The following is a 144179-nucleotide window of genomic DNA, read 5'->3' as shown; positions in this document are numbered from 1 at the left end:
AAATTTAATTCCCCAAAAGCAGTTCTTGACCAATTACTGAGAATGTGAAGATGCCACATCAAATTTTCCAACACGTATTGATGTCTTGTAAGTGTAACGTATGGCATAAAGAAATTCATGACGGAGAGGGACATTTTCATGCTGAAAGCATAATAATCAGGTACTTCGACTCCATGTATTGCCCAATCAGGTTGTGCTTTTGTTTTTTCAAATTCTCTGCGTTTTCTAACAGAGTGTGGGACTGAAAAGTTAAATGTTTTAGATGGACACATGGTAGGAAAAACAACTGAATATCCTAGCCCTGTCATTTCATAAATGTTCAAATGTGAATATGCTTTGCCATCAGAACATGCCCATATGGTTCCCCATGGAGGAGGATACTGAGTAGTGGAACAGGTGGTCCTACCATCACTTGCCCAGTATGTTGCTCCACCAACAGAGCGAATGAATGATGGTTTACCATGTTCACCTCTTTGAGAGGTTATAGGTATTCCACAATGATGAACAATTTTGTATCCAAAAAAGTCCATTTATTTGTCACACAACATATTGTTATTTTGAAAACCTAAATTTGGGTATCCCCAACAGGTACACATGTCCCGTATGAAGGTTCTTAATTCTGGAATACACCAGGTTTCTATGGGATCTCCAGCTCCAGTAGTACAAGTCAAGACCTTTTTACAGCTAAATTTGTCAGATTTTGTCCAATTTTTGCACGGTATTGCTGAAAGAGGTACATTATCAGGGTTCTTCTCCATGTGCAGGTAGGTCTTCCAAGTCCAAGCCCATTTATAGTTGGTGTGTTCACCTCGATCAGTGATTTCTGGACCTACTGTGTTGGGAATTTCAATACACCATTCAGTGTCCCATTCAACAGTAAACTCGTGGTTGTAAGAATCGCTCTCAATGTAAGGGGGCCACCATTCTACATAGGTGCACCATGTACTAATTCTCCTAGAAGCACGATTACAAGTAGATGGGTTTGATCCATTGTCAGAGGATGGCCATTTGCAACATGTAATGTTCAATATATCAGTCCAAGAGTTCCTTGGGATAATAAATTGGATCCCAGAGGGGCCAAACCATGTGCTATTTTTATCAAGATGAATGTGATCTAATTTCTTTGACAAAATATCAGAAAAGTTTAGGTTAATTATTGCAAACCTAAAACTTTCTCCTGCAGATGTGGGCAATGTAATACATATACTTTGCTCAGTTTGATTCCAAAGATGGACAAATCCTTGTAATATTTCCTAAGCTAAGTTTTGGTCAGTTACATTTTTGGGAATTTGTACAGCAATGCATCTATACAATACGAATCCGTAACACAAGATCCACAAGTTGCTCCAGGCCGTTTTCCTCCTTCTTATTCTATAACAACAATAGGCATTTCTTGTCTAAGTCTACAAAGATTTAGTAACCCAAAAAGATATTCCAAATGAAAACACACACAAATTACAAAAAATAAAGCTGAAACTCTTGACAGGCAAAGATCTGCTTCTGTACAAACATCTGTTTTTCTTCTTCCTGCAAGGAAAAAAAAAAGAAAAAAAACAGCTCGATTTGTCACTGAACTGACTTTAAAAAGAAAGAACAATCCACCTAGTATTGATTTTATGCTCCCCGCCATGGGCATCAGTGGCTACCCATGTATATTTGTTGAAAGGGCTTTTTAATACCAAGGGGACTTGTCCCACATTGGGGAGTTCAACTAGGACAGGTTGTCCAGAGTGATGGAGAATGTCTCTGGCATCTTCAGTTTCTCTCATTTCAGGAAGTAAAGATGGTGATTTAGGACAAAATGCAGTAATTAGAGGACATCCATTAACACCCCAGTGGTCATTTACTTTGGTTACAGCTTCTAAGAGCTGCATGAACCATCCAGGCTCATGAGGTTTCAAAAAACATTTCAAGAGACCATTTGTTCATTCTACTATCCCATTAACTTGAGGATAGTAAGGCGTGTGAAATGTCTATTGTATACCCTCTGATTTTGCCCACTCTTGGACCACACCAGCAGTAAAATGGCTTCCATTGTCTGACTGAATTATTTGGGCTTTGGCAAGAAACAAAACCACAGTTTCAGTTTTTCCACTGTATTTTCTCCAGTGGCCCGTGACACTGCTCCAGCTTGAACAAGTCCTGATACTACTTCTACCCCAATGAGTACATAACGCTTCCCTTCTGATCTTTTAAAAGGTCCTATGTAATCAATCTGCCAGGTCTCCCACAATCCTTTTCCAACCCACGGATAGAGTGGAGAATCCTGTAAACGGTGTTTCTCTAATCTAGTGCAACATAGCCCACAAGCAGAAATAACTGTGCTACGTAATTCTTGGGTAACAGGCCATCCTCTACTCACAGTTTCCTTCAGAAGGTCTTTGACACCTGAGTGTCCATGCTTAACATGCAGCCACTCCAACAGGTGTTCCCATTTCTCCTCTTCCCCCTCTTTCACCAGTGAAGCTAAGTGAGTAAGTGAGTCTACCTGGTTATTCCAGATGTGTGCTGAGTGATTGCCTCCTTGGTGGGTGGCCACCCACCCCACATATGTGAGTTTCTGTTTAGTCACGGTTAATATTTCTTCCCATCTTCCTTTCTGTCAGACAGGCACTTGATTAACCTCCCACTGGTTCTGTTCCCAAAAGGGGAGTCACTCAGTACATCCTTTGAATACAGCATATGAATCTGTATAAATGTATCCGGGTTCAGTACTGTCAGCACCCTTCATTATTACACTCCAAACCGCTACCAGTTCTCTTGCTTGCGCAGAACCTTCTCCTTCTGTTGTAATACGTTCCCCAGAATCAACACACATAGCTACTGCCTGGTACTTCCATGCTTTTCCTTCTCTTTTAGCAGAAGCATCAGTGAACCATACATTCTTCAGGTGAGAGTCAAATGAAGGGGCTTCCTTTATGTAGGAGGGTGGTGGGTCCTTATCTGCTTCTAACTCCTCCTACTTATTCCCCATGCTGCGCACATTGGTGTACAGGCGTTTCAGGGAGTGAGCAGAGCACATCAATTTCTCCCTAGGGGCATAGGAGGCCACCCGGTCCTCATCAGTTTTAGAATGCTGCCCCACTGGGACAAGCCCAGCTACAACCCCATCCCCCTTCGAGCCTAGTTTAAAGCTCTCCAGATGAGCCCAGCTAATTCCTGCCCCAGCATCCCCAACCAGTTTGGGGAGCTCTCTAGCGATATCCTTGATCTGGGCTCCAGGTAGACTACAAACTTCCCTAAGATGAGGGTCAACTCTGCATATTGGGCCCTCTGTTCCTTTCAGAAGGGAATTTCCTATTACAATCTTTCTTATCAGAGGCAGTCTTAAGTTGTGAAGTCAACCGCCTCTTCCTATGTGCTCTTGTAGGCAGGCTTGGCACCACCTCCTCACCTACCTCTTCTTCAAGACCCAGGGCCTCAAACCTATTACAGAGGGGCACCTGGGGAGGCAAAGCAGGCAGGGAGGGGGGCTGCCCGTGACGCCGAACCGGAATACGCTTCCAAGCCTCGTTGTCTTTTAGGTCCCCTACCTCTGCCTGACAGCAACAAGGGTGGGGCCGTCTCAGGACTTCCGCCTCTGTCCAAGAAGGCAGGAGGTCCATCTCCTTTTGGGGGGTATCTCCCTGGGACCTTTCTGACTGGCACGTCAGGGTGTTACTCCACCAGTCGATCTCTCTTTCGCATTCCCTGATGGTCCTCAGTGTCTCAACCTCTTCCTTAAGTTTCACAACCATGTCAAGCAGGTCTTGCTCCTGCTCACACCTCACACAGGTGGAGTGCTGGCCTCCCTCCCCCGGCAGCAGCAGGCTCTGGCACTCCCTGCAGCCGGAGACCTGAACAGCCACCGTTCGGGACAGAACCTCAGTCTGTGTTGCCACAGTCTGTTTGAGATAAGCTCTCCTCCTGGAGGCGACCATGGTCGTCAGCAGTCTGGGATGCTGGCAATAAGTCAGAGGGGCTGACAAGCAACAAGTGCTCTCTGCACCTTGCTGCACAAGCTACCACACCCGCTGCTGCAGCCCAGTGTGGGTGGGACTCACCCACTACGCAAGCTGGTTGCTCCTCCCTGCATCCCTGCCACTAGTGGCTGCCCTGCCAGAGGCTTTTTCAAGGCAAGGGGAGGGGGTGTGGTCACCGTCACCATGGGAATGCCCCCCGTCAGCCGTCAGCCGCTCTCTTGCAATGGCTGCCAGGGCTGCGGGGATCAGGACCCGCCAGGAATCACGCTGTCCCTGTACGTTTCCCTCTGAGCTTCCTAATCTCGGCTGAACCTCGTGGTCGGCTGAACCCCGCTGGCTCCGGTTCTCGCTGGGCTGGCTCCGATCAGCTGACTGAATGCTAGTATCGAGTTTCAGCCACTTTTAAACCTCCTGCCGTCACCGTGGGAACGCCCCCCGCCACGTCAGCCGCTCTCTCACAATGGCTACCGGGGCTGTGGGGATCGGGACCCGCCGGGAATCACGCTGTCCCTGTACATTTCCCTCTGAGCTTCCTAATCTCAGCTGAACCAAAAACTGGGTTGGAAGAGACCTTCAAAGGTCATATAGTCCAACTCCCCTGCAATACGCAGGGACATCATCAACTAGATCAGGTTTCTCCAAGCCCCATCTAGCCTGGCCTTGAATGTTTCCAGGTTTGGAGCATCTACCACCTCTCTGGGCAACCTGTGACAGCATTTTACCACCCTAACTGTAAAAAATTTCTTCCTCACGTCTAGCCTCAATCTTCCCTCATTTGGTTTAAAACCATCACCCTTTGTCCTGTCGTAACAAGTCCTGCTAAAAAGTCCATCCCCATCTTGCTTATAGGCCCCTTTTAAGTACTGAAATGCCCACAGTAAGGTCTCCCCCAATCCTTCTCTAGGTTGAAGAGCCCAAACTCTCTCAGCGTTTCCTCAAAGGAGAATGTATTCTAACCCTTGATTGTTTTTGTGGCTCTTCTCTGGACCCTCACCAACAGGTCCATGTCTTTCTTGTATTGAGGGCTCCAGAGCTGGATGTACTACTCTAGGTGAGGTCTCACAAGAGCAGAGGGGCGGACTCACCTCCTGGACCTGCTGGTCACACTCCTTTTGATGCAGCCCAAGGTACGATTTGCCTTCTGGACTGCAAACTCACATTGCTGGCTCATGTCCAATCTTTCATCCACTAGTACTCCAAAATCCTCTGCAGGCTGCTCCCTTCATCCACCAGCCTGTATTGATACTGGGGGTTACTTCGACCCTTGTGCAAGAGCTTGCACTTGGCCTTGTTGAACCTCATGAGGTTCCCATGGGCCTACTTCTCAAGCTTGTCCAGGTCCCACTGTATGGCATCCTATCCCTCAAGCATGTCAACTGCACCACTCAGCTTGGTGTCATCTGCAAACTTGCTGAGGGTGCATTCAATCCCACTGTGTATGTCATTGATGAAGATATTAAACAGCACTGGTCCCAGTATGGACCCCTGAGGGACACTACTTGTCACTAGTGTCCATCCAGACATTGTGCCATTCACTTTCTGGATGTGACCATACACCCAGTTCCTCATCCACTAAACAGTCCACCCATCAAATCCATACCTCTTCAATTGAGAGAGAAGGATATCTTGGGGGACCGTGTCAAAGGCTTTTTCAGAAATCCAGATAGACAAAATCCATAGCTCTTCCTTTGTCTGCTGATGTAGTTACTCCACCATAGAAGGCCACTAGTTTGGTCAGGCAGGACTTGCCCTTGGTGAAGCCTTGCTGTCTGTCTTGAATCACCTCCCTGCCTTCCATGTGCCTTAGCATAGCATCAAGGTCTGTTTCGTGATCTTTCCAGGCACAGATGTGAAGCTGACAGTTCAGTGGTTCCAGGTGTCTTCCTTTTTACCATTTTTAAAAATGGATGTGATGTTTCACTTTTCCCAGTCACCAGGGACTTCATCTGACTGCCATGACATTTCAAATATCATGGAGAGTGGCTTGCCAACTATGTCAGCCAATTATCTTGGAACTCTGTGATGCATTTCATCAGGTCACTTAGCTTTACATATGTTCAGGTTCCTCAAGTGGTCGTGTGTAGGAACGAAATAAGGACTCAGCAAAACAAGTCGATTCAATGTGAATCACGCTAAAGCCATTTATTACAGAAACAAGTCTCCTTATATACGTAACTATATTCTAATCACGCGTCCACGCTCCAAGCATGGATTCGCTAAATGAGTATCGTGGGCTGTCCATGCGCTGGAGTCTCACTGATGATACGTCCGATGATTCATGCCACGCCAGGACCCCGGTGACTGAGGAACGCCCCTCTCTCTCACAGCAGATTCTGTTCTCAGCTTCTCGAAGCGGCCTTGAGATTCCTTTGAGCCTGACTAATTCAGCAACAAATCTTTATCTATCAAAACCCCTCCACAGTCGTGAACCTGACCTTCATCTACAGTGGGAGGGACTTTCTCCCCAAGTCTCTGTCTTGAAGTTCATCCACTTGAGAAGTGTGGGAAGAGAGCTTGCCAGTGAAGACTGAGGCAAAGAAGTTGCTGAGTACATCAGCCTTCTTCTTGTCCATTGTTAGCAGTTTGCCAGTCTTGCTCATCAGGCATGGTACACTTTCTTTGACCTTCTTTTTCTTGTTGACATACCTGTAGAAGCCCTTCTTGTTATTCTTTGCATCCCTTTCCAAGTTCAGCTCCAGCTGTGCCTTGGCATCATCTCTGCACAACCAGGCAGTGTCCCTGTACTCTTCCCAGAATACATGTCCCTGCTTCCACTGTCTGTGCAATTCCTTTTGCCCTTTATTTTGACCAGCAGCTCTCGACTCAGCCATTCTGGTCTCTTGCTCTCCTTAACCAGTTCATTACACCTGGGGATTGAGAGCTCTTGTGCTCAATGGAAAACATCCTTAAAGATCTGCCAGCTCTGATCTGCTTGCTTGTCCCTGAGGATAGTTTCCCAAGAGAATGTCAGACCTGCTTGATTTCAACTGACATCTGAGTGAGATTATCTTTCACTTATGCTGCTTTGTATGCCATAAAAGATGAGCTGACACAACAAATCCAGAACAAAAAATCAATGTACTCTTTCACACTTGTTTCTCCTAAGAAGCACAAAGCTTGAAAATGAAAAGGCTAAAGAAAAAGAAATCCGCAACAACCAAAACCCACATGGGAAGACATAGTGTACTCACTGCAGGAGTACAATCCTCCAAAGTTCTGGTAGTGATATTGTTGAAGTATTATTGCTTTTGTGAACCAGGCAATCACATGATGCAATATTCGAAACAGTAAATCAGTTCGAGCAGTGGTGTACCTTATAATTAAGCAATGCAAGTAATCTGCATAAAATGGGGGACATATGAAATTGTAGTGTCATCAACCAATAGCTCAATCACAATTCTGTGTAGAGTTTGGTAATCAAATGAAAAATGTTGTTTAGTTATTAAGCCCCTGAATTTTGAAAATCCTAGTAAGTGTTTAAGTACCCTGTAAGAAGACAGAAATACTTCCCAGGTAAGTCTCAGACCCTGGTTTTGTGTTGAACAGGTAGAAGACATTTTAATCTCCCCTGAAGTCTGATGAGAATTGAGTTTCTGACGGAGTCTGTGTCTTCACTCTGGAAGCCTTTATTTTAAAAGTGAGAACACTGTGTTCCTATCCTTTTTTTTCTCTCTGAAAGCTAATTATCTAGTCTCAGAAGTTTACAGAAGGGTCCTACCATTACATTTTAAAAAACTTTCCTAGGAAAAAAAAAATCAAACTCTTGTCTTTTGTTCCATGGAATCCCTTTACAAAAACAAAGGGGTTTTAGACTTCTTTGTCATCAAAGTAAGCCCTTTTAAGTTTAAGAGGAACATTTTGAGAAGCAAATCTTCCTTTGTAGTTGAAAATATTTTTTCTTCTAGAAACTGGAACCAGAAATGAGTAACAACTTTATAAAACATGAGGTTTTCTCTGTAACATTTTCTGTACAAGTCTTTGGTTTTCAGGTGGTTTTGATAGAAATATGTTAGGTTGAATTTTTTTTAATACCAAAAATACTGGATTTCAGAAATTAAACTACCACCATTTCTAATCAAAAACTTGTTTTGAAAAACAAGTTGAGAGTGGTTTTTTGGTTTGTTTGTTTGTAGTTTTTTTTATTTTTTAAAAAATTTTTTTTAGTTTAACATTTCTTGAACTCTTTGAAAACTTAAGCAAAAATAATTCAAATGAAAACTTGACAAGTAACAAAGGAAAAAAGCACCACTAAACCAAAGCAAAAAGGTCCTTCTACAGAAACTCTAATGAAAAATACTGTCCTCCTGTGGGTTTTATTTCAATCCTGTTTTCTAGGGCTGGGGATTAACACTGTTCTAACAAGTTGTATTTATTTTGTTTAGGGTTAAGCTCTCATTAGTGTTTGCTTGGTAAATGCTTTTTCATTGATTTCATTTTCTGCCTCCTGTGATATTTTAAAGCTGCAGCCTACATGAAGTCAGAAGAGCTCTTATCTCAGCTGCATCATGGGGAGTGCCCTTTTTAGCCAACTAAATATATCACCATGACTTGAATTTTCATCTGGGATTTGCGAATTGAACAGATAGGTTTCTCCATCCCCTCTGGATTGATGTTCAGTTGTGAAATCTTGATCTTCACCTGCTGAATACCCATTTCATTCTAGCCTGAAAATAATTCAGTTACAGAACCCTAATGAGGTTTCCCAAACTTGTTTGTCTGCTAATTACAAAGTTCTATCCTATGCGGGGAGCCAAGGAGGGAACTGGTTACCAATTAACCATGACATTTCTGCTGTTTTCCTGTCTCAAAGTGAGATGATATGTCCCACTAATCTTCTTCTTGGGTCTTCAGGAAGTCTACAACATATTATTGTTCTGTACATCATTATATTATCCAGTACTTTTCCACTAATATGTACTGTAGGAGCTAAATGTAACAAAACTCAATGCAAGACCTTATGGAAGAAGGAGAGACTTTAATTTAAATAATCTCTAACTAGGTTAAAGCTGTCACTTACATTTTCACACTGAGTAACCAGCACCAAGATGAGTGTGCCCAGCTGCTCTAAGATCAGTATGACACAGAGAACAATGGATGCTCACTGCTGAGTCTTCATTGTATCTTTTGGGTTTGTCTTGGTATGGTTTTGGACAAACTGGGTTTTAGATAACCCTTTCATACACTTCAGGAATCAGCAGCTATTTTGCATTGAGTTTTGCTTACTCTGTCCTCCATGAACACTAAACAAGATAAGCCCCATGTCCTTGTTTCCTGAGTTTTATATAATATTAAGAGTACAGTCTAAGTTCTTGAGATAGAAGGAAGAGGACCAGCATAGTATGTGCTATAGCCAAGTTGCCATCTTCCTGTTAAGAAAGGTATCAGTGACAAATGGTGGGCTGTGACCTTAGAAGGGCATTCCCCTTCTGAGGTCAATGTAAAAAACCTCTTTTCTGGCGTTTAGCACTTTGATTGCTGTCCCCTATGACCTTGGTTACCAATACAGTCTGTTGTTGTAAAACTCACTCCACTGTTTCTTCTGGTGCTCTTAGATATATGCACACAGACACACAAATACACACCTTTTAAAGAGTTTCTCTTTCAGAACAATTGTTATCTTTCTGTTAAAAATTTATAGAACAATCTCAAAACCTGATCATTCAGCAACAGCTGTACAGCTAAAGGTCATGGCAGGTCACACTCTAGTTATTTCTGACTACATTTTTTCCGGACCCTCACTGTGAGCACTTCTGAGGGATGGAGAGTAATGGTTCCCTGATACTTCACACTGATGTTACCCAATTGAATGAACTCTATTTTTGTGTCATACTCTGCTTTTGCTGCTGCTTCAGGAGTCTGAAAAAAACAAGCTTTCCTTTTCAGGCTGTGTTTCCAAAGGAGTCTTATGAACCTTGTTTGTTCAGCTTAGGAGGGTGTGTCCCATTACAGGGAAGAGTTTACCAAATGTGAAAGAGACTGGCTGAAATAGCTATACTTCCTGCTGTGGCATTAATTTCTTCCTTTTCTATGATCATTCGTTTTGTGAGGAGCACCCTGATTGGGTCATGGTAATCAGAAAATAAAAGCTCTTTATACTACAGCAAGAACTGGGGTTGCTAGTGGCCATACTCTGGTCATGGACTCCACAGCAGATGGTCACATAGTCTGGGAAAGACGTGGCCCAGAAAGGAAGAAAAAAGGTGTAAACTTTCTGTGTCCCAGGCAATGAAGGAAGAGGTGTCTTCATGCCTTCCTTTTGACCCCTTTGAGAAACAGGTCCCCCCAATATGTTCTGATTTATGGGTTTCGGAAAATGTTAGCTTACATCAGGATTTTTGAATTAGTATTTTCTGCTTCTCCGAGCTACTGAGTAGTGTCACTTCTCCAGGGTTACTGTCAGAGGTCATGGGCTTCTTTGGTGATTTTCAAAGGCCATTATTAAAATAAAATTGAGAGTAATTAGAAGACATCTTACTTGAACCTGCTGATGAGCTTAATGATGCTGAGGCCATGTCAGAAATTTAATGCCATTTCTAATTTAAAAAATCCAAATCATAATGTGTTAGCTTTTACAGGAAAATCTATATGTGAAATGCAGTGATATGAAGTAACTGCTAGCTCTGAAATCTTTCTCACCCATGGACTATGGCTATGATCTCGGGGAGCTGACTGTATAAATCCCAGGATACTCAGAACATCCCGTTACAGAAAAGCAGCACAGTGGTTGAAAAACAACTCAGCTGACATTGTCTGAAAAAATGTTCCAGCATCCCTGTGTAAGAGCTTTGAGTGGGGTATATTTAGCTCAGATGCAGACCTGTCAGGTTGGGCAGTGGTTCACACCGCAACAACAAAAGTGCTGGTGTATTATTTTTTCCCCTCAATGAAGAGTTGCTGATCAGCAATGGGGTTGAGAAGTAGTTATGCTAAAAAATGATGTGACTGGAAACAATCAATTTCAAATTCAAGGGACACTAACAGATGACATGTGTTTATGGAGAGAAGTGGTTCACCCGAGGCCTTTCAGGATTTGTTTGGCAGATCCAGAGAAGGAACCCAAACAGTCTCCACTGGTCAATGTCATCTGCTTTTCATGCAAACTGGAAACCAGATATGTTGATGTCTGAAAGCAAAGGTCCTGTAGAGGTTAAGGACTGACAGCATTTTGACTTCTGAGCATGCTGAAAGGCCATGACTGATTTGATGGGATGGTGGTTGTGGGGGAAAGAGTAGGAAAGTGTATCTCGCTTATTCCTCTTTCTGAAGCTACAATCATGAAACATTGCAATTAGTGTTGTAATGAATCTCAAAGTGCCCCACAGACTGAAGCTAAACCTGAACCAGCAATATGCCCTTGCAACAAAGAAGGTCAACAGCAACCTGAGCTGTATTAGAAAGAGTGCTGCTACACTGTTGAAGGAGGTGATCCTTCCTCTCTGCTGAACACCGGTGAGAATGCATTTGGAGTGCTGGGTGCAGTGCTGGGCTTCCCAGTACAAGACAGTACATGGTCTTACTAGAGAAACCCAATAAAGGGCCATAAAGGTGACTAAAGGACTGGAGCATATGCAGAGTGGCTGAGAGAGTGAGGGCTGTTCAGGCTCTTCAGAGAAGGCTCAGGGAGATCCTAACAATTTGTGTAAATGTCTGGTGAGAGGGAACAAAGAAGAGAGTCGGTTGTCAGTGGAAACCAGCGACAGAACAAAAGGCAGTAGTCACAAGTTCATAGAATCATAGAATGTTCTGAGTTGGAAGGGTCCCAGAAGGATCATTGAGTCCAACTCCCGTCCCTGCATATGACAACCCCACAGTTCACACCATGTGTCTGAGGGCATTGTCTTGTCTGTTCTTGAATATTGACAGGCTTGGGGCAGTGACTACCTCCCTGGAGAGCTTGTTCCAGTGCTCCATTACTCTCTGGGTGAAGAACCTTTTCCTAATGTCCAGTCTAAACCTCCACTGACACATCTTCCTGCCATTCCCTTGGGTTCTGTCATTGGTCACCAGAGAGATCGGCACCTACCCTTCCTCCTCACCTTGTGAGGAAGCTGTAGACTGTGACGATGTCTCCTCTCAGTCTCTTCTTCTCCAGGCTGAACAAACTGAATGACTTTTAGCTGCTCCTTATATGGCTTCCTCTCCAAACCTTTCACCACCAGGAGGCCTCCTTATGCAGCATCCCAGACTAAGGGGAGGGCTCCAGTTCACTGTCCCACTGCTCTGAGAAGACCACTCAAAGGGGGTCTTCAGTGGGGCCCCATTTTGTAGCCTGATCTGGCTGTGGTCATTACAATATGGTCCAGAAGCTTCTCAGCTTCTCTGAGCACCTCCTTTGTTGAGGACCCTGTCAATCGACTCATAGTCCCACCACTCCTGGCCCCAGGCAGATGGGGGTGAAGTCACCCTGGTCCCCAAATGTGGGGAGGGTGTGACTGTCTCCACCATCCCAGGTGTATACATGGGGACAGGCACAGTGGGGCACAAAACATGCTGAAGAGTCATCAACTGTCCTATTGAAGGGTCTGGATCTCAGGGGGTGTGCAACTCTCACATACATGTTCAAAGAAATTTCAATAAATGAGTGGTACAATTTGAAATCCATGCAGATATCAGGTAGCAGACTTCTAGAGACTCTCAAAGGGCAATTTCTAGTTTTTATTTATGAAAGACAGGTCCTGCTTGCCTAACCTCATCTTCTACGATAACATGAGCCGCTTAGTGCGTGAGGGAAAGGCTGTGGATGTTACATACTTAGATGTTAATAAAGCCTTTGTTACTGTATCCCACAGCATTCTCCTGGAGAAACTGGCTGCTCGTGGCACAGAGGGCCATACACTTTGCTGGATAAAAATCCATCTGGATGGCCAGGTCCAAAGATTTGTGGTGAATGGAGTCAAATCCAGTTGGCGGCTGGTCACAAGTGGTGCTCCTGGGGCTCAGTATTGGGGCCCGTTTGTTTAATATCTTTATCAGTGATCTGGATGAGGGGACCAAATACACTCTTAGTAAGTCTGTGGATGACACCAAGTTGTATGGGAGTGTTGATCTGTCTGAGGGCAGGAAAGCTCTACAGAGGGATCTGGACAGGCTGAGGCCAGCTATATGAGGTTCAACAAGGCCAAGTGCTGGGTCCTTCACTCAGGTCACAACAACCCCATGCAGCACTACAAATCTGGGGGAGAGTGGCTGGAAAGCTGCTTGGCAGAAAAGGACCTGGGAGTTTTGGTCAATAGGTGGCTGAATATGAGCCAGCAGTGTGCCCAGGTGGCCAAGAAGGCCAACAGTATCCTGGCTCGTATCAGAAATAGTGTAACCATCAGGACTAGGGAAGTGATCATCACCCTGTACTCAGCACTGGTGAGGCCCCACCTTGAATATTGTGTTCAGATTTTGGCCCCTCACTACAATAAAAATATTGAGGTGCTGGAGGAAGTTCAGAGAAGGGCAATGGAGCTGGTGAAGGGTCTAGACCACAAGTCCTATGTGGAGCAGCTGAGGGATGTGGGGTTGGTTACCCTGGAGAAAAGGAGGCTGAGGGGAGACCTTATTGCTCTCTACAAATACCTGAAAGGAGAGTGTAGTGAGGAGGGTGTTGGTCTCTTCTTCAAAGTATCAAGGCCTCAAGTTGCATCATCAGAGGAGGTTTAGATTGGACATGAGGAAAAGCATTTTCTCAGAAGGGATTGTCAGGCATTGGAACAGGCTGCCCAGGGAAGTTGTTGAGTCACCAACCCAGAGGTGTTTAAAAGATGCATAGATGAGGTTCATTTTGTGACAGAGGTAGCTCCAAGTAAAATGTTGAGTGCAGAAAAGATGGTTCCAGTTAAGTCCTTCACGATTTCAAATAGAAGGGGAAAACAAAGCCAACACACCACCAAGCTTATATGATGTGGAGTTCTTAAAACGTCTCCTGAGTATATACTCTGTTGCCTAGTGGGGATTCTTACTATACTTTTTCCATCATGATGTCTTAACAAATTTAACTGCCTCTTCTCTACCAAGCCAATATTTTCCATGAAATTAATCAAAACTTATATTTTGGGACTTTTACTCCTCTGTTATATGAGGTTGAAACTTGCTGGTGAATTAAAAAAATGATGGAACAGATAGAGGATACCAAATGAATGCACAGTTTGGTGGTGTAAGTCCTACTTTCTCCTCCTTCTTACTCCTTTGGGGTCTGAATCAAGCCACAGCTCTTTTTCAGCCAGGTTGCTTAAGTGTGTGCTAAGCTGCTAAGGCCCAACCCATTATTTGCAGTATTCCAGCCTAATACTGAAGCAGGAAACACTGAAGTGAGCGATTTAGTCCAAAGTATAGTTGTGGTGCAGATTAAGTGGCAATGAAACAAACAACAATTTGGAGAGGAAGCCCCAGAGAGGAATTTACCATCATCCGCAGACAGCGTGGCAACCTAGATTAAAAATAAAATAAATGGAATAGGAAAATGAAGTTTTCTATGTGGCTGCTTAAGCTTGCTATGAATACGCATTTCTCAGTCCTGTATAGACAAAGTATGAATGCAACTTCAGGCAGACCTCAGTTCAGCTCCCCCTGCCCTGCCCCTGCATGTTAGTTAGTTTCGGAAAGTGGATGAATGATCGCACTCTGATAAACTGTAGCTGGCACAGTAAGGGGGAGCTGGCAAAGAGGCATCCATTTTTATCTGCAAGAATAATTATCTGCTTTGCTTGATGTGCATCACCTGGCTTTGTGTGTTTTATTAATGCTATAATTTGAAGATTAGATTTTATAAAAGTAGATTAGATGAGAAACAGCACGTAACTAGTTAGTGGGGAGCAATACGAAACTGAAAGGCAGACAAACATATAGGACAATGTTTGTATTTAACGAAGATTCAGGCACACTAATGATTAAGTATTTGAGTTATTGAATCTTGAAATGCTTTGACTTTCAACATAGGACATTTTCCTCTTTATATCTGCATCTTCTGAAGATTCACAAAGCACAGTGAATTTTACCGTGTAGTCTGTACCTGATTATAGCAAAGACTAATCATAAGGCAGTCCTTGTGTAAGAGTTACATTGACAGATCATGTTTCCAAATTACACAATTTGTATTCAGGGAAAGCCATCATTTGAGATGTTCAGGCCTAAAGGAGCTAATCTGGATTCAGAAAAGCATCTACATACATGCACTAATGGAAGTATCTGCTTAAGTCTAGTTATTTCAGAGTAGCTTAAGGACCTGCTTTAAGTCAAACCCTTTCTCTAGTGCTTATCTTAAATTGGAATCTGTGTTTTTGCCTTTCTTCTCTAATACTCACTCCATTTATGAACTTTTTTACGACTACTGACATCCACATTCTACCAGACAGTAGTCAGCTATCCATTTAATAACTGTTAATAGAGTCACAGTGGATGTGTTCCACAGACACTAACATTGTATAGCACAGCTAACTTTTTTCCTTTTTGCTAGGGCATTCACTTGCATACACTGGGCATGGCGAGGATGTGAAAATGGAAAAAATAAAAAGTGGGTTTTTGTTTGTTTGTTTGCTTTTTAAAAATAAATTTTAGTTATAAAAGTTATTACAGGATCAGAATAAATCCCTGGAGTCTGACTTACTAATTGCTATATAACCCAATAAGACAGTGGGATGATATTGTAGGCCTAACAGATGTGGTATGAAATACATGCTAGTAAGAGAAGAATCAAGAACAGACACAAAATTTTAGCTCCACTTGCTTTGAGTTGCACATGTGTATACTTTCAAAACAAGAAAGATGAAATGCAAACTTATAGTATTGTCAGAAGAGTGTGGCATTTAATGATGAGAGGAAATCTTAAAAATATCAGAAGGAAAATAAAAAACATTATAGGGGCTGTAGGGACTATGACATATATGATCAACTGACAAGACGAGGATGAAACAGGGATGGTAGTGGATCTCCTTGGAGCCTCTTGGAGAGAGGGTTTCCTCATTGCATGGTGGACTTCGTGGTCACTTGTGCAACCCGAAGGTATAGTATCTCCAGCATTGCTACTTGCAATCTTGTTCCCACAACACCTGTGGAGCTGTTAGTTGTCTGACACTGAACAGACCAGCTGCAAGAAATATCATGCTAGTAAAGGCAGGGAATGAGTTGGTTGCTCACACTTATTAATTTATATGACATTACAAATTATACTTTAAAGTTCCACTGAGGGAAAAAAATAGTCATTCTAAGCTGAAATGTATGTCTATATTTTGTGGATCACATAGACCTGCTAGTTCCAGGCACTGCTCTCTTGCTCATCCTGATTCAGCAAATACCCTCTACCTAGGAAATTACTCCATGACATGCTTAGGTTCCTTATAAAAGAGAACCAGCGGGGAACAAGTTCAAGACTGAAATAGGAAGGTATAAGGACTCCTGAGCTGTCGGATTGTATCCAAGAATTATGCTCTCTTTGGAGACATCTGAGGGTAAACAGCATAAGAAAGTAACAACTTAATTTGCTGGCATCACACCTCACAGCTAAAAGTAATTGTTCCACAAGTGTCTCAAGTATCTAAAGAGATAAGCGCACATTCACTTTGCGTCCAATGAAAACTTAAAAATAATAAGGAATTTAGTTGGTTGTTATGGCTGGGAAATTATGCCTACCGAGGTGCATAGTTCCTTTCCAAGAGGAGTTCAGAACTCTGGACTACTCTTTTTACTTGGGAAAAGAACTACAAGACACAGCAGCTGATACCAAGCTAGCATCTGGAAGCATGCGCTATGCTCTGTGCCACTGTCTGGAACACTATGCTAGGCCTTGAAAAGCAAGTCTTATGGTGACATGGCACCTCAGAGAGAATTGAGTTAGACAAAGGGACTAATTTCTCAAAAAAACTCATAGATACTTGGACCAAGGAACATGGCATTGAGTGGATATATCACATCCGCTACCATGCACCAATCTCTGGGAAAACTGAATGATACAATACATTTTTGAAGACTACACTGAGAGCAATGCGTGGTACAACCTTCAGAAATTGGGATTCAAATTTAGGAAAGGCCACCTGGTTAGTTAACATTAAAGGATCTACCAATAGAACGGGCCCTGCCCAATCAGAACTTCCACATACTGTAGAATGGGATAAAATCCCTGTGGTGCAAATGAAGAATGTGTTGGGCAAAACTGTCTGGGTTACTCGTGCTTTGGGCAAAGACAAACCCATCCATGGCATTGCTTTTACTCAGAGACGGGTACACTTTGTGGGTAATGCTCAAGGATGGAGGAGTTCAATGTGTACCTCAAGAGGATCTGATTCTGGGTGAGAATACTCGCTCATGTTGTGAACTGTAGGATGTTAATTGCTACTGATAGTTGCTACATAATACTATACACCATACTAACAGTATTCAGTAACTGCCTTTCAGGTTAATGAAGAACAAACTTTGATAAAAATGAACAAAGTGCTGCAATGATAGAACCAGAGCTGGCTTCAACTGTCATCCAGATGCATCCTTGAGGCTGGCACTTTTGACCTGCAAACCATGCACACAAACCATGCCAGATGCACCAGCTACAAGTTCAGGATGCAGCATGCAACAATGCAACACTCCAGCATGGCACTCCATCTTTCTTGCACTGGGATATCATTCTGAGAGACAGAACCCAAAGTCATGGACTAAATGGACTCAATAAACATTTTAGCAGGATAAGATGATGCCATGGGCTAATGGAATAATACTGGTGTGCATGTGTGTGTGTGTATACATATGTATATATATGAAAAGTGGTAGTAATTAATTGAAATGTACTGGTAACTGCAAGACCCGAGCATAATATAAATTGTATAGAATGAGGGGTGGAATGTGCTGGGTTGGCTGAGGCAGGTGTTGAGCATTGACAAGGATCATGGCTGAAAACATTGTGACGAGTTCAGCCAGAAGAAGACACATTCAGAGCAGGAGGCACTGCGATCTGCACATCCAACGACGAGCTAATGAGCCACAGATCAGGCTGGCTGACCGACAGGAGATGGAGGATGTGCTGGAGGGCACATAGGCCAATCTCCTGATATGCCCAGCTTGGCAAACAAAGGGGAAAAGTTGAGACCCTTTATCATGGCCCAGAGCTTGTCGAAGCTTGTTGATGTTTAGCAATCACCATTTCCCCCTGGATTTCTGCATGACACAAAGGGAGACCCTCAATGTGGCCCAGGACTTGTCCAGACTCGTCTCTCTTTCGCAATCACCACTTCTCCCCCGCCCTGAGACTTTTCCCTAATCTGGAAGCTATAAAAAGCTCACCCTAAAACAGCATGGGGGGGGGAATACCAGTCTCATCAAGGGAACACCAGTTTCACCAGGGCCTACCAGTCTTCACCAAGGGAATACCAGCTCAGCCTCACCAAGAGAATACCATCACCCTGAGGACCCTCACTCTGAATCAGACACCGGAGGACGCTGCGCTCCTGACCGTGGAACACCGAGGCCACACATCATCGTACAAGTCCTGTCATCCACACTGTGGGGCTGTAAGAGACTGGATTCCTCACTCTTTTCTTTCATCCTTTCTCTCTGCTCTTTCCTTCTTCCTTTCTCTCTGCTCTTTCCTTCTCTCCTTTTTTCTATACCCCCACTTCTTTGTCTCTCCTTCTATATATATAAAACTCTCTTTTTCTCTTCCTTATACCTTAGTTTTCCTTCCCTTTCTACCACTCTAGTTCTCTCTTTCCCTTTTGAACATATAAGGATAACACCATCTTTAAGCTCTGCTGTTGATTTCTGGTTAAATTTCATATTATAGCTACTGATGGTTGTCAATATACCGCTCATAGCAGGACTTTCGCTGTTAATGTGTTGATAAGTTCTGTTATACATTTGCCAAGTCACCATTTGCTGTAACCAATATCCCAACAAGTTCTTTTAGTAAAACTCACAATTGAATTGGACCCCGGAGGTGACGGTCTGTCATTCACTTCATGTAACCGTGCAGAATTAACCCAGAGTTAACTCGCACCTGGTCTCATCTGTTGAGTCAGGGCGCGTGTCATGTCTAGAGTTAACTCGTCCCTCATCTCATCGGTTAGGATGGGACAGCAGGGTTAGTTTCCACAGGTAGCTGGGGGATTACATAGCTGACCCAAAACTAGCAAAAGGATTATTTGATACCATAGAAAGTTACACTCAGTTATAAAAGGGGCGCTGACCAGGGGCTGAGTGTCTTTCTCATTGCTGGGTAGCAGGGTGGTCCAGGATACTCTCAGTTCTCTTTGGACAGCATGTTTCACTGCTACTGTGTTTTGAGCATGAGGTCTGGGATGGGGAGGTGAGGTTTTGGCATCGGCTGCGGTTGGGAGCCCACGGTTGCTGCTTTGGAGGAATCACTTGCTTGGAAAAGGTGAACAGCAATACTAGGAATACCATGTTGTGGGTGACTTCACTGTGTTTCCCTTATGGGTTTGTTTGTTTTTTTTTTTTTCTGGTTATTGTAATAGACTTAACAATATATTTGTTAATCAAACCGGTCTAAATGGATATGTTATCAGTAGCTGTGAAACCTGAGCATATAACATGATATTAGTACATGCTGTCATTAAACAATGCAACCTGTATGTAGTCTTTGTAAAAAACTTATATGTGTAAAAGCCTAATTTAGTGTACCCTGCAAAACATTCAGTAAGAGACTGACAGAGATAAGGGCCCAGTTGCATCCTTGTGTGAACGAGATAACAGGGGTCTTCAGCACAAAGCGGGAGGAAAACCAGCTCTAGCCGTTGGAGCCTTGGCCAAACCCAGTGTGCTAGGCCAAAGATAAGAAGTGCACGACAAGATAGACTGCAGCCTTCATCCAAAAGACCTCCGCCTGTGACCACCTGGAGACACTGCGCTGGCACAACAGGAAAGAGCCAAAGCTGAAGACTATAGATGTAATTCCTTGGAACTAATTTTAATAAAGACGGCCTTTTTGAGGAAAAAGTTATGAATATGTATAGGCATTCCTGGAATAACCATGAATATGTAATCCTTTACCACATTTAACCAGGCTTGCGGCTACTGAAAATGTGCACTGTGGCGGAGCAGGAGACTCCCTGGTCGCCCAGCGCTCTTTTGCCTGCTTGCCGCTTGCTGCAATAAATTCTAAGCAATTTATTCCAACTAGTGCGTGCTATTTATCGTGATCGTCTATAAGAGTTATGTTAAACTGTTATTAACACAATGCATAAGTTTTGTCTTTGTTTGCTGTTTGTCCTCCCCATCCCACTGGGGGCAGGGGAGGGGTGAGCAAGCAGTACATGATTTTAGTTGTCCACTTGCGGGGGGCAAGCGGAGCTGGGGCTAAACTATGACAGACTCTAAATTGCAACAATGAGAAAAAAATGTCACATCTTTCCCCCCTCCATGACACAGAAAATCTGAAAAAAAAAAGGTAGTCTGCTATGATTATGTGTTTAGTTTTGACGCAGACATGCATTGCTAGAAGAGTCATGGTAAAATTATTTAGTCACTGCCAAAGTGCAGTGCTTTTTTTACAAGAAAGTAAGAATATTTTCTTTAGCTATTTTTGCCTTTAAACTTCTGTATATACTGACACATTTCCATTTGGATTACTCTTATTTACTGACAGAAAAATTCCTGTCAAAAATACTTGAAGTCGTGATCTCACAACAAAAAACTTCATATGCTTTGGATAGAGACATCATGATTTTATTACCTGAGTGATAAATATGGATTTGCAACCTTGGGGACAACTTCTGTCTGCCAAAGAAGCCTTATAATATAGAGCAGTAAATCCTGGAGATAAGAGCTAGCATCTTTACCCCATCATACCTATCTGCAGGAATCCTGAGATGGGACTTTCTATCTGGCAAGGCAAGACCTTATTCAGAAAATAAGAAACAAGAGAAAGGGATGGAGCTACAGGGACAAGTTGGGTAGAAAAAGGCTTGGACACCTGTGCTCACAAAAAAGAAAATATAAAATGCATGCCTGTGTCTGCAAGTCATGGAGACAGGGCAATCAATAGAAATTTGTTTCAGATTTTCACAGTATCACAGTATGTTTGGGATTGGAAGGGACCTCAAAAGATCATCTAGTCCAATCCCCCTGCTGGAGCAGGAATGCCTAAGTGAGGTCGCACAGGAACACGTCCAGGCAGGTTTTGAATGTCTCCAGAGAAGGAGACTCCACAACCTCCCTGGGCAGCCTGTACCAGTGCTCTGTCACCCTTACTGAGAAGAAGTTTTTTCTCAAATTTAAGTGGAACCTCTTGTGTTCCAGCTTGATCCCATTACCCCTTGTCCTATCATTGTTTGCCACCGAGAAGAGCCTGGCTCCATCCTCATGGCACTCACCCTTTATATATTTATAGACATTAATAAGGTCCCCCCTTAGTCTCCTCTTCTCCAAACTAAAGAGACCCAGCTCCCTCAGCCTTTCTTCATAAGAGAGGTGCTCCACTCCCTTAATCATCTTCGTTGCCCTACGCTGGACCCTCTCCAGCAGTTCCCTGTCCTTCTGGAACTGAGGGTCCCAGAACTGCACAAAATATGCCAGATGTGGTCTCACCAGGGCGGAGTAGAGGGAAAGGAGGACCTCTCTCGATCTACTAACCACCCCCCTTCTAATACACCCCAGGATGCCATTGGCCTTCCTGGCCACAAGGGCACAGTGCTGGCTCATGGTCATTCTGTTGTCCACCAGGACTCCCAGGTCCCTTTCCCCTACACTGCTCTCTAATATGTAATTTCCCAATCTAGACTGGAACCTGGGGTTGTTCCTGCCCAGATGCAGGACTCTACACTTTTCCTTGTTAAATTTCATTAGGTTATTCCCCGCCCAACTCTCCAGCCTGTCCAGGTCCCACTGGATGGCAGCACAGCCTTCTGGTGTGTCAGCCACTCCTCCCAGCTTAGTGTCATCAGCAAACTTGCTGATAGTACACTCTGTTCCCTTGTCCAAATCGTTAATGAATATATTGAATAATATTGGCCCCAGTACTGACCCCTGAGGCACTCCACTAGATACTGGCCTCCAACTAGACTCCACACCATTGACTACCACTCTCTGGCTTCTCTCCTTAAGCCAGTTTGCAACCCACCTCACTACTCTATTGTCTAGACCACACCTCCTCAACTTAGCTGGGAGGATGCTGTGGGAGACTGTGTCAAAGGCTTTACTGAAGTCAAGGTAGACCACATCCACCACTCTGCCATCGTCCATCCACCTTGTTACATTCTCATAAAAGGCTATGAGGTTGGTCAAGCATGACTTACCCTTGGTAAAGCCATGCTGACTGCCCCTAATAACCCTCTTATGCAGAGAGAAATCCCATCAGAGTTCCAGACCCGAGCGGACGGAGGAAGAAATGCAGCCGACTCAATATGAGCGATAAAGCATACTTCAACTTTATTGCCCGAGATAGCGTGCATTTATACCAAATACCATAATTATGCATACTTGTCTCTATCTAATAGGCTAAGCACATTTACTTACTCCACCTACTTGGGTTTAGCTAGCTATGCGCATCCCACATTCTTCTGACTCTTATCTCTTCAAATATATCCTGACCCTGCCTTAGTTAGTACTTTTCCGTTCCCCCCTTTCCCACGGCCTAATAGACAAGCTAACTAAGGCCTACTTATGTCAACTAAAATGGGCTCTGCTCGTACAGTTGCTTGGTGGACTCATGTCTGTGCTCCTTGAGCCAATCCCCGACACTCTTATCCTTTATATGCCTTGAGATGGCACCAAGGATAAGCTGTTCCATTACTTTCCCAGGGACAGAGGTGAGGCTGACCGGTCTATAATTACCCAGGTCCTCCTTCTTGCCCTTTTTGAAGACCAGAGTGACATTTGCTTTCCTCCAATCCTCGGGCACCTCTCCCGTTTCCCAAGACTTGGCAAAGATGATGGAGAGCGGTCCAGCAATGACTTCAGCCAGCTCCCTCATCACCCGCGGATGCATCCCATCTGGACCCATGGATTTATGGATGCTCAGACTATTTAATTGCTCCCTAACCCAGTCCTCATCGACTAAAGCAAACTCCTCCATTGACCTGGCTTCATCCGGGGTCTCAGGGGTACAGGGCTCCCCAGGACAGCCTCCGGCAGAGTAGACAAAGAAGGCATTCAGTAATTCTGCCTTCTCTGTATCTTCTGCCACCAGGGCACCCACCCCATTCATCAGTGGGCCTACATTGCCTCTGGTATTAGTTTTATCTGCTATGTATTTGAAAAAGTTCTTTTTGCTGTCCTTGACCCCTCTCACCAGCTGTAATTCTAAGGAGGCCTTGGCTATCATAGCTGCCTTCCCACATCCTCTAACAGCAGCCTTATATTCTTCCCAAGTGGCAAGCCCCTGCTTCCATGACCTGTAAACTCTCCTCTTCTGCTTGAGCATACCCAACAGATCCCTATTCAACCACGCAGGCCTCCTGGCTCCCTTCCTTGACCTCCTATGTGTGGGGATGCTCTGATCCTGAGCGTGGAAGAAACAACCTCTGAATGCAATCCAGCTATCTTGGGCCCCTTTTCCTTCAAGCAGTCTTGCCCATGGGATTTCCCCCAGCAATTGCTTGAAAAGGCCAAAGTTAGCCCTGCTAAAGTCCAGGGTTGCAATTCTACTTGCTATTCTGTTCCTGCCACACAAGATGCTGAACTCCACCATCTCGTGGTCACGGCAACCCAGGCAGCCCTCAACCTTTACTGCTTCGACCAGATCCTCCTTGTTAGTGAGGATGAGATCCAGCAGTGCACCTCTCCTAGTCGGCTCCTCCACCATCTGCATGAGGAGGTTATCATCAATGCACTGGAGGAATCTCCTGGACTGTGGCTGGCTGGCTGAATGGTCCTTCCAGCAAACATCAGGGAAGTTAAAATCCCCCACAACAACCAGGGCCTGTGACTGTGAGGCCACTCTCAACTGCCCATAGAAGGCCTAATCAACTTCCTCAGCCTGATCTGATGGCCTGTAACAGACGCCCACAACAGTGTCACCCCTGCCAGCCTGCCCCTTGATCCTGACCCATATACTCTCAACTCGCTTGTCATCCACTCCTGGGCAGAATTTAGTACATTGTAGTTGCTCTCTCACATAGAGAGCAACTCCACCACCACGCCTGGCTGGCCTGTCTTTCCTGAAAAGGGCATAGCCATTCATGACCACATTCCAGTCATGTGAACTGTCCCACCATGTTTCTGTAATTGCCACCAGATCATAATCTCCCAACCGAACACAGGATTCTAACTCCTCCTCCTTATTCCCCATGCTGCGCGCATTGGTGTACAGGCATTTCAGGGAGCGAGCAGAGCACACCAATTTCTCCCTAGGGGCAGCTAAAAGCTGGTCATGTGATAGCTACAGCAAATGCTCACCTAGAAAGTTGATCTGCAGGAACTCTGAAGTGACTTTTTCTTCAGAGCTAGCAGAAATGGTTGGAAAGTCCTTTCACAGTTTTTACTTAAGGGAAACACCAAGTTTTTTAAAATAATATAAATATATATTTGTATTTGGTTGGAATATAAAGAACTTACTTAAAGCCTGCTGTAATTTGAGTAGAACATCAAGAAACAAACAATACTTTCGAACAGACAAAAATGACTGAATTTTGAAATGTTTTGATAGTCAGAATTGACAGCTGAACAGCAAGCAGAAACATGCAGTCGGTTTGTGTTCAGTGAATTAAACCCCTGGAAAGAGAGCAACTACTGTCCACAAACCACCCTTAGCAAGTGTCTGATGACTCAAAAGCTAATCATCTTGTTGCTGTTCTGCCTGCAGTTCCCTGAAGAGTGCTGCTGTTACATAACTGTGAATTGATAATGAGGTGGCAAAAAAACAAACTAAGCCAACCAACCAAAAAAAAACAGGAAAAAGAAAAAACCCAACTGGTTCATTTTGGACAGCTGCTGAAGTGTTTACAGTAACCTTCATACTTAGTATGTGAGCTTTCTTATTAGTATCATTTTAATATGGCATTAATTTCAGTTTAGCAGTCATTCAGTTCCATATGGAACTGAATAACGAAGCATTGCTTTTAAAGACATTGAAGAGATTGAAATGATGTGGGGTTTTTTTAAGACATGAATATATATATATTTTAAATGTAAAATGTGATCAAAACTGATTATTGGCTTATTCCACCATACACAGACATCAGTAAATGCACAGATTCCCAGATGATGGCCAAGGAGTTTGAGTTCCATGGACAACGCTCTATAGAGGATCTCTTTGCTCTGAGTTTTCTGTACTCTTCATCTGCACAAAGACCGGCCACAGCATGGATTAGTTTTGTTCTGGTTCTGTAAAGGAAGAATTAAGCCTGTTCCCATAATCAGGATCAGGTATATCCTAGTCATACAATGCAAACCAGACTAAGAACTGGTTATAGTATTTTGGTAAGTTTTGGACTTGTCAGTGTGTGTGTCAGTTGTCGGTGTGTGCAGCAGTTCTCCTCTGTACTTGGTGGTGGGATAGATCCCACGTGCAGATACCAATTGCTGTTCCTTGTCCTGATGAGGAAATATTGCTATTTCTGAGTTTTATTACTGTCCAGTAAATATGCTACTAAATTGCACTACTGCCAGATTCATATTCATAATATACTCTGGACATAATATATTGTTATATGCCATCAAAAAGAAGATCCTTGGGACATTGCTCGTGTAATTGCTGTACTGGGCAAGCTGTTATTTTTCTTGTAGCAGAAGTCATATATCTCAGGTAAATCACATAACTGATCCCCATGAGTCCTTTCTTCCAGGTTGATTTCTCAAAAATTGAGGGAAGGTTGTGTCAAAACATCTCTGTTCAATAACTTGGGTAAAAGCCTTCTGCAGAAGCCTTTCTGAGACCATTGTGAGACACAGATCTATAGACATCATCTATTTTTCACCATGTCCTTTCCTTTCACTGTGCCTGGATGGGTACTGATGGGATATTTTATGACTGATAATTCAGGGTACAACCTGGATAAGAGGTACCAAAATCAGGATCACAAGCATTTGTGTTTTCATCTTGATGGTACATCCTGTGGTAGTTGCTTGGAAGCTGGAACTTGAGCTAGGGAAGAGATACTGAAACTGGGACTACGAGTATCTCAGTGGGTTTTGTGGTTTGTTGATTCTATACCTTGTTGTCCTGAAGAAGAGGGAGCTGTGAAGAGTCTGGTTTGGGGTCATGTTTCATTGCCCCGTCTATCTTGATTTTCTGTGGCAGCTGTTTAATCTGTAAAAGGTAGGAGCAGTTTGGGGGCAGAACCAAGAGTGCATGACCTTTGGAGAGTCGGCTGGTTCTGGGAACAGAGCAGCAGCTATAAACGGGTCAAGGAGAAGCTCAAGGACCTCTCAGAGTCTTCTCCTTGATGTGCCTGTTGTTTCGCCTGGCTTGTGAAAGGCCGTGCAGATGACATCACTCTGTTTTCTGCACACAAGGGATCACATGTGCTGTTGCAAAGCCTGTAAGGAGCCTATGAACAGGAAGAATAACGTTTCTCAGCAACTCCACTTGGCTATCCTGACCCTTGGCTACTACAGGAGTTCCTTGATGTAGCAATGCTCCAGGATCTGCAAATCAGGGAGAAGGAACCTGGGTTTAGGCAATTAGGGGTTTTAACTATTAACCCAACACTCCTTGTGTTTGAGGACATTTGAATTGTTTTTTTCCCAAACTCCAGGATGTAAGAGCAAAGTGTGCACCTGGAGATTTAGTAGTGTGGAGTGGGAACACTGTCCTCTTCTCCAAGGGAATCACATGATGAAGGAAGAATGTGAGGTGCTGTACAACAGACCCAAACTATAAGCCCTGCTGAAAATTATGTGGGCACTTGTGGAGGCAAAACAGACCTGGAAATAATGTGTTAAATGCACAAGAACCTGGACACACTAATCCAGCAGGGTCTCAGGTCCATTCCTTGGGTACAGCCACCTCTGCTGAGCCACAGCTATACATACACTGTATGTTTTGAAAAGAGAGCATAAAAAATATACCAGTATGTCCTTTGGATTGGAAATGCTGGAGACGAGTTAAGTTTTAAAATAAGAGGGTTCACCACCCTCTCTGGAATTAATCTTTCCTTTCTGAATTTTTATTAGTAAAAGTCTAGCACAAGCCTACCCAATTGAGCTTCCTAGGCTGATACTAGTGTCTGTTCGAAAAGTGGCTTTCTGGGAACTCAAGAATAGAATAGAATAGAATAGAATAGAATAGAATAGAATAGAGCAGAGCAGAGCAAAGAAGAGCAGAGAAGAGCAGAGAAGAATCGTTCAGTGGAAGAGACCTACAATGATCATCTAGTTCAACTGCCTGACCATTTCAGGATGACAAGAAGTTAAAGCATGTTATTAAGGGTGTTGTCCAATTGCCACTTAAACACTGACAAGCATGGGGCACTGAGGCAAACCTAAGTGAGTGGACACTGTCCTGAGTGTAGACATATTCCACCCTGCATCTGCAGCTGGCAACCCGAGAGCTCTGCAGGCTGCGGAGCCCCAGTGGCTGTCATTGCTGCCCCAAGCAGGATTAGTTTGCTTGCCATTAAGCTGGACCTGCATTAAGCTGGACCTCCATGGCTTTTCCTGCAGTGCCAGGTGCGACCCCAGTGCCCTCTGTGACCTTCAGACAGCGTCACCCAGCAGGTCATGCCAGAGCCTCCCCATGGTGCTGGCGCCACTGCTCCCACACCCCTGGGCTCCCACTTCTGCCAGAACCATTCCACCCCCTCGTTCCCCACTTTTAGCTCCATATTGGTTGCTCTCGGGGGTTCTCTCCCACATTTCCTGCTGTTGACAGAAGGGTGGGTCAGCAGCAGAGCTAGTTCCCTCCCCATCAGGGCCCAAGCCGGCTAACGGCATCCCTAAAGGTGTGTGCCAGTGCCGTGAGGGAGTATTGTTCTGCTTTGCCATGTAGCACTTGCACCGCAAGCAGCTCCTCCCTCCTCATCTTCAGATGCTGTTCCAAATCGGGACTCAACAACGGATTGTTGCACTCGAGCCCTTCAACTGGCAACTGCAGGGAGGGGACATTCCCCTTCCCTCCCCTTCGTTCAGCCCCTCCAGCTTCCTTCTGGGCTGTAAACACCACTGGAGAGTGAGAGAACCGAGCTAAGCAGCTGCTGATCCTTATCCAGCCACATTAAAATCCGAGGTGAAGGAAGGAGGAGAAGGCTCTGCTCGCTCCCTATCTTCTCCATTGCCACTCCAACTCCTTCCAGGACCTAGGCGTGGGAGGAGATCTTCGGGAAGGACTCGGAACAGAGGAACACAGGACGTGGATAGCTCTCCCACCCTCTCCCTCTAGCAGGACGCCGTAATTGCAGCTATTTCCCCTGACACGCACACTGATTCCGGAGGAGATGCAAGGAAGCAATTGCAAAATTTAACAGCGGACTGACAACCTTCCCTCCTTCCTCCACGGCAAAGCGCAACGACACATGGCTGCTGCAGACAGACGGGGTTGGGATTGGGGGACATACATGCAAATAGACGCACCCCTTCGAGGGGCTGGGGCACGCTGTGGTCCTCCTCGGCAGCGAGCATCGCATCAAGGGGCGGGGGTGGCGCAGGGAATGGGCGGAGGAGCTGGAGGCAGGGCGAGGGAGAGAGCCCAGCTCCCGCAACGCGGGGAGGAGGAAGGAGGAACCGTGGCGGTGGGATGGTCCGGAAATCCTGTGATAAAAAGAGGGGCGCGGGGGAAAAGTAGGGAGCTCATTCTCTCTCCCCACCACCGCATCCGCAACTTTACCCGCAGCTGTCGGGCTTATGGGCTCCGGCTGGAGCCGCTAGGAGCGGAGCTGAGCGGTGTGGAGAGGAGCGGAGACGCCGCATTCACCTGCCGCCGGCCCGGCAGAGCTCAGCACAGCGCCCGCCGCCGAACGAGGTATCGGCGCCGGGGCGGGCGAGCTGTTCTGTGGCGACCGGCGTGCGGAAGGGCAATGAGGAGACGGCGGAGTGTGGGCATGCAGGGGTGGGGAAAGGCCTCGTCCTCCCACGTGCTGGTGGGCCGCGCAGCCTCACGGCACGGCTGTGACCCAAAACCGCAGCCGGTGCGGTGTGGGGGTGGCAGCCTGCCTCTGAGCCGAGCACATCCCTTGCCGAGGCCAGAGGGAGGCAGCAGCCTGCGCAGCGAGGCTGTTGTGCTGCACCTGTCGCCGGCCGCTCTCAACCTTGAGCCGTCCCGGCTCCTCCTGAGGAGGTGCAGCCCTTTCTGGCATCGCGCTGGGGGATTTCTGGGTGAGGTTTCTGAAGGGTTAAGTTGGGGGAGCCTGCAGTGCATCCGTGCTCTCCATCTCGCCGCTCGGGCTGCATCCACAACCGAGTCACCGAGCTTCTCTCACTTGCCCCCCTGGGCATCTGTGGAGCGCTTCACCTTCAAATGCCCCCACGGTGGTCACCGTTGGAGCTGCCACTCGGAACCTAGCCCTTCGAAAACCTAGAGGACCAAAAGCAGGCGAGGAAACAAGAAAGTTCAAAGGTTTAACGCTTTCTTGCCCATCTGCAGGAAACTGGGAGGAGGACTGCAGTACTCCTCCAGGCTCACTCCTGGCCACCTGCCCTGCCCAGGGGAACCACCATGTCCCCATAGCTGCCCCTCCTCCTGCCCGTTTTCTGCCCACCAACATTCATCTCTGCTGCCCGGGTGCCTTGTCCTGCAAAGCCAGGGTCTGCAGGGGTAGACGTTTGGAAACTTGCCTGCACTCAAACAATGGGAGGAAAGCTGTGGGGAGACAGCAGAGAAATGCCAGACATCAGCCTTTTCTCCTCCTAGAGACATTATTCCTCTTTTGGTTGTGCCTCTTTGCAGGCTGCCCTCTAAGGATTCCTGGTCTCTGTGCATGTGAGGTGTGAAGGTGGGCAGCACACTGAAGCCATCACGATGGATTTTGTTATGAAACAAGCTTTGGGAGGTAAGTACGCTTGGCACATGGGGGCCATGCATCCCTTACCCCTATTCTTTTGCGCCTGGCAAGAGAGGGGATGAGCTATGAACCTCTGGTAGGGTCTGCACCTGGAAGAGCTCTTTGGGGACCCAGGTGAGCATGCCTGTCACTGCTTCATGATCTCAGAGCCAATTGTTTGAAGAATCTGAGCAGGAGACAGCAGCAACAAGCAGAGACAAAGCTCCCATGTCAGGGGAGAGACCTTCCACACAGGGTGTGCAGATAATACCTTATCTGACATCCTACCTGCTGGCTGCACATTTTGCTGTGTAGTGCGCAGGTCTTGCTTTGCTTCATGCCATGCCACTGAGGCAGGTATTACAAAGGTTGCAGACAGGTTCAGCCAGAGTAAACCCAAAGAAAGAGTAGCATTATGTGTATGAGTCCCCTTTTCATCCTCTCTCCAAAATCTGGCCAGACCTTCATAAAAAAACAGGCATTGCAGAAATTTTTGTCCCTGATATTTGGAAAGTTGTTTCTAGTAGGGATATTGCTGCAATAAGCAGGGAAACACTAATAAAGTATCCCCTCCACACCCTACCTGGATTTCAGGCCAGATTTTTATATGGTTTCAGTATATTTCCTTCCATGTGTGATGAATTGTTTTAACCTAATGGCAGGAAACAGAAAAGGAAGTGGTGTCGGGGGAAGAAATTGAAAACAATGCAGAAGTATTTGGGAATGAGGTTCCTTTGTTCTGCCATGGTTATGCTGCCTTTCTGGGCTGCTTGGCCTGAGCATTCAGTCAAAACAAGACTGTCACTGAGATGATACTGAATGCTGGTTGCAGTTGGGAATTGGAATAGCTGGCCTCAGAGGAATCTAATGAAGTGGTTCTGATAATTCTCTATTGTACTGTATTTCATGTGTGCATTTTTCATTCATTTTCCTTTGAAGAAACTGTAGAGTCATGGTCATGTTTCATGCATGGTGTTACTAATGTCATATGTACCTTCAACGTTTACTGCAGAACTCTCTCCCATGGCATGAAAACGTGATTTCTGTCTTTGAAAGCAAAAGACCTGGTGTTGTGGGTTGGTTGTTTCCTTGTTTGTTTTTTTTTTTAAGAAAGGGAGCAAAATTCTCACAGTTAGAATAGAGCAAGCCACCCAGGTTTTAGTTGGAGTGTTTTGAATGGCAAGATCAAACTGAAGAAGAAAGGGTCTAGTTTGATTACATGAAGGTATCTATGTGAGATGATAACAGTTTGTATGATAAGAGTGTTATGTTTTATTGCTTTTCAGTGCCCGTTTTGAAGGAGAAATAGTTTTGAGAAGAGCAGATTTTGCACTGTTTGCTACAATGTGAATAAGGTTGCTTACACAGAAATGAACAAGTATCTGAAAACCAGACAAATAGCCACTGCAGCTGGAGATCTATGAATCCACTGAAGAGAAGTAACTGCTTAGAGACTGCAGTTAAAGGCAGGGGGAGGAGGTTTGCAGCAAAGGAGTAACAGCTGAGATGCCTGCCTTTTCTTGCAGCTTCATGACTAACCTGAGTTGGAAGCAATGTCTTCCCATACTTAACAGCATTTACTCTGGGTGGGTGGTCATGCTAACATAATGTTTCATTCCAGGGTCATGATTTGCATTACAATAGGAGTTGCTGAGAAGGCAAATTGAAAAAACATCTTTTGAAGAAGCCTGAGTTTCTGATGTCTGCCAAGATTCTGTCAAGGGCACCAGCTCTTCTGCCTGATGACTTAATATATCAACAAAATGCAGCTGGAACTTGTCCACTTAGTAAAGGAGAAGTCTCTGCAGAGTGATAAAATCCAATAAATGTTAATTCATTAAGCAGAGACCTATTTTTAAATTAGAAATAGTTTCAAAGAGGAAAAACAAGATCTCCCAGGGCAAATATAATTTGGAAATTAAAGGTGTTTGTGGAGACTTCTTTCCTACTGGAGTTAAAGGCCAAGCTGACACAAATGTGCAATCTGGCCACACTGATACAGAAAGCCAAGGACTAAGGGTTACAGTTTGTTTCCTTAATTATGGGGCCAGCACCCTTTTTATTTGCCATTTCTGACATGCAGAGGAAGATGTTCAAACTGAGCAAAGCAACAAACCTCTGGTAGATGACAGGTTTGCTTTGGCTGGAATATATGATGTGATCTGCTAGTTAGCTTTTTATTATCCCCACTTTCAGGGAGATCTTCCTTTGGATTTCATGTTTTTGATTTTAGTTTAATGTGGATTTTCCCGGATCACCTCTGAATTCATTTTACTGTCAGCTTAGGATTTTTTGAATGGTGCAGAGTTTCTTATCACACCCTCAAAATCTCTTCTGACACTCCTGGAAGAAAGAAAAAATACTGCAATTTTGTCAGCCAGGTCCCCTCCAGTTTACAAAGAATCAGACTTGATGCAGGTATTGCTTGCAGACCACCTACAGCTATAAAAGCTTAACCTTTTCCCTGTCTCGGCGGGGGGACACCTCACACAGGCTGAGGGCCAATTGAATTTCCTTGTTTCAGCATTATGGGCACAATATTTTTTCTTCCCAGCACGTAACACCTAAGTGAGGCTTAGGCCAAAGCTTATGGTAGCTTGGAACCTGGATTTGAGAACTGTTTGCAGGTGCGGTGCTTTTGTACTTTTTCCTGCTGGACAGGGCTGTGCAGGGCTCTGAAGCATATGAGGACTGTGGGACCAGGTTTCATCTATTGCAGTGACCAGAGGAGGGACTGAAAGGAAAAAAAAAATCTCTTTCCTACCTTCTTATCTTTTTGAGGAAAAGGAGGTCTCACACTCTGCTTAATTAATAGTGAGCAGTAGCCTTAGCAGAACACTCCTGTGGGAGTTTTCCTATTGCCTTTGAAAAAATCTTTGAAGACATTTAATTTGGCTCTGATGGCACAGGACAATCAGCTTTGTTATTCCTTTGGGTTTTTGCAGTTTGTGGGGAAGAGGACAGCAAGGTGCTTTAAAAGGCAGGTGAAGTAAGTTAGCAAGTAAGGAAGGGCAGTTATGTTGGACAGAGATTCTTTGTTTGGAAGTCTGTGTGACTAGAAGATACAGGCTTTGTGTTTGACAGGTTATTGTATTGCTGAAGGAGAATGTGTTCCTTCCCTGACTTCTTGTTAAAGATGGTCTGCAGAAGCCTGCTCTTTCTATGCAATGGAAGGTGTGCTGTGTTCTGCTGTGCTGCCAGCACTGGGCTTTTGCTGCTAGTGTTGGCAGCAGTGTCTTTGCCTCGTGATTTACAAGCTTGAAATGTGTCTTTGAAAATCCCTGCCCTCTTCAGAGTAAAATTCTTGATATTTTCATTAGCAGTGGGAACAATGGTCCAGGAAAATGCAGTATGAAATATTTACTTGGCCAATTTGCTTCTGTGGCCTTTTTTGTGCTTCTCAGACCTTTCAGCACCCTGAATGCAAGTCACTCCATTTACTGTCTGACAGTGACAGAAGCCGTGGAGATGAAATGCAGTTGCGATGCTGATGAGCTGTGTAGGGCAACAAGAAGAAAATAGCGAGAGGAAACCTAGAGGATTAAAATTGCTGTTTGTTCTTCCACAGAACTAACAGAGAGAGCAAAGGAATGTTTTGTATGTCTGACCCTGCCACACCAGCAGACATTGACATAGGTCTGTAGCCAGGGTGACTGGTCACTTTGCTGTTCCTGTGACAGTTCACTAAATGAAGGTAACCAAAGTAATTCCATGATTGCATTTTATGTTGTCAGTGCTCTTTACTAATCCAGGTGAGAGCTCCGGAGTGCTGGTTTTGTGACCAAGGCGTATGATTTCCCAGGAAAAAGCTGTAAGTGGAGAACATGAAATGGTCCCTGTAGTTATTTATTCATAGGTTTGCATGCAAGGGTGTATTAACACCTGACTCCCATGCCATACAACATTGTCTCACTTCCTCTGTCACTGGTGACTTGGACAGATATGGAAACTGGACTGAACTTAATAACAAACTTAATGACTGGCTGTCATCCTGATGCTGGGACACCTGAGGACCAAGAGTCTTAGGCATTTTCCTGACGAAAAAGAGAAGGGGAGAGCCGATGGGCAGGATTTGTCTGTGGTGGAATCATGATGTGGTTAAAAAGGTAGACACTTCTTACAGCAGAAGCTAGCGTTGTGTAGACCAAAACTCTGTGAAGATATGGATATACAGAACAGCCACAATAGCTCTATATAATATGGTGTTGTTCAGGGCCCTTTTGATGTGTTCCTTTTATTGGCACAAATAGGAGAAATGTCTAGCTCGGATGCCTGCCTTAAATCATGACTTTTCCTAATGTCATCCTGTGGATAAATTGTGTAACTTTTTTAATATATAATGATGCACATGGATGCTACTGTCTAAATTGCTTCCTCATGCTGCCAGTACCACTTGAATTCATTGTGTAGTGCAAGCAGGAGGAAGGGTACATTTGGTTTCTGGGTGGATATTTACTGGGCTATATTACAGGCATGTTTTTCTGTTTTATTGGCAGCAGCTTAGAGTGAGGACTGCTGGTTGGCATTCACTTCTTTCTGTCAAGATTAAGTGAAGACTTGTTTTCATTCATAAAGATTCTTAGAATACTGTAAGCAAAAGACAAATGCAACCAGACTGCCATCTGGAATATGTCAGCAGGAGGGACTGCCTGCTTTGTGTCCCTTACTGACAGCTTTGGTTCAGGTATACCACAAAACACAGTACAGAGGGACTCCCCTTCTTGAAAATAGCAGAGATTTAAACCCTCCTGAAAATAATGGTATTTAAGTCACTGTTTATAAGCTCTGAAAAAGCAGACTCTGTGCTAAGCTTACGTTAGTGAAGATGTGTGTATGAATGCCAGATAAGCCTGGAGGGAAGCTGTGCTAGTGTTGAACAACACCTTAGTAGTGGCCTTCTGTGTGGCTTACGAAGTTTATATTTTGCTGCTGCATTTGCTTCACTTCATTTCCTTGTAATGTGGGGATTAAGTCCTTGGTTTTTCCTGGAAAAGTCAGTGAGAGGCAAACCAGACCTGTACAGGCTGGAACAGGCAGTGATATAAACACAGTGGTTTCTTCTTTCTCCTATTCCAACTCAGTCTCTTGTTTCTCACATTCACAGTTCTCTGCTGAGCCTCTATCCTGCTCTAGAACCTCATGCATCAGCTAGACTGTGCTCCGCTGCTTATGCTAATTTATGAAGTCCCGAAGCAGGACAGAAACTGTACTACAGAACTACAAGTTGTTTTGCCAACAAGTAGTACTGGTGTTTACTTCTGGGGCCTGTAATCCTTGAAACCTGTGACATATGTGGTCTTTCACTTTGCAGTCAGGTATTTCCAAGTCACAAAAACTGGAGAATCTGAGATCAGACAGGAGGTTTCCAGCCCACTGTGTCTTGAGGTAGATGTTGAGGGCCCATCTATTGTGTGCAGTTCTAGGCCCCACAATTTAAAGAGGATGCTAAGGCACTTGAACACGTCCAGAGGAGGGCAACAAAGCTGGTGAAAGGCCTGGAAGGAATGTCCTATGAGGGATGGCTAAAGGTAGCATTCTGCCTCTGCAGGACCTCTTCTTGCCCACTGTAGAAGTTGCAACACAAATTGTTTAAGGCATAACCAAGGTCACATACTCTGTCCATCACAGGGCAGGCAGTCGGACTAGCTGATTGTTGTAGGTCCCTTGCACTGAACTATACTATTCTATACTGTTCTTAAATGAGTAAGAGTATAAGATGAATTCTGCAGCCTTATTTTGTAGTATGATTGTGTTTGTGATCTATTATCTTCTAGATCCTTTTTTCTTTCTTTGTCTCATGCTTTGAGTGTATACATTTTAATGGCATTTTGGAGATGAAGAGGTAACAATGATATCTGATGGACACATTTTTCAGGAATGGTTTTACAGGCTGCTTTTTTTTTATTTTCTAAAATGTATGGCTAGCAAAGGGATTTTCATAAAAAAAATGGATTAATTTGAATGCAATCATGATGTCTGTTGCTGAGACAAGGATAGAAAGAAAAATCCCACGTAGCTGCCTCACTGCTTTCAGAAAAACAAAACAACAGAAGTTCTATAGCTGTTCAAGGCTGATTACTCTATACCAGCCTTGGATCTTCTTTATTCATTTATTTGATACCAGATCCTCCAATAGCAACCTGTAGGGCTTAGTCTGTTCTTCAGGAATCCCCATTAAAACCAAGGAGCGAGATGTCTTCCAGGGAAGTAAATTGTTCACTGTGGAGACAATACCAGTGGAACAAACACAATAAGGGTCAGCTGATTTATTCCATTCATGATCCAAACCAGGAGGAGGATAACTGGCCAGGTCTTTTCTTCCTGTGATTTTCTTGGGAAACATTCCTTTTATATTTTCTTGCCTCTGTTGTACCTGTTGCTGTTAGAATCATACAAATGCTCTCACTTGTGTCTGAGATCTTACTTCTGGTTGTCTTATTTGTAAACTGGCACTGAGAGCAGAGTGTCCTTATTTAGTATCCTTGGAAGAAATGGGCAGCCTTCAGCCTGCTGATTGTAGAGATACTCCACAAATAGCTTAACTAACATTTCTCCTGCTGAGCATCTGCTTGCCAAGAGACTTCTTCGAGGGGCATGACATGGATAAGCAGGAAGTTTTCTCTCTGACAGGCAGGGAGAAATAAGGAAATTTCACATACATTAAGGAGTTTGTCTAGGATTCCTTCATGGCAGAACCAAAGATGTTTCTGTTGGATTCTCTGTCCACATAGAAGTAAGTTCTGTGTACTTTTCATTTTAACATCTGTTGCTGTATACCTGAATATTTCTTGCTTTTTATCTTTTTCTTCTTTCAGAACTGAAGTTGATCCTCATGGGGCAGAGAAAAGTGATGGTTTCTTGCCAGCTACATACTTCTGGCACAAATAGTTTCAGTGCTGAATTTTTGGCCTCTGTTGCATAGGATACCTTATCTACAGCAACATATGTGGAGCTCGGCAGGAGTTTAGTGCATGATGCATTACAGTTATTCAGACCTTCCTGGTGATGTGTAACTCCAAAAATATAAGTTACTTGGTCTTCCAAGTTCTCTTTCATTGGTGGGGCAGAGAACACTCTGCCTTAGCCTTGGATGCTCCTCTTTGGAAGTTCGCAACTCTGCACTGCTTTTGTATATTCATTCCATGTCCTGAAATCAAGTGCTTGCTCAAGTCTGGACAGAACCTTAAACATTTGTGGAAGTTATGGCTTTAAGAACTATGTTGGTTGCTGACTTATTTTTCACATACAGCTTGATTGTGAGAGCTTGGATATAGCCAGTTGTTTCTTGCAGGTTGGTTTTAGTGACTGGAGTGTGTGTCTCAAAGGATGTAGTGCTTTGCTGAGAAGGCTGAGAATTTATGCAGGTTACTGAGCAGGTGATCATGTGGTTTTCTAAAGGATAATAGCTGCAGTTACTGATATGGCAAAGGTTGATTTCTTGCCCCCCCTGCATCCTCCCACAGTTTTAAATGAACTGATTTTGAATTGGGCAGATGGCTGTCACTGACATTGCAGAAATGCATTAATACAAAAAATGAATTTAATCTGCTCACTTTGATGTACATATTTTTACAATTTGAGTTTGTCATTACTTACAAGAATGAAGCTGCTTACCAGCTGCTTATGGTTTTGCAGCATGAGTTGAGTCTTGTGGTTATTTGCAGTGATACAAACTTTGAAGGAATGTAAAACACGCAACATCAACAGAAATTTGGGATTCAAATGGCTGTGAATTATCTTCTGTGGAAAATAAGGGAAGAAATGAAGAAACACAAGTCTGGATGGTGGAGCTGTTTTGATAACTTTTGTCTCCTGAGAGAAAGGGAGCAATGAAGGGGAAGGCAAACAACAATTAAAGGTAAAAGGATGGCAAAGAAATGTGTGTCGATGCTTAGGCTGGCAGATAGCAAATCTCTCTGTGTCCCTGGATCCACCTGTTCTTTTTTTCGATGGTGAGCATAGGCAAAGCTGACCAGCGGAAAATAATTTTTAACTTTGTCTTTAAGTTAACTGAGGGGGAGATGGTTGTCTCAGCTGCTGGCCGTGTCTGTGGGAGAACTCTGGGTGTGCTTGGGAAGGTCACTTGCTCTCTTCCAGTCCCCTGGCATAGGAAGCAGTATGTGGCTCCATTGCCCCAAGAACCAGACAGTCAAGCGTGACTCAAGGGCACCTGAACACTGCCCTCCTCTTCATGAGAAGGGAATAGCATTCTTTTTTCCTTCTGGTACTCTTTCTTAGTGCTTGACAGAGCTGAACTTGCATAATAAATGGACTTGAAGTTTTGTCCTTGACTTGATATTGGCAGTGAAACTTTGTTGTTCATTCTGCTTCCCTCCCACTGTGTTATTGCATGCAGTGTGAGACTTTCTGCATTGTACCCTGAACTGGCAGAAACTGTGTGGGACTGCCTGGTCTCTGTTCCAGTACTTGTTGTAGGTGTAGCTGCTCATTAAATTCCTTGAAAATTCATGTGTTAATTAAAATTTTAATTTGCAAAAGGACATTGGAAAAGTTTACTAAGACATGTTTTTTTTTAAGAAAAGCTTTTAGACACACAGTTTGTACTTTCTTAGCAATCAAGGAGAGAAACACCCATCACAAACCTGAAACACTAAGACATCATACACAAACAGATGTATTTTTAATCTGTGTCAGGCATTTCTTTTATGCTGGAGTTAAGCATATACATCCCATTCTTCACTCAATGAGTGTGGCTCTTACTGAGTGAAAGATTTTGTTCTTTGTGAATGAAGAAATTTCTCTTTGCAGTTTCCTTCAGATTTATTTTTCCATTAAATAAAAAAATTGTTTTTAAAAGCACAAACAATCAAAATACAAACAAAAAAATGAGGAGAAAGAGAAAATATTCAGAGGTTTTGGTAACAGCCAACACATTGACATAGCTGCTTCTATGCACAGCTCTAGATGGGAATAAGATGGGAGAGTGCTTAGAAAAACACCAGTCTCCATTAGAAATAGAGAAGTATTTTTTTTTTAAATTTATTTTTAAACTTTTTTTTAACAAATATATCTTATATCGTTAAAGCTTTTCTTGTGACAGTTGCAATTTTCTCCTCTGGGTTTTACTTACTCACTGTTTAAATGTGAGCAGTTCCTGTTCTGTGTCAGCCAGCCTGCACAGTAACAGATTAAAAGGAGCATGAAAGAAGAATTCATAACTACACGGAGATGTGTTAAAATACTGAGGAAAAAGGTAAAAAAGGGACCTAACTCCTCTCTCTGAACATGTGATAGAAGTAAACATTGCAGTGAAGGCAGAGCTACTTAAAGTGAAGGACAATATTGTAAAAGAAAAATGTGAATAAATTGGCCATGCAAGTAATGAAGCAGAAGAGTGTTTCTGACTAGAGAAAGACAACAGAGGTGCCAGAGGAGGTTTCCACTGGAAGAAGTGAAAGCTGGGTGTAAGGGGGTTTTCAAATATTGCATCAGTGTAATTGTGCATGCCCAGAGAAATGGGGCCAGTGAGGCAGGAAATAACTTTCTATCCTGAGTACTTTGATAGGAAACAGACAACATCTTTGACTCTGTCCATAATAACAAAATCATCTTTAAAAGAGGCTTAGTTTTTACACTCGATTTTGATGTTGTTACAGTATGTCGTAGTCTCTGATGGGGCCCAGAGGTCTGGCCCACTTCAGCTGGAGCCAGCAGTGTGCCCCTCTGGGTGAGGTTGTCACAGAGCTATGGTTAATTTTCTCTTTTCTGAAAACTTTTTAGTACTGTTGTTTCTGTATGAGAGGAGAAGAGGTCTGCCAGCTATATCATCTCACTATTCCAAGGATGATCTGAAATGGACTATCAGAATCAAAGTTATGTTATTTCAAAGGACTTGGTGGATTTGCAAAGTAATTTCTAGAATAGCTGGTTGGGTTGCTGCTGAGTAAAGCAAGCTCACAGCGACACTGGATATTTTTCCAGCAGTGGTGTTTCAGCCAAAGCAGAGATTGAGTTTTATGTAAGAAGCATAGCTTGAAATTGCCTCCATGGTAACTTACCTGCAGTTCACATGGAAACAGCTGTTATCAATACTTTCTTTGTTCTATGCTACATTTGAGAAATATGTAATTTCAGAACTAGGTGCTTCCCGGGAATGTCCTCCCAGTTTTGAAGAGTTGTCTGAGAACAAACTATTCTGTCTTCCTCAGTAACAGTATTTACCATTGTGATAGCAGATTGTTAGACTCGTTTATACTCCTCACTTTATGCTCCTGCTCTCTACCCTGGCGATATCCTCGACTCATTCTTGCATTCCAGTATGACTTAGTTCTCTGCCTAGGTAGGCGCTTTAGGAGGATGCATCATGCTGGTTTAGCGCCCAGGAAAAGAAGCAGGTTTTATATCCAGGACAGAATATCTTGGGCTCAAATATATCTTGTATGGTTGTGCAGCTCTGTCCCCAGGGCTGATAGCTATCTACCTAAGTCTCCTTAAAATGACCTGACTACTTGAGGAGTGTTTGTGTTGTTAAAAATTAGTCCTAATTAAAAGACAGATATTGAGCTAATCTAGTCCAACAGATACAAGCTCTGGGCTTAATTCTGCACAGCGGAATCCTGAACCCTTATAGGCACTACTCTGATACAATATAATATAATTTACAAATTTCAGCTTTTCTAAATGTATTTTTTGACAGAGATTTGTCAGTCTGCTGCAGCTGAAGACCAACATTTCTACTTATTTCTTGCAGATGCAAGTAAAATAATAATAGGGTTTTTCTTCCCCTTCTCCTTAAAAACTCACAAAAATCTCCCCAAAATCTCACAGGCTTGAGTATTTCCTGTTTCCACACAGTCTGAAAAGTATGGGTCAGATCTTCCATGTCCGCTGGTGGATGTGCTTGGAAGAGGCATGTGTCACATTATTAGGGAAGGGCTATCTAACCCAGAGATTCTGTTAGTTACATGACATCTCAAACACACCCTAAGTGCCTCATGGATGCTTTGGAGTGAAGCAATTATCTATTGTGTTGTTTTAAGAACAGAGCAACCTAGATTATTTCTTCTTTTTTTTTTTTTTTTCCTTTTTTTGCCCACTTAATTGATTAAGCTGCAACGCTTTTATAACTGGTTATCTTACAGTTGGGAATAAAGCAGATGTAGAGAGACTGGAGGTTTGCCCCTCCCGCCCTTTTTCTTAGATGAGAAAAAGTTGTAAGAAGGATAAGGAAGAGAGGCTTTAAGTTGGAAAGGGTTTAAAGGCTTTACTAATGCTACTAATAAATAGAGAATATATACAAAATATACAGACCCCAATCTTGAATGTCCCAGGTAGCAGCGTTGAAACCCTCCTGTGGTGGGTGGAGCTGGCATGGCTCCAGCAGCTGCAGGGCAGGCACTCCAAAGTCCTGGGTGGGACTTTATAGCAAACTGGAAATTGGATACAGGCATGCAGAGCCTGGCCACAGATTGCAGGCACAGGTGGCAGGGTCCTCTTTAGATGCCGGCCATGGTCGAAGAGAGTGAGACCCTCATGATCTCCCTCTTATATAGGGTGTATGACGCTTATGGGATGGAATACTCAGTTGGTCAGCTTTAGTCACCTGTTCTGTCTGCCCCTCCTTACAAATATGCCCCAATCACAACAGATCATGTGAAATCTTATCAGGATTCTTGGCTGTCATAGCAATAAATCTAAACATGAGCTTCTTCAGCATTCCATTGCCACCCTTATGTGTCTTGGAGCATAGTGTCCAAGAAACATGCAGGCAAAAACTCAGAGAAATGCAGTTGCTTAGAAGGCACTTAGAAGAACTTAGCTGAAAGGAGAAATCACTAAAAGAGAACTGGTCTTGTTTTTAACAAAACCAGGACATCCAGTGGCAGTGTGGTTCATATTTTTTCTAAGTTAATAAATCAACCACATTGAGACTGTGCATTATTTATAATTTTAATGCACCTGCAAATTCTCTATCAAATCATCAGATGCATCAGGAGGGCAAATTAGTCATCCAGGTAAAGTTTGCAGAGGAGGTGACCAAACTCCAGCTGGAAACAACCCATCCTGCACAGTCTTTGGTGACAGAATTATCCTTTGGGTTAAGGACATGACAGCCAGGTCACATGTGCTCCATGCTAAATAATGTTGTATTTAATGGAAACAGACGTTATCTCAGTGTCATATTTGTTTCTTAATCTGTTTTCTTCTCTCACTTAAGGCTAAGGGAACAGAACAAAAGCAAATCTGTTCAGTGAAGGACAACCTGAAAAGCAAAATTCCTCTTCCCATAAAATTCAGGGAGGGAAAGGATCCAACTAGAACTCCTAATCCCTGAACACATGTACAGTCAAATTGCCCTCCTAGGTAAATATCTTTAGGCAGATATCTGTAGCAGGGATGAAGCCATGGATTGAACCCAGCACCAGATTTATGCATGGACTCCAAATGGTGGGAATACCTTTTTTTCTCTTTGGGCTGGGTGATTAGCACAGCTTCTTGCTGTAGTATCACATCACCTGCAGCTGAGCAGTGTGCATTCACACTGTTGACACCTGCACATTCAAGCATGACAACTTTCCCAAGTGAAAAAGCAGCTGTCATTTCCACAGAATCACAGAATCCACTGGGTTGGAAAAGACCTCAGAGATCATCAAGTCCAACCCTTGGTCCAACTCCAGTCTATTTACTAGATCATGGCACTAAGTGCCATGTTGAATCTCAGTTTAAAAACCTCCAGGGACGGTGAGTCCACAACCTCCCTGGGCAGGCCATTCCAATGCCTGACCACTCTCTCTGGAAAGAATTTCTTTCTAATATCCAGCCTAAATTTCCTCTGGCAGAGTTTAAGCCCATGCCCCCTTGTCCTATTGGTAACTGCCTGGGAGAAGAGATCAGTCCCCACCTGGCTATAACTTCCCTTCAGGTAGTTATAGAGAGTGATGAGATCACCTCTAAGCCTCCTCTTCTCTAGACTAAACAACCCCAGCTCCCTCAGCCTCTCCCCATAGGTCTTGTGTTCAAGTCCCTTCACCAGTCCTGTTGCTCTTCTCTGGACCTGTTCCAGCACTTCAGTATCTTTCCTGAACTGAGGGGCCCAGAACTGAACACAATACTCCAGGTGTGGTCTCACTCGTGCAGAGTACAGGGGAAGGATCACTTCCCTTGTCCTGCTGACCATGCTATTTTTGATACAGGACAGGATACCATTGGCCTTCTTGGCCACCTGGGCACACTGTTGGCTCATGTTGAGCTTCCTGTCAGTTAGTACCTCCAGGTCCCTTTCTGCCTGACTGCTCTCCAGCCACTCTGTGCCCAGCCTGTAGTGCTGCAGGGGATTGTTGTGGCCAAAGTGCAGGACCCGGCACTTGGCCTTGTTGAACTTTTGCTTTTATTTCTGTCTCTGACAGTGTGGAAAGCTGATGCCATAAATACATTTCCTGATGGCAGGACAGAGGAAGCCTATTCATTCCTCATTTGAAAAGCCCCATTATCCAGGTTCAACTGTAGTGTGCTGTCTTGTTGCTCATTTATTACTTCTGTCTCTGAAAGTGGTCTCAGAGCTGCAAAGTCTGTTCTACACACTGTGAGATGGATTCTCTCCTTACCTGCCTGGATTCCCATTTGGCTTCAGCAACACATGAAGGAGGTATCAATCTGTGCCAAAATCTGTCTGTGATACTCTAGGGATTAAAGGAGTTAATCAGGGATCAGAAAAGAGCTCGGGGAGAAGGGTTTGGGAAAATTCTCCTTCCGGTATTTGAGCTGAGCTTCCTGGTGTTGGGGAGGAGTGGGCTGGTAAGGAAGCCGTATGCAAATATTCTGGGAGACACTATACCAGACTGACGGCTGAGGTAATTGGTTATGGTAACAGCCAGATCTGCTCCAAGTGCAGGTCACTTAGTGCAAAAGAGAAAGACCACACTCTTCTATCTTCAAACAGTTTTCAAGAATGAAGTGCTGTTCGTCTATATAGGGAAATTTTTCTTCATTGGGAAGGATTTATCAGAGATGCCACAGAAGTTAAAAGCCAGTAATGTAATTTGAGTGGCTTGAAGGCCCTGGAAGACCTTGATTTAAAGACAACTGACATCAAGGGGTAGGCCACACTTGATTTCAAATCGTATGAGTGCCATTTGAAATTTGAAAGCATCTGAGACATATTTGTGCGTGATTTCAGATACTTTTCTGCGTCTCCTCTGTGTTGTGCTTTTATGTTGACTTTCATAGTTAGTTTTCTGTCCTGAATAGCTAACTTAAACATGGACATTGGCCTGTCTTACGGTCTTCTTTTTTTCCTCATTTCCTGAACCCTTCTGTCAGGATGTTATCTCTGTTTTACTGTGGTGCTAAGAGCCACTTCACAGGAGAGCTGAGAAACCATTTCTTGAGATGTACACACTATTTGTGTGGTATTCTTTGTCCAGTATGCAATGCCTAGCAGGAAGATCCCACTGGCATCACTTGTCTCAGTTACTTCAGGACTGCTGCAGTACCCTGAGGAGGCACAGAGAAGATCTGTTTTTTAAGTCACTCTCATGGGATAAGGAATGCTTTACATAATCCATGAAAGAAAGACAAGTGGGCCTTGGACCTCATAATGGTTTCTTGCCTATCCTCCTTGTCATGCAAACTCCTGTCTAGCTGCTCTCTGAAGGCACCTGGTGATTCACGTCCATGTTATCACCCTGCACAGAGCAGTAAGTCGCCCTTGTCTACCTGCTTGGCACTGTTGAGGATCCCTTCCTCACGTGCTCCTTAGAAGCAGACATTTTTTAATGGTGCAGCTGGTAGGGGGTAACAGCATGAAGCTACTGACATTTTGCTAGTGCTATTTGGTATGGCCAGAGCTTCCATTTGTATTATGTGGAAATGCTGGATTCTGTTCTGCCTGGTAACTTCTTCTCAGGACAATGATGGAATGGAGGAAATGAAAAAAACAAATATTGTTTGGTGACTCAGCACTCCAGTTATCCACCAGCAAACCCATTAACCTTCTTGGGACTGCTGCAACTTCTTCCCTGCAACCGTAGTCCTAGATTCTAGTACTTGCTGTTATCTAGAGCCAGGTGCTTCTTGGGCCCAGCACTCAAATGCATAGACCACCTTGATGATGTAAAGTAACATGAGTAATTTTAACTAGAGAATGTTTGGTTATGTTACATTTAAAAACATGCTTACCTCGGCATATCTTCAGCACCTCTGGGGAGCATTTACAACTTCTTATGAGTAAGCATGTGTTCCTTCTCTAGCCTCGAAGGCAATAGTGAAGACTTAACAGGATCTGTGGTAGTTCTTTGCTAGAGAAGGATGAAATACAGCATTGGTGTATGTTCTGACCACCAATAAAAGGAAAAGGGTGAGGGTCATTTAAATGTTTTCAGCAGAACACAGTCAGTCAGAACACTGACATCATTTGCTGCCTGATACACTCACACTACATCAGGATAAGGGAGACCTGTACTTAGTAGCTCTTTAATCTGCAATATGACTCCTTTTCTGGCCTATTGCATTGATTTTCATCTCATCATGATCCTGTGATAACTGTAGAGGCAGGACAAAACCTAATCTAGTCTGATTTTTCAATTATCTTCCATGCCTTAGCTGTGACAGTATTTTAGATCTCGTCATCTCCTTTTCAACAGAACTTCTGGTGAGTCCTCACTCCCATGTGAAGAGTGTACTCGTGCACTTGAATGTTCCGTTTTTGATAGACAACTTTGGTTTTGCGCCTGGTTGGTTTTGTGTCATTATTTGAGAGCACTTGTAATGCTAATTTTGCCCTGTGTGTCAGCCCCTTTTAGGTTGCCATCATGAAGATAAAGAACTGCAGAAAGGCTAGTGTGCTTGAAAGCTGCTTTGTTGTTTTCTGTGATAATGCAAAGTCTCCTAACAAGTCATCCATCTCCCACTTCCTCACCTTACCCAGTTTACACTTACTCTACTCTAACAATGGGTAAGTGTCCATGTTGTCATTCAAGCAACTCATTAAAATGAGGGCTAGACCTTGCAGAACGCTCTCCCTGCAGCACATCCTTCCAGCCTGACAGCAAATCAATTGTGCATCAGTTTCCAGACTTGACAAAGCAATACAGGTTTTCTCCAGGAGCCCTTTTATTATTTCTTCTGCAAACACACTGATGGATATAACAAGCACAGCTAACCAGCAGATTCTGAGTTCCTCTCAAAGAAGTAACATAAAACTGACCTGCTAAGGGACCTCTCAGAGGCAACTTCTCTTGAGGAGAACGGAGAAAGCACAGACAATGTTCCTTTAGCATATGTGCTGGATGCCCATATTAGCTGAGATGAATCCCATTAGGATTGTTTACCTGGGAGAATGCCCTAAATCCTCACACCTAGGGACCCAATTTAGGCCGGCTCAAAATGTTTGCAAAAAGAAGGAGGTCTGTTCATGCTTTCATATCTGCTAACCGGCAGTTGGCTTTCTAACTTCCTTGCAACAGTTTACTATTTTAATCCTTTGCTTGCCCTTGTTAAATCTTGGTAGGCAAATGAAACAAGGAGGACTGCTGTGAGACTTGAGCAGGTTTTGAGAGTAATGAGGAGGTATCCTGCCAGCAGAATTTGGAGTCTGACTGGTCTTTTAATATTAGCTATCTCAGAGCTGTGGGTGTCCTAGAACTGAGACATGCCCCTACTCTTCTAGAACTTGGTTAACAATGCTGAAAGAGCATCCATAAGGTTTGTGATTGGTGTTACACCCAAGGCAATAAATTAAGGTGTTGTGTGTGTTACATCTTCTAATGTATTATACCTTTTATAGGTGCAAGGAGCAGGTTCTTGCTTCTTGGCACTGTTGCTATTACCTCTGTGTGCTCTTCAGTCTGATTTGGTGGATGTTGGTCCTCTTTTCTTGAGCAAACTAAAGCCTTGTATCTGTATGGAAGTCCTCTCAAAGATGTATTGTGTTCATAAAATGTACCATTTAAAACAGGAGGCATCTGATCCTTAATTCAGTATGCAAGAGGCAGCACAGATGTAGTCTCAGGTATTCCAGGGACATTGCTTTGCATTTTGATAGAAAGGAAGACATAACCATCACGAGCCGTTTCTATGTGCTGTGGCTTCCTTCAACTTTTCCACTGCTGCATATGTATACCAGTCAGCTGGAGAAATTACAGCAACAAATAGGATAGTGTTGTTGTTGTTGTTTTCTGAAACAGTACAGGGAGTGTTTTTGCACTAGAGAAATCTTAAGTTGAGGTAGGTGAAGTGGAAGCAAAAGACCTCTTATATAGTTCTCTCTTCCAAAGCTGGAAGGAAGTCTTCAAAATGTCAGCCAGTTACCAGACAGATTATCTCCAGATTCTCTTGTTGGAATTGTATGCCACAGCCATACCATTTGGACAAATCAGTGATGAGCTGAAAACACAGAGACACAGCAGTTTTTCTGCTCTGTGGTGTGTACGAGAGGTCCACAGTGGAGCTGGAATTGGAGCTGCTAAACTGAAAGGATACGTTTCCTATGAGTCTGTTTATGTTTTCATTATCCCCACTGCCCTTTCTAGGTACTAACACCTTCCCATTGAGAAGGTGGCCACACAAGGAGACTGCAGCACAACTAGAAACTCCACCCAGGTCAGGAATGGAAATGAGATATCATATGGTGGACTTCCTTTTGTTGTCTCAACTTCATGACTGCAAAGGCATGTTTTCTGACAAGGCAAGCAGAGGATGTAAGTTCCTGTAGCTGGTCTGTGGGCGTGACAATGGTGATAGTACTGGCTTTGCTTTGTTCTTCCCATCAGTTGTGCTACTGAGACAAATTCAGAGCCCTTGTCAGGATCAACAAGGGTTCAATTTTATACAGGGACACCATAATGAAGATGAGGGGAGAATATGGGGGATGGAGCTGAGATGCCATGTTCACAAGAAGTATGGTTTACTGAAGCTGAAAAAGGAGTAACGTGGCTTACACTGGCAGTAGGTTCCTTGAACAGTTGCCTGAAGCTGCTGTGAATAAGGTATGCTGCCCATCTTTCTGACTATCCGTCACATTACATTTTCCTTGAACAGGAGTAACTGGTGTAAACTTAGAAGCGAGAAATTACTTTTGAATATTCTCACCAGTCTAAGAACAATTCCAAGTTTCCAACCTAAAGAGGCAGGCAGGTCTTCTTAATTCTGTCTGACATTCTGCAAAAGCACCTAAACCCATGGCAGTCTTCAGGCATGTGCTGATTTGGGACCATGTTTGAGCTTTGTTCTAGCAGCGTTTACATTTAATCTCCCTTTAGTTGTTTTTTTTTTTTTTTTTTTTTTTTTTTCATGCCAGCTGTTAGGAGGTGGTATGATTTCCAGCAGTTGTGGCCAATGTAGTGTCCCCTTTTGTGTAGGCTGCCTACATGGTGGTGGGAGAAGAGTTCTTTCTGTACTGGAGAACGGTGCACTGAGTTCAGAAAACAAGTGAACCTGTTGTGTTCTTTTAAAATTGGATAACTGTAAATTTGTTGGGGGTGTTCACAAAACAAAGGAATTGAATGGAAGTGACTCAAGAGTTAACCAGATGGTCCTATTCATGGAGGTAGTCATGGTTGAGGCATGGCACTCAACGAAGGCTTATCTCAAGAGCATTCAAATTTGTCTCTTTTTTTATCATGTTTGAAACTGGAGCTTGGTTTTTGACTCTAAGTGAAAATGACACTTCAAAGAGCTATTTTGGTGCTGCTCATTCCTTGCAGCAGTTGGCATTTATTCTTTGCAGCAGAAAGACCTGTTCACCCCTCATTTTAAATATTTGGTGTCTGGCCAATTTGAAGAGTGTTCAGTCACAAATTTTGCTGGCCACTCTTCTAGGTCATGTTCCATCTTTCTTTGCATCAGTTCTCTGTCTCCAGTATTGCTTCAGATGCAGCTGTGCTTCGGGGTTCTTTTGCATAGCAGATTTAAGATTGTGATAAGCAGCTACTAGTTGGAATGGAGGCTTACGGGCTTGTTATCTCACAGAAACACCACGTATATTTTTGTTTGCGTACTAGGGGAGCTTAGCATACCCTATAATTACAGCCTCTGAAGGCTTTCCATCCTCCTGAGGCTGAGCAGACACTGTTTTTCTGCTCATTCGATAAGTAGCAGCAAAACTAACCATTCATTTAGAAAGCAGATAGATTTCTGGTACCGTTGACAGCCATAGAGGTGGTACCTTTTCTATCTCTCCTGCAGGCAATGGGACACCTCTTCACTAGTAACAATGAATTCTACTTCTTTAAAACTCAGTAGGTTGCAAGGTATTTTCTAAAGGATAGCAAGGCCTTAACTCCTTTTCACAGAAGCAAGAGCTAAGGCTCAGAGGTAAAACCCACTCACTAGAATGTGAGTTGGGTGATCTTGCCATCCTGACTAAGAACCAGCTGTGTCTGCAATGCTCATCTGTCCTGTTGTATGTGTGGCGTGATAGGGGGCTGACACAGGCTTAGAAGATGACTTTCTTCTGCTCCTATCTTCAGTCCCAGGTATTAGCCTTTGAAACAGGAATTGGTAGACTGACTGACTTTGAAGTGAACTCAGTCACCAAGGCACCTGGGATAATGTCCATATGATAGGAGAGGAGAGTTGTGGCAAGCAAAAAGGAGTGAGGAAGGAAATGGGAACACCGTGTGAGGGAAGGAGAAAAGAATGGAGATATCCTGAAGTTTCTCTGGCTAAAAACTCAAATCAAGCAAATATGCTTTAAAGAGGATGCAGGTCTGAATTCAGACCTGCTTTCAACAGAGGTTGCACTAGAGAGCTCTCAGGGTCTCTTCCCACCCAAGTGGTTAGGTAATCCTATGCTGTGTGGATTCTGCTCAGTACTGGTTCATGTCAGTCCCCCTGGAGACAGCACTCAGTGAAAACAAATTAGAGAACTTGTCTCTTGTCTGTTCAGCCTGAGTAGAAATCCAGCATGCCCTTCTGTTAATATCAAAATCTTGTTACGGGTACAAAGGAAATATATGTTACATAGGTAAAGCCAATAATATATTATTAATATGACAGAAAACTTAACTGTCTAATCAAAGATGTATTATTAGCTCAGATTTAATTCTTGCAGAACAAGAAACCCGTAAATAAATACTGCTATACAGAAAAATTCTCACTTGTAGTAATACAGTTAAAATTGTCATACACACATTCTAGTATTTATCTTTCTGTTCCATTTTGTGATGGCATGCTTGCTGTACCACTTGAGCTCCTAAGGAGGATAGCTTCAGTCTGGTTGATGGTGAGGTTGAGTCCTAAGTATTGGGGGTCTTTCACCAGAAGAAACATGATGGTGATGTTAATGATTTATTTTTCCTCACTCAAATATCCAAGTCAGGTCATATTGATGTTTCCTAACACACTTTTACACATTGCTCTTTCTTTTAGTTTGTATTAATATAAACTATGTATGATTCCATACACATATTTTCTTTCTTCTGTTATCTCTGCAACTGCTTTTGTCTATCTCCAGGTCTGCTTTTCTTTAACTGACTGTTAGTGAGTTGCAGGATCTCCAGTTCTAACCTGTGCCACATCTTTTATCCCACACTCCTGCATGCTTGCAGACATGACCTGTAAGGGTTTCCTGTCCTGCGGGAATGTAAGATTGCAACTGTGGGGTTCTCAGGATTCCATAACACACAAGGACACAGAGGTTTCTGTGTCATGACACAGGTTTCTGTGTCATGTCCTGTCCAGAGATATGGGTCGGGGAGAGGTGAGTCAGGTTCATCGGTCCCCTTGGTATACACAATACTTAAGGTCTGTAAACAAAAAGCTTTTCATTTGCAGCTTGGCCCAAATGGCAAATGATTTGGTGGCAGAAGGACTTACGTGATTTAAGTTCAATTGGTAAACATAAAAAGTTTGTGGCACATGTGGGACTGTAAATCTTACATTACTATATTACTTATAAAAGGGAAAGCAAAAGAATAGAAGTGTAGAAAAGAAAGAAAAGAGAGAGAGAGAAAGATTTCACCATCCTTATGGTTCCACTTAGTGTATGATGGGGTTCATAGTCCTGGATCCATGATGTGCAGTGTCCTCTGGTGTCTTGTTCAGTTCCTGTGCTGAGGCTACTGGGCAGAGTGGTCCTCAGGATGGTGGGTGCACACCACCAGTGCTTGTGCAGATGGGCTTCTTACCCACCAGTGCTTGTGCAGATGGGCTTCTTATAGTCCTCTGGATTGCCTGCTTGCATAATCTTTGGTCTTTTGTGCAGACGTTACTGAGGGCTGATTGTGAAAGAAGGGTCTCAGACCACCTTGGAGGATCTGGGGACTACTCCCCTAGTGGCATGCTGGGCCTATCAGGACATGGGACTACTAGGTGCCCTTCAACACAGCCCCCACCTCCTGTATCAGCCAGTTGGCCTTTGTTTGTGGCTTATTAGCTTGTCATTGTTATGTAAATCACAATTCACCTTGTCACCAACTGTCCTATCTGCTGTTCTTAGGGATGTCGCATCTCCTGTGGCTGGATGAACTGTTTTTGCCACAGTGTTTGAGACGTTATCCTTTTCAGTCTCTGACATTCTGTTAATTTATTATATTATATATTACTACAAATTACTACCAGTAAAACAAGTATGTGTTAGAGGTTACTATAAAATGACCACTAGTAAATATATATATATATAGTTTTCAGAATAATTTGAATGTTTGGGGTTTGAAGAGACCTTCAGAAATAATCTGTTTCCAACCGCTCTGCCATCTACTAGAACAGTTTGCTTGAAACCTCATCCAACCCGACTTTGAACACTTCTAATGATGGGGCATCCACATCTCTGGGCAACCTGTTTTTACAGAATTACCAAAAAGAAGTATATACTTATGAACATTTACCTGTATGCTCACCTATATGTATTGTGAGAGTACAGCACTCAGCAAACTGTGTCCCAGGAGTGTGGCTAATCAGTGATGGAAAAATATCTCTTCATAGGTGATCCACATCACAGAACTTGGAGTCAGCCAGGGAGCCCCAGTGAAGATCCAATCTGGGGTATGTCCTGCAGAGAAGCTTTCTCAGAGAAATCCATGCAGAGAAGCTCATCTTGGGTAGATAGTCAGTTAGTTTTGATATAGTTTTGGTGTAGACACATAAGGGAGCATAGGACATAGTTCCTAGCTTTTTTCATCCTCACATTTTCTTTGTTCTGCCAGCAGTACTTGTGTCAAGTATGTCTCAGCTCCTGGAGAGCTTATAAGGGAAATCCTGTGCTCTTGCTGAGCACTTTGAGAATATCTCAGCCTCCTGCGGAGTTCACCAGAGCGCTCAGCTCATCAGGGATGCCTCAGAATGGAGTGCGTCGCCCCTGACTAAATAGATATCTGTCTTTGTCAGTAGATACACTTGGTCACCTTTGTGATGGCTCAAATCAGCTTTTCTTCACAAAATCCTGTGTCTGACCTTCTCAAGGCCCCTGCTGTTTCCTCTAAACTATGCCAAATTATGCAAGAGTCATAGGTAAAACTACACAGCATAACTGCCTACTTCTACTATAAATTAGCTAGTCATTAGAAAAACTGCTCTTACAGCTAAACCAAGCATAACTGTAACTCCAAGAGGGTCAAAACAAGTTCAAACAAAGAAGGCCTGGCAAGCCTCAGTCTTGAGGCCATGCCAACTTGCTACACAGTTTGTGTTTGGTTACTCACACTGATAGTATTGCAAAGTGCCTGTTATAGACGATCACGATAAATAGCATGCACATTGCTTAGAATTTGTTATGACAAGTGGGCAAAACAGTGCTGGGCAACTGGGGAGTCTGCGCTCGACCACGGCGCATCTTTCCAGTAGCAGCAAGCTTGGTTAAATGTGGTAAAGGATTACATATTCATGGTTATTCCAGGAATGCCTGTACATATTCATAACTTTTTCCTCAAAAAGGCTGTTGTTATTAAAATGAGTTCCAAGGAATTATATCTATAATCTTCACCTTTGGCTCTTTCCTGTTGCATCTGCACAGTGTCTCCAGGTGGTCACGGGCGGGGGTCTTTTGGATGAAGGCTGCAGTCTGTCTTGTCATGCACTTCTTATCTTTGGCCTAGCATGCTGGGTTTGGCCAAGGCTCCGACGGCTAGAGCTGATTTTCCTCCCGCTTTGTGCTGAAGACCCCCGTTATCTCGTTCACACAGGATGCAACTGGGCCCTTATCTCTGTCAGTCTCTTACTGAATGTTTTGCAGGGTACACTAAATTAGGCTTTTACACATATCTGTGGAATAAGTTTTTTACAAAGACTACATACAGTTTGCTTTGTTTAATGGCAGCATTTACTAATGTCATGTTATATGCTCAGGTTTCACAGCCACTGATAACATATCCATTTAGACCGGTTTGATTAACAAATATATCATTAAGTCTTTTACAGTGCCTCTGTCAGCCACAAGTCTTTAGCCAGGGTGAACTGTGTTGCATGGACTCTGGCTGTTGTGGCTGCCTACCTGACTCTTATCTTCCACCTAGATGGCTTGGGCCTGTTCATTTTCTGAGGTTTGCTGTCTCCAGCTGCACCTACTATACCATAAAATACAGTGCAGAAATCCTGCTCTTACAGTGTCATTAACACCTCTTTTTTCAGCTTCCTTGAGAGAAATTTTAGCTCTACCTCAAATTTAACATCATTTGCATTTTAATTGCTTGACCTTTCCATGCTGACCTATCATTCATTCAGATGAGGATTACACCCATGTATTTGTAATCTAGGCCCCAGATTTTTTTTTTTTTTTCTATTTTTTTTTATGCTTAGTGAAGTCACATTGTAAATGTTCCATCCCTGCCATAATCAACAGCAACTTGAATCTGCCAGTATTTGTAACCAAGATTTTGCTATGGAGACTTTCCTGGGGAAAGCACAATGCATCATATTTTGTAGTAAACACTATACTGATTTTTGTAGCATGCAGGATCTTGTGTTTGCCATATTAAGCAAAATGTGTGTGTTACATTGCCTTACTGTTGCAATTTGTTTTCATGTGAAATGCAGCAGAACCTCAGGGACTTCTATGACAGCTTGCTATGAGTTTAAGAGGTGGCCCAGTTCTCATGTGTAAACTTAGAGCACTGAAGGAGAAGACTTATGTATGTATGAGCAGGCAGCATCCAAAATCTATCTGGAAAGGATTAAAAAGAAGAAAAATGTGGAAGGTAATAGAAGGGATAAATATATCTTTACTGATAGTGAATGGGCAGGAAGGCTATTCCAGGAAGGATATAAATAGCTTCCTGATCAAACACTAGTTAAGTTACTAGTCAGCTAGAAACACTCCAAAGTTTTTTGCAACAAGGTCACAGGCAACAGCAACATCTTTGTCCACCTTACATACACTTACTGTTGATGCAAGCTGGATAATGTATGGAGGAGAAGATCACTGTGGTACACACATTATATCTGTAAATGACAAAAAGTTGAAAATTATTTGAATCTGCTCTGTACTTGATGATAGAAACGTAAAGACAGAATAAATTACACAGAAACAGAATTTCTGCCTTGCAGTGAGTGGGAACAATTTTTTGTATTTGGCATAGCAGGCCTATAGGGAAGCATTTGCTATAAAGAAGCTCAGGATGAACACAGAAGGGATCCTGATGGTGACCGAAAAAGTGCTGTGCAAGAAAGATACTTCCTTGTGGCACTTGGCCCTGCTCGGTAAGCGGTGGGATTTGCCTGGATCATTGAAACCAACATGTAAGCTGAAAATCTTCACTACAAATCCAACTGGAATAAGCACCAGGCAGGCTAATCTTAATACAGCAAAGTCTGTTTCTGTGCTGTAGCTCCCATTAGTTCCTTGCAGTTGCTTTGTGCCTACCATCACTGAAATTCCCTCAAAATTCAATTCCTATTGTATTCCATTATGCTGTAAGTTTAACCCTTTCTTTTGAACCATGGATGCACCAAAAGTGTGTGGAATCAGTTTCACTGTTACTTATAGTCAGTTCAAAAGGATATTAGATGTCTGGATGTTAGCAGATTGAATGAAAGGACCATCTAGCCCAGTGTTGCTTTCAACACTGGATGTGTTGAGAAGACAGCAACTGGGTGAGTGTATTGGGAATCTACCCCAGAATACTGTCCAGCCTCCAGTAACTGTGGCTTTCAGATCCAGACATTTTACCTCTGTATATATCTAGTAAACATGAGGATTCTCTATTTAGGCGCAAGGGAGTGGTTATGTCAAAAATTAATTTGATATGGGATTTGAATAGAGACAAATTTTTTATTCATTGGTCTTTTAAAACTGGGTCTCCACCCCTAAACTGCATTTTGTATTTAATTGGATTTGCCATTCAAAGCAAATAAAGCTCTGCCGTTTTATAGGCTGCCCAAAGCAACAAGAGAATGTAGAAGGCTGTGAAATTCATTCTATGCCCTTAGCTTCTCTAGATCCAAATAAAAGATTCAAAGCTATTGGACAGAAAGACTGAGTGATGTATGATTTGGGGTGAATAAAGAATTTTGACATATACTCTCATTGTGATAATGATGGGTGAGAGCTATCAATATAAAATTGCTATAAATTATGCTGATTGTAAAGGTAAGGGGCCTGATTGCAGTCAGCATTGAAATCTCTAAAATATTTCCTGTAAGTCACTTACTTGAGTTAAAAGATTTTGTGCAAGGCAAACTCTTATGTAACTAGGACACATATTATTTAGAAAATCTTATCAAAAAAAGCTGTTGCCTACTGTCATTTAGTTGCTAGCTTTGGCTGTCCTTTTCTGCAAAAGGGTGGGCAGATTTTTGCCTACATCCTCTACCACTGAAGTTAATGTGGGGTTTTTTAAGTTCTGAAAATGCTGACCCCAAAATCACAGACCTTTCTGATCCTATGTGTGGTGTGAGCAGCTCACACTGTTTCACCAGTGTCTCACATAATCTGCTTGCATTAGGGCCATTTTACTGTTCTGGGATCAAATATGCCAGAAGTATGTGTAGGAGGGCAGGGCTATACTGGATCAAACCGATGGTCTGCCTCTTTTAGCATCCTGTCTCCAGTCCTGGCGAAAGGTACACACTTTATGAAAGTGTAAGTACAGGGAATAAAAATAACTTCCCCTAATATTCTGCCATGTCTCTCATTCTCTATTTTCAGTCCAGGGACTTCCTGGGCTATAAGTAGTTTGTATTTAATGATCCTCAGTAGAATTATCCATTATGAGCTTGTTCAGCCTGTTCTTGAAGCCATAGCACCTTCTAGTGTCCAGTGTAGAAGTCATGCTAAGGTCATTTTTTATTCAGTATGCTTACTAGTTACTGAGTCACTAAAGAGCTACTTGGAATATCTTTTTCCCAGTACACAGTTGAGAAAAAAAAAAAAAAGGGTTCAATCTGCCATCATATGACTGCAGGGATGCTTTAGAAATAACATCAATGTGATGGAAGTCCTGCAGTGATCTTGTAAGAGCTTCTTTCTTCACGGTCAGTATGATGCAATGTGGGGTTAATTTCTCATTCAGACATGCTTTCTTGGAAACCGTAGAATAAAATGTAGTATTTCTACCTACTGAGTCCCAGGGAAGTAATGATGGCTCACCAAAGCACAGAACACATTTCCACCAAGTAAAACTTAAGCAGATTTCAGACAGAGAGGCAAGAGTCTGATGGATTTCGGGGTTCTTAAGGGTTAGTTCTTCAAGGACAGGTACAATTTTCATTTCTAGAGCTCATGCCTCTATGCTATGACAGAGAAAAAAACAACAAACAAACAAAACTAAACAAACCCAAACAAACTTGCTAGTTGCTGAGAAAATCTCCAGTTTATTTAAACAGAATCAGAACAAATAATCCTACTTTGCCCTTCCAGGGTACATTGGATCTTAAAATGGGAAGCAAATCTTACTGTTCTGTTAAACATGAAATTGGAGATCATGTAAACTTTATATTATGGACTAGCAATACTTACACAAGGATGGAAGGAAAAGCCTGCAAAGAAACCAGGATCCTGGAAAGCCTGCAAAGAAGCCAGGATCCCGAAGAAGGAGAAGCTCCCTTGAAGGGCTGAGACTCTTGCCAGTTCCCAAACAAGTATTGCTTCTGAGGCACTGAGTAGTTGAGTGACTCTGTCAGCAATATGGTGCTGCTGGTGATGTGTTGTTATTTATTATGCTTTGGGGACTGCAGAATGCGAGCAATGCCAGCATCAAACCAGGTCTGACAGCAATGGGGGAGAAAGCTAAAAAGACCATCATCCCTCTCCTAGCTCTTCTCTTTGAAGTCCTTAATTTATGTACAAAGCATAAAGAGAAAAAAAACAAGAGCATCAGTGGCACAGTTGGCATGCACTTTGGATGATAGTAGTTTCTGAAGTATTATAGTAAGCTGTATAGCATAAAAGCAAACTCTAGGTAAGCAATGTCACTAAATTATGGAAGACAGCACCAGCACTGTGTTCCACAGAAGGGTGAAGATCTGGAAACACACCAAGATTAAGAGTTAGCCAGTCTGCTGTAATTTCAAAACAGAGCTTTGTACTGCTTCCACAAAGGGAGTAAAAGATGTGTAAGATTCCAGTGAATGTGACATAAAGCTGGCAGATCTAAGTTATCTCAAAGCATTATTGAGAATCTTGTTGTGATTCCGTGTTTTGGTCATGGAAGTTAGGGCCCTTGATATGAGAGAATATCAGACATCTGGATGAGGAAAAGACCTTGCCCTTCAGGTATTTAGGGTGGGTAAGCACCCTGTGAAAGCTTTTCTGATTCTTGCTCTTCCGTCAGAAAATCACTATAAATATAGCAGCTGTGGTATCCCTCTACTTGGGAGATTTTCAAAATCTGAGTAGACAAGGGTCTGAACAGCCTGATTTAACTTTGTAGCTAGCCTAGCGTAGAGAAGAAGGCCTTGCTACAGACCTTCAGAGATACTTTCTAGCTTAAAGTGTTCTGTGATTTAGCCACTTGGAGAGAGGTGTTGGTTAGAGCCATTGGAATGTCTGTGGTGAGTTGACTCTGGCTGGTGCTCACCAAACCTCCTCTATCACTCCCTCTTCTCAACTGGATATTGGGGAGAAAATATAATTAAAGGCTTGTGGGTTGATATATGAACAGATAGATCATTCACCAGCTACCATCATGAGCAAAACAGACTTGACTTGGGGAAATTGATTTAATTTATTACCAATCAAATCAGAGTAAGATAATGGGAAATAAACCTAAATCTTAAAAAATACCTTTTCCTCATCCCTCCCTTCTTCCTGTGCTACTCTTTACTCCTGATTTTCTCTACCTGCACCCCCACAGCAGTGCAGGGGGATGCGGAATGAGGCCTGTGGTCGGTTCATCACATTTTGTTTCTGCTGCTCCTGCCTCCTCACTGGGAGAACTCCTCACACTCTTCCCCTGCTCCAGCACGGGTCCCTTCCACAGAGTGCACTCCTTCAAGAACAGACTGCTCCAATGTGGATCCTCCACAGGGTCACAAGTCCTGCCACCAAACCTGCTCCAGCAAGGACTTCTCTTTCCATGGGACCACTGGTCCTGCCAGAAGCCTTCTGCAGCATGGGCTTCCCATGGGGTCACAGCCTCCTTCAGGCATCCACCTGCTCTGGCATGAGGTCCTCCATGGGCTGCAGGTGGATTTCTGCTCCACCATGAGCCTCCATGGGCTGCAGGGGGACAGCCTGCCGCACAGTGATCTCAACCAAGGGCTGCAAGGGACTCTGTTGCCTGAAGCACCTCCTCCTCCTTCCCTGGCCTTGGTGTCTGCACAGTTGTTTCTCTCACATATTCACACTTTTCTCTTTGGCTGCAGTTGTGCAGCTTAAACAAACTGTAATTTGCAATGGAAACTGAAAACAAAACAACAGGTTGAAACAAAATGACAGAAACCAATGTGACGTGGTTGGGGGTTATACAAAACCAATCAGCACTCCGAAAACATGTCATGAACTGCAGGTTTGATATACCAGTCAGGGATATTATTACTACACGACAGCACAAGAATGACAATCCAAAGTGTGCACGTGCTCTCTCGAAAAGAAGCCTCTCTCATTCAAGGGTACCCAGAAGGAATAACGACTTGCCTGGGGTGAGGGGTGCAAGGACTCACTCAAAGATAAATCCAGGACAAATAATCACTCACCAAGGAGAAGGTGAGGGCTCTCGATCTCGGGAAGTCTCCTTAAATGGTGTACCTGTTTAAAGGGAGGGCTTTGATCACAGTCCCCCTGCTCTGAGAAGTCAACTCAAAGGGGGTCTTCAGCAGGACCCTCATTTTATAGCCAGATTGGATCTGGGCTGTGGTCATTAAGAGCATGTTCCAGAAGCTTCTCTAGACCTAAGATGAGACTGAGGACCCTGTTTCTTGACCAGGATCCCATGCCTTCTGCTCCCCCAACCAAGGGGGTGTATGTGACTGGAGCCATCATGCCCTGGGTGGGCAGGGTGTGACGTTGGTTGGCATCTGTCAGTGTGTATGTGACAGCCACAATGGTGTACAAAAGGTGTGAAAGAACCAACAGCTGCTGTGTTTAAAGTCTTGGACCTTATTGGGGTATGTGCAACTGCTACAGTTGTGAAGATACCAAAGTACAATAGAGTACTGAAGGGCAGTTCCTCTCATACCACCACTGAGCTGAAATACTCAACACAGAGAAAGGAGACAGGTTGCAGGGCACCGGGGTTTATTGTACAAACTGTACCTTTATCTTTGGAGGAAAGCTGATGGGCTCTTGGGGTATGGGCTAGCAAGGTCCATGTTCAGAGGTAATTACAAGGCTAACATTGTTAAGCACAGCGGCGATTTACTTATGCTAAAACAGGGTTGTCAGAGAAACTTAGATTGTGCTGCGCCCTTGCTTCTAGTGATTTTAAATTACAGTGTTATCTCCTCTTTAAGGAACTGGGCATAGCAGGCTTCTAAAATGTAATGCATTCTGGAGAGAGCAAATCTGTGTATATTGTAAGGCGTGAATATTGTTCTGTAGTTGAAAACATGAACCAGGAATATTTTTCTTTTTCTGGAGTCCTGATTTTGTCAGTCATTTACTCTTGACTGTAAACACTGGGTAGATGCTATTTTGTTCTGGTGGAGACACAGCCTTGAATTCAGCAGGAGCTGAGATCACTGTCAGGTGGTTTGTTAGCCACAAAAGCAGGAGACTGAAGCTTAAATTCTCTTTTGGAGAATATTTTTCAGCCTTGCAGGGCTGCAATGGTGACTTTGAATGCAGGTTGGAGAGTAAGTGTTGTTCTTTTCATTTCAGATGTGGACTGCCAGACCTAGAAACATATGGCTTCCTTCTCCTGAATGAACAGCTTTTAAAAACATTATTTAAAAGTATTAAAAACTTTATAAATACATTTTCTGTGCCCCTGTCCTTACAAGATGCGTCATTTCTGAAGCCTGGGTTTCAATCTAACTCAACTGTCTGCTATATTTCTGAAAACGTTCTACACTTTCCCTTCCTCCTTCAGAAAATCTCTATCACTGCAGACCTTGGTTGCATGTGGTTGCATTTCCTCCTGCCTATATCATCTTACAAATTAGGCGCTACCCTCTTTTGTTAGGTGATCCAAGGAAGGATCCTAGAGATGTGGTCTTGTGGATCCAGTATGCAGAGCCAGGGTGAGACATGCACTTTCCTCCTTGCTACCCAGAAATTTGTGGTCTGATCAGGGTGCCTAGAGTACCTCAGACCAAACAAGTAAAATGGGTTTGTCTGAGAAGGAAGGTCTATAGTTAGTGAGCTGTCATTAACATATTACCAGGTTAGGAAGGCAGAGTCATAAAACACAGAGAAGGATTGTCACGGAGGCACCCCGTAGGTTAATTTAAGGGACAACAAGGTCCAAAACCAACTTTGATTGGACCGGCGAGGAACAGGGTTTTAGCACTCCAAAAGTGACTTAAATAGAGGTTTGGATATCAGTTGAGGAAAATTATTGAGGCAGCAACCACTAATACAACAGGCGGTCCACAGTGTGCATGCACGTGGCTTCACCCAAAAATGCCGGAGCCGTCCCTGTGTCCCGGAGAAATACACACTTGCCTAAACATGATGCGGGATTATTTTTTAAGAGATACACGCACTCGTAGTGAGTACGGGAAGTGTACACTCACGATTGTGCGAGGGTAAATTTATAATACACCCGCAATCCTGCGAGAGTTATTTTACTTACACGTGCAAATGTGCACGGAATCCTACACGTGCTTATGTGGAAGCACGGGAGGAAAATACACTCGCGATTGTGCGAGGGGCTCTCGGCGGCCACTCGCAATTGTGCGAGGAAATAAAGTACTTGTGCAAATGTGCACGGAAAGAAAATACACCCGCGATTCTGCGAGGATTAATTTTACACGCGCTGATATGGAGCGCAGAAAGTTATACGTGCATATGTGCACAAAAGGTATAAATATACTCGCAATCCTGCGAGAAGTTTTACTTACACACGTGGTGGCAAGGCAAGCGGGGTCCCCATCCTGGGGAGGGGGGCTCTCGGCGGCAGCATCTTGCTCGTGCTCCAAGAGACCCGCGGCAATGGGCAGAGTCTCGACGAGAGTCCCGTTTTTATACTGGCTGATCAGATCTGACTAGGCATTCTGGGAGCTTCTCTGCACCCCTACACTGTCTGTGGGTGCCCCTGAAGCCTCCAAACATCCCCCACACTGGGCACGGCTCAGTGTGCCTCGACACTCCCTTCTCCTAATTACCCTGGCCAGGGTGCTCTGGGGCCAAACAAAAGAAGCTGTTAGCCTCAAGTAGCAGAGAAAGAGGGAGATGTGCCCACTCCTTCCATACTGAAGGAGGGAGGGGGAGAGAGGGGGGGGTTGCATTCTGCCACGAGGATTTATGTTTTGAGAATATTCACTTCTCAGAAGTCAAGGGACTGCAGTACCAAACTGAAAAATCTCATTGGCCTAACCTGTCAGAGGCTGGATGCTTGGACTTACAAACGGGAGGTATCAGTCTTAAATTGAGCTTTCCAAAAGTGTCAGTGCAACTAAAAAGCTGTATGACATGATGAGATTTTCTGCTAATGCCTTCTGTATTACTTCCCGCTGTGAAATCTCAGCCTCTGTCTGTTCTTGAGATGTGTGAAGAAAAATGGTTCAGTTGGAACATATATGAGAAATAGTGCAATTTACAGCGGTTCTGGGGGCCCATTTCCTGTGTGACTCTGGCCATGCATGCATCATAATTCCCTCTAGAACTCTCAAATGTTCAGCACAACAGTCTGTAACCATACAAAAAAGATACCAGACTAATGCTTTAAGTGCTTCAGACCTAATTCCCTGAGCTAGTGATCCAGAGCTTTATCAGCTCACCCTGGGCACTGTGGGTATAACACAAAGGTAGGACAGATCAGAAATGGACCCTGGGCAGGCAGTTTCCATAGCAAAACTGGTCCTAGAATTACTATCAAAGCCCTTGTCACCAGAGTCCTACATTGATGCCATGTGTTTTCCAGTAGGCTGTTGCCTTTTTCTTTCTTGTCTGTCTGGGGGGGAAAAGGAAGGAGAGAAAGAGAAGGAAAATGAAAGGTGATAGACACAATCATCTTCAAGCAGCAAGGTCTGGCACTGCTTCAACACACATTTTACATCAGTCTTGTAGGCTTCGTATCCATCTGTCCTTCCCATCCCTCTCCCTGTCCCAAGTGAGTCTGTTTGTTAGTGTATTGTGATGGCCCTTGTCTACTTCTGAAAAATCACACAGAAGACTTTCTGTTAATTTGGTGTCAAGGATGTCACAGTAGGAGCAGGGACTATAAAGGACCCAGTCTCTCCTCTTTTGGGGGCAAGCTTTTAATTTTTGATCCAAATGTTCAGGTGGACAAATTCCATTAGTCTGTCATGAAGCATTTCTGTAGAATAGATTTGGCATATCCTTATATTTCCAGGTGATTTTAGGCTAGCATTCATAAGACTGGAGACATATAAGTCCATTTTTGCTTCCAGCTCCTGACATTGTTTAGAATTGTTGTGCTTTCACTTCTGGATATCTAGACCTGGGTTTTACAGCTCCACTGATATTTTCAGTGGAAAAAAGCAAACTCTACAAATTATCAAAAAATAAATACAAAAATAAGACTTATCTGCATGTTTCATTTTCAATAACAGCTCATCCCTGAATATCTGCATGTCTGAACATGTCTGTTCCAGAATAATTTGTAGTCCAGAGTAGCTTAATTCCCTTCTAAAGATATTGCACTTGAAACTTTCCATTTCCCTTAACCTGAAGGAAGTTGTGGGTGAAATGTCCCAAACAGGAAGCTGTGTTTTGTAGGACTGCTGACCAAACCAATGCACAATTCTTACCAGTGTTTAAAGGAAGAACTGTTCCTGGCTGACATCACAGAATCACAGAATCACAGAACGTTAGCAATTGGAAGGGACCTCGAAAGATCATCTAGTCCAATCCCCCTGCTGGAGCAGGAACACCTAGATGAGGTTACACAGGAAGGTGTCCAGGCAGGTTTTGAATGTTTCCAGAGTAGGTGACTCCACAACCTCCCTGGGCAGCCTGTTCCAGTGTTCTGTTACCCTTACTGAGAAGAAGTTTTTTCTCAAATTTAAGTGGAACCTTTTGTGTTCCAGTTTGAACCCATTACCCCTTGTCCTATCATTGGTTGTCACAGAGAAGAGCCTGACAACCTCGTGACACTCACCCCTGTAAACATTATATATATCTGTAAACATTAATGAGGTCACCCCTCAGTCTCCTCTTCTCCAAGCTAAAGAGCCCTAGCTCCCTCAGCCTTTCCTCATAAGGGAGATGCTCCACTCCTTTAATCATCTTTGTTGCCCTGTGCTGGCCTCTTTCCAGCAGTTCCCTGTCTTTCTGCAATATCCTGTGATGAGGAGTTTCACGGGTCTGTTGCTTGCTTTGTTTTTCTGTTTTTCTGGAGTTTTCCTCAGACTAACTTTGTTTGAAACTTGCTTCCTTCTGGGTTCCTTGCTCAGCTCATATATATTAAGATATAGTGAAGAGTCATTCAGTGTCCCAGTCACTCCTGATTCTGTAAAGCTCCAGCTGTGGCTTTTTCCCTGACTGGAAAGTTCCACTCTGTTAACAGTTTCTTGGATCAAAGCTGTCCCATATCTATCATCTTTCATGACCTACTTTCATGTCATCTCACTTACCTTGGCAAGTTGCACAGACCCTTCCTGCAGTGCAAACAGAGTTTAAATTACACATTATGTGAACCTACACTTATTCACGACAGATGCTGACTGCATATGCACACGACAAAATGCATTGTGCCTCTCTCAGGCTACCACTTCAGACTATTTCTGTTACTGGAATTAATAAACTTTGTGTCACTGCTAGAAAACCTTTCTAACCTTTGATTAGCAAGCTTCTTTTGACTTAATTTAAAAGATGTTCCTTTATTATAACTGGGAATATATTATCTTTAAATATTTTTTTTTAATCCTTTTGTTCCTGTCACAGAGTAAATGCTGATGTCTCAGCCTTTCATAGGGAAAAAAAGGGCAGCTGCTTGGTATTGCAGCCCATCTGTCTGCAAAAATGAGACTGAATCCAGTTGCACCTGAGGTTCCACATGGATTTAAAAATAACAGTTCCTCTTCCTAGTTATTCTGGAGTGCATTTGTTAAACATCTCCATGCTGAAATTGCCCTTTTGATGTCCTACCTTATGCCTGCAGTTCTGGGTTGTAAATGAAGATCCTGAATGTGTTCAATTGAAGTGAATAGTATTTGTTTCTCTATGGGAAGCTTTTAATTGTGCCTTTCCTTCCTTTCTACTGCATATGGTCTCTGTGTACTACTACAGCATTACGGATCAGGTAAAACAGGGCCAAGTACAGCAGGCCACATACCAGATTATGTCTTAAACAACAAGCAACTATAGCCTTGAAAGAATGCTGATTGTGCTGTCATGTCAGCCTTGCTTCAGTGACTGTTGATTCCAGTACAAGTACTAAGGGTACGAAAGACTTAACCTTAACTAGTTCTCCCATAGCAAATGATGTATGTGCTTGCCATCGCTGGGTTGCACTGAGGAAGCATGTCTTCACTGCATTTGCGGCAGTGGTGTTAAAACCAGTCTCTTTCTACAGTACTATCTTATCCTAGTTGAAGCTTGAGAGCCTGGAGTCTCTATGTATCATGCTTTCTTGTTTGGTACTGAAAGCTTCAAATTTGGTCCTTGAGCTCACTTGAGTCTCAAGGCTTGTGAGCACGGGGAATGGCAAAATGGTGTAATAACAGTACTTCCTCCAGGGATAAGACTGTTTAATGAGATGCTAATTCCATATTCTACTGTAGAAAGTAGGTAGTAAAAAGACAGTTATTTTCTTGCCTGGCCTGTGGTAAGAAAAGACAGTACTCAATGTAAACACTCAGGTTCTGGATCCTGGTGACCTTTTGTAGATAGCCACAGGTGTGTTGAGATGCTCTTAGGAATTTTTCTGCTCTCTCTTGGATTGTTTGAGTGGCCAGAGGGCTCCCAACTGGCTGGGCATCACCTGAATACGGCAGTACTGCTAACATCACCAAAAGCTTGGAAAGGAATGTGGTGGAGGACCTAACTTGGATACCTCCCAGCTGAGTTCATTCAGGTGCGTCAGCTACTATTACAAGTGCACATGCGGGCGGATACAGGAGCTCTCCTGCTGCCAAAAAACTAGCCTGACATCTGACAACAGTTTTGTCTCTTACCTGGTGCAAATGCTGCAGTGCTCAGGTTCACAGCAGAGAGAGGTCAGTGTAGTTAATGAGCTGTGTGTGGATTCTCTCTGAATCTGGACATTCTCCCTGAATCTGGAGGAGAGGAGACAAGAACACAAGGAACAAGTGCAGAGCTGCAGAATTTTCCACTAAAAGCTAGGTGTTTCTGAAGTCTCATGGTATCTTCCAATTGCTCCATTCTTAAGTTTGCATCAGATTATTTCTAGTTCCATTTTGGCAGTAATGACATGTTGAGTCATATTTGCTTCCAGCATAGTCCATGGACTAGGGAAAAAAAAAAGGAATAAGACAATTTAATAGTCATCTTTACTCTATGTAAGAGACCTCATTTGATGCTTCCATGACAGGATTAAGCTACTTGAACAAGCCATTTGTATGGTGATATAGCAGAAGATTTGGCGAGGTGGTTAGTTAAATGTAAATACACTCAAGTGACTTGCATTTGTCTGTAGAAAAAGCACATACATCACACTAATTGTTTTACTGACCTTGTGTGCTTGATGAGTAGAACCTCTGTGTCAGATAACATAGGCCTGTGAGAAACTTTAGGCACCTTATCACTATGTCTGAGATGTTGTGAGAAAGAGCGGGAGGCTGCACCTGCCTGAAGCCTTGAAATACAGGCGTGTGCTCAGCAGGCCCAGTGATCTTCCAGCAGGGCTGAACTGACCAGCGCCTGCGTCCCCGCTTGTGACACCTCTGCCTGGGAGCTTAGGTGTGGCTTCAGAGATCCCCCAGTAGAGAGGTAACTAAAATAAAACTTGCTCTTTGCAAATGCATTCATGGCCTCTGGCTCTTCTTGCGATGTGCCTGCGTATGTGTACACACCATTGAATATTGCACACTTCTAATATGAAGCAATCAGTCTGGTAATAAATCAAATGCAGATCTGTGAGTACAAGAGTACAATGAAGAGACTGTGCCTGTGTAAAATATCTATTTACCACAAGGAAAAAATGCATCTTTTTAGCATGCTAGTGGAATCTCCAATGATGAAGCATCTGTTTTATGCACAAAGTGAAATATGGTGGCCCTTTCTTCAGGGCTACGAGGGACACTGCTTCCCCCACCTTAGAATGCTTAAACAAGAGCAGGATGCAATCCCAGTTTATTGTGCTAAGTTTGCTGGTATGATATTTAGAACCATGTGCTATACTCCTTGCATAGGGCAAACCTGTATCATAGTGTAGTAATCAAGTTTTTGGGCATGGCTGTCCCCTCAGAGTCTCTTTCAAATCCCGACTTTTCTGTTGTTCAGATAAGACAACAGATGTGTCTTTGGCTGGTCCCCTGCTGTACCTTCTATTCTGCAGGACAGCAAGAGGGACAGACTGTCTCTGGAGAACAGGCTTAGTAGATCTACAACAATAGGCAGCAGTTCCCAAAGGAAAAATATGTTTGCATGAGATATAATTGGCGTCTGAGCAATCCTGACTACCATTTGCAATACTTGCTCTAGAGTGCTGGAGAAGATAACATTCATACAAGTCAAGTAAAGAATGCAAGATAAATGAAGTTGTGTTGCTTAGATAGTAAGCTGTTCCCATGTTGTGCTGGTTAGCTGAATCAAGGTACACGCAGTTAGTCAATTTTCTTCTTAGTAATTAGCACTGTCCATTGTCTTGGGTTTAGTCTGAGAATAATAAGATAGCACCCTGGGATAAAGTTAATGTTTTCTTTAAGGAGTTTTCCAGTGTTCAGGATTTGGTTTGAAAAATATGTAAGAGCTCAATGATATCTCTGCTGTTGTCAAGGGAATGAGGGGCTTTTCAGCTGTCCAGGTGCAGGTGTAGCATAGCCTCTGGGAGGGAATATAACAAGACAACACCTTAGATTGACATCCAGGTTGATCAGTGATGCATTCCGTCCCATGAATGTCATGCTTCACATATAAGTGGGAAGTTACTGGGGACAGTTTTTGTGTTTTGATGGCCTCTCTCTCCTGTGCCGCGCTGTTGATCTCTCAGTGTCACTGGACTCGTCGTGCTTGCAGTGTCTGCCCTCTGCCGTTCATTCTTGGGAGTGTGCGTCCCAGCAGCTAAGTATCATTCTTCTTTCGTTATTGTTCTGTTAAATCTAATTCAACCCATGGGTCTTTCTTGCTTTCCCCTTCCTTTCCCCCTGGAAAGGAAAGGCAAGAGCGAGTGGCTGTTTACTGTTTCAGCTGCTGCCCAGGGCTAAATGGTAACATTTTTAAAATCCAGATGAATTCAAGGAGTCAGAGCAACAGACTTACACAACCATTTCCTTGTCTTTTTCACTAGATAAGCATTTATAAAAGCACATTTTGTTTTTAGAACTGCATTATTGTCTCTTTCACTTACGTAATGTTTCTGTGAGCTGAGTGTTTTCTAGAGCTGTTAGGTATTGAAATCTTGTTTTCCTCATCTTTCATTCCTAAATAGGATATCATATCCTCAGTCTCAAATATGGCAACATTTAAAAATAGTCTATAGAAAATTTTCAAAAAAACTGTTTTGTCCTAGGACAAAAGTGTTCCATGCCCTTCATTTTTCTTTTGCCTCTCCTACAACAAAAAGAAAGTACAGAAATGACATCAATGATTTTTTTTGGTCCAATTATCTCCTGACCCTTGAGCTTTTCTGAGTAATTCTGTAGACTGAAGTAACTCCATACTATGCTGAAAAATGCATGGATGCATGCAGACATGGCCTATCTTTTAAAAAGTGTGAAAGACCTGCTGATGGAATACCAAAAATAGAACAAGCACAAACAAGGCTTGCAAGAGATCTTAGCTCCATTGGTCTTTAACAGGGCTGTGGGACTTTTGTCTCCTGAAGTAAATTACTATAAAATTCTGCAAGAAAATTTACCTTCCTTCTTTTAAGAACTTTTGTGCTGAGATCTGCATGTTCTAGAAGGATTGTGCATGTCTCACTACGGTGGACACTTAATGAGACACCAGGAATGAAAGAGGCACCAAGAACAAAGCTGAATCTTCTTTTTGCCAGGACAAAGATTTTAAGCTTTCTAGGTGAGATACAATCGTCACCTAATAACCCAAGAATGACAGTTTTGAAAATAAGCTCTATACATCTTACCTAATTATGAGACTTGAAGCATGAACAACAGTTCAATGAACTTTTGTTGTAATTAGACATTAAGAAAATTATTTCTCTTGTTTTATTTTTTATTCTCAATTTAAAAAAAAAAAAAATCAGCTTGCATTTGCACTTCCAGTCTCTTCGAATATGAAACAATGTAGTATGTTAATGACTGCCTTGCCATTGTGATTTTTTTAAATTACTTTTTTTTACAAATAAAGCCATATGTTTCAGGCTGAAAGAGATTTCAGTTCTTTGTTTCTCTTGACAGAGTTTTGGTATCTCAGATCTCTTGAAAGCATTGAACTCAGCAGGGTCCAGCTGCTCCAACACTGCTTTCTCTCCACCTTTTTGGGATCTTTTTTGTTCTTGCAGCGTTCTGAAAATAGTCCATTTAGTGACCTGCATGGAATTCTGCTAAGTTCCATAGCAGCAGCCACGGCCAAGCCCATTGGACAGGCAAGAGTGTTTAGAATACACTGGGCATAACGTGTGTGAAGTTCTTTAATGAAGTGATTCTGTCTACAGTTGCTAATAGCACTAAATTATGGAGATAGGTGGCCAAGAAAACAAATTTATCTATTACATGTCTGTTTCACCAAATTGAGATACTCAGTGCTTCATTCTAATCTTGCCTGCAGGCAGCAGGACATTGTCAACTAATTTCAGGAAATCCATGTCCTAAAGTTTCACTGTTGCCCCATTGGGAAGTCTACAAGGGGTGTGTGTGTGTATGTGTGAGGAGAAAGGAGACTGCTCATGCTGTGTAACTTTTGTGTGAATCAAAGACAGTGGGAAGCATGAGGTGAAAACAGGCTGGGAGCATCTGCAGGGCTTCTTGACCAGGACAGCAGTGGTAGTATGGAGATAACTCCCTCAAGCCACAGTGATGGGCAAGCCTAGGGATCAGTGGCAGTGAAAGGTCAGATTGGGCGTGGCTGCTGGAGGGATGGAGGCAGGACTTCCTCATGAAGTGACCCCAGAGAAGGGAATGGCCTAAGGCTCTGCAGCAGGTGACACAGAGACTCCTGGGTGAGAACTCACTCAGTGCAGGTTCAGGGCTTTGAAGCACCTCTGATGTGAAGCTGAAAACACGCTCCTCTGCCTCTATTACACCAAGAAACCCCTTGCAGCCTGGACTCCACATCTGCACTTCTATGCAAAAGACAATGTTCTTGTTCTGCCTGGATATGTGTCTATGCCCCTTTGCTAATTCTGGGCCAGCTTTGGCGGTGCTCTGCAAGGATAGGGATGAGAAAGTTGCCACACAACTCGCTTTGTCAAGAAAACTTCAGGCACTGACAAAGAATCCTGTCACTTCAAATTACGTCAAATCTGTTAATAAGTCTGTTGGGGTTATGACATGGATGATATTAGAAGTCAAGTCTCTGCAGTAACCTTTTTTTTTTTTTTAAAATAAATTTAGGGAAGGTAATGGCTGGAGACACACTTTTTCTGTCTGAATTTTTCCTTCCAAATTTGTCTGTTTGGGGTTTTATTTATTTTTTGATCAGTGCTGCATCCTATGCAAACTGAAATAGGCCAAACGGCAGAAGGAAGAGTGTGGCAGAATGCAAACTCCCCTCTCTCCCCCTCCCTCCTTCCATATGGAAGGAGTAGACACATCTCCCTCTCTCTCTGCTGTTTGAGGCTAGCAGCTTATTTTGTTTGGCTCCAGAGCACCCTGGCCAGTGCCGTTAGGAGAAGGGAGTGCCAAGGTGCCAGGGAGCCGCTGGGCGCCTGCGGCCAGTGTGGGGTATGTTTGGAGGCTTCAGGGGCACTCCACAGCCAGGGTGGGGGTGCAGAGAAGCTTCTGGAATGCCTACAGTCAGATCTGATCAGGCTATAAAAACACAGGACTCTTGTCAACACATGCGGCCTTGCGCATGATCTTTTGAGGTTACAAGTTTAGCCACTGTCACCAGGAACCATGGTGCGCCCCTTCCCGTCCCCGGACAGAGACTCCACTTGCCTTGCCACCACGTGTGTAAGTAAAATTAACCCTTGCAGGGTTGCAACTGTATCTACTTTCCATGCACTTTTGCATGTGTATTTATACTTTCTGTGCACATTTAAACACATACTTTCCATGCTCAAAACAAGCACGTGTATAAATTAATCCTTGCAGAATCGTGAGTTTATTTTCCTCCTGTGCTTCCACATAAGCACATGTAATATTTCCTGCACATTTGCACTTGTATTTCTCCTCACAGGACTGCGAGTGCATTATAAATTTACCCTTGCAGGATTGTGAGTGTATTATAAATGTACCCTCGCAGAATTGCGAGTGTGCACTTCTTGTACTCAATACGAGTATGTGTATCCCCTTAAAATAATCCCATACCATGTTCAGGCAAGTGTGTACTCTTCCTGGACTCAGGGGAGGCTCTGGCATTGTTTTAGGTAAAGCCATGTGTATGGACACTGTGGACCTCCTGTTGTATTAGTTGCTGCCCCTTAATAATTTTCCTCAACTGATATCTGAACCCATATTTAAGTCACTTTTGGAGTGCTAAAACACTGTTTCTCACCGGTTTAATAAAAGTTGTTTTGGACCCTGTTGTCCCTTAAACTAACCTCAGGGTGCCTCCGTGACAGAGAGCTAGTTTGGCTAGTTGGTATGTATGTGAGTGTATATATTATGTTTCTGGCTGTTGGTGTATGAAGAAACTGCTGAGAGCAGACCAAATTTAAAGAGTTTCTTTCTGGGTTTTGTGTGTCTGAAAGCACTGTTATTTCCTGACTATAGACAGCTTCTTATGACAACTTTGTCTCCTGTACTCAAAAACTACCTACAGACCCTCAGGCTTGAGAAAACATGAAAAATCACTGACTGAGACTATGTTAACATTTCTTCAAGCAGAAGCTGATTGTATACGATAAGCTGAGGTTTACAAGCACTTAATTTGAGTAACAGCCCGTTCCAAAGAACATTTTCCTCCATGTGGTATAGTACCACCCCACTGATGTCACTGTAGCTGCTGGGAAGCATCACAGCACCAGTGTGTTACCAAGCATCCACATTTCTTCAAGAGTATTAAGAAAAGTGCATAATTTATTTATTTGTAAGATTTTCCTGCCTTTTCTGATAGGTAAGACTTGCCTCCCACCAGAAGGAGAAATCATGTTGTTCTGACTGCTTTAATTTCTCTGCTCTCTTTAGATGGGTTTGAGCCTGCTGCCAATTGTGAAACTGTGCATATATGTATTAAACATGTCATGAAAGCTGTTGTTGTACGGTGTTGTTTCAGTCTCTGTTAGCTTTTCTTTAAAACAGCAGGGAGAATCCAGTCAGCAAGACTGCCTGCCAGGCTAAGGTTTTCTGGGCTTCTTGGATAGACTCATCATCCTCATTTGTCAGTAACCATGGGGACAACTGTCATTTTTCAAGGCAACAGAAAAGGTCTGGAATCTGTGACCAGCATGGATTTAGGAAAACTATTAGAGCAGCAGAAATTTGCACACTTAGCTATGTGGGTTTTTTTTTATTCAGCTGTTCTTTCTGTGCCAAAGTGAGTAATTTACTTAAAGGAGGGAAGTGGGACTGGAACAATTGTAAATCATAGAATTATAGAAAGGTTTAGGTTGGAAGTGACCTAGTTCCAAGCCCCATGCTGTGTGCAGGGACACCTTTCACTAGACCAAGTTGCTCAAAGCCCCATCTGACTTGACCTTAGACACTTCCAGGGATGATGCATCCACAGCTACTCTGAACAACCTGTTCCTGTGCCTCAGTGCCCTCATAGTGAAGAATTTCTTCCTTATATCTAATATAAATCTCGAATATAATATCAATTTCTAATGTAATATAAATATCTTTCAGTTTAAAGCCATTATTCCTTGTCCTATGACCCTTGTACAATGACCCTTTCCAGCTTTCTTGTAGGTCCCCTTTAGGTACTGGAATGCTGCTGTAAGGTCTCATTGAAGCCTTCTCCAGACTGAACAACCCCAAGTCTCTCAGCCTTTCTTCATAGAAGAGGTGCTCCAGCGCTGTGATTGTCTTTTTTGTCCTCCTCTGGACTTGCCCCAACAGGTCTATGCATCTCTTATGTTGGGGTCCCAGACCTGAACACAGTACTCCAGGTTCAGTCTCATGAGAGCAGAGTAGAGGAGGAGAGTCATCTCCCTCAACTTACTGGTCACACTTATTTTGATGTAGCCCAGGATACGGTTGCCTTTCTGGGCTGCAAGCACACATTGCAGGATCACGTTGAACTTCTCATCAATGAACACTGCCAAGTCCTTCCCCTCGGGGCTGCTCTCATTCCATTCTCCGCTCAGCCTGTATTTGTTCTTGGGTTTGCTCTGACCCATGTGCAGGACCTTGCACTTGGACTTGTTGAACTTCATGAGGTTCACACAGGCCTGCATCTCGAGCCTGTCAAGGTCCGTCTGGATGATATCCCTCCAGCATGTTGACTGCACCTCACAGCTTGGTGTCGTCGGCAAATTTACTGAGGGTGCACTCAATCCCACTGTTATGTTGCCGACAAACATGTTAAATAGAGCCAGTCCCAATACCGAGTATCACCAGTCTTTGTTCTCCACTTGAACACCGAACTGTTGACTGCAACTCTTTCAGTGTGACCATCCAGCCAATTTCTTAACCATCAAGTGGTTCATCCATCAAATGCCTGTCTGTCTAATTTAGAGACAAGGATGTCATGTGGAACAGTGACAATTACTTTGCATAAGTCCGAAGCAAATAAACATTGTGTCAAGTAGACCTGTTCTCAAGTTCTTTTTCCTGTTGGAACTACAAGCTGCATATGACTAATACCAGGATGCTGCAGTGCCCATGGGCTCATATGAATGAAGTGCCTAGGTGGTCTTTTCCATCAGTAGATTTCCAGCCAGCAAATCCAGAGGAGAACTCCACTGCTAAAGTAGGTGCTTCCACTTGTCCAGAAGGATCTCATCCCAAACTCTGCAACTCTTTGGAATAGATCTCCATGGACTAGGAAGGGAACATAGGCAGCTGGCTTGTGACATCTGGCTAGCATAAATTATTTATAGCTACACCATAGCTGGGTCATAGGGGTCAGGATGACAAGACAAGCATTTGACAGGAATTATTGATCAGAACAGGAACAGAAGCCACTGCATTTGTGGTATGCAGGAAGTTGTTGCTGCTTTTTTATTGTGGTGTCGCATGGAGTGTACACCTGAGAATGGGACTGCACCCTTCCAGGTGTAGTTACAGAGATCTGTCTCAAAAATACCTGCCTCCAGAGGGTTTACAGTGCAGATGGTAAAGATGAAAAGAATTCCTGAGAAGGTGAAATGGAAGTGCCTCCCAAAAGTATATACAGCAGCTCTGGAACAGTGGTGGCAACAGAAACTCCTTTTACCTGTTAATTCTGTTAAAGTGTCTCTTAATGCCTTGTCCAGTCATAAAAGGCACCATTTTTTCTTTTAAGTAAAAATGTTATATGATATTATAGTTTAAAAGAACAGTTCACATGGTGAATGGCTTGTTATTTTGGTGTAAGGCAGCTGAAAACACGTAATTCAATGTGTCCGAAGGCAACACAGAATGTTTTTTAGCTACGATTGCATAAGTTAAAGTCTGTGGCCTTTCAGATATCATGGAGTAATGTCCCTCCAAAAGACCTGTCAGGTATGCCGGGATCACTCTGTTGTATCTGCATCATTCTCATTTCTGTTCCTGTGCAAGCTGCCCATACCCAGCAGCAGCACAGTGGTTGAATATCTTCTTAGTACTGGGTGCTGACGGCTGATGATTGTTTTTGTTTTTAGTTTCTGTTTTTTTTTTCCTCCTGTGCCCTTGTAGCAGGATTTAACTGGCAGTAGTTAGCTAAAAGGAGTCTCAGGAACCTGTCTGCTGTGTTTGTTGGTCTCAGGAACAAACATGTCTCCTCCTGGCCTCTCCTTGCACAGATGCAGGACCTTGAAAGCTCATGACCTGGTGCTCTTCAGCAGTGGACACAGGTCTCAGTGTGAGATGAGGAAGGGAGAACATTCCTTCAAGATATCTGTTTGTGAAAATGTCTGTGTAAAGCATGCGGGAGTAAAAGCCTATCTTTTACTTTTGGAGGGATCTGGGCCAGTAAGGGTGTGAGCTGGGCCAGTCTGATGGTGTGTCCCCAACCCAAGACATCTTTTTTGGGGCAGGCTGACCTGGACACATTGTCTGTGCTCATATTGAGCTTTGCATGTGCATCATCAGATGTTCCCTTGTATGACAAGTTTTGATTTACAGGTTTGCTACTTAAACACACGTGCACACTACAGTAAAGCCTTTTGCAACAATACTGGAATAGAAATTATGTTTGAAATATTGCAGAAAAACTCTGTTGTTTGAGCCAGTTTTGTGGTCTCATCTTCAATGGGACCTGCTTAGCTGAGCTTACCACTTTTTCAGGCAGTCTATTTGCAATCAACAGGAGTATTACTTTTACCAGTGACTGAAGTCATCATTTCCTAAGGGCCTGTGTGTCCACAGAGACAATGGTAGAAGTGCTTCATTGTGTTTTGAGTGTTGCAGAATGATCCACTCAGATGAGAAGGAAACTGATCTCCTATAGAATGTCAGATGTATGCATGTGTGGAACTGAGACTTCTTTAACCTTTCAAAGCCAAGAAACAGCATACTGTATCAAGAGAGCTCTACTAGCCTTAGGTTTCTTTCTGCTGCAAAATCTTACCACCAGGTCAGATGTAGATAATTTTCTCACAGCTTCTGTCTTCCCACATTTGCATTATATGTTTGTCTCAGTCATCTCATCATATATCACCGTCTTGTAGTTCCAGACATGAAATAGAATCATCTTATTAATATTAATAGCTGTTTGGCATATAGTACACTTAAGATATCAGAAAGTAATTGTTTATTCTGCCTTGTAGGCTTCATGAGATGTCACAGAGCTGAAAGAGGATGAATGAAAGTCCATCAGGGAATAGAATTATTTCAACTAGAAAGTGCACTTATTTTTTACAGCAGAGGAGATTTGCAAACTAATGAATCAGCAGAAGTGAACATTTCACTGTTCAGAGTATATTAAGTATATTAACTATACTTAATATATTTAGCATATTAAGTATACTAAATTAGCATATTAAGTATACTAAATTGAATGTGCAAGGTGCAATAAGAGACAAGAAGAACACTGACTCTGATGCATACAAATGAAGTATCATTGACAGGACATCGACAGTCTTTCTAGTTTGTCATTAAATGGAATTTGTGATTGGCAATTAAAAAAACAATCAAAGTCAATATGAAACAAAAAGGCTAAGTGCTGCATCCTGCACTTGGGTCACAACAGCCCCATGTAACATTATAGGCTTGGAGAAGGGTGGCTGGAAAGCTGCTTGGCGGAAAAGGACCTGGGGATGCTGGTCAACAGCTGTCTGAGTATGAGCCAGCAGTGTGCTCAGGTAGCGAAGAAGCCCAGCAGCATCCTGTCTTGTATCAGAAATAGTGTGGCCACCAGGATGGGGAAAGTGATCATCCCCCTGTATTCAGCACTGGTGAGGCCCCACCTTGAATCATGTGTTCAGTTTTGGGGCCCTCACTACGAGAAAGACTTTACGATGATGGAGGGAGTTCAGAGAAGGACAACAAAGGTAGTGAAGGGCTTGGAGGGCAAGTCTTATGAGGATCAGCTGAGGGAACTGGGGCTGTTTAGCCTGGAGAAAAAGAGACTGAGGGGAGACCTTATTGCTCTCTGCAGCTACCTGAAAGCAGACTGTAGCAAGGTGGGCTTTGGTCTCTTTTCCCAAGTAGCAAGTGATAGGTTGAGAGGAGGTGGCCTCAAGTTGCACCAGTGGAGGTTTAGACTGGGTGTTCAGAAAAATTTCTTCATGGAAAGGGTACTCAGGCGTTGGAACAGGCTACCCAGGGAAGTGGCTGATCCGCCATCTCTGGAGGTTTTTCAAAGACTTGTAGATGAACTTCTTAGGCACATGGTTTAGAGGTGGTCTTTGCAGTGGGGGGTTAATGGTCGGATACTATGACCTTTAATGTCTTTTCCAACAAAAAACAATTCCACGGTTCTATGAAAAGGAAGAAGGTAGAGCCCCGTATTTCCAGGATAATATCACTGTGGATCTGAGTTTGTGGGTCAGATGAATGTCACCTGAAAATTATTTCTCCACATATGTGCACCAGTACAAAGGAATAAATCATACACCAAGTGAAGAATTCACTTAAATACATTATTTGATTGTTGTAAGCCAGAAAGAGAAAATAGAAGAGGGCATATAACACACATTTGTTGCACAAAGGCTCAAGGAATATTGAAGTTAGATGTTGGTTTGTGTGCAAGCGCTGTGCTGCTGTACATAGCTAGAGAGAAACTGTCACTGTGCAGATATGGAGACTTTTCAGAGGACAAACAGATTCTAAGTTTAAAATTAGAAATTATCCTTGTGTGGCTGGCAGGGTCTTACTCTTTAAAAATACTTTCTTTTGTCTATCAAAAGACACTCTCCAGCATCTGGTAAAGTAGGAAAATCATTATGTTTTGTTAACATGGCTATCTACCTCATTCAGTTTTGGGCTTCGATACCCACCTGCAGAGTGTAACATTGCTCTTGCACATGTTAGAACCTACCAGTGTCTCAGAAAAATGCAGGAAAAAAACATTCCTAGAAAGCTCTATGTGCCTTCACATGGATTTGTACCAAGTTTGAAAAATGCCTTTCAACATCAGCCTTTAAAGTCTGTCTTGGGTTGTGTAAGGAAAATGAAATATTACCATGGTAGTGAGAAGAGGCATTTGTCTCCAAATAGCTAGAGTTCTAAATTACTCCAAATATCCTTAAATATTTCAGTTACCTGTACACAAAGTTTTCTCAAATTATCAGTATTTTTTTCCCAGCAGGAGCAACTCTGAGCAGTGTGGTATGTCTGGCTGGATACAGAGGGAGAAAGAGTAAAGTAAAATACTGGAGACAAAGAAAGCTGAGTCTGAGGGGGCAGAATGGCTGAACCAAAGGTTCCAAGGGACAGTAAAATAAAGGATTCTCGGTCTAAACATGGACAGTCAGAGCAAATGCCTGCTTGCTCAGGACCCTTTTCTGAAGAAGGTGCAGGAAATGGCAAGGCTTGAGATTTTTTTTGGTGCTACACCATGAAACTGACCAAGGTGGTAAAAAAATCCCAGGATCTGAAAGGAGAAAAGTTGAACAATAGATATTTTGCTGATGATCACCCTAGTGTCTTGATCACCCAAATGTGTCTTGTCACAGTGCTTGTTCTGGGATTAGCTTCTCACTATTACATCTATCTGTCTTGTGAAACAGGTCTCAGCGAAGCCTTCGTTCTAGGTGCTGGATATCCTCAGGCCCATATCTTTCCTGGTTAGCTGAAAACAAAGTAAGATGAAGCTTTGGGTGCTCCTTTTCTACTCCTTCCTCGTGCCCAATTGTGTTTTGCAACTTCATAACTTGTACAGTAGCCATGATCGATGGCTTGCCACTTGATATGTTCAGATAGACCTCACTGAGGGAAAAATATTATTTTTCTGACGTCTCAGAAAACTTAATGCTGAAATGAATAGGTGTCTTACTGACCTGGAAATAAGCCTGAAACCACAGGTCGACCCAGGGAGCAGAAATGCATATAAGCGTGCCTGTTCTTGGCTGTGTAAGACATCTATGCTGAAAGAATCTGAAAAAGTAAACAAATAGTTCTATGTCTGCTTTGAGCTTTTAATTTCATTAAGAATTTGAATGAATTTGAACTTGAATGAATTCTTCATTTATTACAATGGTAATGGTCCTTATTAGCAATCCCCACTGTATTAAAAAGAACAGAAAATGTCATTTTCAGAGATCATATGATTTCTCAGTGGGGCTCCTTAAGTGAACTTGGCATCAGTTCTTTGTGTATGAGAGAGGAATTACTAATGCATTTTAGTAGGTGTATTAGTTATAGTTAGTTAATAAATTGTGATAGTTCCTTTGGGGCTATTCAGTATTAATGTGTCAACAGAGTATTTCGTTCGTGCAAGCACCACTTTGCAATATCACATGATACATTCTTGAAGGGCCGTTATATTTTTCAGCTGAAAAGATTGGCATGACATTTACTTTTTTGATGGAAAATAGTAATTTGGTGGCTAATAAAACTGCAGAAGGAAAAGAATCTGCACCTTTATATCACAGTTGAAGAAGCAGGAGGCAAATAATAGAGGCATCTTTGTTCTTATCACTGAAGAAATGTGCAAACATTTGCAGGAAAGCAACTTTTTACAGCAAGCATGAAGCTATGCTCCTCTGTTTCCAAAACATTCCTAAAAACATTGTCTCATTCTTCTCCTAAATGGCTGAAGAACAGAGGCAGAACTACTTCTTATACTTGTAAAGAGCAGCAGTTTAATGCAGACATGAGAAAGAAAATCCTTCCTGACTATTGTCTTATTGTACTGATATGAGGAAGATTTTTGCTTCCAAAACAGTTATGCTGGCCTTGATCCCTATGTGTCAGGCCCCTCCTTGCCCTTCCCCTCTTTGTCAATGGGACAGAAAGACCAGGCAAACAACTAGACTGCCCCAGTGGTGTGGAAAAATCAAAGGATATATTCTGATCAGCTGATAGTATGTACTGGTTCTTTGTAGATGAATTATTTTGATCTCATCCTTGACAAGAAAGAATTTATCTATGCAATTAAGGGTTCTTGAACTGGCTCTAGTCTGAATACAGTGATCCTGTATTATGTAATTTGCAACCTCTTTTGCTCGTGTCAGCTTTCCATTAGGTTGTGCCAAACTCTGCGTTGAAATGGATGTCACCTGGTGGAAGCTGAATCAAGAATAGTAAGAAATCAGAAGCTGTCTTACATTGTGCGCCTCTGCAGAACACAAAGTCTTGGAGTGAGATTGGCATCTAGATTCTGCTACTTTACAGACAGGGAGACTGAAGAAAGGAGATGAAGCAGGGCATGTCTGAAAAGCTCACAATGTACAGGCTGTACATCTCAGAAGAGAAGGGAGCACAGAAAATCTTACTAGACAGAGACCCTGAAGAGCTCAGTTCACTCATTCTTTTCCAGTCTCATTTTCAAAGAAGAGTGAGACAAAAAACTATGGGAAAGCTCAAGTCATCAAAACTACTTTGTAATGTCGAGAACTCTCAGAATGAAAGACAAAATGAAGTTGTGCAGCATATCCATCATCAACTGCTTTTTATTCCTTTCTGTTTGGCCCATCTGGTTGCTAAAAATCTGAAGGCCGCTACTTTGTTTTCACCCAGTCCTAAGAGGGAAAGTTTACATTCCTGCCGGTTTTAAACCAAGTCACAGGAGTTATTTGTGTACAAGGTAAAGACCTATGAGTAGTAAGTTTTTGGGAGACAGAGAAACTCACGGATGATTCAGTTGATTTTTCAAGGCATTGTGGAAGTGTGTTGCAGTAACACGGATGAAATCCAAACAACTTCTAGAGATCAGTGGGTTAGGTCTGGCTGTAGAATACATACTCCTTACTTTCCTTTTAATTTGAGAATGAACTGGCTTCTTCGCTAAAATGCTGTTTAGTGATCATTCATCTATCACCGTCTTAGCTGCAGGGGAGGTTGGTGATATACTAGAAACAGCTTTTACTTTGTGTGAAAGGAAGTACATTGCTGTACAAACATAACATGTTTAGGAGCCTTGCTGTTTCTTGTCTGTATTTTGTGCTAGGGAGAAGTTACATTCAAGTCTCCCCACCATTCTGCTCCTGTAGATTGTAGTTTTGAGCTTTTACTCTGTCTACAACTAAGATGTATATATAAATCTGTATCTCACCATGATGCTTATCTGACTGTTTACTAGATCACAGTAGGCGGAGATACATCCCACTGTGTAAAAATAGGCCAAGGTGTCTACATGAGGTATTGACATGGCAAATACGTATCCAAACTCACAAAAGGTAGGAGTGTGCTTTGCCTGAAGCTTGATGCAGCTTTGGACTTCATTTGCTGGGTTGTAATTCTGTAGGAAATCTCACTCAAGGGGCAGACAGAGGCAACTGAAGGTCACAATGGGCTTCCACCTACTGTAACAGGAGGCCACATACCCAGTGCACATGGATTCATCTCTGAGCAGAAACTTGAATCTAGCCATCCATGTTGGGAATTGGATTTCAGCCTGGTAGTGAGACCTGCCTGGATGCCTTCTGTGTAACCTCATCTAGGTGTTCCTGCTCTGGCAGGGGGATTGGACTAGATGATCTTTCGAGGTCCCTTCCAATTCCTAACATTCTGTGATCTGTGTGATCTGTGAACCACTCTCTCAGCCAGTCTAGTTCATTCAGGTGTGAACAGCAGACGTAACAACTTTGATGGAGAAAAGTAAATGAGTTAGAAATACAGCACCATATTTTGAGGGCAGGTGGAACAGGGTTTCGGTTTGTATTTTGTCTAAAAGAAACTCACCTTCTGGTGTGTATTTTGGCTGCACCAGATGACAAAGTTAATGCCACAGCAGCCACGAGGAACAATTTGAAAGCCTCGCTGTAGCACCTAGGGGATTTGGACAAAAAACGCTTGAACATGATCTGATTCCCTTAGATACAATTCGTAGCTGGGAAAAATTTGCATATGAAATACCTTTTATTTAATGAAGTCTTTATATAAATGCCAGCCTAGACTTTCCTAACAAATTAGTTATTAGATATCTTGACTTACGGAGAGAGTAAGGAGCCCTGTAATAAGGCTGTTTTCTTGATGGCAAGTACACCATTTTCATGAACCTTAAGATGCGGAAAGGACTACTTATATACCAGAAATAGGCTTTGCATTATGACCTTGATGAAAAAGGTCTCTCTCCAGTGAAATCAATAAAATATTCTTAGTTCTGGTTCTGAAATGCTGTGGCAAAAATGAATGACCTATTCCTGCGCTGGGACAGTACTTTGTGATTAGCTCCAGGTGTTTGGATGATGTAATAAAAATAATGCTGTGATTTAGAAACTCTGAGACGTCAGTTGTCCTGTCTATTTGATCTAAATATGTCTCAACCACAAACAGTACTTCCATAAAACCACCTAAAAAATTTCATCAGGGCATGCCTGTTTCAGGTAAACCTCTCACTGCTTCCTGTGACACCTGTGATTGAGAGGGGGAACGTCTGCAACATCCTCTGAGATCTAAACCCACACATATGCAGCCCTCTTGAAAAACAGGTATGGGGTGCTATTTGTCTGCAATATGAAATCGGATTTGTGCAAAAAAAATCTTTTGATTTCACTTAATTACCTTACCTAAAGCAATGGTATGTGCAAATTTCCATCATCCTTTCCTTAATTAAGAATGGCCAAGATGTTCCTATTAATCTCTTCCTTTGTAAGTCATCCTTAAAAATCCTAATCCTGTTCCATATAGCTTTTGTGCCAAATAGCTTTGCATGTCAATATTTAGGAGAATTTTTTTATTTTCCTTTTTTTTTTTTCAAACCAGTAACAAATTGAGCACTGCTCCTGCAAGTTGATTCTGTGAGTTTGTTTTCTGTGTGAAAGCTGGATTGATGTCAGTCAGATATTGAAGGGTTAGGTCATAGGAGGTGGTGCTCCTGTGACAGAGGTTCCTTCAGTTCAGATGCAGGATCTCTTTGGGTATGTACGCTTCTCCTTTTCCTTGAAAAATTCACTTCAGTCACTTTCAGTTGCCATTTAAACCACTTATGAGATCTCACAGAGTCGCAGAGTGTTTGAGCTTGGTAGGGATCCACAGCGGTTGTCTAGTCCAGCCCCATTCTTGAACAAGTTGACCTGCAGAAGGCTGCTCAGACCTGTGGCCTATGAAGTTTTGAATATCTCCACAGATGGAGACTCCACAGCCTCTTTCTGCAACCCCCAATTTTCTTTTCTTATGTTTAAATGGGATTCCCTATATTTCAGTTTATTTACATTATCATGTCTCCTGTCACTGGGCATCAGTGAGAAGAATGTGTCTCCTTCATATTCTTGCCCTTTCATCAGGTATTTATGCACACTGCTGAGACCTCCCTGTACCTTCCTTGTCTTCTTCGGGATACACAGTTCCAGCTCTCTCAGTCTCTCCTTGTATAGAGAGTCTTCTTGTATAGAGAGTTTTCATGGCCCTTTGCTGGCTCACTCCAGTAGCTCCATAACTCTCTTGTACCTGAGAGCCCAGAACTGGGTACATAACTCCAAATGTGGTCTGAGTAGAAGGAAAGGATCCCCCAGTCTGCTGGCCACAGTCCTAATGGAACCCAGGCTGTTGACCTTCTTTGTTGCAAGGACACATTCCTGGCTCATGGTCAACTTGTCTACTAGGACCCTAAGACCTTTACTGCAAAACTACTTTCCAGACAGCTGACCTGCTTTCCAGCTGTTTTGCTGGGGAATGTCTCCCATGTGTTCCTGAACAACTGAATTACTGCTTTTCAGATACCTGATGACAATTTAAACCAACAGATCTCACATGAAAGTAGATCTGAATGTGCTTGTATTATTTGACTTAACACCTGATTGCCTAGTTCTTCAGCATATATGGATCAAAGGAAAACTATTAGTTTGAAATGCCTGCCATGCTGTGCTGCTTGTCTTCTAAACAAACCACATCTGAGATGCTTTCCCTCATGGAATTTTTTGTCCATTGGAGGCAGGATTGTTTATTATAGCCGGAAAGGTGACAGTTTGCACATGTTGTCCTGGAGCTTTAGCCATTTATTTGTTCTTCCTGTGACCTTGTCTAGAGATGTTGGAAATAATGTTGATTGAAACTCCAAACTGATTAGTGATTATTTTGGCATTGCCCGTCTTCTCTTTGTGTCAAGGTAGATGTTATGGTTGGGCTGTGAAAGCAGACAAAAAGACCCAAGCTCATCAATGAACAGATTCAGTAAATGTGTTCTTCCCCTCTGATTCCTTAGAAGCTAAAAAGTAGACTTGAGAACAGAACTACTGTTTTTTCTTCCAGTTGTGCCTTTAATTGCAGCATCTCAGTTGCATGTAAATTAGTGCTCTGGAGCCTTCACTGATGAACTGCTAAAACCAGAAGCAGTGAATCCAAGGAATCCAGGGAATGTTAACAACAAAGTCTAAAGTTTAGAATGAAGAACAAATGAGACAGAAAAGTAGCTTTTCTATACCACAAGTAACACAAAAGATCAGAATGAAAATGTAGTGTGAAATGTTGCTTCTCATAATACATTTCCTTCCAATTAGTTAACAGTGATACCACTGTGCAGCATTCTGCACATCTAGAAGGTGACTTTGAAATCAGGGGTGAATTAAGAGAACCCTTGAGGATCCTGAAACTACATTCTTGTTCTTGTAGGTGTCCTGTTTGCTGAATAGCTGCAAAACCAAATGCCTAAAGTATTCAAAATCTTTGTCTTGTCTAAGATTAAAGAAACTCTATCCAATTTCATGCCTTACATGATGAGCTGCCTTGATATTATAACTTAATGATAGCCTAGAAGTACAGGGCTTTTCAGAAAGATGGACCCAAAATGCCTTGTGTTATGGTTTCAAATTAAGTTCACTACAGTACTTAGAGGGAAAAAATATTTCTGTTGCTAAATTCTGCTTCACAAGTAACTAAGTGTTACACTGTCTGGGTAGCTCTAAGTGAAGAGAAGCTAAAAAGAGATAAACTCAAGAAATTATTGAACTCAAATCAGTTTTATCAGAGATAAACAGAGGGGCATGCAAGAAGCCTCCCCATTTGTATGGTTGCGCAAGGGCTTTGCACAATAACGAAGAGCTGGCTCAGGAGCACACAGGGGCTGAAAACTTGGATCTGGTGTGCATGTAGGTGTAGAAGGAGGACCACACAGAGGTATGATGCCACCTACATAATAAGCATTAGAGGTCGTGGTGTCCAAGGGCAGATAAGAGACCTACAGAGGTACTGCTTCTTTCTGATCTGTGGTAGTAGCCTAGAAATCAAAAACTCCAAATGTTTGCTAATGCAAAACACTCCAAAATCAATCTTCAGTCACTTGACTGAGCTGATGGAGTGAAAACATTGTGTGGATGGCAGCTTGCCTTCTCAGGACTACAAGCTAATTGTGTTGCCATCATGCAAGTCTACAGATGTATTCTCTTCCTCTTGCAGCCATGCTTCTCCCACCAGTGCCAGGTAATCCACCTGGTCAGGCTGGGTGCTTTGCCCACCTCCTGCTTGTGTGGGGAGTGCACCTCCTGATCAGTGGAAGGAGAAACTTTTCCAGATGCAGAAAGAGTGGAAGGAGGTCCTGAGTGTGGGGAAGGAGAAAGACAGCATCATGGTGGTTTTCCCACATTCTTACAAAGCTGACTTTCTCTTGTGCTTTCCCTAGGGGCTACAAAAGACATGGGGAAGATGCTGGGTGGGGATGAGGAGAAAGACCCAGATGCTGCCAAGAAAGAAGAGGAACGACAGGAAGCCCTCAGGCAAGAAGAGGAAGAGCGGAAAGCCAAATATGCCAAGATGGAGGCTGAAAGAGAAATTATGAGACAAGGGATTCGAGACAAGGTAGGGATCCAGCTTTCAGCACACACTGGGCAACTCATACAGTATAAGAGATGTTCCCTATGGAGTGCCTGCCTCTGTGCAGGTTACAGTGCCCTAAGAACACGTCTGGGAAAAAGCTTGAAACTCTCATCACACAGCTGAAAACAGCTGTCCTTAAACAAAACAATGTGTGCATTGGGCAAAACTTCTGACTTAATCCTTCTGATTCAGGAGAGAAGCTCAGATAAGGATGAATTATTCTGGTGGCAAAGTGCATCATGTAAAGGGGTGCAGAGAATTGTTCTGCAAATAAAGAAATTTGGGATTATGGTTCTAAGAAAATAAAGTACTGACAAAGAATTGTGTACCTGTGGCACTGTCAGATAAAGGTATTCATATGATCATCTAGAAGAGGGTATTAGTTATCAGAAAGACAGATTATGAACTCCTACCTGGTCAAAATTTTTTTTATTTTATAATGTATTTAATGAATATATATCTAGATAGTGTAATGTATTAATCTAAACATATGAATGTGTGTAGTATATGTTTAAGGTAGGTTTATAGGTGGAACTGTTTCTAAGAGATGACATAGGTCTGTAGGTCTGTATTAGAGGGAAAAAAAAAAGAGTAATGAATTTCTGAGTTGCAGGCAGGTGGGTTAATCCTCTGTTTTCAGTGGTCACTGTCTTTTCTGCTAGACTGTTGAATTGTTCCCAGAGGTAGACGGGGTTACATTTTTCTTGCTGTTGCACAAATGGCTGTAAAAGCGTTTAAGAGATTTGAGATGACCTCTGTTAAAAATCCACAGTGATCTAGACTAGAATTCACACGCTCATGAGTAGGATGCACACAGCCTGAGCTTGGATGAAACATCCACCCAACAGGGATTTCCCTGGGCTACTACTAGCTATTCAGTCTTTGCTGAGTCAGGCTGAGTACTGGGCGGTGAGGTGTCTTGGAAATGCCTGTTCTCCCGAGTGATATGGCAAAGGGTTGGCTCTGCAGAGAGAGTAAACAGGGATACCTGGAGGAATGTTATTTGACCAGTTTTTCTTGTGATGTGGTGGATTACCTTTCAGTTTAGGAACAGGAAGTCCTGTTTTGGGCACTGCATGCAGCTTGTGAAAACACAGGATCTCAGTTTCCTGTGGTTGTTTTTTCTCCAGGTAACATGCATTTGAAAGTTGAAGCTGTTTTCTGCAGAATCAGAAAAGATAGATAAAGCTGTAGAAAGAATCTGGTTTTGTGTTTGTTTTTTTTTTTTTTTTTTTTTAAGTTTGACAGTTCTGTGAAAGAGAGAGATTATTTTGTCCTGACAAAGAGATGGATTTGATGATATACAAGACAGTTTCCAAGTATTGTGAATTGATGGCTGGAAATCTAAAACAAATGTTAAAAGAACAGGAAAAAAAAAGGGCTGGATTACTTCCTCCATTACTTGTTTATTTAGAAATTATCTTCATTTCTCTGCCAACTCCAGTAAAAGCAGAAATATAGAGAAGAAAACTGAAACAGAGGTTCTGTCTGGTATGTGTACATACACAAGATATTGTTAGCAGCTCTGAATTGAATCCAAGAAGTTTCAAGTATTAGGTACTTCCCTGATATTTGCTCATTTCTCACATGAAAGAGTGAGAAATGAGCACGTGAGGTGAGCGAATAGGAACAAATTATTTATGCAGAATACAAGTTTGAGACTGTGTGTCCTAGGTCATGAACCCACAGTCACAAAGTTCCTCTCTTAGCGCAGCTGCAGGATGTTGGGGAAACAAGCCAGAGAATCACGGCTTCATCAGTTACTATGGCTCTAGGTGGGGTCTACAGAAAGGACAGGCTCATCATGTTCATTGTTTTGGACTTTTTGCCTTGGCTCTTCAACAAGTGTGATGAATACACTCTCTTGTTTAAGGCTTCAGGAAATGTAGAAGCTATGCAGAGCTTCAAAAGGTTACCATGGATATGTGCTAACTTCAGGTTTTGAATTCAATCTGTTAAATTGAGCTACATATGCCCTCAGCTCAGCATGGCAGCTGGGTACAGAAATGACTTAGGGAAAGGGTAGAATGAATTATAGTGCAATAAAATATTTTCTCACAGAAGAATATCCAGCATTTTTGTTTGGAATGAATTTTTAAGGATGACATTTGGACACGACATTTTGAAATAACTAGACAACTAGTTGTCTACCAGCTCATACCCAATATTAAAGTCCAGCATCTGAAACTGAAAATGGATTGAAAGCATGTAAAAAACAAAACTACGGTATACTCCAACTTTCTGCTACCCCAGGATGTGTGTGTGCAGCTAGCTTTCTGATCCAATATAGTCTTGCTTTCAGCCCTACTGCCTCACCAGGATTCCTGCTTTCCAAACTGAGCATGAAATCTGCACAAGAGATATGCATGGTGGCAAGTGGAAAATTCAAATACAGGAGGAGTTAAGGTTGTCTCTGCAGTTGTAATTGACCCTATTGGGCTCTGTGTAAAGATTTTGGCACAGTGCTTAATTCATACGTTTAGGCTTCTAGGAACCTCGGCTCTCCAATTGCACAAGATGAGGTCTGCTTTTCTTAATAAACAAATGTTCAGTATTTCATCTCAGCCACACCTTACAATGTGTGTTCTCAAGCTTATTTGCTATGCAGTATACAAATTCTGATGGCAATATAATGAATTTCCTCATTTGTCTTAATTCTTTGTTATTATTATGCTTCCACTAATATAGTTCATGAGTTCATCCCAACCACAGTTTCTTCTGAGATCTGTCTGGATGAGGGACAAGGAGCTTTTTCTGTTTGCAAAGTACAAAAGCAGAAGGGTCATTATGTGATTAAAGCCTTCACAGCAGAATAATGTTAACATCCTTTTGGATGAATGAGCCTCTATGGCACAGTGAGAAATGCTCAGGGCTTCCTAGTGCTTTTATTTGCAGTAGAGAAATGGGGAAGTCCTTCTGTCTCTGGATGCGTGCCATTATTTCTTCTAATTTTTCTTACTGGGCCATTAAATGCTCACAGTGTTTAGGCAGCAATATCCTCTGCAGTACTTGGAGTTGTCTATGTCCCAGGAAAACCATGAAAACTATTTAGTTCTTTGTAGATATATAAGATGTGATTTTGAGGTGTTCCATGGTTTAAAGTAGGTGGTACTGGAATTTACTTCTAGAAAAATGAGAACATTTGGGTTGCTGGCAATGGGTGAAGTCCTAAATTAGAGCCTCTGTTCTCTCTAGTAGGAAAGTGGTCCAATAATTCTGCCTTTCTTTTTTTTTTTTTTTTTAGTCTGCTAAACTCACTTTTGATGCTAAGTCACTCAGACAAAAAAAGCAATCAGTGTTTATAGCTGCAATCCTAGATTCTTATGTGAGATGATCAACATGCAACATCATATAATTATTTTATTTTAATATTTCATTTGCATATTTCCATATGTTACTGGTGCATAGCTGTGAAAATTCTATCTTACGGCAGAAAAAATACCAGAATGTGAGTTGACTCTGTTCTGCAGCAATATCAGACCTGTGAAACTAAGCTCCAAGCTCAGGAGTGTAAATTTGGTAAAACTCTGTTGCTATAAAACAGATTCGCAATGTTAGTTAAACTCTTCCATGTCAGTACATCTGTGGGATATTTCATTCTTGTCTAACTTCAGACGGAGATATTGCTAAGGGTTTTAAAGATTCCTAGACAAACAAATGAATTTTCACCACAATTTTGAAAGTGTAGTCTTCCTTGCAAGAAAGAAATGTGTAGTACGTTTTTCATTGGAGGCTATTGACAATGGAAAAAAAACGCAGAAATTGTATTATTTGCATGTCAAAAGGTGAATGATCTCAAACAAAAAAAAATATTTTCCTCAGGAATTAATCACGTTCTGTAATTCAAATGATAAAATTCATATCTCAATGAACAGAAACATGCTGTTTGATCTCTTCCCTTTTAAATCATTGATATTAAAGCAGTGATGTGAATTTTTATCCATCGCTTGTGATCTAATGAACCTGCAGCTACTGTTCAGTGTATGTGCCTTAAAGTAGATTTTCAGAGATGTATATGTATGCTACAGATGGAGAGATATAATTAACTTGACTCTTCTCCTTTTTCCACATAGGCTTTTGATAATTCAGGATTAAAAAAAATAAAAAGGCCAAAGAAAACCAAGAAAAGTCTGTTTAGTCTAGCTCAGTGCAGACACTCTTTGTACTATAAACCAAAGAGTGTTTACAATGGGGTCACAGGCCTTCTAGCTATGAGAAAGCAGTAGGCTGTAACACTCCCAATGTTATGCTTTGCAAAACAGGAATTATATTGTGCCTGCCAATAAGTGGGCTCTGGGGTAGGTGGGAACAGTCATAATGCCAGTAACAATGACAACTGGGAAGAATTGCTGTCCTTTCAGCAATTGAATCATGGGCTGTTCTGGGTGAAGAAGGCTGCAAGGACAATGTCCTGTGGTATTTTCTGTGTTCTGGACACAGTTGACGCATTGGTTATTGAAGACAGTGGAAGCTGGAGTAAGCCCAAGCAGCATTGCAAAAAGGAAAGGACATTTGCAGGGTGACTGAAGAGCACCATAACCCTGCAGGTCAACTTCATGTTTGTATCTGGAGGTATCCAAACAGATATTGTTGTTTGACCTGGACTACACCTCTGATGTCCGAGCCAGAACTTGTCCTCCAACCGGTTGTATGCAAGAATGTCCTGACGGGTCTATGTTGCCTCTGAGCCAAATTCTTCAGCTTCCCTATCAGTTTTCTCCATAGCTTAAAGATCTTTAGCATTGAACTTTTTTTCCATATTACAGTCCTTTGCAATTTTACTAAGTTACTCACTTCTCAACAATTTCAACGTTTGCAAATTCCAGACAGATTTAATTTTCTGCCTTGTTTCACCAAAAAAGTACCTCATCTGCAAGGCTGTGACTATCTTTTGTGAAAAGGTGAACAAACAGGTCTGCTTCAGTAAGATGAAGCAGAAATAGAAAGCCAAAGGTGGACAAAATTATCTGTGTGTAGTTAAATTCAGCAGTCTCTGTTGAAAGTTGAGAGAGAGAACAGTGCCTTCCCAGAAGTGTTTTTCAGCATGGAACAAGGATTAATGTACCTGCTAAAGACCTCCAAGGCCACTATTAAGCATAGTAATATTTGGCATTATTTTAGGGAATCTGTGCCTATATATCCACTGTAGTTTCATCTTTGTATTCCCTTGGAAGTCCCAGGATTTGCAATGTATCTTGGTCTTTCTGAATCCAGCCACTTGCATGTATAGAATTCTCTAGGTCAGGGGTGTCAAACTCATTTTCACAGGGGGCCACATTAGCCTCGCAAGTTGCCTTCAAAGGGACAAATGTAATTTTAGGACTGTATAAATGTAGTTACTACTCCTACTGCTCTAGGTGATCTGAATGAAAGTGTGTGTTCTAGGTCTTATCTCTTGTCATTAAACTACCTGAGCTTCCTGAATAGCAGAGCTGCATGGATTACTTCCTGCCCTGTAGCTTTAGGCCATTTTTAAAATTCAGGAAAGGGAGGCACCATTAGCAAACAATTGGAACTCAGAAGCTAACTGACATATTTTTCATCTGATTCCACAATAGTTAGAGGTTCAGTTATTTAGCAGAACTCAGGAGGCTCAGTTTCCAGCTGCTGATTCCCCCACTAATGTCTTGCGACATTGTTAGTCAGCTTCTTTGTCCAACTCTACCTTGCTCTAACTTCATTTCTACATTTCATGCTAAACCAAATCTTCACCAGTAGATATCACTTTGGATACTTGCTGATGAGATCCCACTGGTTGATGCTTCTGGAGTTACTGAAATGAGTCTTGAAATGCAGCCTTTTTTACTGTTATGTACTGATTAGGGGGTCTTGTAGAGTCATTCAGCTGAAATCCTTGAACAATTTTTGTCTCACTGAGCTGGCTGGCAAACCTTAGGCACATTGCTGGCATGGGGCTGAGCAGATTAATCCACTCAGGACTCGGGGCAAAATAAACCCAAGCAGATGATGTATAGTGATTAGTGTTGGAATTGCTAGGAAGAACATCTGAATGGTGTCTCAAGCCTTCCTGGCTGTGACTTACTGAAATTATAAGCATTTGTATGACCTACTTGGAAAGACAAGAAGTGTGGAACCCAACAAATGACCTTTTGCCAGTTCTTTTCGAGTACTGTTGCAACTGATAAACTGTGTCTGAACAGCCAGACATTATTCTGCTGAATATGCTGTTCTGCCACCTCACAGTCCAGTCTGCAATTCTGACCTTCTTACCAGGGTTCCTCATTAACAGGAGATCTTTTGGGAAACTAATATCTATCAATTTTATTTGACAAACTATTCTCTGTTCGTAACAAGAAGCTCTTCAGTACAGCCGTCCCTTATCCCATCAGTTATTTATTTATGTTACCAGCCAGAAGACAAGAAAGGTGTGAAGGCATTTGTAATTTACTGTCTGATCACACGGTACATCCTCCCTCTCTTTTTCCTTGTGCCTTTTTATTTCCTGGTTGAACTGCTGTTTTATGAGTTTTCTGGTTTTTTTTTTTAGAGCCAGGATGGCCTGTCTACTGTATTGTAGAATAAGAATGTGTGACCTATGAAGCACTGCTTTGTTTCTGCAGAACATCCTTACAATAGGGAAACAGTATGAACAGCCATTGTATATTACCAAGTTTCTGTGCATATATGCACAGAGAAAAGTGTAAATGAAGAGTTTGAATAGATTTTCTTTAATCAGAAATATTATTTTTTCTTTGCATATAGAAGAAGATGAATGCAAAGGGACATAATGGACAAAACCTTACTTCATTCCAGTTTCAGTGGCAGTCTGCATTCACCCTTCACCATGTCTAGTCCACAACTTGAGGAATTCTGTGAGGCACCTGCCATTCTACAGGGGACTAGCAATCATTAACACCTGCATAAAAAGGCTGTTGAGTTATAGCTTATTGGGTAGTAGCATTTACAGTGATCCCTACACTGACAGGTAAAATCCACTACATGAAGAAGGAGAGAAAGCCACTTGCATGCTGGAACCAGAGTTTGCTTTTTGCAAAAGCTGCAGACGTGTCTTAGCCTACTTTCCTAGCAGAGGAGGCATAACATTTACCTGAGTTTTGGCTGGGGTCATTCATGCCAGCTCTTCAGAACAGGAACTGCCCAAGTCTATACAATTGGAGGTAGGAAGCTGTATGAAGTGATGGCAGGTCTTTTCTCTTCAGGCCCAGACTCCCTCTGAGAAACGTAAAGGTGATAGGATGCATTCACCTCTGAAATACCAAATAACTATGTTTCTGTTTTTTTTGATGCTCTTTGTGATTGTGTGGCCAAATAATGTTCCTTGTTCACATCAGCCAGCAAGACCAAGGTGCACAAGTGAAGGACTTTTTCCCAAGAGCTCTTCAAAATATTATTTTAAAATTATTGTTATTTAACTCAGTTATAGATATTATATATGTTGTATATTAATCATATAACATATAAGTTATAATATATTACATTATATATTGTATGTTAATTATATAGTTGGATTAATCACTTGATTATTCTTTATTTTTACCTAGCATTTACAAGTAGAGACTCATGGGTGGAGAACTGGAGCAGCTTGCCCAAAATCAGGCAGTGGTTAAGTAGGAAATCAATCTTCTGAGCTGAAGGCCTAGAGATAGCCTGATCCTTGTGTATATGGGATTTCTTATACTCACGAAAACCTGGGCACCTCCACAGGCAGCACTCCATGATAGAAGTTTGGGACTAAGAAGTGAAGACCATCCCAGAGCCTGTATGAGCCACACTCCAATTGCTACCGGTCTCTAGAAGTGGCTGCTATGCCCACACCCTTTCACTCAGAATTTCTTTAGCCAGTAGAGCCAAAACCACATGCAGGTTCCTCCAGTGCATTGATGATAATTTCCTCATGCAGATGGTGGAGGAGCCAACTAGGAGAGGTGCACTGCTGGATCTCATCCTCACTAACAAGAAGGGTCTGGTTGAAGCAGTAAAGGTTGAGGGCTGCCTGGGTTGCAGTGACCATGAGATGGTGGAGTTCAGCATCTTGTGTGACAGGAACAGAATAGCAAGTAGAATTGCAACCCTGGACTTTAGCAGGGCTAACTTTGGCCTTTTCAAGCAATTGCTGGGGGAAATCCCATGGGCAAGACTGCTTGAAGGAAAAGGGGCCCAAGATAGCTGGATTGCATTCAGAGATGGTTTCTTCCACGCTCAGGATTAGAGTATCCCTACACATAGGAAGTCAAGGAAGGGAGCCAGGAGGTCTACGTGGTTGAATAGGGATCTGTTGGGTATGCTCAAGCAGAAGAGGAGAGTTTACAGGTCACGGAACCAGGGGCTGGCCACTTGGGAGGAATATAAGGCTGCTGTTAGAGGATGTGGGAAGGCAGCTAGGATAGCCAAGGCCTCTTTAGAATTACAGCTGGCGAGAGGGGTCAAGGACAGCAAAAAGAACTTTTTCAAATACATAGCAGATAAAACTAATACCAGAGGCAATGTAGGCCCACTGATGAATAGGTTGGGTGCCCTGGTTGCAGAAGATACAGAGAAGGCAGAATTACTGAATGCCTTCTTTGTCTCTGTCTACTCTGCTGGAGGCTGTCCTGGGGAGCCCTGTACCCCTGAGACCCTGTATGAAGCCAGGTCAATGGAGGAGTTTGCTTTAGTTGATGATGACTGGGTTAGGGACCAATTAAGCACTCTGGACATCCATAAATCCATGGGTCCAGATGGGATGCATCCGCGGGTACTGAGGGAGCTGTCTGAAGTCATTGCTAGGCTGCTCTCCATCATCTTTGCTAAGTCTTGGGAAACGGGAGAGGTGTCCGAGGATTGGAGGAAAGCAAATGTCACTCCAATCTTCAAAAAGGGCAGGAGGGAGGACCCGGGTAATTATAGACCGGTCAGCCTCACCTCTGTCCCTGGGAAAGTAATGGAACAGCTTATCCTTGGTGCCATCTCAAGGCATATCAGGGATAAGAGGGTTATTAGGGGCAGTCAGCATGGCTTTACCAAGGGTAAGTCATGCTTGACCAACCTCATAGCCTTTTATGAGAATGTAACAAGGTGGATGGACGATGGCAGAGCGGTGGATGTGGTCTACCTTGACTTCAGTAAAGCCTTTGACACAGTCTCCCACAGCATCCTCCCAGCAAAGTTGAGGAGGTGTGGTCTAGACAACGGGGTAGTGAGGTGGTTTGCAAACTGGCTTAAGGAGAGAAGCCAGAGAGTGGTAGTCAATGGTGCGGAGTCTGGTTGGAGGCCCGTATCTAGTGGAGTGCCTCAGGAGTCAGTACTGGGGCCAGTATTATTCAATATATTCGTTAACGATTTGGACAAGGGAATTGAGTGTACTATCAGCAAGTTTGCTGATGACACTAAGCTGGGAGGAGTGGCTGACATGCCAGAAGGCTGTGCTGCCATCCAGAGAGACCTGGACAGGCTGGAGAGTTGGGCGGGGAATAAGCTGATGAAATTTAACAAGGGAAAGTGTAGAGTCCTGCATCTGGGCAGGAACAACCCCAGGTTCTGGTATAGGTTGGGAAATTACATATTAGAGAGCAGTGTAGGGGAAAGGGACCTGGGGGTCCTGGTGGACAACAGGATGACCATGAGCCAGCACTGTGCCCTTGTAGCCAGGAAGGCTAATGGAATTCTGGGGTGTATTACAAGGGGGGTGGTTAGTAGATTGAGAGGGGTCCTCCTTCCCCTCTACTCTGCCCTGGTGAGACCCCATATTGTGTCCGGTTCTGGGCCCCTCAGTTCCAGAAGGACAGGGAACTGCTGGAGAGGGTCCAGTGTAGGGCAACGAAGATGATTAAGGGAGTGGAGCACCTCCCTTATGAAGAAAGGCTGTGGGAGCTGGGTCTCTTTAGTTTGGAGGAGACTGAGGGGTGACCTTATTAATGTTTATAAATATATAAAAGGTGAGTGCCATGAGGATGGAGTCAGGCTCTTCTCGGTGGCAAACAATGATAGGACAAGGGGTAATGGGATCAAGCTGGAACACAAGAGGTTCCACTTAAATTTGAGAAAAAACTTCTTCTCAGTAAGGGTGACGGAGCCCTGGAACAGGCTGCCCAGGGAGGTTGTGGAGTCTCCTTCGCTGGAGACATTCAAAACCCGCCTGAACATGTTCCTGTGTGACCTCACCTAGGAGTTCCTGCTCCAGCAGGGGGATTGGACTAGATGGTCTTTCGAGGTCCCTTCCAATCCCAAACATACTGTGATACTGTGAATCATTTCTTGGCTAAATCCCAACAAAGGCATGAATGTATCCTTTCGCACTGAGGGTCAGAACAGTTTATTTCCTTCTCTGCTGCTATGGGGATAAAATATTCTTCCCTCAGTGGAAAAAGCCCTTAGTCAGAATGGTTAAAATTTGGCTAAGTGGCTGGCGGAGCTCTGAGGTTTTTTTCAACACATCCTCTCCAAATCTTTTGATTCATCTCATCAGACAGTTCAGTCTTGGGTCATGCTGTTTGCGTCAGCCTCAAAATCGAGATAGTGGCATGAGAGTGATTTGATCAGTACCATTGCCTATAATAAGTACAGCTACATAATTTTTTAAATATCACTTTTTTTTTTTTTTCCCTTAGATTGCAAATCAGATGCAAGTGGGAGGGCTTGTACATTTGTTGGTTCTTTTTTACGTAAGATTAATCCAAGGACACTGAAGGTCACAAAACCAGATTTAAAGGTGTGTTCAATTATTGCTGCAGCCAAAGAGCTGCCATCGTTGCTTAAAACCAGGCATTAGCCACATTGTACCTCTTATATTGGTAGTTTGTTACCTGAGTCTTGAACAATCAGATAACTCACTAGGAGTTAATGAGACTGGTAGAGTTACTCCAGTTTAAGAATGCCTTCATGGCTCGGCTAACAGATGCATTGTTCTTTTCTGTTAAAAGTAATCAGAGCCAGGCTCAGCCTTTGAAATGCTGCTGTTTCTTTAGAGCAAGATGTGACTTTGTGCTGGCTTCACCATGAAGGTCTGTGTCTGTTTCGACATTGCTTTCAGTTTCATCAGCCTGGGATTTAAGACTGTCAGGGAGAATTAGTCATCCCACGTACCTGAAAGAAGGATGGCTGATACAAAGCCACATATCAGTTCATGCATTGGACAGTGTGATATGAGGCAAGGTTTGCTTGTGGTAGTTGTGTAGCCTTTGCCTGTTGTGTGTGTTTGTTCCCTGTGTTTGTTCCTATGGTTCCTATGTTCCTGTGGTGGTTCCTATTGGAAAATAAAGGAATTCCCCATTCCTAGTGAGTGCCAATTCGTATGACCTTCTTGAGGGTCTGAGAGAGGCCTCAGGAGTTCTCTTCCCTTCCTCACTGGCCTGCTTTGCGGCACTCATGCGTAGAGCTGACTTAATCGTACCAGACTCTTGTGCAAACTGCCCTGTCTGGGGCTTGAGGCCAGGACAGCGCTCATGCTCATGCAGGAGGAGGACTGTGGCCTTTCTTTGACCATGTCAGAGTTTGGGGAAGACAGACTGGCTGCTGCTGGAGGAGAAGCAGGATATCTGGGGAAAAATTTACTCTTTCGTAATTTCCATTGGATGTGGTTTTCCAGGATTCCCTCCTTTTCCTTTCAGCACAACCTTAAGTACTGTCTCTGCTGTAAGCCTCCTCCTTTGTGAAAACAAGATGTAAGTATGCCTCCTTCTGGGAAGCACAAACTCAGGTAATTCATTATCTAATGAGGTGTAGACTTCACAGAGAATTGCTTTTCCTCAGTTAGGAAGAAGGGAAGAAGAGTGCAGCCTGTCAGCTCCAGGCCACCACATTCAAATTCCTCAGCATTTCCTGGAGCACGGTCTCTGCAAGACTATCAGCCTAAACCAAGTACTGTGGAGCAGATACAGTGCTTTTATGGCTTTGGTCCCAGCCGGACCTCTAAGCAGCCCATTAGAAAGTTAAGGTCATAATAGGGCTGATCTGACTTTTAAAACTGGTACAACATAGGTCCATAGGATCTCACTAGTCATTTTACAGCTGCTGGATTATTTCTGTCATGCTCATCGGGATGTAAATTCTGTCTCCCTGTTAAACAGGCTGACCCTAAATTAGAGGAAGGATTCTGCAGCCAGAGATCAAAACAAAAGATAGTCCAAGCAAAGACCTGATGTGGGAAAGGCAGCTGATAAATTGCCTCTTGAACAGAACTCTTCATCCACTAAAATCCAGAGAGCACAATGGGGCTTATAGGTGGTTTTTATTCAGGACTTGTAGAGCTGACTTCCTTGAAGTTCATTCCAACTGCTACCAAGGATCTCTGGGGTTGGAGACATGCCAGTGTACCTCACTTGAAAATCCATGGAATTTTTATGTTTTATCACATTCTGATGTTTCTGATGAATCCCTGACTGTTGATTAGTGGGTGGCATTGAAAACATTTCTTTCCTCTCTCCAATGAGTGTCTTGTACCATTTCCTCTTGTCCTACCAATTGTTACTTAGGAAAAGAGACAGACACCCACCTCTCACAACCTCCTTTCAGGTATTCATAGAAGGCAATGAGGTCCCCCCTCAGCCTCCTTTTCTTCAGGCTAAACAACCCCAGATCCCTCAGCCACTCCTCATAAGCCTTGTGCTCCATCCAGACCCTTCACCACCTTTGTTGCCATTCTATGAACTTTCTCCAGTATCTCAATGTATTCCTTGCAATGAGGGACCCAAAACTGAACACAGTATTTGAGGAGGGGCCTCACCAGTGCTGAGTACAGGGGAACAATCACTTCCCTAGTCCTGCTGGCTACACTATTTCTGATACAAGCTAGGATGCTGTTGGCCTTTTTGTCCACCTGGGCACACTGCTGGCTCATGTTCAGCTGACTGTTGACCAAAACCCCCAGGTCCTCTTCCACCAAACAGCTTTCCAGCCAATATGCCCCAAGACCGTAGCACTGCATGGGGTTGTTGAGACCCAAGTAAGAAACCTCACACTTGGCCTTGTTGAATGACAAGCAATTTGCCTCAGCCCATCAATTCAGCCTGTCCTCTGTATTGCCTTCCTGCCTCCAGCAGATCAAGGCTCCCACCCAACTTGGTCTCATCTGCAAACTTATGAGAGTGCACTTGATCCCCTCATCTGGATCACTGATAAAGATAGTAAACAAAACTGGCCCAGGTACTGAGCCCTTGGGAAACAGGACTCGTGACTGCCAGCCAACTGGATTTGAGTCCATTCAGCACAAGTCATTGGGCCTGGCCGTGCAGCCAGTTTTTTACCCATAGTATGCTCATCCAAGCCATAAGCAGCCAGTTTCTCCAGGGGAGTACTTTAGGAAAGGGTGTAAAGAGCTTTGACTAAATTCTAGGTAGACAACATCCACAGCATTTCCCTCATCCACTAAGCGGCGGGTCACCTTGTCGTAGGAGATCAGGTTAGTCAAGCAGGACTTGCCATTATGAAGAGAGATGGTATTTCAGAGCTCCTCCCTGCCTTTTTCTACAACATGTATCTTGGCAAGTGTCTTAACCATAGAGGAGTGTGAATAAGAGCACCAGCATAACCACAATAGCTTTATGAAAGGTTGTCTGTAATTTGTTGTCTGCTTTTAGTAAGAAAGCCCAGAAATGAATAAAGTATACTTTAGGATTAAATAAATGATTGATTTGACTGATGTGGACTGCTTTCATCTAGTGGCCTGAAGTAGTTTACAAATAAATTTGAAATTTTGGTTCAAACACTAAATATAAAAAAATAATCGATTTCTCTCAAGTCTGATGTGCAATGGAGTTGAGGAATGAGCTATATAGTTACTGAGTGTGGGAATGGTTCAGGTGCAGAGACACCACTAAAGCTGCTTTGTCTGTCCCTATAGCACCAAATAGCATGAAATCCATTCCCATATCTCACACATACACCCTGCAAGATTTTAATGCAAAATATAACTCCATTTTTTTTAGAATAATTTCTTCACATTTGCTCAGTAATGATGCAGAAACAACGTGGTAAAACCTGCACTGCTGTGCACATAGATGTTTGTACACAATTCTGACAAAGAATTCAACACTAGGTAAGCACAGCTTTGAAGGAGTTTGATAAGAACCTCCCACAACAAGCTATAACTCTTTCTAGTGGAGTTGTCTTGTGACAGCATTGCATAGTTCCTGTTCCCCATGTCTTTTGTAATCAGAGCATCATGATTGTGAAGTAAGGCAGCTGCTTAAAAATAGTAAAAATGTTACAGGTCCTCTAATTAAAATCAAGCCTGAAAGCTCTGAAGTGTTGGCTAAGTGCAGTAATAATTTTTAAATCACCTGGGAGATGCCAGGTCTCTCTGGCTTTGCTGTACTGAAGGGCGCATTGAACAACTTCACAATATGAATGAAAAATCAAACTGGAAGCTCCACAGAGATCCCTGTAGAAACAGACTGATTTATAAGTTGGTGCAAAGCTAACAAAAGGCTACATTGGATTAATTTATCATGATTTTGATAAATAAAACACAACTCTGGCTTCACAATTGTGATTAAATTGGGCGATTTATACACTTTGTAGCGATCATACTCTTAAAGGCAGCTCCTCTCCGGTAAAAATGTCTGGTCTTGCATATGATATAGTCCTGATCACAATAGCTAAAACTTCTGATAATTCCTGGTTTACAGAAGTAGATCTCAAAGGCAAAAACCTAATTTGTAGTTATGGATAAATTGGGAAAATCTGGGAAAATTCAAGAATTTCAGTAGCTTTATAATCTGCAAAATACAGTAAGTACCACACTAGTAGTCAGCTTAATGTTTTCTGAAACAGAAATTATGGTGGTGTTTTTGTGACAGGGTGGATGGTGAAGTGCCATGTAAGTATAAATTCACCTCCAGTTCAGCCTGGATTCGGGAGAGGATTTCAGTCTCAAGAAGCAGTCTGCCTTCAGTTTCTAGCAACTGTCTGAGTTAGGGTTGTAAGGTGGATCATTTGATCTCCACAATCCTGTATGGGAAGGGCAGCACACAGTGTCAGGGTTATCTCTGTCCTGAGAACACTGCTACACAGGTGTGGCAACATGAATAGAAAAGCAGATGCAGAGAGTGAGCATGGCGTGGACTATGATAGGGCGCGTAACAGATTGATGGATGGTTTCCTCCATCCTCCTTAAAAAATTGATTTATGATACTATGAGTCCTCATCTAGCTCCTTTATTCAGCCACTTGCTGGTTGGCAGAACATTTTAGGAAGATGATACCAAAGCTAATAGAAAAATACCCTGTGGTAAAGAATGATTCTGCTATAGATTGCTATCCTAATGATGACAGCAGAACTTCAATTTGCTGAGTTTCCTATCACTTGTGCTTCACTGTTGATTTAAGGAGCCACCCCACTGTGAAGACCATCACAAAGCATAGCAAGGACAGGTACAGGTTTCTTTTGAATCTATGTCCCTTATTGAATTTGGATTCCACACCAACTTTTGTCTCCCACCCTGGGGGAGAGAGAGAAAAAAAAAGAAAAAAAGGAAACCAGTTAATTCAAACTCACAGTAGGTTGCTGATTATGAGCTTAAACATGATAATACATGCATGGATTTTTTTTTCCAGTTAAATATCTACCCAAAATATCAGCTATAAATTAGAGTAACAAACAATTTTATTTTGAACAATTTTATTTTAAACTGCAGAGAAACATCCTACAGTACAGTACAGAATAAAAAAGAGCTTTTCACAGATGGTAAACAGAGGCTATGAAAATTAAATAGCTATATCTAATTGAGATTACTGCAGCATTGTGGGGTATTAATTTTACCAGCTGTGTACTAAAAAGAAGGCTTTCTTTTGGCAAAACAAAAAAATCACAAGAGGTAGGGAGGAAACGGAGCAGCATACACTCAATGTTCTGATGTTGAAAATTGCACACATAAATACAGATACATCCTAATAATTTATTTATGCTGTCAGATACATAGCCATAACATAGATTTTTCTAAACTTGTAAAAGTGACTGCATTTGTGCATTTCCAGGGTCCCTGCCATTGACTTCTGGGAAGATTTTATCATAAAAGACTAAATGCAGACATTGGAAACACGAGAAATCGTATGCCACTAGGGCTAGGAGCACACTTGCTCTGTGTCCCTGGAAAATACCTCTCTCCTCATGGGAACCTTCTGCAGCCTGACCCCATCCTGGTGACCATGAAGCAAAACTAAATTTTCACTCTAACCTATAAACAATTAAACTGTAATTGTTAGTGTGTAATATGTATCTTTTCTTTCTTATTATCCTGTCTCAGCTGCTTTGAATAATAGAATTGACCCAGATTTTCCTAATTGAAGCCACAAGGCAGATTCTGGGGGAGAGAATTTCCAAAGGACCTCATACGGTTATGGGAACAATATACACAGTACTTATCTTGGGCCCTGTGGTCATGAGTCAGTGTGATGATTTCAGTCAAACCCTCCAGGTACTTAAAAATCAATATTTTGGAGGCTCTGGTCCTGTGCGCTTCTTCATGACTCGGATATTCTCTGCTTACTCTGGAGATTTCTGCTCTGATTGCAAGATGGAAGTGTTTGTTATTCAGCAGTAATTTAATTACCTCCACTCCTGAAATATTCTAAACCTGATTTGCTCTCACTGAGGCTGACCATTATGCAGTAAGGCATTATTTTAATACAGATGCTGTGTACAGAAGGGGAAGTAAATTAACATATTACTATTTGCAAACACAGAGAGAAATAAAACATGTTTTTTGCTGAATATTCTGAAAAATTCATGATTTGTGATACCTATGCCTGTTCTTTCTTGTAGAGCCTTTCTTCCCAAAGAGGAGTGAATTTGTTCAAATCACCTGGATGTAGTAAGGGGAAAGAAGCATTTTGACTGGGACAACATAGCATAGTCCAGGCAGTTGAGCAGTAAGCAGAATGGCCAGTTTGCTTCAGCATCAAATCAGCATCCATAGTGGATCAAGCCAAAACATGTTTCCCATTTCTGTCTTTTAATCATGTATGTCTGGTCCCACCCCTGTTGAGATCAATGAAAAGATTCCTTTTTATTGGAGTTTGCAGCACGTTCAGTGTCCTCTGCAACCAGGAACCAGATGAAGCTCTGTTTTTCACTTACATAAACAGAAAGCATTGGACAGATGCGATGTTGCTTCCAAACAAGGTAAAGTACCAAGGCTTGTTTAGCACAGATCAGGTCTGCTCAGGAGAGCAGTGCTTTATCTTTTCCTGTATCCATTGTTGTTAGAGTGAATAAAGGACTCAGCATTCCGATTCAATGTGAATCACACAAAGCCATTTATTACAGAAACAAACCTCCTTATATATGCAGTTATTTCCTGATCATGCGTCCACGCTCCAAGCATGCATTAATTGATTAGATATCATCTATGTTCACGAGCTATCCACGTGTCTGAGTCTCACTGCTGATAGGTCTGTTGATTTACGTCATGTTGCTGCCTTGTGGTTGCTGAACTGTTTTACTTCCACAGCAGATCCTGTTTTCAGCTTTCCAAGGTGGCCTTAAAATTCCTTTGGGCTTGGCTAGTTCAACAACAAATCTCCATCTAATAGAAACCCATCCACACATTGTGGGGCAGCAGAAAAGAAACTTTCATATCTATGTCTTTGGGTTACACTAGTCTTGGATGCTGGGGCCAACAGGCATTCCCATAGGAAAGTGTTGCGGTCCCGCAGCTAATCAGAATGGAAAACAGGTATGTGGTTCTCAGGCAGCAATGTTGCCATGATGGAGAAGGAAGTGGTTGTCAGATTCCCCCAGTGTCACCAGAAGAAGATGGTGATGGAAGGCAGATGAAGATCAGATAACACCTTTGAATTTCACATCTGCAACTGATCTTTATAGTGCAAGCTGAAAACTGTGAGCCTCTGTGTACCCGTCATGGGACTCCCCTGAGAGAAAGAGGAGATAAAACGAAATGTATACTGGAAGACCTGAACCAAGGCAGGTGATGAATGCAGAACTGCTGTGATTTTGACAGAGCTGAAAGCCTGAGCCAGCAGAGAGGAGAAAAGCGCACGCAGCCACAGGGAGCTTGTGAGGAGATGGAGACCTGGATGAGGTAAAGGATTGAAAGGACAGAAGCCATGTCTACAAATGACTTCTGCATGAAAACTAGGTGGAAGATCCTGATGGGCCCCAAGAAGATGTCTTGAGAAGGTCTGTTCAGGAGAGACAAGGCATGAAGCAGAAACAACTCATACATGCATGGCTCCACCTTTGGATCTTAAGTGTCACCTTTCTGAAGTTTTATTGCCCTCCTTTCTCCCTGTCCATCACCTCGCTCTTGAGCTGCACTCTTGTTTGGCTTATACACAATTGAACAATGTAATTTATGACTGTGATTGCCAGACATTGCCGTGTTCTTTTCCATTATAAATCAAGCCTCTTCCACTAGCATGGTGGCTGAGTCAGGGTCAGCAGAGCTGTGCAGCAGCACATGATGCAAGGTCAGACACACCATCCCCCCCTCCTCAAAGGAGTGGCAGGGACTGAGACATGCAGCCCTCTCTCTCTCTTAACTTTCATAGAATCATAGAATCATGGAATGTTCTGAGTTGGAAGGAACCCATAAAGATCATCGAGGCCAACTCCTGTCCCTGCATATGACAACCTCACAGTTCATACCATGTGTCTAAGGGCATTGTCCAGTCTCTTTCTGAACACTGTCAGGCTTGAGGCCATCACTGCCTCCCGGTTGCAGTGCTCCACAACACTCTGGGTAAAGAAACTTTTCCTAATGTCCAATCTAAACCTCCTCTGGCACATCTTCCTGCCATTTCCTGAGGCTCTGCCATTGGTCACCAGAGAGAAGAGCTCAGCACCTACCCTTCTTCCTTCCCTTGTGAGAAACCTATAGATTGGGGGTGTCAAACTCATTTTCACAGGGGGCCACATCAGCCTCACTGTTGCCTTCAAATGGCCGAATGTAATTTTAGGACTGTATAAATGTCACTGCTCCTACATTTATGCAGACTGACACCCCTGCTGTAGACCATGATGAGGTCTCCCCTCAGCCTTTTCTTCTCTAGGCTGAACAAACCCTGTGACTTTAGCCACTCTTCATATAGTTTCCTCTACAAACTCTTCATCAACTTTGTAGCCCTCTTCTGGACATGCTCCAGTAACTTTTTTATCCTGTGGCCCCCAGAACTGCACACAGTGCTCCAGGTGAGGCCACACCAGTGCAGAGTAGAGTTGTACAATCACCTCCCTTGCCTGCCTGGCAATGCTGTGCTTGATGCACACCAGGACATGGGTGGCCCTCTTGGCTGCTAGGACTCACTGTTGGCTCATGTTCAACTTGCCGTTGACCAAAGCCCCCAGATCACTTTCTGAAGAGCTGCTCTCCAGCATGTCATCTCCAGTCTCTATGTACAGCCAGGGTTGTTGTGTCCCAGGTGCAAAATCCATAACTTCCCTTTGTTGAGCTTCATGTGTCGGTGCTTGCCCAGTTCTCCAATTTGTCTTGATCCCTCTGCAGGGCCTCTGCCCTTGAGAATGTCAACAGCTCCTGCCAATTTTGTGTCATCAGTGAACTTAGTATTGCCTCAAGTCCTGTGTCTAAGTAATTTGTGAAGACGTTGAAGAGTACTGGCCCTAACATGGATCCCTGCAGAACCCCACTAGTGACCGGTCACCAGCCTGACATAACCCTTTTTACTATAACCCCTTAAGCCTGGCCCATCAGTCAATTGCTCACCCTCTGCATTGTGTGTTTATCCAACTGGATGCTGGCCATCTTGTCCAGGAGTATACTGGGAGAGGCAGTATCAAAGGCTTTACTGAAATCCAAAAAGATCACATCAGCTGGTTTCCCTTGGTCAGCTAGGTGGGTAACCTTGTCATAGAAAGAAATTAAGTTCTCAAACAAGACTTTCCCTTCATGAGCCCGTGCTAGCTGGGGCCAATGACTGCATTGTCATTCAGATGTCTTTTGATAATTCCTAGAACAATCTTCTTTGTGATTTTACCAGGCATTGAAGTGAGGCTGGCATGCCTGCAGTTGCCAGGGTCATCCCTGTTGCCCTTCTTGTAGATTGGGACAACATCTGCCAGCTTCCAGTCATCTGGGACCTCTCCAGATTCCCATTTTTGGTATCTACCACTGCTGCAAAGTTACAAGGATCCCTACGTGTCAGGCTGTGATTCTTTGTTTATTAATCCTCACAAAGCACAGAGATTATCCAGGGTCAACATGGCTAAGCTTCCTAAGGCAGTTTGGTTACTTCTAACAGTGCATGGCAGAGCTTAGACTACAATGAATAAACTGAGGGACAAAGATAGTGTCTTACTTTCAAATGTAATAAAAGGCTTCCTCAGAAGTTTTCTTGGGGACTAATCCTCTCCCCCTCTCCGTAGCAACTCCTTGGACATCAATCTAGGAATAAATGAGCTGATACGAAAGACAGGAGACCAACAAAACCAACCAACCAACCAAAAAGAGTCAAAGCTCACACTCAAGTGAAATCAAGAGGTCCCTAATATTGAGGTGGCAAAAGAGCTGGTGCACATTGCTGAGCCTGATACTCACGAAAGCAGGCCCTGTGTGCTGAGAATAGAGTACACGGGGCTCTGGGTTTCAGTACTGTTATCTCCTGTGGGAAAACCCTTCTCTCGTTCTGCAACATCCCTAACTCAGGGACTTGGAGGGAATAGGCAAAGGGTAAGGAAAATATGCTGTTTCCATTGTCACATAAACACATGGAAGCACTCCCACCAGAGGAAGATATAAAGGTCAGTGCTAAACTCTACCTATTGCTCTCAATTTGTTTTAATCCTACATATAGTTCTGGAGAAGGTTCCATGAGGTAATGATGGGAAGATCTTTTATTGGGCTGGTGTTTCTCTAAGAGAAAGACTGTTTCAGGTCAAGTTATCCCTTGAGGTGGAAGGGTGGGCAAGCTGCTCTCTCAATGTCTTCTTTAACCATATACTTTCAAGTCTGACTGACAATTTTGTTCCTTTTTTATTGTATCGTGTATTGGAATATGAATGAAATATAATAGACAGGTTTGTGTAAGAAGAGACAAGGTCTCCCCTAGTTTGTATATGAAGCAATATAAGGAACAAGCATTGAAATCTCTTGGTGGCTTTTAAAAGCTCAGCTGGTAAATAAAACAGTAATTCCAGACACGGACACATCTGTTCAGATGTAGATTCAATACCACCTGCAGCTACACAAAACCACTGAGGAGAAAAATTCCATGAGAATTGTAACCAGTATCATTCATATGCCACCTTTTTCCCAGAAATTAAAACTCATTATTAACTGTCATGCAGTATTATTTCTTGGGTTGCAGACTGAGGACCTATTTCATGCTCTCAGAGCACCTTGGGAGGAAGAGTTGTTTCCTGAGTGAAAGAAGAGCAATGTAGCCATTTGTCCACAGTGAAAACAACCAGCCATGAACAATTCCTAGCACCGTGGATGGTGCACAGCTGTTGTTGCAGGGCTCCTGTGTGCATGCCTTCAGATGTACCATTACAAAATTTCTGATATCCAGACCTGCATGGGTTTATATTAGCAAGACATTACTTGCGTACCACTCCCACTGGCTGCTGTAGGCTTCACATGCACACCCTAAGTCAGCTGAATCTTGTGTTAGACAGACTTGTGAACATGTCAGACTAGCCAAGGGAACACAATTTCTTCCTCTGCTCCAAGGACTGAAACATGCCTTTGTTCAGAATCACAGAATCATTTTGTTTGGAAGAGACCCTCAAGATCATCGAGTTCAATGGCTAACCTAACACTGTCACTAACCCATGTCCCTAAGAACCTCATCTATGCTTCCTTTAAACACCTCCAGGAATGGTGACTCAACCACTTCCCTGGGCAGCCTGTTCCAGTGTTCGACAACCCTTTCCTGGAATAAATTTTTCCCAATATCTAATCTAAACCTCCCGTGGCACAACTTGAGGCCATTTCTTCTTGTTCACTTGCTACTTGAGAGGAGAGACCAACACCCTCCATGCTACAAACTCCTTTCAGATAGAGCTATAAGGGCTCCTCTCAGCCTCTTTTTCTCCAGTCTAAACAGCCCCAAGTTCCTCAGCCACTCCTCATAAGACGGGCACTTCAGACCCTTCATTTGCCCTCCTCTGAACTCTCTCCACCACCTCAATGTCTTTTTTTGTAGTGAGAGGCCCAAAACTGAACAGAGTATTCAGCATGTGGCCTCACCAGTGCTGAGTACAGGGGGATGATCACTTCTCCAGTCCTGCTGGCCACACTGTTTCTGATACAAGCCAGGATGCTGTTGGCCTTTTTGTCCACCTGGGCACAGTGCTGGCTCATGTTCAGCCAGCTGGTGATCAGCACCCCCAGGGTGCAATCTGGGCTGCAGGACAGGTGTGTAGTACCATAGCAGTCCTCATTCCCTGTTTATGCAGGTATTAGGATGAAAGAAATGTGCAGTGTAAATATCCAGTGATGAAAGAAGCTGTGACTATACGAAGTATATACATAGTGATATTGAATAGTTTATAGAGACTGGAAAAGGTGATAGTTCAACAATGGCAATAGCAGGTAGAATTATGTGAGTAACTAAAATAATATTTTCAAGTAACTATAATTATCTTAGCAGCATATAATAATGGTAAATATTAGCAGCATAATGTTATGGTTATTGTGTTATGTTTAACCCAAGCAGCTATGAGTCAGTAAGACCACTCCGTAGGTCTTTTGAATCCCCATCCAGAGTATGGGAGTCTCAGGGGCATCCTACCTGGCATGTCAACGGGAATGGTGTTCAGCTTGGCAGCAGTTTGTTTTCAGACTCCAAGATCCTTTGCACTGATAGTCTTCAGCTGGTTCTACCATGCAGTCTTTGAGTTGTCTTTATATCCCTCATAAAACTCCCTTCTGTATTTCCTTAGGTTGTCCAGATAAATCATTTGTTTCTAAGGAGTCAGTTCCAAATCTGATCCAAAGATAACCACTCAGTTGCACCTTGATTGCAGCTGTCTTCCTGGAGAGTCAGTTCTACAACTGACCCAGACGTAGCAGTTACTTCTGCAAGTGTCCTAACTGTGATGTTATTGCTTTATTTATTCTATGGTCTAGATATTTGATATGCTCATTTTTAGTAAGCAATAGTGAGCTTGCAATGAGAAATGGTAACTTTATTTGCGGTGGGTTGACATTTTAGCTGTACATCCATCTTGGTTCAATAGTCCCACTGTTCCTTGACACACTTATTGCCGTTAGAGTTAGATAGAGTTTCCAGCATATTTCTAGTTCATGCACTTATTTGACTTCCTGTGGAAAGCAGAAGAGACAGGGATGGAAAGATCTGGGAGGAAGTTGATGTCAGCATTGTTAGTCTCCTCTTTTCCTGACATGCAGTCAGGGAGTGTGAGGTAAAGCAAGGGCCATGATATTTTGTTCGCTTTTTCCTGCTCTTTCCACCTGATGTCTGAGAACTCCATCCCGCCAGTATTTTTGCAACATATGACCCAGTGAAAACAGTCCTCATGTGACAGCATAGTAGTGACTTTAGGAGTGGCAAGGTGGTTTATATACTTAAAATGCTTCAGTATCTTGCTGGGTTAGGTTCTTAATTCTACCTTATTAACTACATAGTGGCGTAAGTAAAGACCAAGCAGATAGCAATATAAACATAGCCTCTGATACTATATTTTGTGGTGTTGGACATTAAAATAAAATGAAATAATTTTCATCCTCAAAATTTTTTAAGATAATGCAATATTTTCCATACTTGGGAAAGCCAGAGCACCAAAACGTCATTATTTTTAGTTGCGTTTTGTTTGCTTGTTTAGATGGTTGGGTTTTTTTAATTGTTTGTTGACTTCACCTTAAAGATTTCATGTGAAGACACTGAAATGCTTTTTTAAAATTTTGCTCATATCAAGACTTTCCTCTGTGTAATTTGATTTCCTATGAAACAATTTCAAACTTGAAAAATGCCATTGTATTCACATATGAAACATCATAGCATTACATTTTGATTCATGTAAAGCATTATGAAAGTTTCTTATAAAAATTGCTTTTGATGCAATGTCATCTTTCTCCAAGAGAAGAATACTTTTGTCTATGTTAAATTTGTATTTGGGTTTTACAGATATACTAGGGGGAAACAGAATCAGGGGCAACAGACACAGACTGAAACATGGGAGGTTCCATCTGAATATGAGGAAAAACTTCTTTACTTTGAGGGTGACAAAGCACTGGAACAGGCTGCCCAGAGAGGTTGTGGAGTCTCCTCTGGAGACATTCAAGATCCACCAATACACATTCCCGTGCAACCTCCTTTAGGTGTACCTGCAGTTGAGTTGGACTAGATGATCTCCAGAGGTCACTTCCAACCCCAAACATTCCGTGATTCTGCGATTTTTTTCTTTACTGGTGAACAATTTAATCTGTTCTTAATGGAAAAAAATGTAAACAGAAAATCACAAAAAGAGCATCTCTTTCATATCTGTTAATCAGTACCATACTATTGATACTAGAAAATACTGAATACATTTTACCAACACAATTCTTCAATGTTTTTGAAATCATATCTAGTTTTCTTTTTGAAGTTTTTTTCATTCAAATTGTTTTGCTGGTCTTTGTATGGGCTTAGGCTAGTTATTTTATGGTTTTGATGGACGGAGAGCAATCTTAATTCCATTTGGTACTTTAATTAAAATTTAGGCATAAGTAAAGAAATGGCTTTTACAGAGCAATAATTTTGAAGCTGATAGCTGCTACAGCAAACCTTAATGCCTTTCCTCTTCCTCACAAAAGTCAGGTACCTCCCTAATGTAGCCGAACTGAAATGATTGTAAGTAATCATGCGGGTGCTTGTGAGGTCACTGGAGGGGTAGGAGCTGATAGGGCATGAACAGGCAAGTGTGAGTAGCCGTAAAGGTGGCTGGTTAGAAGAGGAAATGACTGAATGTCAAATGAATGTTCGAACACCACCAACCTAGGAGTTGTGAGCCTGAGGACCAGAAGCATCCTTGCAATGTGGAGCTAGTTTCTTTAAGGAACAGCTGGGATCAAGAAATGGGAGACCTCCTGAAATTGTGTTGATGATCACAAAACTAAGAAAGTTTAGCCTCAATTTTTTTTTGTCAGAAAAAGTGGAAACAGTCTGAATAAACAGAGCAGGCCTCTGAGTGACCTGATTTAGGACTAGGTCTCTTCCTTCAGAGGTCTGTTCCAACCTAAAGCAATCTATGATTCTGTAATAAAGAAGGTAGCTTGCAGATGTCCTTGTTGCTGTAGATATGCATGTGACAGTTTGAGTAATTTTTTTTTAAATTGTGTATCACCAAAATTTCTGTGCAAACTCTTATGGAAATAACACCAAAACCTGAGAGTTAGTATGAAGGCTGAAGAGTGACAAAGGTTAGTGATATTTTCCTTAAACACGCCTCCAAACTAGCAGTTGGGAAGAAAGTCCTAGTCACTGTAGAAGCTACTATAGCATTTATTTCCCTAGTCGAATTCACTCAACCATTTGGGCTCAAAGGGCTATAGTAAATGGGGTTACATGGGGCTTGTGACCCGTCACTAGCAGGTTTCTGCAGGGATCCGTCTTAGGGCCAGTACTCTTTAATGCTTTCATAAATGACTCGGATGCAGGACTTGATGAAATACTAGGTAAGTTTGCTAATGACACAAAGCTGGGAGAAGCTGTTGATACTCTTGGGGACAGAAAGACAAATTAGAGAACTGGGCAATCACCAGCCGTATTAAGTTTAACAAGGGTAAGAGCTGGATTTTGCATCTGGGACACTTCAAGCCTGGTTGTACACACAGCCTGGGGAATGAGAGGCTGGAGAGCAGCTCCACATAAAGAGACCTGGGGGTTCTGGTCAAGAGCAAGTTTAACATGAGCCAACGGTATGCCCTGGCAGCCAGGAGGGCCACATAAGTCCTAGGGTGCATCAAGCACTGCATTGCCAGCCAGTCAGGAGAGGAGATTGTCCCACTCTACTCTAGACTGATGTAGAGTACGGCACAGTGAACTGCAGTTTTGGGCATGACAGTATAAAAAGGATATAAAGCTACTGGGGAGTGCAAAGAGCAGGGCCACAAAGTTGGTGAAGGGTTTACAGGGAAAGCCATATAAGGAGAGGCTAAAGTCACTTGGTTTGCTCAGCCTGCAGGAGACTGAGAGGAGACCTCATAGAATCATAGAGTAGTTTGGTTTAGAAGGGACCTTCAGAGGTCATCTAGTCCAACCCACCTGCATCCTGGTCTACAGCTTTCTCACAAGGGGAGGAGAAGGGGCCGGTGTGGATCTCTTCTCTTTGGTGACCAATGATAGGACCCGAGACAATGACAGTAAGATGTGCCAGGGGAGGTTTAGGTTAGATGTTAGGAAAAGGTTTTTCACCCAGAGGGTGGTGAAGCACTGGAAAAGGCTTGCCAGGGAGGTAGTCATGGCCCCAAGCCTGACAGTATGACAGCAAAAAGAGGTGGGATTGTGCAGGATGTCTGCCATGTGAGAATATTTAAAATTGTCTTTTTCACTGCAGTTTGCCTGTCTGTCCTGTCTTGTTTGCTTTCTTATGTTGACAAATATTTTTTCCTGAAATTTTGCCACATCCATAAATATATACTATAAAATGCTGCAGATAGAATGTCAAAATCATTGAAGATGATCAACTTGAGCATCAGCCTTGTTGACAGAAAAGACGAGGATCAACGCCAGTAGAATAACAGCCTGAAACTTTACTAACATGGAGCTTGTACTGTCTTTGCTAGGCCCACGGCTCAGTTCTCTACCATGCATGTTTCTGAGTGATCTGATCATCTGTCCATCTTGTCTTGTGAGAGCTGTCTATGCACTAGGCTGTATGTATGGGAGAGTTGTTAGGATTGATAACTTGGGTGTCTGTGTAAAAAAGCAAAAGCAGAACTTAACAATGATGTTCATACGACAGAATATGAACTACTGCGTGTGATGGCTGGCTTCATCAGTGATCCTGTTCAGTGCGTGACCGACAATGTGTTATCTCTCCCCTTGCAGTATGGGATAAAGAAGAAGGAAGAAAAGGAAGCAGAGGCCCAGGCCACACTGGAAGCTAATGCAGAAGGGAGTCTGACGCGCCCAAAGAAGGCGATTCCTCCTGGATGTGGGGATGAGGAGGAGGAGGAAGAAGGAAGCATTCTAGACACAGTCATCAAATACCTACCAGGGCCCCTGCAGGACATGTTCAAGAAGTAATAGCTACAGACTGTTAAATGGGCATAAACAGTACTGCAAAGGATTTCTCTTTTGCCCAATGGGGATTTACAATCTTGCCATCCATCACACAGCCCTCCCCACCTCTGCCTTCTACTGCTCACTAGGAGTCCCCTTGCTTCCCATTCCCTTTCTTACTGACTTTTTCCCTTCCCTACACCCCAAGATTTATTTATTCCTTTTTTGTATATAGCCACATCCATTAGATGCCTCCGAATGGATATAAAGATTAAAAAGCTGCAGACTACACAACTTTTATTATAAGCCATAGTACTATGTATGTTAAATAAGGCAACTGTACACTAAACATAGAAAAGGAACAAACTCATGTGCATTTCCATCCAAAGCAGAAAGGAGTGTTCACTAAGTGTGAACAGTGGCCTCTTCAATTTTATTTAATTCTATTTTTGTTTTTATTGATAATAATTATTGGTGATTATTATTAATGTTCTTGTTAATTGGCTCGCACTAGCCATTTTTTGATGAGCACATCTGCCCTTTGAAGGGGTATCTCATTCTCTGACTGAAGCAGAATTTTCTGTTTTAATCCCATCACTGGCATAAATAAAAGATCATTTGGAAGGTAAATCATGCATGACTTACATAGCTAACATCACTCAGAACTGTGGAAGAAGTGAGTCATATCCTGGTAGAAGTTAAATGCCTCAGAATCTAAGCAAGAGTCATGTTAGTTTGGGAATTAGCCATACATTTAACTTAAAAGAGCAGATTTGGTCAGACAGTTGCCATACAGAGAACTGAAACCACAGGAGAGTGCATGGTGCTCTGGTAGAGGACCTCCGCAACCCTTTTGAAGCTAGTGACCAAGTACATAGGCTGCTCTGATTAGCTAGCCTTCCTCTTTCTGCCCAGTGCTATTTTCAACTGCATCATTCCCAGCAGTGCTTGCAGAACAGACATTTGTTTCCAAGTATATAGTTGTGGCTGTGTCCTGCCCACCCCTTCCTGCAGTGTGTGGGAGAGTGTGGTGGCCTGAATGTTAGCCATGGTGCTGGAGATCCAGAAATCCTGGGTATGTCTGCTCTATATTATGCTAAATTACTGCATTGCATTGGGGAGATCACTTATTTTTCTTCCCCCCACAGCTTCTCCAGCTGTAAAATGTAGGTTTCTGTCTTTGCCTTCTAAAAAGGCATAAAGTGAGGATGCTTCTCTAGTGCTGTGCTGGAGCTAATTAATACTATACCTGTGTGTGTCATCCCTTGATGCCAGCAGAGTGGGAGGAAATCCCTCTCTCACCACTATCTTTGTTGCTTTTCACAGACAGAGGTACAGAGGGCTTCTCTATACAGCACTGTAGGTATTGAGTATCTGCATATGGTAAGCGAAATTCTGGTACATACTTAGTAGTGCATACACAAGCTTACATATATAGACATATGTTGAACACAGACCCTCATGATCAGGTGTCTGGCTTGTCATCTGAAGAGCTGATCCTGGAGTTTTTGCATTTGGCCATGTCTCTGTAGTTACTGTTGTGAGAGTGTCATGCCATCTCAGTCTCATAATTTTCTATGAGTATCAGAGTTTGTCTGGCAAAACTAGCATTGCTTGTCCCTGTCATGGGAAAAACAATAATTTCCTAAGTACATGGAAGAGATTTGGAATCAAATACGTACTTTCTACAGACAAAAAAGGAAAGCAATCTCAGACACTTAATTATGTACCTGAATTGAGAATTTTATTTCATGGAACTTCTTTGATGCACTTGTTCAGTGGAACTGAGTTTAGACAAATATCTCAGTATTTTCCTGAATAAGAAATTGTAAAAGACATTTATCATATTCTCAGGTAAGCAGAAGAAATCTGCACCATGGTTAAGGCAGTGAGCTTGTGAACTCTGTGCCTTTTAGCAGTATCTCTCATAACAGGGAAAAATATTATGAAAGAGAAGAAATTTATTTATTTTGCCCTACTCACCCAATTCTTATTCAGACATGATAGTTCTTGTTCCTTCACAAATAACTTCCACTATAAGATTTCACCAAATCAAAGGTGGAAGCAGAGGAAGTTTTACTGATCTACAAGGCAGAATCAGCTGATAAAGATGCATCTGATTTCAGGCTGCATTTACAAACAAGACATGTTCATTCAAGTGCAAGCTGCCAAGGGCTTCCAAAAGGAAGGAGAAGGCAGGTTTTCCCTTTCAGATAATGTCAGTAGTTTTTTGCCCTAACTTTCATCTAATGCAAGATGAGTGTCTACCCCTAGGACTTTAATGACCCAGAACATTCTTTATCTCTGAATCAATGCTTGAGTATAGCATAGCAGTGTTGAGCAATTTACTATTTTTTTAGGAGGGTGTCCTACTTGTCCCATGAAATTCAGTAACTAGTAATTTGATCCTACTTCAGTAAACCTCAAAGAATTGAAAATTTTCTTTCTGTTGCAAAGGAAGTGATTGTTTATGATGCTCTGCTACACAGAAAACTAAGTCCAACATCCCTGAAAGACAAAAGGCAGAGTTTGACTCTTTGCTTCAGTCACTCATTAGTAGAGAAATCTATCCCAGATCACACTGCATCCTCTAATACATAGACAGAACCAACAGAGATGTGTCCTGGTTAAAAGGAACACATAAATTCATATTTCCCTGGTCTTGTGCTGAAGAACTCTGCAAACAAATAAACAAAAACTATGAGCTCATCCTGCTTTGCCTTGGCCTTTCACTTCCACTCCCTTGTTGACCTTTCCCTACCCCCCATCATGTATTCACTTCCTCATCCAGCTGAATACTCCTGTCACAGAATTGTAATTTTCTGCCTGGTGTCCTTCTTGCATTGGTACTGGCAATTGTTTGTTTTCACTAGTCTCCCTGGTAGCTTGATATGTGTGTTTGTGCACATATGTGTGGAAGATGAGGAAAAAAGAGAAGAAAGGGAGAAGAGAGAGAAGAAAAGAGTGTTTGCTATTTTTTTCTAACTGTGCTTCATCAGCTGTGCCGTTGAATGAATGGTCCAGGTCAGGATCTTTTGTGGTCTGTGCTCAAATTTTGTAAACAGCTAGTGCTATCTCTGGGCTCGGAGCATGAAAAATACTTCTTTTGTGAGCTGAGCTCCTGAGCTCTGTGAACATCTGAATACAAACCCTGAAGAGGGCCAGAAGAACTCTATGCTGAGTTTGTTAGGCCTCATTGCCAGGCTCACAGAGCAGGAGGGAAAGGGAAGGTGGTTTATTAAATAATGTTTGATGAGTCTTTTTCATTGTGGGAGCTTCCCAGCCCAGCTGTTATCACTTCTGTATCTCAGCTCTCCACACTCCCAACAGCCCTGCCTCCATGGACAGCAGAGAGTTAAGCTAGGTGTGTACTGGTAGTTCCCATTCTAATTTTCATTTTCTTTCAATAAAGACACATAACAGAAGATCTACCACAGGTACTGGACAGGTTTTGTTTGGTTTTGCCTCACAGAACTTTTGGCACTTTGCGTGAGTTCTGGACCTCTCCTCAAGTCACTCCACTGTCCCTGAAGTGACTAAGCAATGCTGAACAAACTTGAGAGCAGGCACTCTCCCCACCCTGCTGTCCCATTTCCTTTCCCACTCTGAACTGGCAACATGGAACACAGACACCTTTCGCTTGTGTATGAATGTGAGAAGTATTGTCTCAGACAATTTTCTCCCAGAACACTCAAGACTAAAGAGAAGCATGGTTCATTGTTTTGGTTCTGAATCTTTTTGTCTTTCCATGACATTGTTTTATTTGCATCACTGGTCTGTTCAATCTCAGGTAAATGAGGTCTTCACGTTGATGGTGATTGGTTGGATGGCTGGTTGGTTGGTTATTTTTTTGTATGGATTTTGGTTTGGTTTGGTTTTGGTTTTGGTTTTAAATAGTTTTTATTTACACAGAAATGTTGGTGGCTAGATATTGCAGTCATTTTCCTTCACAGCTCCAAGACCTTACTGGTTAGTAAAAAAAAGGTTAAAGGACCTCCCCATTAGGAGGGCAAATAATTTAGTTTGCCACTGACTTTGTGAACTCACATTTATGTTTAGAGAAAGCCATATGAAATCAGACTGCAATATTAATTATGAATGCTACTTTTGCGTTTAAAATAAATGAAACAAAATATAAGATCATGTGCTAAATCACTTTGGAGTTCCTCTGTGTTTGTAGTGTCATATGTTGGCTTAGGTCCCTTCCAAACTCCTCTACTTTGTCAAGAAAGACCACACCAGTTATGCTGAATACATCTTTTTGGCAAGCTTGCTGTGCTAGCATAAGCATTGTTAGAATTAGCTTTTGAGACCTCAGTGTAATGTCTTATGTACCTGAAAGCTGCCTGTACCTGTTCTGAATATATGTTATCAGATTAAGTGTTACTTCAGTAAAATGTTTCTCAGTAAAATGTTTCAGTACTGCCATTAAAAAAAAAATGCTGTATTCTCTTTTTCTCTCTCACACACACAGAAGAAAACTCAACTTAGCCATGCATTTTCTAGTAGAAAAGCTTCTAGGCTTTCTTTCAGGAGCATGCAGTACTCTGCAAGCAACTAGATGGTTTAAAGTAGAGACTTTGCGTACGGGAATTTCGTTTGTTATTTGCCTGCTAATTTTTCCTGCATGACATGGGTAAATGGTATGATGTTCTTTTGAAATGGAATCACAGCCAATAAAAAAGGTGATTTCATACATTTTTTGCAATGCTTTCCTTTGAAATTCCTACCAGACCACACTTGGAAAACACAGAATCATGGCGTACTTTTGGCTGGAAAATACCTTTAAGATTATCAACTCCAACCATTAACCCACAACTGCCAAGTATACCTTTAAACCATATCCCTAGGAATCTCATCTACATGTTTTTGAAGCACCTCCAGGGATGGTGACTCAACCACTTCCCTGGGCAGCCTGTTCCAATGTGAAACAACCCTTTCCATGAAGAATTTTTTCTGAATATCCAATCTAAACCTCCCATGGCACAACTTGAGGCCATTTCCTCTTATCCTATCACTTGCTACTTGTGAGAAGAGACCAAGACCCACCTTGCTACAACCTGCTTTCAGGTAATTGTAGACAGCAATAAGGTCTCCCCTCAGTCTCTTCTCTCCAGGCAAAACAACCTCAGATCCCTTAGCTGCTCCTTGCAGGACTTGTGCTCCAGACCCTTCACCAATTTTGTTGCCTTTCTCTGAACTCTCTCCAGCACCTCAGTATCTTCCTTGTAGCAAGGGGCTCAAAACTGAACACAGTGTTCGAGGTGCAGCCTCATCAGTGCTGAATATAGCAGAATGATCACTTCCCTAGTCCTGCTGGCCACATTATTTCTGATACATGCCAGGATGCAGGATGCCGTTGGCCTTTTTTGTCCAGCTGGGCACACTGCTGGCTCATATTCAGCCAGCTGTCGATTGACACCCCTAGATCCTTTTCTGCCAGGCAGCTTTGCAGCCACTCTTCCCCAGATTTGTAACATTGCATGGGGTTGTTGTGACCCAAGTGCAGTAACCAGTACTTGGCCTTGTTGAACCTCATATAGCTGGCCTCAGCCCATTGATCCAGTGTGTCCAGATCCCTCTGTAGAGCCTTCCTAGCCTCAAGCAGACCAATACTCCCATCCAACTTGGTGTCATCTGCAAACTGACTGAGGGTGCACTTGATTCCCCCAAACAGATCATTAATAAATATATTCAAGAGGACTGGTCCCAATACAGAGCCCTTGGGAACACCATTCATGACCAGCTGCAAACTGGATTTGGCTCCATTGACCACAACTCTTTTGGTCAGCCATCCAGCCAGTGTTTTATCCAGTGAGGAGTATGCTTATCCAAACCATGAGCAGTCAGTTCCTCCAGGAGAATTCTGTGGAAAGGAGTGTCAAAGGCTTTAGTAAATTCAGGGTAGACAACATCCACAGTGCTTCCCTCATCCACTAAGTGGGCCACCTTGTCATAGAAGGAGATCAGGTAGGTCAAGCAGGACCTGCCTTTCATAAACTCATTCTGACTGGGTCTCATTGCTTGGTTGTCCTGTAGCTGGTGCATGATAGCTCTCAGTGTGCTCCGTAATCTTCCCTGGCACTGAGATCAGACTGACAGGTCTGTGTTTCCCCAGATCCCCTTTCCACCCCTACTTGTAGATGGATGTCACATTTGCTAACTTCTAGTCAACTAGGACCTCCCTGGTTAGTCAGGACTGCTGATAATTGAAAGTTGTGGATGGGTTTCTGTTAGATGGAGATTTGTTATTGAACTAGCCAGGCCCAAAGGAATTTCAAGGTCACTTCGGAAAGCTGAAAACAGGACCTGCTGTGGGAGAGAGGCATTTCTACAATAACAAGGCCTCAACATGATGTAAATCAATGGACCTATCAGCAGTGAGACTCCAGTGTGTGGACAGCTCGTGAACATAGATAATATCCAATCAGTGAATGCATGCTTGGACCGTGGACGGGTGATCAGAGAATAGTAGCATATATAAGGAGGCTTGTTTCTGTAATAAATGGCTTTGCGTGATTCACATTGAATTGGAATGCTGAGTCCTTTATCGTTCCAACAGAAGGTGTTCTCGTAAGCACCACAGCCAGCTGCCTCAGTACCCCTGGGTGTATTCCATCTGGCCCCATAGACTTGTCTGTGTCTTAGTGGTGTAGCTGGTCACTAACCATTTCCCCTTGGATTATTTGGGCTTCATTCTGCTCCCCATCCCTGTCTTCCAGCTCAGGGGTCTGTGTACCTGAAACACAACTGTTCTGACTATTAAAGACTGAGGAAGAGAAGGCATTAAGTAACTCAGCCTTTCCCTCATCCTTTGCCACCGTATTTCACCCCATATCCACTAAAAGGTGGAGATTCTCCTTAGCCCTTCTTTTATTGTTCATATATTTATACAAACCTTTTTTGTTGCCTTTTAAAGCCATGCCCAGCTTTCGTTGGGCTTTGGCCCTTCTAATTTTCTCCTTGCATAACTCCACAGCATCCTTGTAGTCCTCCTGAGTTGCTTGCCCCTTCTTCCAAAGGTTGTAAACTCTCCTTTTATTATTGAGTTCCAGGCAAAGCTCTCTGTTCATCCAGGCCAGTCTTCTTCCCTGCTGGTTCATCTTTGGCACATGGGGACAGTCTGCTCCTGTGCCTCTAAGACTTCCTTCTTGAAGAACGACCAGCCTTCCTCAACCTCTTTGCCCTTCAGGATGGCCTTCCACAGGACTCTACCAGTCCACCTTCTAAACAGGTCAAAGTTTGCCCTTCAGAAGTCTAAGGTATCAGTTCTGCTGATCCCCCTTCTTACTTCTCTAAGAATCTAAAACTCTATGATTGTTGTGCCCAAGATAGCCTCCAACCATCACATCACCCACAAGTCTTTCTCTGTTTTCAAACAACAGGTCCAGTGTGGCACCTTCCCTAGTTGGCTCACTCAAGAAGCTGTGTCAGGAAGTTGTCTTCCATACACTCCAACAGCCTCCTAAACTCTTTCCTCTCTGCTATGCTGTGTTTCTAGCAGACATCTGGTAAGTTGAGGTCCCCAACAAGAAAAAGGGCTAGCAATTGTGAGACTTTTCTCAGCTGTTTACAGAATATTTCATCTGCCTCTTCATCATGGTTGGGTAGTCTGTAAGAGACTCCCCACAGGATATCTACCTTGTTGGCCTTCTCAGTAGTTCTTACCCATAAACACTCGATCCTATTGAAATCAAAGCATGGGTGCTGATATACAAATACAATGGTAACAAAATTGAGGAGAAACATGGATATTTTTTGAATGGATATGTGCATTTTTTCATTTCTCAAAAACATTGCTTTGTTATCTACAGGTGATTAGCAAATTTTAAATAAGTTTTGCTATTAGGAATTAGTTTTCCTTAGGAAGAGCAGAGCAATGTTCCTTTAAAAGGAACATAGGCACCTAAATGTGGTTTAGTGAGAATATGCTTGGATCTTAAAACAAAAAAGGCAAAAAGCTGTTTTGCAATGACATCAAATATATCTCTGGATCCATCATTTATGATATATACAAAAGGCTTTGGGTGGCAAGTTGCACACAGCTAAGCCTCATTTGACTTGTTCAGGGACAAATCAGCAGTTGTTATGTCCAGCATAAAAGGATTGCATCACGTTAGAAAAGGAGAAATAACCACTCATCTCATAGGAAATGCTGATACTCTTTCATCTAGGAAAGCTCTTCCTCAGGACTGTTGCATGGCAATGGGTTTTAATGTGTCTGGTTGGTTGGTTGGTTTGGGTTCGGTTTTTGTTTTGGTTTTGTTTGTTTCTCTTTGTTTTGTTTGTTCGGGGTTTGTTTGTCTTATGTTGTTATTTTGTTTTTTATTAACAGAAACAGCCGTAGGACTGTCACAGAGAATCAACCCATATTAGTTGCATCCCATAACTCCTCCTCAGACTTTCTGCCTGGCACTGCTAAGGCCAACACATGCTAATGATATTGTAGCCTGTGAGTTCAAGAGTAGGCTTTTCATTTACTCTGAGCTCCAGGTGAGGTCTGCATTTGAGGAAAGTAACAGGGCAAAGAAGCATTTTTCACTGTTTTCCCCAAAAAACAGCCATCTCAAGGGATCCAGAATAATCAAGTGATTTTGACAGGCTTCATTTTGCAATGGAGGTAAATTATTCTTTGGAATGAGCTTCTACCTTCTTATTAAAAAGATACAGAAAGATGATTCCGGTGGTTAAGCTGGTGCAAACTCCATTTTCCCACTTTAAATGTATAGTTTGCCAGGTAAAACATTCTCCAGAGGAGAACAAGACAGAAGGAAATCAACAGGCACATCATGAGTGGTTCTGCTTAAAAGTCACTCCAGTTACAGACGTGCATTAGTGATCTTGTTTCTCAGACGCAGGTCCTGGAATGGGATGATTAGCCCCACTGAAAGCTCTCAGCCTTCAATGACAGCAATGGAGGCAATGGAGGCAAACTACGTGCATGGGGCAGGTATGAATTTTCTAAATGAAAAGCTGCTTGCAATGATAATCACTATTGGTTGTACTAAGTAAGTCTGTTTTAATTGATTAATTTTATTTTCTTCCTGAAGTACCATGGATGATCTAGGCCTCATAAAGTTGTCTTGAAAATGGGACTTGAATAAAGGCTACTGGACAATGCTGGCACTATGCTGTCCTGTGTGTTGGTATCCTATGAGGATTGTGAGAAGCATCAATAGTTCCGGTTAAGAAATCTTAACCAGATTTTAAATTCTTCCTCTCTACCTGCCTCTTCTCTTCAAGAAAAAAATGGTTATACCTATGTTGGGATATTTGTTGTTGAAGACAGCTCTGCTACAGATTATCCCTGCTGATTTTACAGACAGTTTGAAGTAGGTGGTGGAAGCACAACTGAGAAAGACAAATGGCTAGAACATGTGATGTCAAACACCCATGATTTCTTGGGTCTTCAGTATTTAGGGGGAAGAGAATTCTGCTAGTACTGTGGCATGGAAACAATTTTCTCATCTGAGAATTGCTTTCCTCCCAAACCCCATTTTTATACTAGAGGGCCAGATGTAACACTGTGTTTGACAAGCTCAAGCTGAAAAAGCTGAAGGTGTTTTGAGTCAGAAAAGGATTTCCTTAAAACTTATGTGGTGAACATTTCAGATGGGCTATGAGAGGTTTTGTCCATGACATGCGAAAACTGCCTGACTGAAAATGTAGTTCAATTCTATTTCATTTTTACTAAAAGATTACTTCAAAATTTACACAAAACAGAACAGCATCTTTCCAATTTGTCAGCTGCTGGTCAAAGAAGAAGTAAAATGTAAGTAAATGCCAGTCTGCATGAGAAGGGAAAAATGACTCCTGAAATGGAATTAAGACTTCATATTCTGTTTCAGTTTCCACTTTATTCATGCTGAAAATAGCCAAAGTATGTGTACAATCACTTCAAATTTGGTTATGTAAGCCATCATTTTTAAGACCATGAATGGTTGAGATGGGACTCCTTACTATTCTGGTTTCATAGCCTGATAAACTGTGATTTTTTTTTTTTTTTTTTTTTTTTTGCATACATGAACCCAATATCTATCACTTGCCTTTCAAAATATTGAAAATGAGATACCTTTCCAGGTTTCCCTATCTTATCAGCAGCTCATCAGACATCCATCCCTCAGCCACAAAGAATCCTCATTTTTGTGAAGACTGAGCATGGCAAATCTCAGACCAGGTGTGAACACTTTAAGGTGAACACATTTACACATAAATAGATTAACAGAGATTGACTCTCTGAAAAAAAATATCTTGGTACTGAAACTCGTCTGGGAGACTTGGGGACAAAACCCACAACTGCTATTTCTTTCTAAGTAATATTTGAAGTAATTCCAGCACATTTATTGCCAACTGTTAGCAGACAATCAGGTTACAGATTGAAAGACCTTCTTCTGCACATGATTAAGAGGGTTTCACAGTACTGAATGGAGATGACATGCAAGGCATTTGGAGGTTTTTCACATCGTGTTGCAGTATAGCATTAGGAAGATCCTAACGATGTCCTGTTTTTACCATCAGCCCCATCAAAAAAAAAAAAATTAAAAAAATTCCTTCATCTACTAGGATTCCATTTCTAGTGTGGAGATGAACCAGACTAGCTTAATAAATTATGACAAAGAGAGAAAAAAATAAAAATTTCACTACACAGTTAAAATCATGAGCTGGCAGTTTTTGATTGCCTGTGCTTTTATTCACTGAGGTTGTGAGGGATAGCTCAGCACAAACACTACAGTCATCCACAAGAACTGGCTGTGGAGAGCCATCTCCTAGCAAAGCACAGAGGAAAACACTGCCTGGGTACTAGAGTCTAGTTCACTTACCTGAGAAGGAGCTAGAGCTACAGAGCTCCTCATTTTCCCCCACTGGTGAAGAGAGGATAATGATACTGACTTCTGTTTGAAACGTCCCAGTAGATGCACTGTACTTTACATAAGCAGCCTTCTCTGAGGACTCTTGCAATTCAAATATCAACCATGTCCACTGTATGTCAGGAAGTGCTCCAGTTTGCTGAGCAGTAAAAGACTTCAGATCACCAGTGGAAGTGATTTGTAAGCCTGGGAAGCTCAGGGATTGACTGTGGGCATATGTGGGAAGTGATGAACAGAGCTGAAACGTTATGTGTTCATTTCTCACGTCGACTATACTCTGCCAGAAAACCCATTTGCTTTCCTTGTCCAGAACAGAAGGTCCATGTCTGTCTTTGTGTATCTACCTCAAAGCAACACATGACTTTCTCTAAAGTATAGGTCTCCAGACCCCATGTATTTCCCTTTTCAAACTTCTCTCCTTTTTAGTGGAAAAGTGAAAGGATGAAACAGTTCCACTAAAAACATTTTTTACTAGCTCTACCCCCGCATTAAATAGTTCTTATACCTCCATTACCACGTTGTTGACAGGGTTCATTCCCCTCTGCTGACACAGAACTTGGATAAGCATCAAGTAGCTTCTTTTTTCCCTTTTCCTTATGCCAGCCATCTCAGGCATGTTGAGAAGCTTTACCCAGGCAGAGAAGAAGCTGGTGAGGAATGAGTTCGAGTCAGTGGGGCAGACAGCTCTGCTTGGCCTTCACTGGCAGCTTTGCAAGCTGATGCCCAACTTTGTTCTGAGAGACTGACTCAGAAACTTCCTTTCTGCAAGAAAATTTGGTGGAGTCTATGTGGTACCAATCTTAAATGCCTTATCTTGGCTGCACTAATGTGAGCTGTCAGTCCCAGAACTTCCAACAGACAAGTAAGCATCCCATCTCCCACCTCATCAGCTCTTACCCTGCTGCCTTCAGGTCCACTACGTACTCTTTCTGAAACCCTTTTCAGCCCTGCTTCCTCACGGGATAAAGCCTGATAGCTTACTGAAAGTCCAGTTTCTGTCATTTGCTGGTCTTCCCCTACTCCAATCCTGCTTTGCCAGGGATTTAATGTTCCTTTGGGGTCATGCTGGGCTACATGGTGGAGACTAAATTAATTCTTCTCATGCAGACAGTACCTGTGTTCACATCTCACCCCACAACAGAAGGAAGAAAAGGAAGCTCTTATAAAGCAAAACAACATAGCATGTTCCCAAGGTCAGACCAACATTGTGTTCAAGCTAATCTCACCTATCTGAGACAACATTCTGAGGGTACAATGAAATCACTATGCTCTAAGCCAGGGGTGTGAAACTCATTTTCACAGGGGGGCACACGAGCCTCATGCTTGCCTTCAAAGGGTCAAATGTGATTTTAGGACTGTATAAATGTTGTTACTACTCCTGCTGCTCTAGGTGATCCAAATGAAAGTGTGTGTGTTAGGTCTTACCTCTTGGCACTAAACTAACAGAGCATCCCCATGGGAAAGCTGCATAGATTACTTCCTGTGCTGTAGTTTTAGGCCATTTTTAAAATTCAGAAAAGGGAAGCACCATTAGCAAACTATTGGAACTCAGAAGCAAACTGACATCCTTTTCATGTGCTTCCATAACAGTTAGAGGTTCAATTATCTATCAGAACTCAACAGTCTCAGTTTCCAGCTGTCGATTCTCCCACTAATACCTCACGGCCAGTTACATTTATACAGTCCTAAAATCACATTCAGACATTTGAAGACAACTGTGAGGTTGATGTGGCCACCCGTGAAAATGAGTTTGACATCCCTGCTCCAGGCATATGAAAAGTAATTCAGGCTGGAGCACCTCTTAGAAAGCCGAATGGGTTTCTGCACTGACAATCCCACAAAGAGGCAGCATTGATCCTCTGGTACTCTATAAACTAAGGCTTTAAACTGGAGTTTAAAGGTTTTTGTTTTGGCACAGATGAGACCATTTTCTTTAGGTTCTGAACTATCTTTGGAGAGATCTTTCTTCTATTTATACTTTCCAAGAAAATGGTTAGCAAAAGCTGACATTTAATTGTTCAATGGCTTCATTCATAATGGCTTTAATTGTATAATCACTTCATATCATTTAGGAAAGATATTGGTTTAATCTGTCCTTTTTTTTTTTTTTTTTTTTTTGGTCACAGTGATGTGTTTGCATTATTAAATCATCTTGAATTTGCAAGATTTTAAAAACAATCTATTTTTAGAATGACTCATTTTCAGTCAAGCATCTGAAATGGCCTGCTATGAGAAAGCAGGCTGCAGAAGGCATAGCAGGGACAACATAAGCTAGCAATGTGCACTTGTGGCCAAGAAAGCAGATAACATCCTAGGGTGCATTAAGAAGAGTGCAACCAGCAGGTTGAGGGAGGTTATCCTGCCCCTCTGCTCTGCCCTGATGAGACCACATCTGGAGCACTGTGTCCAGTTCTGGGTTCCTGAGCTTAAGACGGACAAGGAATTACTGGAGAGAGTCCAGCTCTGGGCTACAAAGATGATTAGGGGTCTGGAGCATCTTATGAGGAGAGACTGAAAGACCTGGGTCTGTTCAGCCTGGAGGAGAGAAGGCTGAGAGGGGATCTTATTTATACTTACAAATATCTAAAGGTTGAGTGTCCAGAAGATGGGACCAGACTCTTTCTAGTGGTATCAAACGATAGGATGAGGGGCAATAGGCACAGTCTGAAACATAAGAGGTTCTGTCTGAATATGAGGAGAAACTACTTTGAGGGTGACAGAGCAGTGGCACAGGCTGCCCGGAGAGGTTGTGGAGTCTCCTTCCCTGGAGATATCCGAAACATGGTTTGATGCATTCTTGTGTGACCTGCTCTAGGTGAATCTCCTTTAGGAGGTGGGTTGGACTAGATGATCTCCAGAGGTCACTTCCAAACCCAGCCATTCTGTGACATTCTCCCAGGAGACGGATGCAGGCCTGTATGGTTTTCTGCAGTGTGCACTGTATTAATCTGACACCTGAGCTATAGTAAGGGCAAAGGTTAAAGGTAAAAAACAACATAAAGTGTCTTAACACCATCAGAGGGAAGGATAATTTTTTTGCCTGATAAAGGTAATAGTTTTTTATTTTAGAAAAGCATAGTGAATGCTTTGTTTAGCACTGGTAGGGATCCTATGCCCAGCAGAGATGGGCATGATCTGCCCTGTGTTAAGTTTATTAACTTGCACCCACCTATGGACAAACCCTGTACTTGGAAAAATCTGAGCTGAAATAATATTCTGTGCTTTGAACTGAGACAAATAGGATCAAGTTTAGAAAATCCTTGTTTTATTCACTGCTTGACAAAGCCCCCACTCTTGGCTTATTTATCCTGCCCCTCCCACTCCTCTCCTGATAGTTTTACAGAAGCCAACACAATGCTCAAGAACTTCTGGCTACACAGTAGTGCTTCAAAGTTCACTGAAACTACATAGTTCCCCAAACAATGGACACATTTATTTGCTTTCTGGGCCTTGGTCTCAGACTCTCGCTGCCAGAAAGTGAAAAGCAAGCCAGGACGAGCTTTGGAAGGAGCTCAGTAGCCAGTACTGAGTGGCTTGCCCAACCACTCCGAAAAATGGTTCCCCGTGGTCAGTTACTGGTCTTCTGAAAAGTGGGGACCACTGCATATTGTATACCTGTTAATTCATCCCCAGACTGCATGTAAAAAAACCTGGTCTAGCTACTGCTTTGTGAAAAGGATTTTTCTTGCCTTGAATTTTATTTTTCTACATTCTTTCCATAACAAGAAGAAATTTCTATTTGTCCTTTCACATTTTCACATAACAAACTTCCTAATTCGTACTTACACATGTGAAGAAAATAACAATCTACCTCTATCTTACAGTGGTGTTCAGCCTCATTTTCACTTTGTTTTACATCTTTTCTCTGAATGACAGCACTGAGGTTTTGAATTGAGCTTAACAGATTTTTCAGGACAAGTAATCAGGAAAAAAGCTTCAGCATTATCAGCCTTTGGGTCCTTTCCCATTATTTTTCTTTCCTCTCACAAAAGGGTGCTTTCCTGAGCACCTGTTACTTCTGCTCTGAATGGCGAGTCAGGACACTCACAGAAGAGTAAGAACCCACTGGTTCTTTGGCTAGTTCAATATATCTGGCCACAAAACAGGACCCTGGGCAACAGAAGCAGCTTTGGGAGGAGGTTTCTGTGTGCAACCCAGAAGAGTTCAGCTCTACAGCATGAGGAGAAGGGCTGCAGTGAAATGTTCTTTCTCTTGCCTCTTCACCCCTGTTTTTAACCTATGAGGCTGCTTGTGGAAATACAACTTCAGAAGGTCTTCACATCACGTTCAAATTTCCAAGGGAAAAGAAGGATAATCTTGAGTCTGTGGTATCCCTGGTCTCCATGGTGTCTTTGTGCTCAGGGAGCAGACAGACAGTGCTTTTCCTGAAAAGCTATTAAAAATATCGACACATTTGTTCACATTGTAGCAGATGAAAAAGCACTGAGTGCTCTTGGTTCTCTCCCTTTTCTGTCTTTTGCCTCCAGCATGTGTATACTAGCATGTTTCATGTCCAGCTGTGAAGTTACTTGGATATAAATCCTCATCAAGGAAGACACATGCAGATGTGTGGTTCTTCTCTCACCATCTCAGTAAAACCAAGTAAGTCACTGACAGATTAAAGACCCTTGGTCTGACACGGTCATAGACTTAAGATTAGAGCTCTGTCTCAGCACATTGTACTAGCCAACAGCCTGCTTGCTGTTGTGGGTATTTAATAAGTCTTTAGAAGAGGGAGTGTTGTGGTTTACCCTGAGCTAGCAATATAACCGTGATAGCTGCTCACTCCTCCCCTCTTCCACCTCCAAACAGAGGAGAGAATAGAAAGGGAAGGGAGAAACTTGTGGATCGAGATAAACACAGTTTAATAAAACAACAAAACATACTACTAACTACGCAACTGTTACTACTACTACTACTATATATAAAATTTGAAATAGAATATAAAATAAAAGATATTCAATGCAATTCCTCACAAATTCCATCTGCACTGAGAAGCCAGTCCCAGGAAGCAGCACCCTGGTCCCAAGCAGGTGATGCCAGAGGGAGAAGAGGGAAAAAGGCAGAAAGGCCTAGAGACCTCTACAAATGGCAGGATGGCAAAAGATCGAACTAAAGAAAGTCACGAACAGAATGTCCTCAGGAGGAGCACTGCTGGATCTCATCCTTGCTAACAAGGAGGGTCTGGTTGAAGTGGTAAAGGTTGAGGGCTGCCTTGGCTGCAATGACTGTGAGATGGTGGAGTTCAGGATCTCTTGTGACAGGAACAGAATACCAAGCAGAATCGCAACCCTGGGATTCAGGAGGGCCAACTTTGGCCTTTTCAAACAACTGTGAGGGGAAATCCTGTGGGAAAGGGTACTTGAAGGTAAAGGGGCCCAAGATAGTTGGTTAGCATTTAGGGACTGCTTCTTCCAAGCTCAAGATCAGAGCATCGTCACACGTAGGAAGACAAGGAAGGGAGCCAGGAGACCTGCTTGGGTCTGGGAAATGCTGGGCAAACTCAAGTGGAAGAGGAGAGTTTACAGATCATTGAAGGAAGGGCTGGCCACTTGGGAAGAATATAAAGCTGTTGTCAGAGGATGTAGTGAGGCAACTAGGACAGCTAAGGCTTCCATAGAAGTGAGAGGGGTCAAGGACGACAGAAAGAGCTTCTTCAAACACATGGCAGATAGAACAAACACTAGAGGCAATGTAGGCCTGCTGAATGAGGTTGGTGCCCTGGTGACAGAACATACAGAGAAGGCAGAGTTACTGAATGCCTTCTTTGTCTCTGTCTACACTGCCAGCGACTGTCCTGAGGAGTCCTGTACCCCTGAGACCCCAGAGGAAGTCAGGACAATGGAGGAGTTTGCCGTGGTTGATGATGACTGGGTTAGGGACCAATTAAGCAGTCTGGACATCCATAAATCCATGGGTCCAGATGGGATGCACTCGCAGGTACTGAGGGAGCTGGCTGAAGTCATTGCTAGGCCACCCTCCATCATCTTTGCTAAGTCACGGGAAACAATAGAGGTGCCTGAGGACTGGAGGAAAGCAATTGTCACTCCAGTCTTCAAAAAGGGCAAAAGGAGGACCCGGGTAACTATAGGCTGGTCAGTCTCACCTCCATCCCTGGAAAGGTGATGGAACAACTTAACCTTGGCACCATTTGAAGGCATATCAAAGATAAGAGGGTCATTAGGGTCAGTCAACAAGGCTTCACCAGGGGGAAGTCATACTTAATCAACCTCATAGCCTTTTATGAGGATATAACCAGGTGGATAGATAATGGCAAAGCTGTGTGTGTAGTCTATCTTGATTCCAGCAAAGTGTATGACACAGTCTCCCACAGAATTCTTGCAGTTAAACTGAGGAAGTGTGGACTGGGTGATCGGGTAGTGAGGAGGACTGGGAACTGGCTGAAGGAAAGAAGCCAGAGAGTTGTGGTCAATGTGGTTGAGTCTAGTTGGAGGCCTGTATCTAGTGGAGTGCCTGAAGGGTTGGTAGTGAGACCAGTACTATTCAATATATTAATCAATTACTTGGATTAGGGAATAGAGTGCACTGTCAGCAAGTTTGCTGATGACACCAAACTAGGAGGAGTGGCTGACACGCCAGAAGGCTGTGCTGCCATCCAGTGAGACCTCGACAGGCTGGAGAGTTGGGTGGGGAAAAAGTTAATTAAATATAACAAGGGCAAGTGCAGAGTCTTGCATCTGGGGAGGAACAACCCCAGGTTCCAGTATAAGTTGGGGAACGACCAGTTAGAGAGTAGCATAGGGGAAAGGGACCTGGGGTCCTGGTGGACAGCAGGATGACCATGAGCCAGCACTGTGCCCTTGTGGCCAGGAAGGCCAATGGCATCCTGGGGTGTATTAGAAGGCGTGTGGTTAGTAGGTCAAGAGAGGTTCTCCTCCCCCTCTACTCTGCCCTGGTGAGATCGCATCTAGAATATTGTGTCCAGTTCTGGACCTCTCAGTTCAAGAAGGACAGGGAACTGTTTGAGAGAGTCCTGCGCAGAACCACGAAGATGATGGAGTGGAGCATCTCCCTTATAAGGAAAGGCTGAGGGGTCTCTTTAGCTTGGAGGAGAGGAGACTGAGGGGTGACCTCATTAATGTTTATTAATATGTAAAGAATGAGTGTCATGAAGAGACCTAATTTCTGGGGGGCGGTTCCTCCATTTTGGTCACAGTGAAACAGCTCACCATTTATACCATCAAACAGAAAGGATGTTCTTATGAGAACTTCTTGCTGCTCTGTTAAATAAAGGCAAGACCATGCAGGTGTAGTAATTACTGGTGCCAAGTAGGAGATGACTGCAGTTACAATGAGCTGGCTGAGTTTATCCATCAGTCAAGGGATTATGCAGCACAACACAAACATGAAGGCTGCGCTGTATGGAACACAGTGCAGCATAGCACAGGCTTGGGCATGTTCAAGTTAACTGCACTGTGTATCACAAACTCCTTGATGTACAATGGTCTCCTCATTTGAATCATGGCAGGGACCCTCCAGAAGCAGACTTTCTCACCACCATGCTGGTGAGTAATGTATGTATGTTCTTCCCCTTCCACCTTTTCCACCCTATGCTTTGTAACTTACATTTGGTTCATAATCTTCTGCAACATGCAATGTCTTCTTTGCAAGCTATGTGCCAACACAGAGTACGTGCCTTTGATGTGGGGTCCTTTATCACTCCTATAAGATTTCTACCAGGCACCAGCACAATGAAAACCTGATTTTATAACTGTCCATCATTAATCTGATGCGTTTAGTTCAGTACTGAATCTTAACTAGCCACTATAACAGGCTAGGTTTTGGTTTGTGTATTTAAAATGCTTTAGACTGGTAAGAACTGCATTTGAGGTAGCTGGCAAAACAAAAGCTGGTGCATGCAGAAAGGGCCCTCTGTAAATGCTTTCTGTCCTGGGAGAGACATTGTTCTGAAGGTGTTTTGTGCAATCAGTGTAGCAAGCTTGGCTGTGACAAGCTGGTACCTTAGTTTCATTTATTTTTACTTTGTTGTCTAGAATTTACCTGTAGCACACAAACCGCTTGGATTTTTTTTTTTTTTTGTAAAAACTTCATATAAATGAGAGCATTTGAAGTGTTTAAACAAAGCATCGTTAGCAGCCTTATTTTATAATAATTTTCAGAAGAGAATTATTTCTTGCTATGGAGGCTCTTTCTCTCAAAATGGTTATTGTCACACTGGAAATCATATTTACCCTAATAAATTAAAATCAAACCAAAACAAACCCATAGGGAAACAAATAAACAAAAAACCCTCAACAACACAAAGTAGAATTTTTAACTGCTTTTTGCTGACTGCACAACATGTGTGTTGGATGTGCGTAGCCCTTCTGCAATGGCCCTACTCCAGCCTTGTGTATACCAGTGCCTGAGCACCACAGTTGGATCACTGCTGAGGGTTTCACAGAAAGTTGCTAAACAATATTGGGTCTTGTTTCTCTGATGAGCTGCTGGAAGAAGTGTTAGTGTGGTGTCACATTAGGCATTCAGCAGACAAAGTACAGATTGGTACAAAAATTCTCTTGCTTTTGGAATATGAAATCAGAAGTACCGCAGAAAGCTCAGAACCCAAGCTTGGCAGGGCCTGAGAAAAGTAACCTTTATTGGCCTAACCAATTAATCAGGTCCTGCTAGTTTTCTAATATACATTTGCACAAAAAAAAAGCCAGTGAATCTGCAGAGCACAACTGAGATTTCACTGAAACAAACTTAAAAAAGATACAAATTGTCTGCCTGAACTGTTTCCTTTCCCCAGACAAATATTTGCATGGAAGGAAAATATCTTTCAGAGAGAAATCATACATATCCTGAGATAACTAATGACTGGGGGAGAATGCAGAGAATAAAGCCTATACAGTGCTACAAAGGGTTTCTGCCTACAACATAACAGAAAATAGAAAAGTCCACAGTTAGAGAGAGGTTCCCTAAAAATGACAAAATCTGTATTTCTAGATCAATCAGGACCAGTGCCAGAGGACAGAGTATTAAACCTAATGAGAAGGAGTAAACAATTTGTGGCACCAGAAGCCAGAGTTGGACATTACCCAGTAGTATAAATTAAGGAGAGATTTTTGTTATATATTTTGAGATGGGTGATGCCTTTCAGGACACTGCAAACTCCAAGTGTCTGTGAGTGTGTATGAAAGAACAAGAACAACTCTTGCATGTTACAGGAACATCTTGACTGAAAAGGAATGACTAGAACAGATCATAAGTGCACCAAGACAACACTATATGCGTAGCAGCTTCTCAAGTAATCAAAAATAAAGAAGGAAAAAACATTGCCATCTATGCTGCCTATCTCAAAACCTTTAGGAGCTCTCTTCAACCAGTATCTGCAAGTGGACACAAACATATCAACTATGAATAAATCAGCGCTGACTGCTGTCAGCACTCTGATTAGGAGTCAGTGCATAAGCACATTCATCTTTTGTTTTAGATATGCCAAAAATACATCACCAAAGAAGCTAAAATTCAAGGGCAGAAAGGAGATGAGATTTGATGGTTGTACAGTCATGCTCCCACAAAGTATGAGACAAAAGTCAAATGGGTGTATTCTTTACAGTAAAGTAGAACAAATGTGACTCAGTGTTGTGCAAATGGATTAGGACTGGAAGACAAGCCGTTAAAAGCATATCTAAAAGAAGGTGATCACTCAGCCTATGTTTGCCCTGGCAGCTAACACAGATGTCCAGATGTTCCTATGAGAACTGGAAAAAAGCATGTGGTCACTGGCTAATTGCACAATGTCTGCTAAAACACAAAGGACTTTGGGATCCTCCAAATAGAACCAAAGTACTATAATGAAAAAAGTGCTACAGGACACACATCACCAGAAATATTTACAGCAACACTAGAGATCACTATTGTACATTTACGATTGTGATTAAAGCATAATTAAATTGTGGATTTGCAGTTGTGCATTTACAGCAACACTGGCAAAGAAATTCAGGAGACTGAGCCCCAAACACAAAAATGCTTGGATGGAAAAGGAATATCTTGCCTTTTGATAATAACCATTCAGCTATTTTGATGAGACCTCCAAATAATTTTAAGTCCAGCATCTGCCCTGTGGTGTTCTCCACTTCCACTCTGCTCCTTTCTAGGCCTCACTTCTCAAAAAAGAGGGGACATGCATGAGCTACAGGGAAATACTGAGATGATGTGTGGTAAGGAGCCTAAAGAAGAGATGATAGGTGGGCAGATAAGAAGGGAGGGAAGCTGCAGGCATTGCAAAGGAGAAAGAAAATTAAATTCATAGAAGACAAGTGTTACCACTAGTCATTGTGTTACAGTAATAGAGACCAAGTTCATGCTCCCCTGCCCCAGCATTATAACCTTTGTATCTCCCTCTCACAAAACTAAAAAATAAAACCAGTCAAGATAGATGTGGTAGCAAAAAGTGGCAAATCACACTGTTTCAACTGAAAACCAGATCCAAAGAGAGCTGGGGAAACACACATTGCCTGCCACTTTCTCTGGATTTCTGTAAACCAGACAGAGATTATTGCTGCAAATGTAACGAGGAATAAGCCTGGATACTGCTAAACATCTTGCATTGTCTGGATGTGACAGTAACATCTCCATCACAGCTTCATTGCTTTAACTTCTTGCTGGGTTTTCCTTGGACCTTAGGTAAAGCAATTTGTTCAAACTCACTCCTGACATGTATTCCAGTCTGTCGGGATAAGCAAACCAGATGAACCAAAGTGAGTGGCGTTCACATGCAAACAAAACTCTGAAACTATTAATCAAAAGGCATCTTCAAATTTTGCCTCCAAGCAGAAATACCACTGCAATGGATCCTGTTTAGCTTGCTACTAGGTAGTAATGGGTACACATTAAGCATGAAATAGGAGTCAGTAAAATCTTTGTTACTGTAATATTAGAAGCAAAGGACCCATCACCACAAATTTAAGAGCAGAGGAGAGGCTCATTTTTGAAAAAGTTCCACTCACAGCTTGGCTTCCAAAGCTGAAATTTTAAGAGAAGACAGCAGATAAGCTAGGTAAAACTAGTAGCTCCCAGGAAAGGATCCAAATGCACTGTAGACCCCTGGTCATAAGCACTGGGCTTCTGGAAATTTCTGTGTAAATTTTCGTTGTTCACTGGTAACCAACACTTCCCATAGTTCTCACTGAAACTGCAGACACTAAACCTGGGAGTAACAGGCACATCAGCATTCAACTGAAGAAAACTCCTAAACTCTTCTCCTTTCAATGAGAATTATTAGATGATGGTATGGCAAAGGATAGTCACACCTCTGTCACAGTGGATGATCTAAGCACATCCTTTTCTCTGCTGCAGCACAGACAAGGGGACAAGGCTCATAAGCTCTTCTTACTACACCCCTGTGTCCAATGGTGCCTTTCACTGTAAGAGGTTGGATTCATAAGGACTGACTGACTCAAGGGATCTTTGGATGGGCAACATGGGTGTTATGGGAGAAAGCAGTAGATAACAATTCAGTTTAAGTGCAGCCATCCACTGAATCCACTGAAGACAATTTCCATCACCCCATAGTACTCAAAAGTTTCCCTGATCAACACACCTCACACACACACTCATCAGGAGACTTGGAAGTTTCTCTGAACAACGCCTGTGTGCTGAACACTTCCAGATCTGTTCATCTGCAGAGAGAACATATGTGTTTCATCGGATCAGTAGTCCACTTAGACCAATCCAACAGAAGTAATTCATGGATATTGATAAGGAGAACAGGGTATAAAGCACAAACTTAGAGAGAACCTCTCCCTTTCATCTGCCATTCTTCAGCAGCTCAGATATTTACCCCAGAGCACAGAGTTTCCTTTCATATGGCTTTCCTGATCTACCAAGATAGCTGGTTCTGACTCAAAGGACAAAGATTTAGACCAGGAAGATGAAGAAATAATGATTAGTGATATTGAGAAGTCAGGTCTCATTTGCTGCCTTGGACATGCCCTGTAATGAATAGACTAGCTGCCTCCTTTGGTGCCTTTTTAGATGGAAACCCACTGGCATTTCTTGTTCTCAGTTAGAAGAACCTTGCCCTGACTCTAGCCGTGAAGCTTTACCTTTGCCTAGCAGCCCTATGCAAGGAAGAGCGTACAACACAGAACTTTCTCACAAACATTGCATGAACTATGGATTTCTAGGCTCGTTGGTTCTCAGGGTGTTTTGAAGATCCCACCAACTACATATGTTGTGATTCAGATACCGTAGTTTGCAGATGTCACCAAGCTCAGTAGGAATGTTGATCTGCTTGAGGGTAGAAATGCTCTACAGGGGGTACTGGACAGGCTGGATTGATGGGCTAAGGCCACTTGTATGAGATTCAACAAGGCCAAGTGCTGGGTTCTGCACTTGGGTCACAACAACCCCAGGCAGCACTTCAGGCTTGGAGAAGAATAGCTGGAAAGCTGCCTGGCACAAAAAGACCTGGGGGTGTAGGCTGACAGCTGGCTGAACATGAGCCAGCAGTGTGTCCAAGTGGACAAAAAAGCCAACAGCATCCTGGCTTTTTTCAGGAATAGTGTGGCCAGCAGGACTAGAGAAGTGATTGTCTCCCTGTACTCGGCACTAGTGAGGCTGCAGCCTAAATACTGTGTTCAGTTTTGAGCTTCTCACTGTAAGAAAGACATTGAGGTACTGAAGAGAGTTCAGAGAAGGGCAACAAAGGTAGTGAAGGGTCTAGAGGACAAGTGTTATGAGGAGTAGCTGAGGCAACTGGGGCTGTTTGGCCTTTATAAAAGGAGGCTGAGGGGAGACCTTATTGCTGTCTACAACTACCAGAAAGGAGGTTGTAGTGAGGAGGGTGTTAGTCTCTTCTCTCAAGTAGCAAGTGATAAAACAAGAGGAAATGGCCTCAAGTTACACCAGGGGAGGTTTAGGTTGGATATTAGGAAAAATTTCTTCCTGGAAAGGATTGCCAAAAACTGGAACAGGCTGGCCAGGGGAGTGGTTGAGTCACCAGCCCTGGAGGAGTCTAAAAGATGTGCAGATGAGGTTCTTAGGGACCTGGTTTAGTGCCAGTGTGAGGTTAATAATTGGACTCTATGATCTTGAGGGTCTCTTTGAACCAAAATTATTCCATGATTCTGATTCTAAGATTCATGGCTGAGTCAGAATCTTACTGAGGAAAAAACTCTTTGTCTGACAGTCGTGCTCCTTTTTTTGAGAGGTTGCTCTTGTATGAAATTTAACTCTAAAGCTCCATGACCTTTATAGAAAGTGGTTATCGTCTCATCCTTCTCAAAGTTTTGATTGTGCCTTCTCAATCCAAGGATCAACCTTGACAGAGCCTGTCTTCAACCATAGTAAGACAGTGTCATTCATTACTGCAGACAAATGACCTTCTCTCTGAATGTTGCATCAGAGAACTCAAAAGACACAAAAATGAATGCTTCCATAGCATTCTCACTACACAAATTCCCAATATGACTGAATACACCCTCCTGCTCACCACATTGTGTCTACAAGCATGCATAGAAATACTGACTCCACAATGTGAATGCTATTGAATTTTGGCCTATACACAGAGAAGTCAAATAACAAAGTCACACACAGAGAGAGCAGGGCAGGAGAGGGCCTTAATTTTGAATGCAATACAAGTATTTCCAGCATCCACAAAACAGAACCGACAGAGGCAAACTATACAGCCTGTGCTAAGAAGCATAAAACTAAGGAAACTTGATCTTAGTCAGACACTTCCCAAAAGTCCCAAAAGTTACATCAGTTACACCATTATGTAAAGTGTTTAAGCTGCCAGTGGCACTGTATCTCTCCTACTCGCTCTTTGCAGCTGCTCAGTCTGAACTGTGGTCTATAGAGATTAGAGAATAGACGAGTGCTATTGTGCAGCATCTATTGTAAGTCCTGTTTCTCAAGAACTTGGGTTCCTGAGGCTCTGCTGGCAGGTAAAGCCTCTCTTCTCCACTGCTGGGCTGTGTTGTGGGCTCCCATTCATCACCTGATGCCATTCAGACATGCATACCACACTGCCTGAATGGATGCAGTGTTGCCTGCTAGGAAGAATGGGAAAGATGGGGAAGGGTGGCTTCCTGCAACAGCTGCCAAAGTCTGCAAACAAGAGGTGAGCCCAAGAAACCATATCACAGGCAATTTCATTAGACCATAAATCCCTGCTGCAATGTTTTTCTCAGTCATTCTGATGTTCATCTTCAGCTGGTCTACATCTTGTTCAAGATATTCTGAGATCCTCTGGCTTCATGTCGAGGGAATGAATTAAGAAAATCATAAAATCCAAGAGAGAAAACTATGAGCTTTAGGCTGGTAACAAGAACTTTAGATTACAACAGATAATAGGTCTGGGACAAGGTTTGTGTCTTTAACCTTCGTTTATACTGCACGTGGTACAGTAAGATATTTGATCTGTTACAGAGACACTAATTCAATATCCATTTATGAAACTGCAGGCCTGTTTTCCAAACCAAGAATGAAGTCCCTAGGGGTTGATTTCTATTAGGGTCTATGAGAATTTAATCACACCTGCCCCTGAAAAACTTTACCTACCAGATACTTACTTTTAGGCAGTTGGGAACACACTAATTGTTGGAGACAGCAGAAGAAGTGAGACACACTTACACAGTGAAAAATCTCATGTGGTTTATGTTGTTGCACCCGAAACTTAACTGATGAGGCTATGAATTCATGGTAGATGCACTTCTGAATTATGAGCAGCCTATACCTCCACAAATCCTTCACATGCCTCATGGTACCATTTTCTAAGTCATGTAACCATGGATGTCATGACATTTAAGCAAAATTTGTAATCTGATTTAAGAAGTCATCTTATTGACGGCAATGTGTTTTGTTTCTATTAAGGGGGTAACATCAGTATTTTCTGTTACAGTCATTTCAGATATCTCTATCTCTTTAAGGAAAAAAATTACTGTGGGACTGAAGTGGTTGACACTGCATGGGTTTTGTTTATGACCTGGTAATTGTGATATGCTTCTGCTTAAATATTTAACATATGGCTAGGTGCCACAAAACAGAATTCTCAGTAGGACTCAGACACTTCTGTTTTGATAGTGGAAGCAATAAAAGGAGATTCAAGTGCCCTGGATGAGCTGCCTAGAAGGTAGAGGTGTAGGACTCAATTAGTTACTCAATACATTTTCATACATAAAGGGAAAAAATAGGACCACCAGAGCCATTAATCTCATCTGACAAGTGTTCAAGACAGTTCTGGGCATGATTCTTAACATCCAGAAACAGAAGCCAGCTCAAATACGGATGTTGAACTCTGAGTCTCTAAGCATAATAGAGAGAAATCTCATTTGCTGCATAGTTTAGAAAAATAAACTTAACTATACATACACCCACATATACCTAACTAAAAACAAACAAACATGTTGAAATGGAAGAGAATTTTCAAAATCAGCAACACAAACTGGAAAGCATTTGAAATAAGAGCACTTTCTAACTTCCATTATATCACAAAGATCAAACAACCACCTCCAAGTTCCTCGATACAACTCAGTTGGACACTCCTTAAGAATGAAAGTCCAGCTTCACTTAGCAAAGCTGGCTGGAGCATCTGCGAACTTCCACACTGTTCACCCATCGCTGCTTAGCAACTTTCTTCATTGTAGTAAGAAACACACAGCTCAATGTCCTGCAGAAAATGAAGTTGATTAGTAGATTCCTAAACGATTTATTAGTTTTAAAAGGAGAACATCATTTAACAACTTCTCCAGAGTTCAGGTCTAGCTGGCAGGAGTCAGAGCAAGACTGGACTTCTTCCTGCAACTGAATTTCAAGCCCTTTTAGGCATGAGACAGAAATGATGATGTGCAATGTAATCAAACCTTTTTTTTTTTTTTTTTGAGGTTATTTTAAACATTTGTTTGAGTAGGAAGGTCACATTACAGATTTTTTATCGATCACTGCCTAGGAGTACAACACTTACTAGGGATTAATAACAAGAAATTACAGCAGAGAAACTGCTCATGGCTACCCACTAATAATTTGGCGATGTGAGTAAAAAAGGACATGAGAAATACCAGGTTCTTGAATCAGAAATGGGTAGGAAAAAATATTTATTCTACCCCAGAAGATTGTTTTGGGAAAATGATAAAATTAACTCAGAGTAAATCAAGTACTATGGCACCATCACAATATTGCATTTCAATATGAACTATTAGTGTTTACTGTTACAAAAAAAATTAATACAAGCCAACACCAATGACACATAACAGAAAATTGAAAGCCTGCTCTGAAAAGGGCTGACCTTATCAAAGCACTGTGCTCCATCCTTGTCAAGAAAATTTCATCAGAATTGACATTTTTAATAAAGGTTTTATTCTGATGAAATGGCCTTTCTAGAAGAAAAAATATTCAGGTAGCACATTTGCAAACAGCTGCATAAACAACCTATTCATGGAGGACTGAAGCATAATTGTATGTTTGAAAGATTGATTCATTGTTTTAGATAAATATACCAGCAGGAAAAAGCTCCTTCTAGAGTCCTATCTTTTCACACAGATTGCTTTACTAATGAAACAATAAAGTTTCCTGGATTTACATAAAACGAAAAATTGCACGTTTTTAGCTACAGCAATTACAATAAGGGAACTATTTTTTGAAGACAAATTGCATTGCTGAAACTGGAATATGAAACTTGTAGCACTTATACTGCTCATATCTGTAACCTTAGCTTGCCAGTGATTTTCCTACCTGCCTGCCCACCATGGAACTGGATTTGATATTTGATACTGAGCACAAATCACAGGGACACATAATTTAATTGATGTTCTGAAAATGTGGGCTTTTGCTGTGCTATGCTTATCACTGCCCATTTACAATTTGTGTCATATGTCAAGCACTTGCTCTTTGAAAAAGCAGAAGAGAAGCACAGCCTGCCTGCAAGACACCTTGAGGAAGCTGGGACAAAGTGATACAGAGAGTCAGATGGACAGGCAACAGGGCAGGATTGTGACAAGGCTCCTAGTCAAGGCAACATCATCATACATATGGACAAAAAAGACCTTTGTAATGATTTTTTACTGTCCTCCCAAACCAGAAACTAAAACCACGTGCCACTCTCTCCACCACTTCCCACCTGCAATGAGGTTGGGTGGAGAATTAGGAAACAAAAGGTAAAACTCATGGGTTGGAATAAGAACAGTTTAATGGAACAGTGAAAAAAAATTTCAAAAAAGAAATCAAACAAATAATAACAATGATAATAATGAAAGAATATACATAGTGAGGGACACACAGCACAATCTCTCACCACATGGTAAACGTGATATTGCCACTTACCTTTTCCAAGCAAACAATTCCTCTGAAGAAGGAGCAGTGGACTCCTGACTGCAGCCCATGCTGAACCTCACCACCACCATTAGTAACAGCACCTCACACTCAAAACACAATAGCACTGAGCCACATGGTTCAAAGAGAACTGATAGCACCGTGGACCACCCCACTTCCTGGCAGCAAGAGAGGCTCCCCACCTGGCTAACCCCACTTTTATAACTGACCATAACTTTACATGGTATCGAATATTCCTTTGGCTAATTTTGGGTCAGCTGTACTGACTGTGTCATCCCCCCAGCTACCTGTAGAAATTAACCCTATCTCAGCTGACCCAGCACAATCCTGCATGTCAGGCATACAAGAGAGCATCTCCAGAGATACTGAATGCAAATCCTCCAATACAGAATCAAGAAATGTTAAGCAGATGTTTCTTTAATTCTATCTTTTCTCACTTTTCTCAGGGACAAGCCAGCAAGAGGACTGAAACACTAAAGTGTCCGTGGGATACAATATATTTCTCAAAATGTCGAGCAAACACTTTCAGAGTCCCAGCTCTGTGAAGGCTCACTCATATTCATGATACCATATGGAATGAGTCTTTGGAGGCTATCCTGAGTATCCAATTTGTTTTAATTCCATAAAACCCTAGAAAAGTCCAGACATTATCCCCTCTCCCTCTGAGAAAAACTCCTGATGAGCTATGGATTTGCAAATAGAGTAGCCATTTCTTTCCCCACTGTGCTGCCACAGAAATCTGTGGAGATGTGCTTCAGGAGAAGGGGATTCACTAGGCAGCAATTAATCCTGACCAGAACACTGCAGTTAATGAGAGACACTAGCTCATTGCCTACAAGACAGACGTCTTTTCATCTTGGTTTGAAGAATCAGGGAAAGAAAAATTTACAATGATTCTTGAAAAAGAGCATAACTAACATTAGAATTTCACTCTTCCAGTCACATTTTGCAGAACCCTATCAGCACACCACTGGCTATAGAAGTGTCACGTCCAGGCAGCTCCGTATCTCAACAAAGCAGCACATTTCAGGGACAGTTACAGTGAACACATTTCTAATATCTGATCAAGTGGATACGGCAATGTCTTTTAAAATATCAGACTCTTCTCTCCCAAAAGGAAGCTCTCAGAATTAACATGGAAAATTTCAGTCATGTTTCTCCAATTTGTCAGTCGGCTATGAAACTGCTGACTATTTTTTGGTTGCTTTTGTCTCATACCTGAACCAACCTCTCTTAAGCTTGGGTTTTTTTTGGACAGAGCCTCTTTAGACAGAACCTTTTTCCACAAACCGAAGGAATCCATATTTCTCTTTATATGGATTAATTAGTATCAGTAAGGCAGACTGTTCTCGTAAGATGATTTATTTGGAGAAAGGACGTGCATGTAATTCTTCTGACGCAAATCTCTGTTTTCAGCCATGGTAGCAGCCATATAGCATCATGCTTTGTATTTGTAACCAAAGTAGTGTTGGTAACACACCAGTTCTTCAGTTATTTCTGAACAGTGCTTGCACAGTGTGAAGATATTTGCCCCACAGCAAGCAGGCTGGGGGTTGGAAAGAAGTCGAGAGGGGACATGTTTTGGACAGCTGATCCCAACAGAATGAAGGTCAAGGTCATCAAGGTCATCAAGGTCATAGAAAGAGTGGAGGGAGGAGTTGCTCCAGGTGCCAGAGCAGAGATTCCTCTGCAGTCCACAGAGAAGACCACATCACAGCAGATACCCTCACTGCAGCCCATGTAGGGTCTCACACAACCGGAGGTGGATATTTTTCTGACAGTAACTGTGTCTCATGGAGAGCTCCTCTTCCCAAAAGTGATGCAGATCCTAGCTGGGCTGCATCACACTTGGAAAAACCTATTTTACCACCAGTTATAGAGGGAGCCTGAACAATTATTGTAACTATAGTGAAATGTTGTAGTTACAAAACATGAGAGATTGCTTGCCTTCTTTAAATTTTAACCCTGCCTTGTTCTGGAATAACTTTGCATTTCAGACAGGATACGATGGACTCAGTTATGGGACTTCTCTTTCTGTTTCCCTGGTGCTTGATTTCTTCCTCCATCAGAGACTACAGGCCCACTAAACCAAAAGAATAGAAACTTGAAGGAGGAGAAGGTATAACATTCTGCATAATCTCTAAAAAATACAATCCTTCTTCCTCTTCCTCATGTTTGCTATTATTAGGAGAGTAGCTTCGCAACTGCAGTTCATGCAAATGTAAGCCATGCAAAAGTTTCACCTCGGGGTGAAACTATAGTGAGGTGGGAGGACAATGGTGCTTTAACCTCTCTTCAGAAGTTTAAAATAATGGATTTCTTCTTCACCAATTTACTGACAAAATTATTTGCAAACTTTTTTTTTTTTCCCCTACCAAAAATATAGTAATGAATGCTGCAGTTAAAATAATGGAAATTACTGGTGAAGGTATGCCTGTATGAACGTGCCCAAGAATTAAGGGATATGCTCCTTTCATGTTACTGAATGTAACACCACTGTCAAGCACACCATTCACCAGGATGGTAAGGTGTGCTTTTTTATAGCACAGAGCATACCTGTGAAACTTACACTGCTTGTAAACACTTTAGTGTTATTTAAGAAGAATTCAGCCTTGTCTTGTGAACAAGGCAGGTGAAGTGACGTGAGGAATGTTCCCACCATCAATTTGATAAACGCATTCTATTGTCTTGGCAGAGCTAAACCCGTAACCTTCGCAGATAAAAGAGAGAACTAAGTGTAGATGTTTCATACTGTTTTCCATGCCCAATAATCCTTTCTAATTATCAGCACACTGAAGAGCTTTGGGAAATGAATATCACAAAGGAATTTTTTGAAACACAAGTTCAAGATCACCTGAAATACAGCTGAGACAGTAATATGAAATTCATGCTCCACCCATCCAGCTCTGCCAGTGTATTTCAGGTAACCTTGAACTTGTGATTTCTGAGTCTGGCTCCAGACTAAGAAGTGAGTCTTTCATACAGAAATCCCTTTGTGGTAAGAACTTCTTAAAACTCTTCATTGCATTGCTTTATTTCTCACTGTAGGGTTCCTGACTGAAAGAAAATTGGAGGCAAAGCATTGAAAGCTGGGTTCTAATTCTCCATTACCAAAAAAAAAAAAAAAATCACTATTTCCTGCTCTCTGTATTGTAGTCCATTCCTAAAAAAAACCTCCTGGACATAAAAGATCCCTTCTTGCTCTTACTAACAGCTGTGAACTCTCCTGGTGTCCTTTTCTTGGCTGTTACAGACTCCTGAAGTGGCTGTGTTTCTATCTCGATTAAATTCAAAAAGATGTTTTCTGGCCAACTCATGCATCCCTTCACAGCCCTGCAAAAGTAGAATGACAGAAGTGCTTCTTGCCACCTGGGCATTATTTAGAGGCTTTCTAGTAGTAGCTAATGCTACTGAATATACAAAAGGACCTGGCCTTATCTGCACATCATGGAAATGGATATACAGAGAATTTGCAGGTTATCCTTTCAGAAGAATCAGTGTAGGAGAGAAAGATTATGTATTAAATGAAGATTGTAAACAATTTTTTTCCTCTGTGAAAGAATGAAAGGTGTACAAAATTTATGCAGAATTACTTACAGAGCAAGTCACAACACATACAGATTATAGTAAATGAAAACTCATAGTTAATCTACTTAGAAGTAACTATCAGAGTGAACAATGGTAAATCATAAAAAAGGTAGAAAAAAATACCTGGTGCAGAGAACATCTGTTTATTTCCTTGCATTATGGTTAACAGATTATGTTGCACCTTTCTGAATCTGCAGAGATCCCAACAGCCTTCCTTTGTTTCTTTCAGCGGGGAAGACTGAGACTGTGCGTTAATGTTTAATAGTGATGGTGTTGCAGCAGCAAACAGAAGAAAGGACAAGTAGAATGAGTGAGTTGTCCTATTCTGCCACAGGAGTCCTAAAAATCCTTGTGCAACTCATGTCAGATAAAAGAACAGGGTCCCAAATACAATACAAATAT

The 144179-nt window shown here is 42.6% G+C and overlaps 1 protein-coding gene across 3 annotated transcripts; it reads left to right on the top strand.

Annotated features, from left to right (window-relative positions):
• The first annotated feature begins 28092 nt into the window (after positions 1-28092).
• CPLX1 (complexin 1) lies at positions 28093-116721 on the top strand. 3 transcript variants are annotated; one of them, XM_005508833.3, is made up of 4 exons: positions 28093-28782; positions 29707-29809; positions 84729-84904; positions 111850-116721. In XM_005508833.3, the coding sequence occupies exons 2-4, from the start codon at positions 29779-29781 to the stop codon at positions 112045-112047; spliced, it is 405 nt and encodes a 134-aa protein (XP_005508890.2). In that variant the 5' UTR covers positions 28093-28782; positions 29707-29778; the 3' UTR covers positions 112048-116721. The 3 variants fall into 3 exon arrangements, with proteins under 3 accessions (XP_005508890.2, XP_021152042.2, XP_064901627.1); XM_021296367.2 differs by lacking the exon at positions 28093-28782 and adding an exon at positions 28902-29135; XM_065045555.1 differs by lacking the exons at positions 28093-28782; positions 29707-29809 and adding an exon at positions 81501-81603.
• Positions 116722-144179: the final 27458 nt, after the last annotated feature.

Source organism: Columba livia, chromosome Z (genome assembly GCF_036013475.1).
Source record: "Columba livia isolate bColLiv1 breed racing homer chromosome Z, bColLiv1.pat.W.v2, whole genome shotgun sequence".
Lineage (NCBI taxonomy): Eukaryota > Metazoa > Chordata > Aves > Columbiformes > Columbidae > Columba > Columba livia.
Note: the sequence above shows the minus strand (reverse complement) of the source record. Positions and strands in the feature narration are given on the sequence as shown.

Coding starts and splice junctions, on each gene's coding strand:
- CPLX1 (XM_005508833.3), top strand. CDS start 29,779: ATGGATTTTGTTATGAAACAAGCTTTGGGAG. Junction 29,810..84,728: donor TATGAAACAAGCTTTGGGAG/GTAAGTACGCTT, acceptor TGCTTTCCCTAG/GGGCTACAAAAGACATGGGG. Junction 84,905..111,849: donor GACAAGGGATTCGAGACAAG/GTAGGGATCCAG, acceptor CTCCCCTTGCAG/TATGGGATAAAGAAGAAGGA.